This window comes from Vulpes lagopus, chromosome 12, assembly GCF_018345385.1.
Source record: "Vulpes lagopus strain Blue_001 chromosome 12, ASM1834538v1, whole genome shotgun sequence".
NCBI classification, from domain to species: domain Eukaryota; kingdom Metazoa; phylum Chordata; class Mammalia; order Carnivora; family Canidae; genus Vulpes; species Vulpes lagopus.
The window spans coordinates 39,405,052-39,549,230 of NC_054835.1; the positions used below are offsets into that span (position 1 = coordinate 39,405,052).

General features: G+C 40.6%; 4 protein-coding genes across 8 annotated transcripts; all 4 read right to left on the reverse strand.

Moving 5' to 3' along the window:
- Window positions 1–40,377: 40,377 nt before the first annotated feature.
- Window positions 40,378–60,628, reverse strand: SMARCE1 (SWI/SNF related, matrix associated, actin dependent regulator of chromatin, subfamily e, member 1). The gene is made up of 11 exons (XM_041726626.1): window positions 60,535–60,628; window positions 58,431–58,482; window positions 58,218–58,261; window positions 55,182–55,286; window positions 49,761–49,841; window positions 48,741–48,872; window positions 48,318–48,489; window positions 44,518–44,690; window positions 43,862–43,963; window positions 43,016–43,226; window positions 40,378–40,653 (listed from the first exon to the last, which is right to left on the reverse strand). Exons 2-11 carry the CDS (start codon window positions 58,435–58,437, stop codon window positions 40,445–40,447), a joined length of 1,236 nt encoding a protein of 411 aa, XP_041582560.1. The 5' UTR covers window positions 58,438–58,482; window positions 60,535–60,628; the 3' UTR covers window positions 40,378–40,444.
- A 5,520-nt stretch (window positions 60,629–66,148) lies between these two features.
- KRT222 (keratin 222) lies at window positions 66,149–75,212 on the reverse strand. Of its 4 annotated transcripts, none has more exons than XM_041724162.1 (7): window positions 75,039–75,114; window positions 72,134–72,174; window positions 71,570–71,694; window positions 70,623–70,843; window positions 68,937–69,013; window positions 68,625–68,760; window positions 66,149–68,192 (listed from the first exon to the last, which is right to left on the reverse strand). In XM_041724162.1, exons 3-7 carry the CDS (start codon window positions 71,684–71,686, stop codon window positions 67,964–67,966), a joined length of 780 nt encoding a protein of 259 aa, XP_041580096.1. In that variant the 5' UTR covers window positions 71,687–71,694; window positions 72,134–72,174; window positions 75,039–75,114; the 3' UTR covers window positions 66,149–67,963. The 4 variants fall into 4 exon arrangements, with proteins under 4 accessions (XP_041580096.1, XP_041580098.1, XP_041580095.1 ...); XM_041724164.1 differs by having other exon boundaries at window positions 71,570–71,698; window positions 75,039–75,094; XM_041724161.1 differs by lacking the exon at window positions 72,134–72,174 and having other exon boundaries at window positions 71,570–71,698; window positions 75,039–75,212.
- A 29,392-nt stretch (window positions 75,213–104,604) lies between these two features.
- KRT24 (keratin 24) lies at window positions 104,605–109,237 on the reverse strand. Its single transcript, XM_041726183.1, has 8 exons — window positions 108,575–109,237; window positions 107,688–107,770; window positions 107,008–107,164; window positions 106,577–106,738; window positions 106,353–106,478; window positions 105,791–106,008; window positions 105,285–105,415; window positions 104,605–104,901 (listed from the first exon to the last, which is right to left on the reverse strand). Exons 1-8 carry the CDS (start codon window positions 109,235–109,237, stop codon window positions 104,798–104,800), a joined length of 1,644 nt encoding a protein of 547 aa, XP_041582117.1. The 3' UTR covers window positions 104,605–104,797.
- Window positions 109,238–126,235: 16,998 nt separating this feature from the next.
- On the reverse strand, window positions 126,236–136,002 carry KRT25 (keratin 25). 2 transcript variants are annotated; one of them, XM_041726112.1, is made up of 9 exons: window positions 135,574–136,002; window positions 134,985–135,067; window positions 134,405–134,561; window positions 131,742–131,903; window positions 131,533–131,658; window positions 130,934–131,151; window positions 130,172–130,239; window positions 129,244–129,346; window positions 126,236–126,272 (listed from the first exon to the last, which is right to left on the reverse strand). In XM_041726112.1, the coding sequence occupies exons 1-9, from the start codon at window positions 136,000–136,002 to the stop codon at window positions 126,236–126,238; spliced, it is 1,383 nt and encodes a 460-aa protein (XP_041582046.1). The 2 variants fall into 2 exon arrangements, with proteins under 2 accessions (XP_041582046.1, XP_041582047.1); XM_041726113.1 differs by lacking the exon at window positions 126,236–126,272 and having other exon boundaries at window positions 128,992–129,346.
- Window positions 136,003–144,179: the final 8,177 nt, after the last annotated feature.

Below are 144,179 nucleotides of genomic sequence, written 5' to 3' on the forward strand. Positions count from 1 at the left end.
TAAAAAATATTTTATTTATTTCTTCATGAGAGAAAGAGACAGAGGCAGAGACATAGGTAGAGGGAGAAGCAGGCTCCCTCCAGGGAGCCTGATGCGGGGCTTGATCCCAGGACCCTGAGATCACCACCTGAGCCACAGGGAGATGCTCAACCACTGAGCCACTCAGGTGACCCTTTTCCTTCTGTTATTGATTGTGGTCAGAGACTTTAATTTATATGATCTCAATTCTTTTAAATTTATTGAGATTCATATTATATCCTAAATGAGGTCTATCTTGGAGAATGTTCCATGAACACCTGAAAAGAATATGTATTCTGCTGTTGTTGGGTGAAGTAGTCTATAGTAGCTGTCAGGCCCAGTTGATTTATAGTGTTGTTCAACTTTTCTGTTGCCTTATTGATCTACTTCATGGTTGTTATATCCATTATTAAAAGTAGAATATTGAAGTCTCCAACCATGATTGTTGAATTGTATATTTCTTCCTTCAATTCTGTCAATGTTTTCTTCATGTGTTTTGGCTCTGTGTTTTAGGTACCTATGTGTTTGTTTGTTACATCTTCTTGACAGATTGACCTTTTTATCATTATACAATGTTCTTCTTTGTCTCTATAATCAATTTTTGTCTCAAGGCCTATTTTGTCTGATATCAGTATAGTTTTTCAAACTCCTCTTTGGGTGTTGTTTGGGCGGTATAGCTTTTTCCATCACAGGGATGTTTCCTTCTCTGCTTCTGGTAACATCCCCAGTGGTAGCTACCTGTCTGTGATCCTAGAGTCCATCAGCCAGCCCCTACCTCTGTGGTACCAGCACCAGATAAGTGTCCCCACCTTGGCCCCAGCTCCTGCCCTAGTTTCTGAGCTCTGGTAATACTATCTTCTCCCTGTGTCCCTTCAGCTCCAGGGAATACTGGCAACTTCCTGCTGTTATTAATCTCTTGGTGGCTTCAGAATGCTTTGTTAGACTTTTCAGCTTTTCCATCACCTGCATAACTGGCTCCCTATATTATTTTTTATAAATCTTTTATTTATTTATTCATGAGAGACACACAGAGAGAGGCAGAGACATATGCAGAGGGAGAAGCAGGCTTCCTCTGGGGAGCCTAATGCAGGACTCGATCCCAGGACCCTGAGATCACGACCTGAGCCAAAGGCAGATAGTCACTGAAATACCCGGGTGCCCTGGCTCCCTCTATTGAATTGCTTTGTTTTTAATACCTAGAGTGAGTCTTGTTTGCTTCAACCTTGACTGATACAAGATGCTTCCTGTCCCCCAAAAGTTTTTTTCCCCAAAAAGTTTAAGGTACAGAAGAAATTAAGGTGAGATTATACCCCTGTTCCTTACAATTATGACCAAGACCAAGCATAACATGATGCTTTACCTAAAATAAGGGAAAGAAATCCAAGATTGCATAGTGCAGGAAGGCAGATGGACATGTAGATAGAATAGAGTTTCTTCTCCCCAAACTGATGAACATTCTGTTGGTGTGTAGTGCCATGAGCTTAGTCCCCTGGATGATCATGGGCAAGTTGCTTCCCCTCTCTGGGCCTTATTTTTTTCAAGTGTAAAGTAGGGAGATTGGGCTGCCTAGCAGACACCTATGCTTTGGCATCTGAGACTGAAGTGCAGGACTTTTCTTGTGGCATCCTGGTTATTGCTTAACTACTCCCGTTATCCCAAATCTCCCAAATGGAAGCATGAGAAGCCCTCATTGAACCTTCCCTCCAGGCCAAAGGTTTTGACTACTCTCATCATTGGCATTTGGAGCCCATTTGCTTTCAGGGATATAGGAAATCTCTTGAATTAGGTGGAAAGGACTCTTAGGGGTTATATCTAGGCAGGGTGTTGGTAAGGAAGAGCAGGCAACTTCAATTTGGAATTATTCCAGAAGCTTCCTCCTGCAGCCCTTTTCCATGTGCCAGATGCTTCTAGGAAAAACTGAGAGGCATAAGACCTGTGTTCCAGCCTTGCCTCTGCTGTAACTTTGGGCAAGTCAACTCCTCTCTCTAGTTCTTGGCCGCCCAACTGAAAATCATGGGATTGGACCACTTAAGGTCCAGGCTCTCTTTTCAGGATATATCTTATTATCCCCAAGGATTCTCTAGCTGATATAAGCCCTCATAGAAGGTCCAAAAGTATATTGAGAAAGACTGGAGAATTTTGTAGCAGATGCAGCACGTTGTTGGGGTAGAGGGATAAGGGGCTGCTCATTCTGGTCTCCTTAGCAGCCTCTGCCTGATGCTAAGTGGTGGTGCTCATTCCAAACACTTTTCCTCCTCTCCCTGTCCTGCCCAGCCCCTTTGACTCTGGCTATGTGGACATTGCATGTTGTGGTCTGGAAGACTCCAGTTTCAGTTTCTGGTTTCTGAGCAAGACCATGGGGATTCCCCAGTATTTTTCAACACTAATTGTGAGCTTTCCTTCTTTATGATAGCATGTGATCAGTGACTATTCACTGTGAACACTTTCTTTATGGATGGTACAGTATAGGAGGAGTCCAGTTTGACTAAACTGGGCTCCAAGTCCCATCCCATCCATGGAGGCCCAGGATGGCCCACCTCCACCACCCTTTCTTCTCTGAACTTCCATCGCACTTTACTCTGGGGACACCCAAATTGGCATATGCAGCAACGGCATGTGAACTATTTTCTATTCTGGAGTAACTTTATGCTTCTTGCAAAATTGTGCTGTGTACTCTTCTGGGTCATCTTTGCATTGCTTCAAACAGTGCTATGATTTAAAAAATCAATTTTAAAATGTAGCTTGGTATAGTTCAATAATAGTTCAATAATGGGTCCCCTGGTTGATGTCCTCTATCATGGAATGTTCTGTATCATCCCACTTGTTATGGAGCATGTGTTGCATGTCTAGCAAGAGACCAGAAGCCAGCTTCTCGAGACTGCTGCTTCTTTCCTTATGAGAATCTTTTTTTTTTCTTAAGATATATTTGAGAGAGAGAGAGAGGTGAGAAGGAGAGAACATGAGCAGGAAGAGGGGCAGAAGGAGAGAGAGAGAATCTCCAGCAGACTCCCTGCGGAGCACAGAGCCCAACATGGGGCTTGATCTCACCACCCTGACTGAGATCATGACTTAAGCTGAAATCAAGAGTTAGATGTTTAACTGACTGAGTCACCCAGGTGCTCACTCTCCAGATTTTTTTCCTTCTGGAGAATCTTAAAAGTCAAAGCAAGGACTTTGCTTTCAGAAGTGAAGTCCCTTACTGATGCTTAGGGTTTTGTAGGATTGGGCTCCATTGTGTTCAAGCTACGCCAAGGATGCTTAGTCTTATAAATGAAGGTGAGCTCTTTGAGTTTGTATTCTCCATTTGGAGTGCAATGAATACTCCAAAGTGTCTGTACAAAAGATATGTCCATAAGAGAAGCAGTGTGCTTGCTTATATCCAGAATATCTTTTGACCATTCTAGGTCTTTGGTCCTTTAAAGACTGATTGCCTTACAGAAATGGAGGCCGTTCAACACTGAATGCCTAATCAGCAGGTGCCTAATAAGCATTTAATTGATTAATAAAGTGACTTTCCTAAGATGAAAGCACTCTCTCCACCTCTTTCTTGGGAAGTCCTTTTTTTCTTTTTAAATTGACTTTCTTGAGAGTTGACTACAGACGCTGGTCTCAGCAGCAGCTTGAATAGGACCTGTATTATGGCAGAGCAGAGAACACCTTGGTCACAGGGAATAGGTGCCAGGACATCTATTTTGGTTCTACAGTGACTTTATTTATTCACTTTACAAATATATTTGACAAGCACTTATGTGTCAGGAATGGCTCTGGACTCTATACAGCAATGAACACCCATGGTCCCTAGCATTACCTAGCTCTCTCAGGGCATATTGGGTGTATTAGTCAGCTCAGGCTGACAAAATACCATACATTGGGTGGCTCAAACAATTGAAACTTATTTTATCACACTTCTGGAGGCTGGGAGTTGCAGATCAGGGGCCAACAGAGTCAGCCTCTTTTCTCAGCTTGCAAGATGGCTACCTTCTCACTATGTCCTCACATGGCCTTTTCTCAGTGTGCAAAAGGGGGAGGGGAAGGGGTTAGAGAGAGAGAAAGTCAGGCCTCTGACCTCTCTTCTTATAAGGACATTAATCCTATTGGATCAGGGCTCCACTCTTATGATCTTATTTAACTTTAATTACTTCCTTAGAGGCTCCAACACCAAAATGTTGTCATCCTAGGGGTTAGGGCTTCCATATATGGATTTTGGAGGGACACAAACATTTGTTCCATAGCAGTGGGGAAGATGGAAAAATAAAGAGGCAATTTAAAAGTACAAGCACTAAAAGCATAAAAACATGCATGAAAAGGTATGCATTCAACTCAATATGAGAAAGGAAGAGGATGTAAATACAGAGGTATCCAGGAATATCATGGTATTATTCTGTATACCTTGATGTATCAAATATTTCATAATATTTAGTAAGAACTAATGGGTGGGGGTGAGGCAAGCCCAAGATGCCACAGGAGCACATAGGGAGAAAAGTGCCATCTAAGAGCAGTAGGAGTAACCCAGGGGAAGAAAGGAGGATCGTGATGAGTGGTCAGTAGCAAGTGCCAAGGCCAGAAGTGTTGCTCAGCAGGCCTTGAACAGGCTGCTTACGTTCTCAGAATTGCTCAGTTTGGGAGTTCAAGACCCTGGGAGAGCCCCACTGCTTAACCTGGCCTTCTTGCAGGGGAGATGTAGCCTGTGGGCCAGATTTTTGGCCGTTGTTACCTGAGCAATGGGAGGTTGTGTTTGGCACACATCTTTTGCTTTTGCTATGTCTTCAGAGCAAATCTCTCTTTGCTGTTGTGATGTGTCAACAGATGGTGTGCAAAGCATTTCCTAGAGTTGACTGTTCCCCACTAGTCTATTTGTCTATTTGTCTATTCATCCACTCATCCAACACCCACTTACTGAGCTCCTGCTCTGCCAGGTATTCGGTCAAGTGCTAGGACTTAAAGATCCAAAAAGCCATGGTCAACTACAGATCACAGAGCATGCCAACTAGTGGGAAATAAGAAGTGACCACATTTGCATGGGGCTTCCATATTTCTAAGTGCATTCTTATATCTTATCCATGTAACCGTCATGGTTTCTCTATTTGCTAGGTTTCAATTTTCTGATTGAGGAAACTGAGATCTCAAAGAGAAGTGACTTGACCTTTGACTCCAAGCTGAAGGGCTTTTCCCATCATGCCAGGCTGACACCAGGCATGACCTGAAGGACTCAGGCCATGGTTGTCCCCTCCTTGCTTGGAAGGGGACAAGGCTCTCAGACAAGGCTTTCCGCACCTCGTCTCTGAGAATGTGTGCTCTGCTTTTGGGGAAGTCCTACCCATGAATAAAAGTTTCTAAGAAGGAGCAGGGAAGAGGATCTGGAAGAAACCTTCCTAGTTATTCAGTTCAACCACACACTGACGACTTGGTGGCCTAGAGGGTAAAGAATAACGTAGTTAAGCTGTTTCTGTCTGTAAAGCCCTGACCATGGCCTTACTGTTTCTTACCCATTTTTGGACCCACCTTGTATCCTTTTAATGAACTCCTTTTTCTGAATCAATTAGCTTAGGTTGCGTTTTCCAATTAAGAACCTAGGCTGCTAGAATTTGTAAAGAGCGATGGACTATTTACTGATGTGACCCACCCAGTCTTCTCAAGTGAAATGGGGCCCATATGCAAATTCTGTCAACAAACTGGAACAATACTGATTCTTCAAGATAAGATTCTAGGGGCCTAGGTTAGATGAACCCATCTTATCATGTATATTAAATGAGATATGCAGAATGTATGTATGATATTGACTGAATCCAGAATCTAGAAGAAATTAAAAAATACCAAAGGCATGTCAGAAAACAGTATTAAAAAGTCTGGATTTGGGGGATCCCTTGATAGCTCAGTGGTTTGGTGCCTGCCTTTGGCCCAGGGTGAGATCCTGGAGTCCCGGGATCGAGTCCCGCGTCAGGCTCCTGGCATGGAGCCTGTTTCTCCCTCTGCCTATGTCTCTACCTCTCCCTCTCTCTCTCTCTCTCTCTCTCTCTCTCTGTCTATCATGAATAAATAAAATTAAAAAATCTTTTAAAAAGTCTGAATTTGGGGCGCCTGGGTGGCTCAGTTAGTGAAGCATCTCCCTTTGGCTCACGTCATGATCCTGGGGTCCTGGGGTCAAGCCTGTGGGGAGCCTGCTTCTCCCTCTCCCTCTGCTCATGCTCTCTTTCTCTGCCAAATAAATAAATAAATAAAATCTTTAAAAAAAGTCTACATTCCCCTCTCTCATGGCTGAAATCTCTCAAAAACATTAATAAAAGCGCATTTATCTTTGTCAAGCTTACGCATGAGCTGAAACATCAGATCACAAAATAAGGTGAGTAGAGTGCAGGAGCAGTGGACACTGAGCAGGAGTGTGCTAGGAGGCATGGTCGCTGCAGGTGACCCTGATGGATAGTATATTTGAAAGTTCCTAAGAGTAAATCATAACAGTTCTTATCACCTGAAAAAATTTTTTTTGTATCTATGAGACGATAGATGTTAACAAATTGTGGTAATCATTTCACATTTCTAATATGTATTACATCAAGTCACTATGCTATGTACCTTGAACTTAATACAGTACTGGATGTCTATTATATCTCATTAAAACTGGAAAAATTGTAAAAAAAAAAAAAAAAGGAATAACTTAGCTGACCATAAACTCATGACCCTGTTACCATAAGGAAGAACGGGGTGAGTCTTGATCAGGGCAAGAAAGAATGGAGATCTTGAGAAGGTGTGATCTGGAGAGATCTAACAGAAGGAAGCGCACCCCGAGTCCCCTGGAGGGAGCCAGATCTGTAGAAACACAGTCCCACCTTTCCTGCAGCTGGAGCCCTGGTCAAAGTACCAATTTCTTGGCTCTACCCAAGATGTCCTACAACTTCCATAACCCTCTGGGCAAGTAGATCAGTCCAGGATGGAACCTCTTATTCCTCCCTCCATCTCCAACCCCTGTTTTATTTTACTTGGGAACAATCTATTCCCATGTGAAGCCAAGTAGAGTGGGCCTCCCTCAGTGCTGGGTAACTTGTATAGATTTAGGGTTCCAGCCAGCAAGGGACACCCCAACGTTGAGAAAGGTTCTTCTTTGAACTTACCCTGGAAGTTTGTAATCTTCAAATCCAAAGAAGAAGCTCTCTTTTTTTTTTTTTTTTTTAAGAAGCTCTCTTAATTCCAGCGTATGTGTATATTTTTTATCGGTTGGTCAGTATTAAGAATTATATCTGGAGAGAGGCTATAATCTTTTTAGGGTGTAGGGCCCCTTTTAGGTCTTTAGCAGGCTCTGGGCCACCATGAAGGAAAGGATAAGGCAACAGAATGAGGTGAGGAGCTGTGGGCCTGCAGGGGGAAGGAGGCAGTTCTCTAGGAGGAAGAAAAGGGAAGAAAGGACAGGCACAGACTAGCATGAGGCCTCAGGTCACCCTGACACCTGTTGCCACGGCCTGGTGGTGGTTTCCTGCCACTTGTCGGGACACGCGTGCACAGAGTACACGATGGGTTTGCCTTAACAAGAAGATGCTTCCTGTTTTGCCACCTGGGTTCAGTGCGGAGAGGAAGAGTTTATGGGTCTGTGTTTCTCACGTCGCCAAGCTCTGAGAGGGAACAAGTGGGGGCAGGTGACGATGGGGGTCTGGGAAAAGGTGAGAGAGAAAGCAGGGTAGGGATACCTGGGTGGCTCAGTGGTGGGACACCTGCTTTCAGCTCAGGTCCTTATTCTGGGATCTGGGGTCGAGTCCCACATCAGGCTCCCTGTGAGGAGCCTGCTTCTCCCTCTGCCTGTGTCTCTGCCTCTCTCTCTCAGTCTGAATAAATAAATAAATTAAAAAAAAAAAAAAAAGAAAGCAGGGGAACAGTTTGTTCTAGAATTGCTCAGAAAAAGCTCATGCTATTCTAGTCTCAGCCAGTTCAGGGAAAGAGATGGCCACGTTGTCCTGCTGTCCCAACAGCTCCATGTCAGAGCCCCTGCGTGTACATAAGGGTTGCCCAGAATTCCCTTGGCTTTTTTTTGTTCCTTAGTGAGAGTCACCATGATGACTTTTGCAGTGACCTTTATCTTGGTGAGGTGGCGAGGGCATCTGGAAACTTAGACTGAAATAGCCTCTGTGGTAAAAGCAGAGGCCGGAAATAGTGATGCTGATCTCAGGGCAAGTGATGAATGAGAAGTCCAGAGTGCCTGCACCCCACTGCTCAGACCGAGCTCACCACTGGGTCAGTCCTACATAATTCACAATGGAATTTGTACATTTTATTTTAATTAAGTTTAATCAATCAATCAATTTTAATTAGGTTTAATCAATCAATTTTTAATAAGTCCAATTAAGTTTACTCAATTAATCTTAATCAATTAATGTGTGTAGGAGGGTAAGCTTTATTTCTACTCACACTCTTACAACTTTGCATAAAATTGTGTCTCTACTTCAGAGATGGCAGGTACTATAATAAGCGATGCACCCCTATGCATAACACAGTGAATTTTAATGTCCCCCACTGCTTTGGGGGAAGGGAGGTCACAGCATACATTTTGAGAGACTCCCCAACAGTTGTCTGGCACTCTGGTACAGAAAGGATTTGGTTCAATTTCTTTCTGGCTTAAGATACTAAAAGGCACATAAAGTTTGGTTGCTCATCCCCTCTGGACTGGGGTGGGGCAGAAGGTGGATATAGGGAGGTGATCTGGGACAGAGGGGCAGTCCCTGGGTGTGTGGGCTCAAGTTCCTGTTGACAGAGGTGGTTGATCCTGAGTGGCTGCTGGGGTGGCTGAGGGTAGCCTGAGTGCTCAGGCTGGGTGGATGCTGCCCTGGTGGCCTTTGTCTACCCAACACACCTGTTCACTGCTCTGAAAACAGAGGAGGGGGATCTCCCTCTGCCCCGCCCCCGGAATCACTGGCATTGATGATGTTCCTGCTGATATCCTCCTTGATGGTGTGAGGGCAGCCTCAGCTGAGGCTGTGTCCATCCTATCATGGCCCTTGAAAAGCAGACCACACTGGGGCCTTCCCAGACCATGGATGCCATTGACCAGAGCTCATGTAGATGATGAGGCTGAGTATAAGGGCTCTTTGCAGGTCACAGTAGTGCTTGGTAAGGACTCTGGTGCCTGCAGCATCTTCATCTCCACCAGCCTGAAGTCCCTCCTATCTAAGCACCAAATCACATCTCCATTAAGCCACTGCTTCACCCCATTTGTCTTCAATGCAACCAGGTCCTGGATCCAAGAGGACCTGGATCCAAGAGGACCCTCCTGAGTTGGAGCATGTGAGCAGGCTCAGGCTTGGAGCTGAGAGCCACTCAGCAGCCCAGGTTCCGTGATGCCTTCCAAGAGGCTGCCCATGATCTCCCACTCAAGGGCTGCTGGTTGAGTGCCTAGAGTTTGTACACTTTGGTTATTAGAAAGCCCAGTCTTATGCTTGTTTAGCTTGAGACCATCTGTTGTGGTGGAAGAGTAGGGTTTCCAGCCTCAGCTTGGCCAGCCAAGTTTCCAGGAGCCCCTCTCTTATTTTCTCCACTGGGGATTGAACCAGATGATCTTGGATGCCCTCTCTGGCCTCAGAGTTGGGGGATTTCAGTGACCATCTCCAAGAGGGGTGGAGAGATTCAGAGAAGCTTAGTTTATGCACATTTAGGAAATCCTAGTAGAGCTTTGGATAGAAAGAAAACACAGGAGGAGTCTTGAAACCATCCTTTCCACTCATTTGTTTAAGGAGACCATGTCTGCTTCTTCCTCCTCCTCTTATACCTTCTCCATGGCATGCAAAGCCCTTCTCAACATGGCTCATTCACCACCTCTGGCCTCAATCTCTGATTCCCACCTGTCCCCAGCCATTCTGGGCCAACTTTGAGTTCTCCCAAAGCACTGTTCATATTCATTCTTCTGAGCTCTTCCACATGTTCTTCTCTCAAGGAGAGAAGGGTCTTTCTTCCCCAGTTAGAGTCCAGCTCATCATTTAGGAACCAGCTCTAGTAGCCCTCAGTTCCTTTAGAATTTCTGGTGCCTCAAGCCCAGAGTATGCCATTCACACCCGATGCCCACAGCATGTGTTCACAGTGCTATCATAGCACCTCTCAATCTAATATTTATCCTAGGCACGTATGCATCTTTCATCTCCACCAGGTTACAACTAAGTGGCAGCTTATTTATTTCTTAGATGCTTAACACAGTACCTGGCATATTCCTGATGCTCAAACCAGTGGATATTAAATCAACTAAAGCAATTTTCTGTTGATTTGACCTCAAACAGGATTCACCCAGAGCTCATGAAATAGTGGCCATTCTTTGGTACAGCTAGGGAGGAGATGGGCAGAGGAGAGAAGCTTAATGGGCCTATCCATACCTAACTGCATGGCCACCTGCTTCCCCTCCTCAAAGGTTAGTGTCAGCTTTGGCTTCTGAGTAAAACTCATGGGGTCTGTACTCTGGGAAGGCTTCCAGACTGATAAGGCTCGTCAGCAATTTCAAGGATCTTATCCTACTGTTTGAGAAAGGAAGGAAGCTGATACTTATTCAGACTCTGCTATATCGCCAGACCTGGAATCACCTCATTTAATTTCCCAACAATCCTATGAGGTAAACACTCTGATGCCCATTCTACAGATGAAGAAATAGAAACGGAGAGAAGTTAAGGACTTTCCCAAAGGGGACGGATAGTTAGTAGCAGAGAGCAAGGAATGGAACTCCCCCATCCATCCTCTTTCCCCTAAGTAACACTAATTGGTAACCAGAACCCAACTTTACAACTACCGAAAGTCCCAAAATTGAATGTTTCTGAAGCCAATACACCAGCAAAAGTGGAAGCCCCTTACAGACTGGGTATCCATATGACTCAGTTCTGAAGCCAAGTCTTCACGTCCATTTCTGATTGGTGAAGAGTAGGTCACATGCTTGTGTCCTAACTTCAAGGGAGCCTGGGAGTCGGAGTTCTTGACGTCTTGGGGAGGCAGGACCATAACAAGGGAATTTCCTCCAGAAAGGCCAATTATAAGATGATGGGCATCTACAAATTTGACAGATGTTCACGACACTGACTTATCTTAAATGTCACACCAAAGGAAGTTACTTTAGATGCCCGAATACATTTCGCTTTCAAATCCTGCTCCTTTCTTAAAATGTGGTTTGAAGGAAGAAGTTTTATTACAGTTCTTCGGGATATAATTTACATATAGTAAAGTTCGCCTAGTTTAGTGTACACATCTAGGGGTTTTTATAAATGCACATAATTGTGTAACTAGTACCACCAAGCAAGACACAGTATATAACAGTTTCATCGCCCCCTATAGTTTCTGAAGCAAAGACCTTTTAAGCAAAGAACAAAAAATGGAGCTGAAGAGATCCTCTGTGTAAATATCAACATATGCATGCAGAGCCTTGGCTCCCGTCCTAGAGGTAGAGAAAGACAAAGATTGCTAGAAATAGATTGAAATGGTCAAAAGTATAATCTTTCAAATGTCAGATTTAGGGCTTAACACTAGAAGAAGGATGAGGTTAAGTATTGTGGTTCTAGCTCATTGCATGAATTCCTGCTTAGTTGGACAGGCAAGCTGTACCTCGAACAAATGCATAGCTTCCCACAGATTCAGGTAGAACAAGGTCTCTGACCTTCTGACCACACTCCCTGTCAAGCAAATGAAGGGCATATGGTGGGTCTTGTCCCCACTTCTGCATCATGCTCCAGGTCACAGGATCTGGAAACCCCTGAGTTTAAGAAGTGGCCAAAGACTAACATTGTGCAGGCGTGGTGGTGTGGACTTGGCTTGGGTGTGCAGGCAGAGGAGGAGGAGGAGGAGGGGAGTGCACTGCAGGCCTGGGCTGGGGGCTGGAGGGAAGCTCTCCATGGAGTCTAAGAAGTCTAATTTTGAATATGGCCTTTTAGGTTATTATAAAATATGCTTTTCATTATGGGAACATAGATCCTCAAAAAGGATAGAACCTCTCTTATTTAACAGTTTATTAGCTTGATTTATAGCATAAATATCTGGGCATGTGCTATGTAGGCCTCCATTGGTTGGTACTCTTGCCCAGGCCCCTGCAAGTATTCGAGGCAGGCCTAAATGAATGCATTGAGCTTCCTCAGAGATAGTTACCAAAGCTTCCTGCAGGCCAGGCTCCCTGGTGGTAGCCCGGTGCTCTTCGCCTGGGGAGGTGAGAGAGGAAGAGAATGAGCAAACATTTTTAGATGTTAACCATGTGCTTGAATTTGACCGGGGCCCAACTCCCCTGATTGGTGGGTTTATCATCACCAATTTAAGATAAGGAAAGGGAGGCTTAGGGATATGTAAGTGCCTCTGTGTCCAGGCTGGGATTCCAGCCCAGATCTGTGGAGCTGCAGACCAAGAGGTGCCCCATGTTGCTACTAGGGAGTTGCAACTTGCTTCTGCCCTCCCTCTCACCAGGAATTGTATAGGGCAAGGAGTCAGTCACTTAGATGCATTGGAAAGAGACCTGCGCCATGGCTTTGCAAGGGAGGGTAGTGGGAATCCTTATGTTTCCAGGACCTTCACTGAGTTTACCCTGTTTTTTTCCCAAGCATAAAATGGCAGGGTATGGGTTGCTAGGGCAGGGTGAGTGCAAACAGGTAAAGGAGGTACATGGGAACTGGCTGTGGAGCAAGAGAAAGAAAGGGAGGAGTGGAGGTTTCTGCACAAAACCTTTGGCTTTAAGTCATTCCCGATTTTTTTTTTAAAGATTTTATTTATTTCTTCATGACAGACACACAGAGAGAGGCAGAGACATAGGCAGAGGGAGAAACAGGCTCCTTGCAGACAGCCCGATGCAGGACTTGATCCTGGAACCCTGGGTTCTCACCCTGAGCCAAAGGCAGATGCTCAACCACTGAGCCACCCAGGTGCCCCATCATTCCTGATTTCAAATCCAGGTCCCACTATGAGCTGATCGTTTGATCTTGACAGAGTTGTTAACTACTTTGGAACCTCAGTTTCAATACGAACACTCACAGAGTTTTCTCTGAGTCTCTGGGAAGATGACCCGAGACAGAATCAGTGAGGCACCTGGCCTGGAGCAGAACCTCCCTGACACTCCGTCCACCCTTCTCCTTCTTGTTGACTGAATCAGCTAGCGCATTTTGGCATTCTGTAGATCTCTACAGCTGAGAAATCTAAAAATAAACTTGAATTATGGTGGGTTTAGCCTTGAGGTCTCTGACAAGTACTTCTGTGTAAATAGCAGAAGTGAAAAAAAAAAGGCCATTTCTAGTATTTGAAACCCAAGTTAAAGAACTGTCATCATGTGGGCAACACATAGAGGAGAGGTGGGGGTGGTAAGGGCATAGATTTGGTATTTTTTCTTTGTTGTTTTTGTTTTTGTTCTGTGATGATGTGTGGGACTCTCCAGGGACATGTGTCACAGGGCTCTAAGGAGAAGGGGGAGGTGAAGGTGCAGCAGGTGGGAAATTTGATTCTGTCCCTGACGTTATAGGACAGACTTGGGGGAAGGGGGAGTGTAGGTCAACGAGTGGAAAAGGGGATCTCACACTCAAAGGTCCTGTGGCTATAATGCCCTTCATACATCTGGCTTCAGGTCACGATTGAGCAAGTTCCTTAATTCTTTTTCAGTGAAATTCTGAAGAAAGGCAATCTTTGGGGACTTGCCTTATTCCTCAAATGCCAGTATTTCTGAAACTTAAAGTGGGTAGGTGTCGGGGCACCTGTGTGGCTCAGTGGGTTGAGTGTCTGACTCTTGGTTTTGGCTCAGGTCATGATCTCAGAGTTGTGGGATCGAGCCTGGCATTGGGCTCTGCACTCAGAGAGGGGTCTGCTTCTCTCTTTCTCTCTCTGCCCCTTACCCCCACTCACATGTCATGCTCTTTCTCTCTAAGATAAATAAATAAATCTTAAAAAAAATAAACTGGATGGGAGTGTGTGCTTGTGGGTCACAGAAACTCATGAAAAGGGAAAGTGAGAGGCTGACCATGGCCCACACTGATGGGAGTCACAGTTTTTTTTGTCTAATTGTTATTTTTAACGAAACACTTTGCTACCTGTCAAATCTAATGTTCGCTCTTCCTACAATCCATGTTTTATAGTCTCAGAGAGAAGTGAATTCCTCCATGGTCCTAAGAGAGCCAGGACTTGTACTGATTGCCTCCTTCTTTATACAGGACTGGCACTGGCCATCCCAAGAATAGTATGCAAGTTGGGCTCAGGACCTGAGACCTGGGGAATCCAAGTTACCCAGACTTCTGCCCTGTGACCTTGACTTCTGCAGCTCTTTAAAAAAAATGGATATAATGACATTGTCTGTCAATGTTTTGTTTTGCTTTGTTTTTGGTAAAGGAGTCAGTAACCTAATAAAAACATACCATACCATGCTTGACATGGCATTGATCTAGAACTCTCTGAGGTGACAATGGACAACCACATTACCTCCTGTTCCCATTGCACATAACCAGAGGGAAGGAATTTAAATGTCAGTCAGAGGCTATGGGATAGAACCAAGGGGGAGCTTCCTGATTGTAGGGGGTTGTAAGAGCTACCGCAGGATGGAAGTGACACCTTTCCAGTCCCTGAGCTTCCAGCACCTTTTGGTGTTTACCGAATACCAGCACCTCTCACCACTTGCTGGTGCCTATATTCATCGTCCTTGAGCCAGCTCAAATGCCCTCCCACTCCCCCAACTGGACTTCCCAGCATTCCCATGAAGAATGACGGTGAGCTTTTCTTCCCGGCTTCAGAGGATGACTCTGGTACTTCTATTCAGCACCCATTTTGTTCCCCCTGACCTAAGCCAAACCCCTGAATTCCTCCCTGTCCTGAGTGCTCAGAGGGCAGGGATGGGTCCCATTCATCCTTATCACCGATATCTAAGGCAGCACCTGGCACATAGTCAGTACTCACTAAAGAAATGCTGCACTTCACCATGAGTTGCCTGTTGGTGTTTTTTCTTTAAACTTTATTAAATTTGAAAACTCAAAAAAAAAAAATCTTGAAAACTCAATCCCCAGTGCCAGCATGCATATAAAAATAAGGACTCTCATGCTCCGTTGGTAGGAGTATAAACAGGTTCAACTTTTCTGGACAGTAATTTGAATTACTTTAAATTTATATGCCTTTTGGGATGCCTGATTGGCTCAGAGGTTGAGCATCTGCCTTTGGCTCAGGGCGTGATCCCAGGGTTCCAGGATCGAGTCCTGCATCGGGCTCTCTGCAGGGAGCCTGTTTCTCCCTCTGCCTATGTCTCTGTCTCTGTGTCTCACATGAGTAAATAAATGAAAAATCCTTAAAAAAATGAATTTGTATGCCTTTTGACCATATCATTTTCTTTTATTTTCTCTTCCCTTCCCTCCCCACCCCTTCTCCTGCCTTCCTAAGGGATTAGTGAACGGCTTTTCATAAAGATATTGCTGTTGTTATATTCCTAGCTGTATTTTAAACAATAGCAAAAACAGAACCAGTATTAATATGGGTCTGGATAAATAAATTGTGGTTTATATCAGGGAATACCAGATAGCTATGACAATCAATGATATATGAGTGTGTATCAATCAAGTAAGCAAAGTGACAAAACCCCATTACAAAATAGGAAGCATGGTATGGTCCCAATTTTGAGGAAAACATAAGGATATACCCATGGGAAAGTGTCTGGGAGGGTTTACATCCAAATATTTTATCCATCACACTACTTTTTTATGGGTGGTGGGATTTTAGGGGATTTTAATTTTCTTCTTTTTATTCTTCTGAATTTTCTCAATTTCCTACAATGAACATGTATTACCTTCAGAACATGGCAAAACATCTTCAAGTGTCTTGAATTGATCCTCTAAGTAAATCATTGTTTCTCAAATTCTGAAAACTGCAGAAACAAAATTTAAAAGTAGACAGTTAGGGTCAGAGGCACTGTTGGAAGTTCTCTGGGCCAAGAAGTTCTCAGACATTTTTTAAAAAAAGATTTCATTTATTTATTTGACAGAGACAGAGCACAAGCACATGAGAGTGTAAGCAAGGGGAGCAGCAGAGGGAGAAGGAGAAGCAAGATCCCCTCAGAGCCAGGATCCTGACATGGGATTTGATCCCAGGACCTTGAGATCATGACCTGAGCCAAAGGCAGATGCTTAACTGACTGAGCCACCCAGGCGTCCCAGGTTCTCAGACTTGGTTGCATGTTTTGAGTTACCCGTGGAGGCTTCAATATTCTTTTGCTCAGTCTACATCCTATGCCAATAAATCAGAATCACTGGGGTGGATCCAGGCATGAGTGTATTACATCTGCCCAGGTGACTCTGATGTGCAACCAGCTCTGAGAACTACTGCTGTTGAGTCACATTGCTCAACACAGCCGCCACTAGCCATGTGTAGTGATTTCAATTTAATTAAAATTAAATAAATAAATAAAAGTTAAAAATTAGTTCCTTAGTCACTGGCCACATTTTAAGTGCTCAATAGCCACATGTGGTTAGTGGCTACCATACTGGACAGCACAACTGTAGAGCTACCCCTTAATTTGCAGGATGGGAGACCAGAAAGGCCTCCTTGTAGCAGGCTTGATGCTTGTGGAGGAGAAGGTCCCTCTTCTTGCTGCTCCAGGGCTACAGAACAGATCTGCCTGGGCCGTCAATAATCTTGTGCCTAGAAAGTTCCTTCTGCTTTCTTGTGTGTTACCCCATCCTCCACCTTGAGCTTGGGGAAACTTTATGCCACATGTTTATTTTCAAGGGCTTGACAGGCCCAGGCCCTTCTGATCTGTTGAGCCTGGTCAGGCCAGCAGGCACGCTGTTGACATGGAATCCAAGGGCTCAGGGGAGAGTAGAACAGGGCTGTGTTTTCCACGGCTGCTGAGAAAGGTGAGTGAGGCTGATAGAATAACAAAAAGCCACTTCAAAACACATCAGAAAAAGTCAGAAAGCAGAGGCAATCAGAGGTTTGAGAGACACCCCCCCCCCTCCAACCCTGACAAAAGAGCAAAAACAAGTCACAGAGGAGCCTGCAGCCCTAATGGTTTCGAGACTGTCGCGGTTGCTGACTTGAGAACGGGCCTGTCCCAGTGGTTCCGCAAGGGGCCGGGAGCTGAGGCCTTGGGGGCTCAGAAACTTTACCTGAGTTCTGAGAACCTTGCAGCCAGGGAGGTGGGACAGTCCCTGAGTGCTCAAGGCTCTGGGAAGACAGAGGTGTGTCGGCATGGCAGGGCCAGGCTGGCTGGGTAGGAGAGCATGTTAGCCCTCAGACTGGCCACCTGTTAGGAAGCAGAATCCACCCTAGCCCTGAGCTTTGGGGGCCTACTGCCTGAGGGAGAGGCCTGCGTGGACCTTGTTCACTGTGGAATTCAAGGCCTAAGGCCACCCACATCCAGGAAGCCCCTCCTTCAGGATCTGACAGGAGGAGCCAACCACAGAGACATCAAGCCTGGTGCTCCCTTCCCTGCCCCCATTTCCCAAACTGCTATAGGACAGTGAAGTGTAGGGAAGGGAGCCTGGAGTCGGTGGACTTGGGTTTAAGTCCCAAGCACTGTCATTCACTTGCTGTGTGACCTTGGGCAGGTCGGTTTACTTCTTGGACTTTAGTTTCTTGACTTGTAAATTGTAGTGTTGGCATACACCAATGGTTCTCAAGCCGGGCTGCATATTGGAATAACCTGATGAGTTGTAAAAAGAAATGAGATTCTAACTGTTCTGGGATACAGCCTGGCCTCAGGGATTTTCAAGGCTCCTTGGACGATCCTAGTGTGTAGCCACAATTGAGAACCCTTGGTCTATCCAGCATGTCTCAGGTATAGCATACTTGAGCCATCTTGCTAAAATTCAGATCCTAATTCTATAGGCCTGGCGTAGGGTATGAGAGTCTGCATTTCTTTGTTTTTTTTTTTTTTTTTTTTTTTTTTTTTTTGCGATTTTACTTATTTATTTGAGAGAGAGAGAGAGCAAGAGAGAGAGTGAGAGCGAGAGAGAAACAGGAGCTGGGTGAAGGGCAGAGGGAGAAGCAGACTCTCTGCTGAGTAGGGAACCCAATTCAAGGCTCAATCCTGGGACTCTGGGATCATGACCTGAGACACCCAGGTGCCCTGAGGGTCTGCATTTCTAATAAGCTCACAAGGAATGCCCATAGGCCACAGTTGGAGTAGTAGCAAGTCTATCTTTAATATTCACTTCTCTCTAGCAGCAACTCAATCTGGGTTTTATTTTTTGGAACTGGCATGGGTTGCGTATTTCTGCCAATAGATACCATCACTTCTAAATTCTTTCTTTTCCCTCCCTCCCTCACAAGAATCACTTAAATTCTCACTTGTCATTTGACTTCTGAATAGGTTTGAGTCAAATTTCCCTTCAGAGTAGAAAATGAAAGATAAAGCCAGACTATGATCTGAGTTCCAGGTGGGGCAGGGGCCATTTTACTGGTGGGAAAGACTCCACATTGCTGATAATAATAGATATTGAGCTCCCACTTCTGTGAGGTACTGTTCAAGTGCTTTGTATAAGTTGTCTCATTTACTCCTCACAACAACTTCATGATAACTACTGATAATGCCCCCTGAGACATGAGAAAGCTCCAGCTTAAAGAGAATCAGAAATTTTTCCAAGCAAGGAGCAGTTTGGGACTTGAACTCTGGTGTCTGTGTTGACTAGACCATGTAGGGAAGGATTAGTATTTGAGCTACATGCCTGGCCAGACCTAACCAGACCCAACGAGATCCAACTAGACCCAACCAGATTCCACAAGACTCAACCAGACCCGACCAGACCTGGCCAGACCTGACCAGATCCAACCAGACATGATCAGATCCAACCAGACCAACCAGACTCAACCAGACCTGGCCAGACCTGATCAGACCTGACCAGATCTAACGAGACCAACCAGAATCTATCAGAGTCAACCAGACTTGACCAGACCTGACCAGATCCAACCAGATCCAACCAGACCCAACCAGACCTAACCAGACCTGACCAGACCCAATCAGACCTGACCAGACCCAATCAGACCTGACCAGACTCAACCAGACCAAGCCTCTTGGCACCAAGTTGTTGGCAGGAAGAGGGGTGGGATGGGGTTTGCATGAGTTTAGTTTAGTCAAACAACTTTCTCCACTCACCTTCCATATCTCCTTAAACAGAAAAGGAAGAGTGGTAATAGCTTTCCATCCCTACCTGCTGGGGCCAGGCCTCTGGGTTCTTGCATAGAGTTTGGCACCCGGATTCATACTTTTCCCCACTTAGCTGCCTGTCCCTGCATCAATCTCTGCAGCCTGCATATTTTTTCTACTTGTATCATTTTTTTTCCCCAGGGGAACACGCAGTGTGTCCAGGTTTGTGACTATCTTAATCTTCCTTTTGTAGGCGTGTCTAGGAGCCTAGAGCAAGGCTTACCCCCACCCCACCTTCCAAACAGTGCCACAAAGAAGCTTGTCTGAGGCTACCAAGATTGCTACAGACTTTAAACGTCTCAGATTCTACTGGGTTCTTAGCCAATATGGTAGTCAACAGCCCAGCCCAATAGTTTTTCTAACTTGACCCAACCCAGCTTCTTCCTGATATTAGCAATATGGGCTTAGAGTCGGGTAAGGAGGTGAGAAAGAAAGAATGAAGATGTTTTCATTCTCCTACTAGAGCTTGAGATCCTGGAGATGAGGACTTTGTCTTTTCACTTTCATATTCCCAATACGAGATGATTGTTATTCCATAGAATATGGTGCTGGGCAGACAGATGCATAATGCTTGTTATGCCCGAAGGAAGGTGACTCGGGCACATTTTCTTCTTGCACTGGAATGCTTGACAGCACTGATAGCTCGTCTGGCTTGGCGACATAGTCACCTGGCACAGATTGAGTTTGTGAGGTCCCCGGAACCCTGTGGGCACAGTTACTGGGAAATCTTTCTCTTTCACCACATCTTCTCAGGTTTTGCAGCAGATCAGGAAGGTGAGGTTTTCCTTGATATGCTGGGTATGTGGTAGAGTGCTCACATTGAGAGCGATCAGGAGATGCCTGGCCTGGCACTAGTTAGGCAGCCCTGGGGTTATAGACTGTGGGAGTGACGAGATCCCTCTCTTCCTTACTTTCCAAGGAGGAGGCAAGGGGAAAGGGGTCATCCTATTCTCAAAATTGGGTTTGGATATCTGGGATGAAAAAGTAAAGGGTTTAATCCACATGGAAGAGTTTTCCTCTGCAGATAGCTTTTCTCTCATCATTAAGAAAGAAAGAGAGAGAGAGAGAGAGAGAGAGAGAAATCAAATACGCCCAAGTATTGAATGTGCTCAAGAATCTAAAGTGATTTTGCACTGGTCATTTGGGCCCCAGTCAGGGAAATGTTCCCATGTATTCAAATTTTTTTTGATAATAAATTTATTTTTTTATTGGTGTTCAATTTGCCAACATACAGAATAACACCAGTGCTCATCCCGTCAAGTGCCCCCCTCAGTGCCCGTCACCCATTCACCCCCACCCCCCGCCCTCCTCCCCTTCCACCACCCCTAGTTCGTTTCCCAGAGTTAGGAGTCTTTATGTTCTGTTTCCCTTTCTGATATTTCCTACCCGTTTCTTCTCCATGTATTCAATTTGTGTAAGAAAATGTTCTTGCGTTAACTCATTAAGACTGTCTTATGTCTTGAGTCTTACAAGAAATAAGCCAATGAAAGGTATGGCCCCACAGCTAAGGTGCCTGTTCTGGTGGGAGTGGGTCCAGCAAGAAGGGCATTAGTTAGGAGAGGCCTCAAAACAAGACCCTCTGTGATTCAGGTGGATGTTCCTGCTGGGGTCACATTATTATTATTATTTTTTAAGATTTTGTCTACTTATTCATGAGAGACACGGAGAGAGAGAGAGAGGCAGAGACACAGGCAGAGGAAAAAGTAGGCTCCCTGCAAGGAGCCTGATGTGGGACTCGATCCTGGCTCTCGGGATCATGCCCTGAGCTGAAGGCAGATGCTCAACTGCTGAGCCACCCAGGCATCACTTGGGGTCACATTATTGCTGTAGACCCAACTCTCTTCCTCTGGCTTTCCCGGGAGGTGGGTGGGCTGTGAGGTTAATCCACTTACACCATCTCCTCTGAAAGCATTATCCAGTCCAGGGGGATGAAAACTGGTGATTGGTGGTATTTCTATCTCCTCCTTCCATCAATAGCTGCTTTTCTGTATTTTAATTGCTGGGGTTAGAGCTTTTGATTGTGTGGAACCATGAGGTAGGCCCCGGGGAGTGGATTAATTAATCTTTCATTTAACAAACATCTCTCCTGGAGTATCCATCTGCTCCCATGACTTTTATCTATATGCTGCTGATTTTTAAACCTATTTCTTTGTTTTGACCTCTCTCCTTCACATTAAGCTCACACGTCTTTTTATCTTTTTTGAGATTTTCTTTTCTAAGCCCACATTTCTAACAAAAGAAAAAAAGAGAGAAAGAATGGATATTGCATGTAAATGATTGCTGTTAGCTTACGGAAGTTGTTCTGCAATACATATTCAGTGACTCTATTTCCAGGTGCAGAAGCTGAAGCCACCAGACGGGCTAGATTTGCCTAAAATCTCAATAGAAAATCTGTGGCAGTGACACCGTCCTGAGATCACTCGCATCAGACATAAACCAGGTACTCCAAAGGAAAAAAAAAAGGAAAGGAAAGGACAAGAAAATTCATATCAGAATTAGAATTGGATCGAGGGCTTCCCCACTCAAAGCTGAGAAGAGAGCCTTAAAACAATGGCAGGGCTGCCCGGGTGGCTCAGCGGTTTAGCGCCGCCTTCAGCCCAGGGCACGATCCTGGGGCCCCGGAATCGAGTCCCACGTTGGCTCCCTTCTTGGAACCTGCTTCTCCCTCCGCCTGTGTCTTTGCCTCTCTCTGTGTCTCTCATGAATAAATGAATAAAATCTTAAAAAAAAAAAAAAAAACTATGGCAATGGAATTGATGCCTGTCCTCTTGGGTCCTTCTAGTTAGACACGGTCTGCCTTCCCCAAGGGGGTGAGCTCTTCTTCATCCTCCTCTCCCCTGCACCTTCCAGCCCAGTGGGTGGCAAGACCAGGGGCTCAACAGGGATGTGGGGGTTGAATCTGGTGGTTAAAGCTGACTTGTGAAAGTCTTGGTTGTAAACAGCATTGAGTGAGGGCACCTGGCCCCTCCCATCCTCTCCACTCAACTGTGTCCGAAAGGCTTGGCCCAAATCTCACCATTTTTAAAAAAAGATTTTATTTATCTATTCATGAGAGACACAGAGAGAGGCAGAGACATAGGCAGAGGGAGAAACAGGCTCCCTGTGGACTTGATCCCAGGACCCCAGGATCATGACCTGAGCCAAAGGCAGACGCTCAGCCGCTGAGCCACCCAGGTGACCCTTGAATCTCACCATTTTTAAGAAGACTTTCCAGATGAACGCAGTTTCTGATATTTGGAGCAACTCCTGTCTGTTCCCCTCATTTAGCAACCCCTCTATATGCTAATTTATGTGGGAGGGGGCAGTGTGGCACATGGCTTGCAAGTGTGGGCTGTGGACATGAACCTCGTGTTTAAACTCCAGCTCTACCATTTTCTAGCTGTGTGCTCTCCAGTCATTCCTCTGAGCCTCAGTTTCCTTATCTGTAAAAGTAGGTTGAGTAATAATTCCTCCCTCTTAGGCTTGTCATGAGGATTAAGTGGGACAGGTTGTGCGGAGTGTTTAGTGCGTTGCCAGGCACACAAGACATTCTAGCTATTATTGTTGTAAGTTTTCACAACGAAATGTTTTGTTTCTCCACCTCTTTGAGGATGGTTACCTCACCTGCGAAGCAGAGGAAATAATATGCAATCGAAGTGGATTGTCATGACAACAAAATGAGAAGCTACATAGGAAAATGCTTTGTGAACCTTTTTAGGTTTGGGTGTGAAGTGTGACTGCCCCCAAGATTACACAGCTAGTACGAAGTGGCACCCTTGTGGAACCACCACACCCTCCCCCCCACTGGCGCACACACACACACACACACACACACACACACACACACACCCCAGCAGGGGCAGTTCCCCACCTGGAAACCTCTGGGTGGCCTGACCCCTACTGGTGTCCTAGGGAAGTTGCTCTTTCTTCCAGGTCATCTGAGCAAGTGCTCAGGTCCCGTGCGGTCCCGTGCAAGGCATGGGCCTCCCCCTCAAGAAGCTTACAGAGAGAAGTGTGAATAAGCCTTATTCTCAACGAGGCCAGGTGACACAAAAGTGGTGGCAGCAGAGGGGCAGAAGGAGGGGGAAGATTGGGAGTGAAGTTTCAAGGGCGGACTGGCATCAGAGCTGGTCTCTGAAAGATGAGTAGCATGTTAGTTTGCTCGGGCTGCCCTAACAAAACACCACAGACCGGGTGGGGTGCACAGCAGAATTTTGTTTCCTCACAGCGCTGAAGGCTTGAAGTCTGAGAACAAGCTGTTGGCAGGATTGGTTTCTTCTAAGATCTCCCTCTTTGGCTTGCAGAAGGCTGTCTTCCCGTGGTGTCCTCACACGTTCACCCTTCTGTCTGTGTTGCCCATGTTCTAACCTCCTCATCATGTAAGGAGGCTAGTCACACTGGGTTAGGGCCTGCATGACCCATGTGACAGAATTTGACCTTAATTACCTCTTTAAAGGACCCATCTCCAAATTCATTCTGAGGTCCTCTGGTTTAGGACTTCCACATATTAATTTGGCACAGGGGAAAATTTAGCCTCTAACAAGTAGGATGTTTTCTTCTTACATTTGCTCAATTACAAAAACAAAATGTGGTGAAATTTTGAGAAGCATGGAAAGGAAATAATGGACGAAGAGATGACCATATCTGCCCAATCTTTTTTTTTTTTTAAAGAAAAGAATATATGGCTTTCAAAATGGATATACAGCACCTGCTGTTTTGTACCTATTTTCACTTGACAAATACATCATGAACTTTCCTCCTTAAAATTAACTCTCCTTCCACAACATCCCCTTAAAAGGCTGCATATTGGTTCATTCTAAGGATGTATTAACTGTGTTCACTCAGTGGGTGGCAGAATTTTGATTAGCCAAGATTGATAGCCAAGAAGTAGCCCCATGGGATGGAATAATACAAGCTTCAAGAGCACTGTGTTGGTGACACTTTAGCAAAGTGGAACCAGCCAGAAGAGTTCCCAGAATCAAGTTGATTATACTTACATGTATGCGTATTTTTTTTTTTTTTTTTTGGTGGTGATAGACGTGGATGTGACAGCGCTATTTCTTCTAAGAAGTCCTGAGGTGGTCCTGAGAATTGAGCCAGCTGTACAATTTATATCTGACTCATCAGAATCTCAGTGACACCCCACAGGGCAACTGAAATTCAATATTTGACTCTACAGGGTGACATGGAACTTAAAGACTTACTAGTTTTTATTGCGATGCTGCTTTTTTAAACAATGAGTAACTTTTAGTGATTGGTGATGATTATTTCCCCCTCTCTCTCATTCCCTTCTTTCTTTCCCAACTGTTTATCCCTGATGAAGAGAAGTCTCTGGTAACACAAAGCAAAGTGACAGAGATTTAGTAATAAAGATTGGTTTGTCTTGTTTCACACTGAAAACCCTGAAGGATCCAAAAGGGACGTGCAGGTTGGTCCAGGAGGGCTTCTTGGGGAGAAAGGAGGCAGGGAGCATATCTTCAGGATGCCCACCCACGGTGGTTTTTAAACAACCCAACAGACCATTCAAAAGAGAGACAATGCTTAACCCTGTTAATTTCAATAACTCAGACTTTCAAATTATGTGATAAAGCCCCCAGAATCTTAGGTTTCACTTGTTCTGTCATGCAAGTGGAAGAAGAGGAAATGGGAATGGCTCTTTATGTGATTTGCTAGAAAAACCCACAGGATAGCATAGAAATCCAGAGGTGTCAGTTTCTAGATAATAGCCCATTCTTTTTTTTTCTTTTTAAAGATTTTATTTATTTATTCATGAGAGAGAGAGAGAGACAGAGAGACAGAGAGAGACAGAGTCACAGGCAGAAGGAGAAGCAGGCTCCATGCAGGGAGCCCAATGTGGGACTTGATCCTGGGTCTCCAGAATTACGCCCTGAGCTGAAGGCGGACGCTTAACGGCTGAGCCATCCAGGCACCCCATAACAGCCCATTCTTAAGTGAGCAAATCTGTCAGAATTACAGACATTTTGGGAGGATTCTTTCTTTCTTTCTTTCTTTCTTTCTTTCTTTCTTTCTTTCTTTCTTCTTTCTCTTTCTTTTTTTACAGGGCATGGGAATCACGTCTATAGTCTTAGGAATCTTACTAGACCCTTAAAAAAAAAAAGATATATTTGTTTATTTGAGAGAGAGAGCCAGTGAGCGTGTGTGCATGCTCATGCGGGGAGGGCCAGAGAGAGAATCCTCAAGCAGACTCCTCACTAAGTGCGAGACTGTATCCCACCACCCACGAGATCATGACCTGAGCTGAATCAGATACTCAACCCACTGAGCCATCCAGGTGCCCCCTTACCAGACGTTTGTTGAGTGAATGCATCCAGGGACAGCTTTATTCTAACCAAGTCCAGCTAAGAACAATGATGGATACTCACACCAGTCCACACACTGCCCTGGAGAACAAGATTTATATTCTTGTAGAAATCTTCATCCTCACACCTTATCAGACTTGATTCCTTGAATTGGTTTTCTGATGAAGAGTGGCACTTCTCTTTCCTTAGCTACAGGGCGGGACTGGGGTGCAGGGCAGAGGGAGGGGAGAGTCCATCTTTTGTAATTCCTTCTTAGGGACTTATGTTCATGCTGATGGCTTGCATTTTGGAGGCAATTTCATCAGTTGGCGTGATAAGGAAAGAAGCAGACCTGCTAAACTCAATTTTACTAGCAGAAATGGGAAAGAATGAAGAGAATTGATTTACTGTGAAGCAGAGCATGGATTGTTTTCATTTGCTGGCACCATCCTTTGGGTCCCCTTTAATGATGAGGATTCTGATTTTCTTTAAGTCAGGGGATTAGATTTACACCCATCGCCAGTGCTGTATGATAAAGGGTGTGTAGATGATTTCCACCTTTAGGTGCTATTAGCCCCTCGACTATGGGGACCACATAGGAAAAGTGAATCTGGAAGGTTGGAGTTTACGTCAAACCTTTAATAAATCCACATCATGAAAACTCAATTAAGATGACTTGGTTTAAAAAAGGATTTACCAAAAAAAAAAAAAAAAAAAAAAAAAAAAAAAAAAAAAAAAGGATTTACCACTTTGCAACAATTAACATAGACAGTTGTCCTGCATTTTATATCCTCCCCCCCCATGTCATTTTTTTTTTTTTGAGACTGCACTGTGTGCCTAGCTCTGGAGGAAAACCACATAGGCCAGATCTCTAAGGCAGACTATGCTCCCCAATTCTGTGCAAGCGAGTTCTTTTGGTGTCTCTGCGCACCCACGTCCAGTGCCTGGTGAGATAGTCGTGGTACCCAGGAAAGTGGGAAATGCTGCTGAGGAACAGCGCCCACATCCCAGCAGTCATGCGGGGGCTGGCCACCCCTCTCCAAATGCCTGCAAGGCAATGTGTGCCAGGGCTAACACACCCCCTGCCCAAAGCCAGGTAGCCTAAGGAGGAAAGAGGGACAATGATGCTCCAAAGGCCCCATGCAGGCAAGGTGCCCAGGGCGAGGGTGGTCATTGGGACAGTTCTGCATCACTCAATTATGAAAGCAGACTCTAATTCACTTTCAGTAAAATAGAAGAGCCAGTTCCACCCCAAGGCAGAAGACGCTGTCAGTAGATGCAAAGTGAGATTTGGGGTCTAGGAAGCAATAGTGTCTCCTCCCTTGGCTCTGTCCTGGATGATTGACATGGCCCCATTTTACTCTTGTAGTCACCCTTCATGAGTCACTGGACTGTTATCCTGTCCGAAGAGTGCATATTCTCCTGGAAGGAAGCAGGGCATCGCTAGTGCCTTGAAGAGCTAAAGTCTAGGGCCTCAGATGAGTAAGGAGAAGGCATGAAGGGAAATGATGAGTGTGTATGTGACACAGAAGACACAGGGGTTTTGTTTTTTTGTTTTAGAGAGAGAGGGGGCACACACAAGTATAGGGCAGAGAGAGAGAGAGAGAGAGAGAATCTCAAGCAGATTCCTCGCAAGCTCAGAGCCTGACCCAGGGCTTGATCTCATGACTCTGAGATCATGACCTGAGCCAAAATCAAGAGTTAGCCCTAGGTGCCCTAAAAAACAGAGTTTGTCTCATTCCTCACTGAATATAAACTCCTGGGGGCAGAAGGTTTTGTGTTTTATTCCTTGATGAATCCCCAGCATCCCCAAGTCTGGGGCATCATAGGAGCCCAGTAAATATTTATTCAATGAGTGCTTCTGAAATGCTGAGTGAGGGAGTCCTTCCAATGAAGGCTTCTCTGTGAAGTCTGATGGGGACAAAAGTGGTGTAAGGCAGGGTGCCTGTCCTAAGGTCTGGCCAGATGCTAGCCTGATAACCACTTGGCATTTATTGGTTCATTCATTCATTCATTCATTCAAGGAACATTTCCTCAGCCCCTCTTCTGTAATATACTACCCATCACAAGCCGGGCTCTGAGGTTACCATGGTGACTCAGGGCGGTGGGCTGGGGGAACCACAGTGTTTGATAAGCATTCATGGGGCTGGGGTGGGGCTGAGGAGAGGATTCAGGCAGTTCATGTCAAGGCCTACCGTTCCTCAAAGGCATGTTGGGGTCACCTACCAGCCACACCCCCCACTTTGTACTTCTCCACTACAGAACCCACTAAACATGACCTTCCCTCTGGCTAGTCCTTTGTTGCTCTTCCCAGCTCTTTTCCACCCCAGGGCCCAGCCCATAGTCAATGTACAGCACAGATGTGTGTTACTATTAATCCCAGTAAAATGTAAGAACAGTTCTCAGAGCTTTGTGACGTTATTGGTGCTGGTATGGCTAGGGGACTGTGACCCTCGTTTGGCTGCTGTTCCTTGGTCTGACTTTCTTGGGAACTTCTTGTGGGAGGGGGAGCAAGCTGGCTAGGATTGGGCATTCCTGGGATCTCTATGTCATTGAAATACCACCTGGCCCCCATGGGAGACCACTGGGAGGTAGGCCCATGGACTCTGGCATAGCACAGAAACAGTGCCCTTCACAGGGCCACCTGAGGATGGTAACAGTGTGGGGATCATTTGGAGTTATCCAGGTCCAGGCTGGAGGGGCTTTCACGGGGCAATATTGTGGTACCTTAGATCAGCAGGCATTACCACCCACATATTTGTTCTGATCTCATGATTCTTTCAGGCTTTGAATATGGAACGTCAGAATCCAGTCACGTGGCTGTCACCGAGAGAGACCATTAAAATGCAACTAGAATTTTGTTTTGGTACTTTTTACACATCAGCTGCAAATCTTTACAGGATTTTCCCCTTCCCAGGGTAAAGAGAGAGAAGAGGAAGTGAAAACAGGAGGGGAGAATTTTCTTATAGCACCTCTTGCCCTACAGATAACAACCGAAAACCCCTTTAGGTTTGGGCAGAGCCTTGTACTTTTTAGTAAATTGTGCCCATCCAGACTTTGGTTCTCAGAGCTCCCCAAGGCAGGAGGCAGAATTCTGAGCTGCCCCACTTTTCCTCTTATTTGCAGACAGGAGGCACTCCTGGAGCTGTAGGCATGGGCTGGGCGCTGGCTATTTGGGGAAAAGGAGGTAATTCTTCAGAGCTATTCTAGAAAGGCACTGGGGGTTTCTGAGCCTTTTCCGGAAAGCTCCTCCATACCTGGCAAAGAAAGGTCTGTGTGAACAGGGATCCCAGCTGAGTATCCTCTGGGTGGAGCCCTTTGGCCACAGAAGACAGAGGAGCTGTGCTCCCCAGCACTCAGGCACCATCTGCTGCTCGCTCTCAGCTGTGGGACTCTCCTGGAGGCTGGGGATCCCCGACCCCAAAGCCCAGGGACTTTGAGAGCTCCTAACTGTAGTATCTGCCTCCAATAAAAGGGTGACTTCTCCAGAGTCTGGTATGCATATCTCCCAACTCTCTTGCTGCTTTAGGAGACTTCGTTGACAACTTGGCATACAGCACAGGCCGGTGGGAATATGGGAAGGGTATGGAGGAGGCCAATGGATGAGGCCCTGTTCTCCAATGCAGACAGATGGACAGAAACTCAATACAAGGGCTAAATAGAGGGTTGGGAGCGGGAGAGGGGATAGAGTGCTAGAGGTGCTTGAGGTAGCCTCATGTTGGAATCCGGGTGCCAAGTCCCAGGGCAGAGTATCCCGGCTCAGTGGTCCCTGTTCTGTGCACCATGTACTCTGTGCTGAGGATCAATAATGCACAATAGGGCAAGTGTCAAGCTTCAAGGTGGCCAGGGTGTTTGCAGTTTGGATGGTTCCATTTCCATGGCTCCTTGGGAAGACTCCATAGTGTGGCTCATTGAGCCTAGAGTAAGGGCCTGGGACATGGAGGATGGACAGGTGATTTGCTGGAGAGGGCATATTAAGGTGGCCCTCTCCTGCCTCCTGCCTCCTGCCTCCTGCCTCCTGAGGGTTTTGGCTTGTTTGGAGTTTGGGAGCTTGGCAGTGGAAGAGAGGCGAGGGATCAGGGTTGCTGGGAAGGAATGGGTTATTCCTTCCTTTGTTTGACAGATATCAAATGTAGGGCCACTGGGCATCTCCACTGGACTGCAGACCAAAGTGCCCAACAGAGAAGCATTAGGATCATTGCGCAAGGGGCCCTCCCTCTACTCCACACTCCAAGGTTTGCTGTCTCCCTCTTCTGAGCTCACTTGGTGGGTGGGTGGGGGGGCAAGTAAGTGACCCGTGCTGGAGGCATTCAGCCCATCTCTCTCCTCTGTCTCCAAGCTTCCATCTCTTTGGCCTGTACTTAGGTTCCTGTCCTCTCAGAATATACCCCATCTCCTGGCTGTCTAGTAAGCTGTCAGTAAATATTGGATGAACATGTGAAAAAGATTCATCACTGACTCCTCGAGGGGTCTCTGCTTACCATCTTCTTTTCTGGAGAAGCAGCAGCTTGTTTTTGTCTATGTCTGAGGAAAAGATTAGGGACAGAGCTGGGAAGAAAATTGCACAGCAAATTTACACCTGGATCTGGGAGAGCTGAAATCCTGTCCAGATCAGGATCCAGGCTCAGGGGACACCCAGCCAGGATCACTGGGGATAACAGAGCAGTTTGCTGGTCTGAGACAGGAGGAAGAGGAGAAATGTTTGCAAACAGGGCCTGGCATTGCAGGAATTTGCCTGGCCTCTGCGCTAGGGCCAGGTCAGTTGGTTTTCAGGTGAGTCTGGGAAGATTCTATCCAGGGAGATTCCAGCTTCTTCTGTCTTTCTAGGGTACAGCAAGTGGGGTGAATGATAAGGAGCAAAGATGCTGGGCAGCGTCTCAGGGTGGCCACTTTGGACCCCAGAACCATGTTTGCAAATGAATAAAGCTCTGGTACAGAGTTGACTCAACAGCTATTCAACAACTACTCAAATTTCCTACAAGCTAATACCAAGTTCCTTGTCCTCGATCCACCCTTGGGGGTGGGGGAGGCCTTGGGTCTGGGATGAGCACTGGGTGGAGACCATAATGTAATGGGGCCTCACTGGTTTCCCTGGAGCCTTGAAACTGGCTGAGCAGGAAGCCTCCTGTTTAAAACTTACGTAAACAATCCTAAGCCTTTTCTGAGAGTGGGTGGGGGGAGCCTGGGGTGCATGTGAGGGTTGAAGAAGGGAGTGGTCATAGATGGCTGCCTCTTGTTGGCACTGGACCCACCCCTGATCCCCAGAGCGGGACCCTCAGCAGCTCAGAACCTGTCCTGGTGGCCTCTGGGCCTCCCTTGTGATCTGGGCACACGCCAGGGCCATAGGATGCTGATCAGCCCAGCCCCGCTGTTGAATCAGGCTCCATCACTTCATTTTGATGGCAACTTGAATTTGTTATCCTTCAAGGATCATCTGTTGGAAGGACACCCGCCTCTTGTTACATCTCCCAGCCTGCCTGGGGGCAGCTCTGCAAAGCCAGTGTCTTCCCTTCAGGCCTGCATGTTCCGATGCCAGCTCTGGCACCAGCAGGGTGGGAAGATGAACAAAATTATTAAGCCCATGAGTTGAAAGGACAATTAATTCCCCTGTGGAAACTTTTGTTTCTTCTCTTCCTGGGTAACTTCAAATGTGTTAATCTAGGACTGTCTTTGGCTTCGTAACAGGTCTCATTCATAGCAGTCGTGTGGGTTTTTTTAGCTTTATTTTTCATTAGTGTGCAGTACATGTGAACTTTATATAAATATAAACTGAGTTTTGAAAAATGGAAGAATTAGCCATCACCTCTAATCTTACCACAAACACACTCGATCCAGTTTCACTTCCATTCCTCATCCAAATGTGTATTTAATTATACATAATATGATCCCAATATACATTTACCTTTTGAAAGAACCTAATCTGGGAGCACATGCATGGTCTCATGTGGCTACATCACCTTTCTCATCATCATTAACCCCAAAAATACCTCTAGCTTCATAATTTATTTAATCAACCTCCTGTCATTGGAAATTTGATTACTTCTTCCTTCACACTCCCAACCACAAGATCTGCTTGTCTTTTCTGGGCTCTGTCAATCCCCGGGGGCCAGGCAGAGAAGGTGGTCTAGATTTGGGAGTCTGGCAGGGTTCATGTGACTCCAGCTCTCCCTCACGTGCTCCCTTCAGCCCAGGTCCTGAGCCCGAGTCCTGCCAAGCGGTTCTTGCTGTGCCCAGGTGTCCACAAGGAGCTCCTCACTGCTCAGTAGGGTAAGGGCATTTCCAGGGCACATTTGTGCAGTTTTTCATCCATGCTGGCATTCACCCACTAGACTCTGACCATGTGTATAGACCTCTCCTTACCAGATGAAAGGCAGGGGCCAGGTCATACTGGATTTTTATTACTGATGCCTTAGAGTGTTCTTGGCATATAATAGATGCTCAAGGGGTGGTTGAGGGGATGAAAGGTAAAAGAATGATTCACAGCCCGCAAGGAAACCTGTGTCACCAACTCCAGCTCTTTCCCCAGTCTGCTGTAGAATCTGACACAATGCTCTGCTACAGGGCCAAGGGGCTTTGGCTCAGGGCAAAGGGCTCTTTACTGAATAGCTTACTTCTGACTCTTAGGTAGCTCCTGCCCCTTTCTCAGAATTGTGGTCCATGCTCTCCACTCCCCGTTTCCTAATTTCAACCATAAAGTAATGATGGTTTAATAATGTAGGGTCCCCACTCCCCCCATACGTCCAGATTTAGATCCCCTTTTAGTCAATGGGGGACCAACTTGTCTCAGCTTGCCCAGGACTTTGCCAGTTTTAGCTCTGCAGGTCCCCATTCAGTCCCAGTTAGAGACATGTAAACCCGAGGGTTTTGTCCCAGCTCCCTGCACCCAGTTTTAACAGTGTCCTGTAGGGGGCGCTAGAGGCACAGCCTGGGAGGCAGGTGCCCAAGTGGAGGGAGCATTTTTGTCTGCCTTCCCAGATGTGAGACCCTACCACCTGGACACCATCGGACTAGGGATTCTGCTCCGCCAGAGCGGGTCAGAAAAGAGCCCATCTCTCCCCACCCCCCAACCCCGCGTCAGGGAGCTGACACCTGTTGCAGAAGAGGGTGTTATCTTGCAGACAATCCTGGTGCCCAGAGCCCTCTGTTTCTTGGCCCCATGAAAGCAAATCACGTGTATAAATATATTGCTCTTTGTCTCGGGCTATCAAACTACCCAGTGTTTTCTAGCTGACGGCAGCTCTGCCTACCCCAACAGCAGGACCCTCCAGCTGTGAGACCTAGAACAATTCGAGCGACAGCAGAACAAACTGGCTTGCTTCTTTTAAAGTGTGTCTATCGACTATTCACCTGTCCCTGGTTTATAGACCTACCTTGGGAAGTGGGAAGTCATAAAATTTACTCTCAAAGTCAGTGGGGTGTGTGTGTGTGTGATAATGGTAAGGTAATCTTGCTACAAGAGAGGAGACCCATGCAGATCCTGCTTTAGGCATTAGCCTGGCTGTGGCCAACAGCGAGTCAGCTGTTCTGATGAACACAGATTTCCTGGTGCTTCATGCATCAACCCCCTGCTTTGGTGCATGACCCTGACCATTGAAGTGTAGATGTGCTCAACTGGCTGACCAAGTGTTTAGAAACAATTGCTATCGTGGTAGGATCTTTTTACCAATTCTTGTATTTGCTCACTCTTCGTTATTAAGCTTTGTACTTTGCTGATAATTACAGTTCAACAGGTATTCTGTGAGAACTGTTTTGTAAGGAGGGACTGGCTGAAAACACCAACACAATGATTTAAAAACCCAGAGCTGCCATTTATGACTTGACATGTCATCAGTGTGGGTGTTTCCGTTTGCACAAATATCTGGGACATGCCAATGAGGATACCAGTCGTTGATAGTGCTCGCTACAGAGAAGGTATTTGTTTATAAGCCTTCCTCCCTCTTAAAAAAAATCATTTCAAGAACGGGAGGGGTTATGACAAAGCATTGGTCCTTTTTTGCAAAGAGTTGGAGAAGAGAGCGGGCCAGGGCCAGTTGGCAGCCTGAGTTCATATTTCACCGGTGCAGTATCTATTCCCCTTGGTGCTGGACTCAGAGGAATCTGGGGCAGGGACATGGTGGGGGGTTCCTGTGACCTTGAATGAGTTATTTAACTTCTCTGAACATCAGTTTGTCCATCTTTAAATCCAAGATGATATTCAGAGTATCCCCTCATTAGGTTATTGTAAGGGTTAAATGAGATGATGTGCATCGTGCCCTGAGCCCTTAACCCCAACAGACTGGCAGGGGTTCAACAGTGCTTTGTTGAAGAATCAAGTGTCTCCCTTTACCTTCCCTCCAAGCTGACTGCCTATTCAGTTAAGCCTATACCACATCAGCTTGAACTGTATTCCAGTTAAATAAGGCTTTCTTTGTATTTCGATATACTCATTAAGTGGGTTTGGCTGTTTCCCACGCTTTCCCAGGTGCTCTTTTTTTTTTTAAAGATTTTATTTATTTATTCATGAGAGAGAGAGAGGCAGAGACATAGGCAGAGGGAGAAGCAGACTCCATGCAGGGAGCCTGATGTAGGACTCAATCCCAGGACTCCGGGACCAAGACCTGAGCTGAAGGCAGACACTCAACCACTTTGCCACCCAAGCATCCTGGGTGCTGTGTCTTGAGCCATCATCATTGTCCTTACTGCCCCTCTCCCCCCAAGCCCTGTCCCTGCCACCACCGGTAGCTAACATTTATTGAGTGTCTACCAAGTACTGGGCATCAGTCGAGGTCCTTTCATCCACCTTTCATTCTCTTCTCCCAAGCACCCCGAGAAATTGATACTGCAGTAACTTTGTCCCCATGGTGCAGATAACAGAACTGAAATGGTGTCACTGGACTTGAACCCGGAACTGCACTAACGCCTGTGTTCTTGACACCACTATTCACCGCCTCTCTTCATGTGGCAGATCTTGCCCCTTGACAGGTTGGATTTTGCTAGTTTTGCTTTTGGAGAGCACATCAGATTCTGGTCACAAATGGTTTTGGGTTTCTGGCGACAACTCAAGGTGCTATTTATCCCCTGTTGTTTAGTGGGGGAGAAGTAGGATTTCACTGCAAGAAAAGTGATCCTCGTCTAAACTGGCATTATGGGAAACACTAAAAAGTGAGGGATGTCAAACGTTCGGCAAAGTTCAGGTCAGCTAGACTTGAGCAGGTTTGTTTGTTTTTTTTAAGTAGGTTCCAGGCCAGTGTGGAGCCTGATGCGAGACTTGAATTCATGACCCTGAGATCAAGACCTGAGCCCAGATCAAGAGCAGAGGCTCAAATGACTGAGCCATCCAGGTGTTCCTTGAGTGTTTGAGTGTCCTGAGGACCTGCTCTCTGCAGAAGAAGCTGTAAAGAACAATTCTAGGCCTGGCACCTATCGTTGAGTCTTAGATGAGTCACTCAGTTCTCTTCTTTGGGCTTTGATTCCCCCTTTTGGAAAATGAAATGGTTAAACCAAATTGGTGGTTCTCAAAGCTTTAATGTGCTAGATTCCCAGACTCCCACTTGGTATGCTCTAATTCAGTACGGTTGGGTGGAGCCTAGGCAGCCTCCCTGGGGGAAAGGCTGAGCCCATTAATTTGAGAATTGTCCACCTGGACCATGGCTGACATTTGATTTGAAAGCTAATGTCCCAGGATATGTGTTTTTTGAGGAGGAGGAAGACTCATCCAAAGCACACACACAGGAAGAGGTGGGTCAGGTTTAGAGAGTAACTGTGCACAACAGCCATCTGATATTGGTACTTCCTGAAATTTCTGAGACTCAACTCTTTCAGAAGCTTCCCCAGAGCTCACAGACTGACAGGAAACCACGACAAGGGTAAAATGCAAACATAATACACCCTATCAGATGTGGGGGCAGTTTTCCATGCAGCATGATAACTCGTATCCTCAAAGCTTGTAGGTCATTTGTTTTAAATCTGTGCATTTTTCTTGTTTTGGTGGCATGGAGAACTCTGAAGAAAAGGAGGCTTCAAAAGGGAATAATTTTTATGCGTATATATCCCAGTAGAAGAACTCTGATCTCCAAGGAGATTCTTTTGTCTTTAAGTCTTTCAGATTATTGACCCATAGGGATGAAATCCTAGGACACATCTTCAATCTCCATATCATTTTAGTATCTTGGGCTACAGCTTAAGGCTATCTCCATGTCCCCCCCCCCCCTGCAAATGGTGTGTGTGGGTTGATTAACTCTGGCTCAAGATAATAAATATAGATTCCATTGGTAAAGTGATCTACTCTAATATGACCTTCAGGAAATTAGAAAATCAGACTCAAATGTATGAAAAGCACTTGGGCATTTAGTAACTGCTCAAAAACATGTTGGCTTTTAATATTAGGTGATCACAGGATCAGCTTTCACGAATTTGTCCTTGAGTTACCAACTGCTTTTGGCCCAGGGATCATTTCTGAGAAGACAAGGTTCCTAGATCTCCAGGTAGCAGGAAATATACTTTCCTTTTATTGCAGCCTTCCCCAAAGATCTTTATCCAGACTACTCTGTAGGATCCTTCAGATGATTTTGGATGATATGCAGATCTTCTAAATAATGTTCTTTAAAATAGTACTTAAGTATAAAGATCACCAGTAAAATATCTGTATTTAAGAGTATTTTCTTTTTATGACAAAAAAATGGTTTCACATTTATGCTGATATAAAGTTTCCTTTTAAAATAAATGATGTAAGTGGAATAAGTTGATTCAGAGAAAGCTGTTAAGTAATAATAGTACAGGTGGTACCCAGAAATGGTAGAAATCATGGCAGTGCATGCAAATGACTGAGTTTTGAGAAGTACTGTGTTCGTGCATTGAACCCACCTGCTCCCCAGTTTGCTCCATGTGAAACTATTAACGCTCATTTGGTGGAGTTTGCATCTATACTATAGTTATAAAAATCTTGTGCTGGACAGGACCTGAAGGTCATCAAAGAACAACACTCCTTATTTTAGACAGGTGGTTTCTGAGATCTCGAGATGTGCTTTAAGTGCAGTACCTGCTGGAGGAACTATGACTTTCCCCATCAGAGAAAACATTAGTGCTTTCTAGTAGCCCAGACGTGAGGAGTAGAAAAGGCATAGTCATTTACCCCCCCCAGTTCATTAAGAGACACTGGAAGAGAGAAATCGTGTCCCATGGCAGGATCTCGGAGTGCACTTGTCTTGAAATATTTGAAGGTCTTTTATTTGGGAGAGGATTACATTTATTCTATTTGATTTCAAGGTGTAGAAGCAGGACTTTGAGTTAGCTAAACAAGGAATGAGCTGTCTTCAGAGATGATGGGCTCCCCAAGGCTAGAGGTGCTTATGTTAGCATCGTGTGACAACCCTCAAGGACACGGGGAAGGGGATGCTCTCTGTCCAAAGACCAGATAGGACCTGAGGTCGTTGCCACTCTTGAATGTCAAGGAGTCTGAGGGTAGCCTTTCCTTCCTTTTAAATGGCTTATCATAGGAAACTATTGTCTGTAACTGTCTCAGTTTTATGTAAAAAGCAGTTAAATCAGGGACGCCTGGGTGGCTCAGTGGTTGAGTGTCTGCCTTTGGCTCAGAGCCTGATCCCGGGTCCTGGGATCAGGTCCTGCATCGGGCTCCTTGCATGGAGCCTGATTCTCCCTTTGCCTGTGTCTCTGCCTCTCTGTCTTTCTCGTGAATAAATAAATAAAATCTTAAAAAAAAAGTCCCCTCCCCACATTACATTTTTTTGATTAAAAAATTATGCAAAAAATTATATGAACCTTTTTTTTGTGCTAAATGAGAAAACGTGACCATAAGCCCGCTGGTTTAACTATTTCCTGCAATGTATTTTCAAAATCTGGTGGTTAAATACTTGATAGTTTGGGATTTGCATTTTAATTAGGGTTTTGTTTAACAATATGCAGTAATTATTAGAGAGGTATGTAGACCGGTCTGGTAAATCGAAAGTTCCATCATTTTGCACTCAGAAAACTTCTACTTGGACTATAAAATGTAGAGTTAATACGTTGAACCAAGTGAACTTGTCATTTTGTAGGCAAAAACCTACATAAGCAATTTCATATAGTTCAACCTAATAATACTAAAGACATTTATAAATAGTCTTATAATTTCTAATACATTTGGATATCATTTTCTACTAAACTCAGAATTTTCCTTAGCATACTGATCAAAGAAACATTATCACAGTAAGCCAAATTATAGTTCAGCACGATTTCTTCTCAAAAGGCTCTGAGTTCCTTTTGACTTGTTACCGCACAGTGAATTTTTCATTTGCAAAGATGTTAAGCCCTCTAATGTGCAAATCATTAAGAAGCCAATGGTTGTTCCAGCAAGGTTTGCCCAGTGCTGAGAAACAAGATAAAACTCCTGCACATGCTAAGACCAAGTGGGGAGACCATGTGTGGTAGTGCTTGAGGGTAAAGGACAACTATTCATGAAATGAGGATTTAACAAAGCATAATCCCAGCTTCCTTGCCGTTCACATGAGAAACCAAAGCTTCAATTTAACTGCAGGCAGTGGGAGTTTCACACTGTCAGCACCAACTGTCTGAAACCCCAAACTGGTATCTAAATGTGAAGGACCAAGACTAAAAATTTAGAGCATCTTAGTTAAATGTCAGATTCTCTTTTCAAACACACTAAACTGTTTTATCTTTTCCACAGGACATTTGTACTATGTTAAAATGAGATAGCTCCTAGTGACTTTCCCCCAAAGTTCTGTTTTACAGAATAATATTCATGTACTGCAGGAGAACCATTTAAAAATACATGCTTGACAGGGAAAGATAGGAAATTTGAAACTCTTCTAAGAAAACTAGGGGACTATGGGGGCATTTCCTGCCCCGTTTTTTGTTAAAAATTGATCAAAATATAAGCCCTCTAATTCTACGCATTCATACTCAAAATAAATCCACTAAAAGTCATGGCTTTTGGGAGTAGTAAAGGCACTGAGACAAAGTAGTTCAATCTATTTTACAGTTGAAACAGGCTCTGAGTTTAACTGATTTGCCCAACGCCTATGGGGATATGGAAAAAAAAAATCAAAGACCTCAATTATACCCCACATTCTCAAAGAAACTAAGAAACATCTCCAACATTGTTGATTTCTCCAATCAGATCACTCTGACTAGGGGAATTTTAATTCAATCTTCCCTGCCCAGCGGTTAAAAAGCGGTCAAGTCGCATCTGATTAAATTTATTCTCCAGCCAATTGCCTAGTATGGTGTGGGCAGGCTTGGCTGAGAGCTGCTCGTTTTTCAGTGCCATTTCCAGCTGGGCAAAGGCCCCACTTCCATCATTTTGGAGACTTCAATACCGTGGTAAATGACCCGATTTTGCTCTGGCACTCCTTTCCACACACGTATTTAACAAATTCTTTGCCCAGTTTTGACAGAGATGGCCTGCACCCACAAAGTTTATCCAAGTTGTTGGGTAGATGGCTCAGATTCTCAGCCCTACAATGTCTGACACCCAAAAACTGATCTATTTGACCGGTTAGTTCTTCAATTTACAAACAGGACAAAGATCCACGTGCTATTTAGAGAAACAGAGACTAAGGGTTGTTTCCACCCAGTACCCAAGCTTCCTTTCCTCTTCTTTCTCAGGAGGCTGATGAGTGCGGTCAGCTCAAGTTCAACAGCAGTGATTTATAAGAAATGTCACTATAAGTGAAGTCATGCACGTATGAAGTTTTCTGCATGTAAGCTGAGGGCTTGTGTTCATTTACCCACTTTTTCAAAGATAATTTAAATGTAGAAACAGATTTCCTTTTACTTTGGAGTCAAAGACCAACTTTTAAATGTGATATGACCGTGAGGAAACAGATTTTCACAAATGTCCCGTATAAATGAATGTAATACTGCAGTTTACAGACGTTAGGGGAGACCAAGGCCCTGAGGATGCAAATTTATAATGGCTGTGTGAGCCCACTCCCTGCTGTCACTGCATCACAGTAACAAAATGATACACTTGCTTTGCATAAAAATAGTGATAAAAACACAGAGACATTTTTTTCCACTTATTTATTACATTTGGACCTTTAAGAAACATATACCATTAGATATACCACTATTCAGTAAAAATCTATTCTAGTTTTTGGGAAGCATACGTGTCACAAACTATCTTGTTTCTAGTCTCCAAGACTTTACTAAGAGTTTATCAAAAAGGCAGACTCTGATCTATGGGATCCTGAGCCTTGAGGTTTTGAGTTTTGATTATTGTAGAACAATTTCAAATGAATGAACTGAATTCCCAGCTGTTTTCCTCCTGGAATGGTCTAAGCATTTTGAAGTTGTCTAGTCCACTGCAATATTCAATTCCTTAAGCTTTGTGATCTATTCTGTCTTTGGAAAACTTGGTAAAAAAGTATTTTTTTTTTTCTGTACAATAAGGATGAATTTATCAGAACACACCCGGTATGAATTATAACAAAAAGCAGTATACATAATGTGTATGTGCCATGTTCGTTTTAATGACTACTTCATAAGCTGGTAACTACTCAAACTATGGAGGCTATTTCTGGATCAGTAAGACCCAAGCTCAGTTGTAGTCAACTCCCTAACACAACTCTTGGTACTCCACATTGATTAAAAATAAAAAAGGGTAAGTGAACAGATACATACTCATACATGATTACCTTTTCAAGAAGCTACTCTTTGTGGAAGAATACAGGGAGGCTGTTGATGGGGACTGGGAGGTTTAAAGCTATGGCTTTGGTAAGCACCCCAGTGAGCTGTAGGAAGGCATTTTTAAGAGTAGATTGTGCAGCATCAAAGGATAACTCTCTAAAAGAGGTGGGCGTTTTCTCAGTTAATTTAAATTCTGAGGCTTTCAGTAGTTGAGGGCTAAAAATAAGACCCAAAGAAAAGAACCAACTTCACAACGGCTTAAGAAAGGTGACTGTGCCATTTGGCTCGTGATGCTAAATGGTCCAAAAGCCTTTGGTGGTATGATATGGACAAGAAAAATATTAATACACAAACCACATAACACCATTAAAACTCAAAAAACATTTTTTTTTCATTTAAAAAAGTATTTAGAACACATAAAACAAGGCAACATTTATTCTTTCTTCTCATCTTCTGGTGTGGGGTCTGTCGGTGGCTCCTCCACTGTTGCACTGTTGCTCTCTGAGCCAGTGTTACTATCACTGGTCCCTTCCTCGGCCATACTGTCCACCCCCTCCTGCCCGCTCTCCTTGTCCTCAGGAGTAGATGTGCCTTCTTCACCATTCTGTTGGCTTTCCGTTGCTTCTTCAAGGTGTGTCTCCTCTGTAATCACACATTTGTCACTGTCAGTTCCAAGATAAAAATTTACTCTTCTAATTATGCTATGCTGTCCAACGTGGTAGCCACTCACCACAGGTGATGTTAAGCATTTGAATGAACTAGTGTGACTGAGGAACTGTTAGCACCTTTGAAAACAATTTGGATTTGAAAAATCTACTTTTTAGCCGTAAATTTACAAAAGCTAAATACAGATCAATTATTTCTGATGAAAACTTAGCTTCTAAATTAGATGTGCTACAGGTATAAAATACACATGAGATTTTGAAAACTTACTATGAAAAAGGCAGTAAAAAAACTGATACTTAAAAATGTTGATAACTGGTTGAAATATTAAGATATCCTGGGTTAAATAAATATATTATCAATATTAATTCATTTGTTCTGCTTTACTTTAAAAAGTGTTAGAAAATTAATAATCACACAGCGACTTACATTTTATTTCTATTGGACAATGCTGTTCTCTACTTTGGGTTTAATTAGTGGGAAATGACATAAGGGCAGTATTTCAGGTACTTTGTTAAAATGTCATGCTGGGCTGTTTTCTGTAAGCAATTAAGAGCATGAGGTTTTTGCTCAAATAGTCTCAATTTTGTTTTTTCCTTCTGCCTCTAAAAGGATAAAATCTGAGTAAAGCCCCATAGGCATGCTCTACTCATAGACGACAGAACAGAGGCAAAACACAGAGTGTTTTGTCTAGTTGTAAAATGAGCAAAGAATCATACTCCATACCCTAATTCTCAAGCTCCTGCTTTAATCATGGACATGTACTTATGCTCCAAACTTGTTAAGATAAAAATATGTTCACAAAAAAACAGAAAGGCTCAGATAATGAAACTTAAAATCTGACTATCTGAGATGCTAATCTGAATTAAATTTTTAGTAACATCTGGTAAAGAGATCTATATTCCATTATATAGAATAGTTTTCCTGATGTCAAATTGGAAATTGTCAGTTGAATGCCAAGTATGACTACTGTCTCTCCCACTTCTTGCAGTGATGGTCCAGGGAACCTTTGGCTGTATTTCCCATAATACTTTTTTTTTTTCCCTAAGATTTTATTTATTTATTCATGAGAGACACAGAAGGAGGCAGAGACATAGGCAGAGGGAAAGGAAGGCTCACTGAAGGGAGCCTGATGTGGGACTCGATCCCAGAACTCCATGATTATGCCCTGAGCCAGAGGCAGACACTCAACTGCTGTGCCATCCAGGTGTCCCTCCCATAATACTTCTTTTTAAAGATATTATTTATTTATTTTAGAGAGAGAGAGAGAGAGAGAGAGAGAGATCGATCATGAGTAGGGGGAAGGGCAGAGGGAGAAGGAGACTATCTGCTATGTGGGGCTCTATCCCAGGACCCTGGGATCATGACCTAAGCTATGGCAGACACTTAACTGACTGAGCCACCCAGAAGCCCCTCCCATAATACTTTTAACTTAGTCCTGTTTACATAGGGCACTGGGCAGGGTCATAACAGTGCCAGAAGGTAAAGTGATCTCAAAATTTCAAGTAATCAATTTAATTGATATTTTATGTGAGTTTTACATCTTATTTTGTGCCTTGAGGAATGCTTTTAATCAGGAAAATCAGTATGCTTGGAAGTAAGAACTTCTCTTGGATCAAGTCAATAGACCTTTTCTGTAAAGACTAGATAGTAAATATTTTGGGTTTTGTGGGCCAGGCAGCCTCTGCAACTACTCAACTATACTGTGGTCGCCCCAAAGCAGCCACAGATAATACGTTAACACACAGGTAAGGCTATGTTCCAACAAAACTTTATGAAAACAGGTGGCAGGACAGGATCTGGCCTGCAGGTTTTACTTGCCCAGCCCTGTCTTAGGACGCCAAAGATGCTTGATCTTAAAAGTAACAACCACACACTATGTTTTAGCAATAAAGGTTAAAACACGGAGTGTCATTACTGTGTCAAATCCTATACTAAGTGATTTTACATACATTTCCTTATTTGTCCTCTAGAACTCACTGTCAAGAGGCCGGTACTAAAGTACTTACAGGTGAGGAAACAGATTAAATAATTTATCTAGTCATAGGCTAGCAAGTGGTGAAAGAGTATTAGACCCAGATCTGTCTGACTCCAGGGCTAGTATCCTTAACCATTCGTATCATTCTACTTTATATGCCCGAGCTGGAAAATGGCATGACTCAATCCAGACAAACAGCCAAGACCTCAAACAGCCAGACTAGAGACCGATGCCCCACTGCTCTTTTGTATTGACACCAAGATTTTATGTGAATCTACCACAGAGATTAGGATTTGGAAAGGAAATGTGTAGATCATAGAGAATAGCCCTTGACAATGACTTTGCAGTCAGCTGGCAGGTTACCTGTCTCCATAGGGATGCTTTCGTCGTCCTTCTTCTCCTGGGTCTTACTAGCAGCTGGCTCTTCCTCAGGAACCATGCTGCTCTGACTACGTTCAGCTTGCTCTGCTGCTTCTTTCTCCCTCTCCTCTTGCCTTTTGCGAGCCTGTTCTTCTGCCTGTGCAATTTCAGCGGCAATCTTTTCCATATCCACTTCTACTTTCAAACCGCACAACTAGTAGTCAGAAAGAAATACAACTCTCTTAGTAATGTTCTTTTCTTACAATCTGTGAACCAGAGGAATTATTTCAAAAAGTGGGTTTTCTTGGCTATGAACTATATACGTTTTCGGGGGTGGGGTGGGAACGGACGTGGTTTGAAGCTCTTGTGTCTATAGGAAAAAAAAAGTTGCTCTATCGGCCACTTAACATCAAGTATTATGGGACAGTTGGTGAGGCAATGCTGAAAGCACTGGACTTATGTATATATAAGGCTTCCATTTCCTATTTCAAGATACCAAACACTAGGTTTACTTGTGTACAAAATGTACACACACCATAAACTACATTTAATGAATAAATCTCAATAAAATGGAAACAACTCATGACAGCATGAGTTTAAATTAGACACCGGGGGTCTAGGGTCTATAGGCCTAGTACATATGTGTATACTATATGATATTTTAAACCTATTGAAATTTTGCCAGAAAATGGGAATAACTTCATAAAGCAAACACCTTACCAGTTAGAGCAAAGTTAAACCTGTTTCAAAGTGAATAACATTTAATAAAAATACTATTGTGGAGAAAAGAACAAGAAAAAAGTACCAGACACAGTGATAAAAAGTACAGTGAACACATTAAATTGATACCCTTTTAAGTTCATTGTTAAATGAATCTGTGCTTTCTAGAAACTTCCTCTTCTTTTCCTGGTGTCGCTCCTCTATCTGAAGAAGTTCAGCTTCTAGTTTTCGCTGAAAGACATGATCAGCCTTTATTATTATTGAATTATTTTCTCAAAAGCAAATGGCAAACATAAAACATATTTCATTTCTTTTTTTTTTATTTCATTTCTTAATGGCCCATGCTTTTTCACAGCATGGCAAAGGTTTTGAATTTTGAAATTAAATCATCTGTTGTACAATATGTATAGCTAAGATTTTAAAAACATAAAATGTGGCACAGAGGAGTGACTACAATTAACAAGTATATGTTAAAGAATATTGTTTCAGGCCTGAGCAATGTCTTCAAAAAAAATATTTAGTTAAGCAGTAACATCTGAGAAGATGTCTTAAAATTCTCCATACACATACTTTCCATCACAAGGGTCTGTGTTATAGTTTTGATGACAAACTTATTAAAATCTCTGGGAAACCTCTACCTCCTCAAGCCTCTTCCCTGAATGAGGAACAGGTAAGATGGAACACAGAAATATTTAGCCTGTACACTGATGCATGGCATACAATCATGCCACTGAGGCTCTGTGACATACACCCAGTTTATTGTAACAAATGCTTTGTGACTTTACCTGATGAACCATTAAGGACTGGACCTGTCGTTTGAGGACCTGCATTCTAGCTGTTGTGACAACTGACCGAACGTCTGGCACCACACTCTCACTAAGGATTTCACTGATGAGGCGGTGGTTTCTCTGGAAACGGGCAGTGGCTGTATGCTTCATTGAAAAGCCATCATCATAATCTGGAAAACATAAGATGTCTGGAAATGAGGTCACTAGTAACCATAAACAGGAGAGAGTAACAATGTGAACACCTAATCGCCAAGGAGCCATGGCCCTCACTGGCCTAACAAGGGGAGAAGCTTCCTTGCTCAGCAGGGAGTCTGTTTCTCCCTCTCCCTTCCCCCTGCTCATGCTTGCTCTCTCTCTCTCAAATAAATAAGTAAAAATCTTTAAAAAACAGAAACAAACCCAAGGGGACCTTAAGGGCATCGTAGGAGCAACGGGGCAGTCATCTGGTTAAAAACCATAGGGAGGATTACATAACGTTCATTGGTCAGGGTACTGGTTATTCTCCTGAAATCTTTAAGTGATGATGTGTCTCTGAGAAGGACTTGGAGGAAACACAAATGATATAAAACCATGTGTCTTCTGGCATGAAAATCCAACAATGGGAGGGCTTGCGTGTTACAGCAGGACTGCAGTGCTGCTGAATGGTTTCCTCTTCCAGTAGTAATTTAGGGCATTTATATGTGATGACAACACAGGAGCTGGACAGCGTCTTTGTCACCATATGACTTTAATACTGAAGTAATGAAAAATGTCCACTTGCAGAGAAAACATTAACTCCAGCAACACTGTGTCTCAGACTGCCATATACATCTTATGCAATTAAAAAACCATTAAAGGGGATCCCTGGGTGGCGCAGCGGTTTGGCGCCTGCCTTTGGCCCAGGGCGCGATCCTGGAGACCCGGGATCGAATCCCACATTGGGCTCCCAGCGCATGGAGCCTGCTTCTCCCTCTGCCTGTGTCTCTGCCTCTCTCTCTCTCTGTGTGACTATCATAAAAAAAAAAAAAAAAAAAAAAAATTAAAAAAAAAAAAATTAAAAACCATTAAAGCCCTAAAGTAATTTTATAGGAAAAGAATGTTCACTACCAAATTTTACCTTTAATTTTTATCAATCTACACATGTATAGAGTTGTCAGCATGTAAAGGTTATACTGTTTCGTTCCCTCAAACTCATATACTTACAACATGGATCTGATTTGTATGCTTATTTTCAATGGCTATGCAACAGTGTTTCCTTCATCTCAACAGTGGTCTATCACCACTGTGGTTTGGGGCATATCTGCTAATAATCCATACTATCATTTAACTTACTTAAATTAACTCACTTGAAAAAAAAAAGCTTCCTCTTAAGCAATACACATTATTATAAAAGTTCCTTTCTGAACTATCTAATTATCTCAGCATCCCACCAGAGGTGGAGGGACCACGCTTTAGGAACCTTTGCCACTGATCCAAATTGTACTGCTTTGTCACAGTTTAGCACTTCCTTTATTATTTGGTAATTAGGTAGTTCCCAAAATCTCATCATCATAAACACCATGGCCAACAGACTGTTTTGCAAATTATTTTGTTTCCTTTCAAGTAATTTCTTTAGGAAACATACTTCTGAAATGAAAATTACTGGAATATAGGATACCATTAAAAAAAAATTCCATGACTGGGACACCTGGGTGGCTCAGTGGTTGGGCTTCTGTCAAAGGCAGATCCTGGGCATGATCCAGATTCCAGGGCATGATCCTGGAATCCCAGGATGGAGTCCTGCATTGGGCTCCTCATGGGGGAGCCTGCTTTTCCCTCTGCCTATGTCTTTGCCTCTGTGTCTCTCAAGGAATTAAAGAAAAATTCCATGACTTTCCTGGTTTTTTTGGGGGAAGTCTTTCATATTTATACTTTGGATTATACATGGTATATTCATGCTACCTCTATCTAAATTATATGCTTTCTTCTTTCATTTATAGGGCTCTAGTGTTGGCCACTGGTAGGGGAAATCAAGTCTTAGCAATCTGGGCTTGTCTTTCCTTGCACTTAAGAGTTGTCTGACTTGGGGCAGTGGTGGGCTTATATTTTCTAGTTGTTTTCTAATTCACTAGCTATTTATTTTACCTTAGTCTCTAAAATGCCATTTAAAAAACCCTTCACTGTTTGGAGTGGAGTGCATATGCCTTCTCCGTAAGAGCAGCTGCTGTGCTGCTCATAGGGGGCTGTCCTTCTCTTGGATCGGTGCTCATCCCCACCTTGCAAATCTTCCTTTTTCTGCTCAGTTCTGGGGTGAAAAATCCAAGGTCTAAAGTCACTCTTCTCCTGGCATCTTCATTTCCACCTGTCCTTTCTTACCAGCAGCTTTAAGTTCCTATCTTAAACTTGTAAAACATAGCGGGCTGAAATCGAAGGAACAGAGAAGAGGATCTTTTAAAGACTGTTCCTGAATGAGTCTCTAAAGTCCTGCTCAATGCTCACACTGTCTTTCACCTAAAAAAACTTTAATTGCTTGTACTTGTGGCTCCCATGTGGCTAGCCTTTGTTTATACTCTTCTACTGATTCCTCATCCTTCTAATTATTCATAGACTGGATCTTCTTTTTAGTTCTTCAGGTTTTTCTTGCTTAATCATCCAATTTGAGTAATTTTTTAAAAAAACATTTTATTTATTTACTCATGAGAGACATAGAGAGAGAGGCAGAGACACAGGCAGAGGGAGAAGCAGGCTCCCCATAGGGAGCCCAATGCAGGATTCAATCCCAAGACTCTGGGAATCATGACATGAGCCGAAGGCAGACACTCAACCACTGAGCCACCCAGGTGTCCCAATTTGAGTTATTTTGCTCTGTGTTTGCTAGTGTGTCCTTACCACGGCTGATTCTATTTAACACTCGGTACTGTTTCTACTCCATATTTTACTCTATTATTTATTATTATTATTCTATTCTATTCTATTTATGAGAATATTTGTCAGTATCCCAGTCCATTCTTTTTAAAAACATTGTCTTCCTTCTCCTTTTAGGTATACGTTTATCCATGTTTTTAGGTGGCATTACTGTTTCCTCTCTCTGCAGTATCTTTAAAGTTCTTACAAGCCTCCTCTGTCACCCCTACTCTGAAATGGGATCTTATTTTCTTGATTTTTTTTTTTTTTTTGCTTGTAGCTAGAGCTTCTGGCCTTTTCCACCTCATAGCAGCACATGAGAAAATGGTATTTGTACAGCAGGTGTGATTCATGGAGGAGTATGCTCCCAGATGCAGGTGGCTAGCTCTGAGGTTCCTTGCAGCTTCAGATCCTGCTTGGCTGCAGAGACCAGGGGCAGAATCTGTACACCTGCAAACTTGTCATGGGATGCCAATCAAGATGCTCTGCTATTTGTATGTGTGTATAAAGTTTGTATGTGTGCACTTCCTCATGTTTATCATGAGCTATGTTAGATTTCTGAATTAAATAGAAAGAAAAATTCATAATACTTCTACCCACTCATTAACTTTCTCCCTTAAGTGCCTTTAATTCAGCAAGTTTAAGGAACCAACAGGAAAACAAGATATAAATAGAAGACATTTAGCTTTTTAAAAGCAGTTGCAGCAAAATTCTGATTATGACTCCAAAACCTTCCCTGTATAAAGATTCTGGTAAACTATAAATAGTTTTTGCTGTCTTCTACACTAACAACGATGTACCTTTTTCTTGTGGGAAATTAATATATCTTAAAATAATTACTCAAAATATTAAAATGGCACCTAAATATGCTTTGTTTCCCATTTAGGATAGGAAATAAAATAAAAACTTAAGATTTTTTTTTTTTTTTTTTTTACCATCTGGATCTTCAGCAGGCTGAATGCTCATGTAAGGTTCTCCTTTCTCCATGCGAGACTGTCTCTGTCGACTTTCTTCCTCTAAAGCAGCTTCTGCACGACTTTTCGCATTTATGTAAGCAAGGTATGCGGGGGAATTATGATAGGCCTTCATAGATTCATTGTACTCTATCTGAAATTCAAAGGTTTTTCAGTTTTATAATTAACATATTGCAGGTTATACAAATACTTTATCTCATTTGACTATCAAAAGACATAATTATCTCCTTTTTACAGACAAGGAATCTGAAGCCTAGAGAAATTTGACTTGACCAAGGCAGAGACAGTACAGCCTCAGCTGATTACAGCTTTTGTTTTTTATAAACAAGCAAATGTTTATGCATTTTATATATTGTCTCCATTCCACTGTGATCCCCATTCTACCTTTTCTGCTTCGTATTCGTTTAAATATTCTTGTTTTTCTTCATCAGTGAGATCTCGCCACATGCCACCAATAATCTTGCCAATCTCCCACAACTTTAGGTCAGGGTTGGAAGCTTTTACTTGGTCCCAGACCTTAAAAAGGAAACATGAAATTTTTAGGATGCCTAACAATACAGACCTTTAAAAATATTTTTTAACATAGAAACTTTTAAACATAAACAAAAACAGAAGGAATAGTATTGAATTCTTATGTTCTCGTCGGCCCGCTGCAACAATTATCAATAGCTGACCAATCTCATTTCCTCTCCTTGATTAATCCATGGCAGATCTCAAGATATCTCCAATCGCTGTTGAAAGTTAAGATGAGCTAACCCAGTAACATAGTCTCTCTCTAAAAGTTCACAGAATTTAGAAGGAAAGTGGTTAATCTGTATAATACAACAGACCATATCTTTAAATATATGTGTAACAATTGTGACCACAAATTTCTAAATAGTGGTGCAAATAGCTAAATGCTCTCGCTATTAATAAAGATACTGGCTCTATTTGTTACTTTAAGAGAACACAGGTTCATAACCAAGGCAAACCAAACCACAAGGGAAAATTCAAGAAGTGTAAAGAAAATGAAAATTACCATAAGCTTATTGTATAGGTATAACCCCTGCATTCTAGGCTTTTTAAATTCAAACATACAGTTGCTATTCTTTTTATAAAAAATAAGAGTCTAATACATGTGGTCCATATGTATGCCTTTTTTCACTTCAGATTTTTCTCATTTCACTGAACTTCTCCAAGAGGCTATATAACATTGTCTTATGGATTTAAACTATTTATTCAATGATGTTCTTCTTGCTGGATTTTAGTTCTGGAATTCTGAAATCAGAATTAAGTTCTTTAAAAACTGCAATTCCTTATCCTTTCTAACTATGCACAGAAACACTGGCTAAGCCATTATGAAATCTGATATAGAGCAAAGCAGCAAAGAGCAGTCCTCATTCCCTTTTGGCACCTAGCACCTACCTTTCTGCTGTACCTCATGTAGGGCATCAGCGGCTTATCTGGTGGCTTTGGGGGTTTTGGAATCGTAATACCAGAGGATGCCTACAAAAGAGTTAAATACATTCATTATTCACTTGCAAGTAGTTAACCAGCAAAATGAAAAGAGAGCCCTTAAAAAATTCTAATGCGCCTTTCTTCTACTGGTCCATGGATACAAGATTCTTATATTTTCTCCACTGAAAATAGCTATCTCTGCAAATTCAGAAATGTTCACATCAAAAGAAAATAAAGAAAATTACTTTAGGCACATAATTTTAAAATATTTTACTTAGCAGTTTTTTGCTACTGGTTTGACAACCTGGCTGTAAGAATAAATAACATATTACATAATAATCCATACATCAAAAAATATATATGTTTACATATCACATGTCCCATATTTAGGACATAACCTAACACCCTTTTACTGTGCTTAATTTACCATTACATACAGTCAACACTTGATTATCTGCCCAAGTCTAGGCTCCTTCAGAACTTACCACTCTCACACTGTCTGTGGGGGACTTTGTATCTACCTGTAGTATTTCAGAAATGCGCTGCACCCCTACATAAAGAATACCCCTGCAAAAACTACCTTCTGGTTCAAGACGGAAAACAAAAAAACTTATTTCCTTTATCAAGACTAGAGATTTTATTTTTTCTTAAGGTTCTAGGGCCATATCTAGTGGCTTTCTACAAAGTGGATCAAAAGTATAAAGTCGTGCCTTTTCTTGTCCTTAGTCCTAATAACAACATAGGAATGTACCAAGAACAGAGAAATGGCAAACACAGGGCCCAATTAGGTTATTTTTGAGGCCTTATACTGATTACAAATTTTTGGCTTTGTGGAGAGAAAGAAAAACGAAAATAAAAGGCGGAGGGGAGACGAAAAATATTTTTTAAAAAGGTTAAGATACACTTGACGGGATGAGCACTGGGTGTTTTTCTGTATGTTGGTAAATTGAACACCAATAAAAATTAATTTATTAAAAAAAATTAAAAAAAATTAAAAGGTTAAGATACAGGTAGGGTAGAGGGGGGAAAAAGGCCAAGAAAAAGATGAGAAATTGGTTCTTTCTATGGGCTAATATCTAAGAGATACCAGGTACTGTCTAGTGGGTGACCCAGATAACTCCAATCCAAGAGCACTTATTTCTGAGCTTAGATTCATCTTAGCATACATGACTACATTTGGTTAAGGACCCAGAATAAATTAATAATGACTGAATCACATTTATTTTCTCCCAATTTCTAGGAGACAATGGATATTGATGCTCCTTGCTGGGCCAGGGTGAAGAGGTGCTGGCTTCATTATCAAAAGACAGGGACTGGTGAATCCCTATAAGGAGTCTAAATGAGTGACATTTTGTTCCCTTGCTCTTCAGCTGCTACTGTGATAAAACCCTGGACAAACTCCTCCTTTTTTGAGTTGGGACACCAATTATGATTATTTTTTATCCGAGGGCTCAGAGATTAGTGTGTCCCATTCCATTGTTTTCAAACAATGCTTCCTCCTCCTCCGACGAGGGTCTTCCTCCAACCCTATTTACTTGCGGTAACTCTGCTTCTTCATACGTGAACTTGTTAGAAAGGATATCACCTCTGAAGCAGTATTTCCTCCTCTTTTCTTTCCACTCCTCCCATACATTCACACCACACCTCATGCCAGTGCCCATGCAAACAGACCTTGTTTCTTTTTTTTTTTTTCAGTCAGCATTGGGCAATGGAGTGAAGCGAGCCACAGGGATAGACACTGTCAACAGCAATGGTATGAACAGGCCATAAGAGAAGATCTGTCTCAAGGTCTGTAGCTCTTTTAAGGAGGGGTAAAGGAACTCCTATGAGGCTAACCTTACATCACTGGTTCAGAGCAAGATTCACAAAGGTCTGAATTTTCATACATGCAGTTATTAGAAAGCATTTCCAACTTGTATCCAACACAAATTTTCAAAATTCCACAAGGTGGGTTACAAATAAAGTTGGAATTGTCCAATAATTGAAGTTGGTAGACCACCCCTAACAAATTTCCTTTAAAGAGATAAAGAACTCTAAAATGTCTATATTTAAATGTATTGAATTAAAACACTTTAAAAACAAATTATAGTAATATATACTCTGATTACTTTTCAAAAAACCACAATTGATAACATTAATGGATTTGCTTACTCTTCCTCTTTTCTTCCAAAGGAAGGGGTACCCAAATTGTCTACATACTAAGGCTACATTTTCATCATTTGAATGAAATGATCTATATTTGACTAGTCAACTTATAAATACAAACAAAACAAAACAAAACCAAAAACAATAACCAAACTTAAATTCTAGCTGGTTTTCAAGACACTAAACATGTATATCACTAAACATCTCTAATTTATTTACCATCTCAGCAGACATCTTCCTACAATGTCTTAAACATTACTCTTAAAAAAAAAAAAAAAAAAAAAAAAAAAAGTTTGAACTGAAGATACTTTAACCTTATTTTGATGAGTCCATCAGAAACAATCCCTGCTTTCCTGCCTGTACTCCTCTGGCTTGAGGAGTAAAAGCTGCTGGTCCCTTTACTAAATGGCCCCCAGTGGTTATACTTTTGAGGGAATGTTTCCCTTCTTAGCAGTTTCCTTCCTTGTTTCTATCAGGAAAGGTACCTCTAGTAGGAAATGTCCCTCTCTATAATTTTTTGCTTCTAACTGGAAATGAGTTGGGGGAATGTAAGTAACATGCTTGTTAAAACTGCGCTAATATAAGAATAATTACTGGAGGACACCTGGGTGGCTCAGCGGTTGAGCGTCTGCCTTTAGCTCAGGTCATTCCTGGGGTCTTGGGATCAAGTCCGGCATCAGGCTCCCCACAGAGAGCCTGCTTCTCCCTCTGCCTCTGTCTCTGTCTCTGCCTCTTTGTGTCTCTCATGAATAAATACAATCTTAAAAAAAAAAGAGTAATTATTGGGAATTGCCTATGAATAAAAACCATGATTTTGTGAAATTTATTTTGATCACTCAAGAGATTTTGTTGTTGTTTCTTCTAATTCTCCACTTTCTCTGGTAGGGTTTTTTCTAGAATGAAATTTCCATTACAGTACAGAAATAAGCCATTTTTAAAATTTTGTCTCAAACTTTTCACACCTGTACTTAAAGAGAATGTTAACCAACATTGGAAAGGACTAACTAGGAATGAATTCCATCTCATTGCTACTGCAGGTACTCCAAAAAATTTCTGCAGGCTGTAAAAAGTCTCGAAACTATTCAAGTGTACTAGAATCATGAGGGAAACCAGATTTCTGTAGACCTACAGGAAGCTACTTACTTGATAGGGCTTCACAGACTCATTTCTTCAAATTAGTGACTTAAGGCTATTAGCAAACGATAATATCAAATAGGAACCGAGAAAAAAAAAGTAACACATTCTTGGGGGTCATCTTACAATAAAACACTTTAATAATAGTCAAAATCAGATCCATTAAGTCCTAACAAAGTTTAAGTTAGATATATAAAAAAAAAAGTTGTGTAAAACTTTAGGCATAACTAATTTTCTCATACTGTGATTCAGTGACCTAAAAGTTGAATCTCAGGCTGAGATTAATAGGCTGAAAGCCTTCAGTTTCTAGGCCCCTTCAGGTTGAGTCTAGGTTGCATACACTTTTTGGTACTATGAGGACAATAATACCAAGAAAACCACCACAAAAAACTAAAACACCAAATCTTCCACATCCAATAACCCTCCTGTATTAATCTACCCCAAAGCTAGTGCCCACTCCAAATATTGGGTTCTAACATCTCCCAGAGGAAATGAGGAGAAATATAACTGACTCAGGTCCTGAGACAGTGGGTGACTTTTCCTTTTCCTACTGAATGATCTCTCTTTATTAACAGAGAATTCCCATAGATATATCCAAGTTAGGAACAAAACGCTTATACAAACTGAAATACAAATGATGCTTATAATACAGTTATCACCATTTCTATTCCATTAACATAGATAATCAAGAGCTGACTGTATAGAGCTATTAAAATGTAATCATTCTCTTTTCACTCCTCATGAATAATTTTCTGCATTAACATGAATGATCCAAAATTGATTTTGCTCCTTGTTTAGATTAAAATGCTCTTTATCATTGGATAACCTTGCCACCTGTTATACTTGTGAAACACATTTAGGCCAGGGAAAAACACGTACCAATGCACATAAAAATTGTATGCATTGTGAAATGCATACATACACACACTTTGTCAAAATTCTTTTCAGATACCATGAAATATGCATGGCACATAAAACTTGATATGCTTATGAAGTACAAATTATGCAGAAACAATGAAAAATTTAGACAAACAAAACCTATCAAGCTAAGCAATATGCTTACCAAGATAGACATACAGTTTGATAGTTACAAGTTTTCTGCTCTAGCTTGACTACAGGGTGAGAGGGCTCTTTTGAAGTCACATTAATTGAATTATTTATGAATTATTTATGAATACAGCAAACAAAAACCAAGTATTAAAAAGTTTACAGCCATTCTGGGTTGTGTAAATTCTCACCAATGCCACATATATGTAGGTATTTGGCTTTTGGATTTATTTTTATTTATTTTTGGTAAATAATTTTTACATTTATTTCTTTGCTAATTAAGCTTCCTTGAACATAGTTTAAGATGATTCTAAATAATCATTTATGATTCTAAATAATCATAATCTATTTTTTTTAAATAAAAAATCTGAAGTATTACCACCCAATTTGGGTGTTTTAGGTTGATCATTTAAATGAAACATCCTCAGTTTTGGAAATTATACCGCCTGTCCTATAGATAAATGCACTTTTAGTTGTAGGTATCTAGTTTGGCATGTCAAATTAATTTCATTCAACATGCATTCTGAAATTCTTTGAAGTTACATAAAAATCTTTTTATAACTGGAGAGAAATGAATCTCAGAAAATCAACTATTAAATCCAAAAGACAAATAATTATGTGCAGTGGTTCAAACTGGTAAACCAGCGGCAATAAGCTCAGGCCCATAAGCCTGGCTTTTATTAAGAAACTGAGTTCTTGAGCCTCATGCCAATTACCTTAAATGGAAGATACTCTTTATCTCAAAAAGGGTATTTTAACCATAAGAAATTCTAGGTTTGTCTACATATAGTATAAGCAGTTAGGTGCCCAGGGCTTTAGCTCTACCAACCACCAAACAGAATGGATTCTTCTTTTCTTCTATATACATATCCAGATTTCGCTATTTTTTTTCCCTCCAGTGTAAGATCGTACAACGAATGTTTAAAATAGTCAAAAAGCCAGGTTAAAAAAAAAATTTTTTTTTTAAATGGCTGTGCTGATGATTCAAAAGGACCTAACTCTGGAGGCATTTCTGGTCAAATCCAGTTGTTTGCCGGATGCTGTAATAGTTGATTCTCCTACCGTGACCCGGCTGTTGGTGCCCGGGTTCCCTCCCAGCCTGTAGTTGTTGTAGGCGAGATGACTGTATGGATTGTATCCCACAAACCCTGGTGTGCTGGGCATTTGCTGATGGAAACAAATGAGACAAAAACACGAATGAGAAATGAGCTCAAACGAGGAAAACACAGAAATGAAAAATGATCTGCATATGGCATGCAAAAGCAACCTGAATTTAAACAAGCAATGATGTGTTGTAATTGTTCTTTTTCTTTCATTGAGAAACCAGTCTGCAAGTGGTTTTTTTTTTTTCTTTCTTTCTTCCCTTTCTTTCTCTTTGCAGGGGGTCAGTCATGTTTGTTAGTGTGAATGTGTGTGCTTGTTTTTTTTGGAATAAGCAATACACTGAAGTGTCTCAAACACTCCGGATTACTTTATGATAATAATATAACAACTTAGCAATATATGTCTGAGATAGGAAGGCCTGCAATGTGATAAACTAGAAGTCTGAAAACACTTTACATGCAAAACAAAACGTGATTTACTTGACAGTTATGTAGATGCCGCCAATGTATTTAACTACTAAAAACAAAAACAAGAAATGGATCGTTTTCAGAGACAATTTTAAATCATTCTATATAATGTGAGAGATGAAAAGATACTCAAATCAGGAAGCCAGAGTTGTCCATAGAAAAGAACATATGTGGAATTCAATGGGTGTCACATACATGATTTCAAAACAAAGACTTATAAGAAATGCATGGATTTCATTTGGGGGTACTATCTCATCTTTTAAACCCAGTCATTCTTTTTTTTAGGCTTTTTCTTCCATCTCTTCTTTGATCCATCTTCCATAGGTAATCATGAACACTTTCTGCCTTAGTTTTAATGTGAACTACTTTTCTAGTTGACAGACTTGAACTTTCTTTTTTCATCTACTTTCTTGATAGCTCTGACTCTTTCAAAACACAACTGCTCCAATGGAATTTTTGGGTTTCGTGAATTATGTATTGATGTAATCACAAATGGGCTCTTATATAGCAGTGCCTTCATGGTTAATACAATGACATCCAATGTTCATGAGAATCAAGGTATAATGCATAAAAAGGATGTAGCAAAGAGAAACCAAAAGTAGGGTATTTTACCTAGTGAAACTCAATCAAAACAGCTAATTTAAACATGCAATTAACAATATTAGTCCTCAATTGTAGAATGTAAAATACACAACACATCCCAACTAAGCTGTGGCTGTTATAAACACAATTTTCTAAAACATGCCGCTGCACATATCCTTAGTGTCCAAAAGAAAGATATTCAAGCAGATACTACATTTGAAACTCTTTAGAAGAAGAGAACAACTGATCAATTCTAGTCTGTATAGTTATAAAAGACGCAAATTAAGCATATTTCAGTAGGCAAAACACAGATGAAGTATCAAAGGCACAAAAGAAGTGTATATTACTTGGAGTGGTACATTTGGGTGGTGGTGGTGGTGGTGGTGGTGGTGGTGGTGGTGGTGGTAGTGGTAGTGGTGGTGGTGGTGATGGCAGAAGTATGGAAAAAAAAAGAGGAAGGAGGATAATTCATTCAAAATCCATTCTGTTGGATGTACTAATCCCTAGTCTTCTTTATTTTATGTGTAAATGTGAAATTACAATGGTACAGAAATAGGACTAAAGAAAGGCCAAAAAAAAAAAAAATCCCTCTCTACATTCGAGAAGTCATAAGGGGACATTCGGTTTTTGAGCTATTTTTATTATCCCCCAAAAATCAAGTTTATCTTCCAGAGATTATACACTGTCAGAGGCAGTATGTACGTCAAAATGACATCTTCAAAGTTTGCATAAAGAATGAGAATCACTGTTCAACATTATGAGGCAATAATGTAAGAAAATTAGGTAAGGGAATTAAAAAAAATCAAAACTAAAACATTACAATTATACCATTTCCAAAATTGAAGTACAAGGTTAGCTCTTTGAGGTCAGAATCTCAACTGTTCAACTCCACCTGTATAGCCACTAGCAGAGTGCCAAGGAGATGGTCATAAGAAATGTTCTTTGATTTAAGAAAGAAAACAAACCAAACACAGGACTTTAAGATCTACTGGAAGTAACTTTAGAAACTGTATGTTACATAAATTGAAATGAGAACATGAGATACAGTATCTCTTTTAAGAAGTATTTTACTAAGGAAAAATAAATTGTTGGTAAATAAAACTAAAGCATACATCTGAGGGTTAGTAAGAGAGTCATCTAGTGGAGAAAAAAATTACACAAGGACCTAATTAGTAGGTGAGCCTGCAATTTGGGGGATAAGGGGTAAGGAAGGAGGGCTAACAGCTGTTAAAGAACTGCTTTTGTAGGCTATGGTCAGTGTTAAGTGTTTTTTTTTTTATTCTTAAAGACAAAAAACAAAAAACAACAAGGAATCGTTTCAGCAAGGCCTGAACAGTTTGTTATATCTGTTTTGTGGATTGGACGATTATTTTACACGCTGTCCAAGCTGGGCCAGAACTTGCTCGGTGATAAACCTAGTTCACAAGTATGATTTAGAAATTTGGAAACATACTCAATAGGCAGGATCTGACCCACAGATAATGAAATCCTTACTTAAACAGCTTGAAAAATAAAAATTTATAATGAGTGTTATTATAGAACTGGAAGCTTTATTGTTTAATATGAAAATTATAAACAAGGAGAGAAAATGTAACCAGTTGAAGGTTAGGTTTAAAAATAATAACAAATGCCAGAATGAGCATTCACTCAATATCAACTCTTGATAGAGATTAACTAGAAAGAGGTGTTAAACTTATCATTTATTTCCCATTAAAAAAAGAACTGAGCATAGGAGGTTGGAATTTCAGCAATATGTTTCTTAAGATGTTGGGGTTGGTTCAAGGTAAGATGCAAAGAGTTATTTTATTTAGTAGGAAGTGCTGTTTTTTGGCTGAATTTTTCATCCTGTTGCTGTGATGATTGAGTGACTGTCACTGGAAGACATCTGGGTTTTTGTATCAAGGCCAGACTTGGCTATTACATTAACAAGAAAATTAAAACTTACTGTTGCAGGAGCTGGGGTGGGAGGTGGGGCATAAGATGGTCTTTCTGTTTGAAAGAAAATAAATAACTTCTTGTAAACAACTGAGATATAATACTATGCAACAAAACTACCAATGGTCCTGTTTTGAAGAAAAAAAATGAGAGTATTTTGGAATTCCCATTTGCTAGGGCATTAGTCTCTTATTAATAGATAAATATAAAAAATGAAACTTACTTGACATTTTGGAAGATTAAGTTCTCAGTTCCTTAAGAATGAATCTGAGACACTAAAATAAAAAAAAGAAAAAAAAAGAAAAAAAAAGAGAATCAAAACTTAGCAAGCATAAGAGATGTTTTCCTAAAGAATAGGGTAGTTTAATTGGTATTTCTTAGTAAAATTACACTATCTTCTAGTAATCAAATCTTTTGCATATTTTACTAGTTCTTATAAGTCATGTGGTTCATCAGAATTAAACAACTAAAACAAATTACTCGGGATACTAAAGGTGGTATTAGACATGTACTTTCAAGTTTTTTTGTATATCAGGCCACCTCTTGCATGGAAAACATTTTGCTAATGCCATGTAAACATTTAATCAAACTGATAAAAATATAATGACAATAGAATGTGATTTATTATCAGGGCCCACCCCAACAAGGCCTACCAGATACGATACTAACAGCTCACTGATCAACAGCAGCTCTACTTCTATTTTTTTTTTTTTCCCCCAGCTCTACTTCTATTAAAACAAGGCAGCATTTTATTCCTGGAAGCAGTGCAAAAGGTAACTGGTTGATAATGAGCTTTACATTCTCTTATAGTGGTAAACAGCTTTGTATTTCCTGGGAATAACTTTTGAGCAACTACCTGAAAAACTTATTAACCCCTCAAAGCCCATTTCAAAAATATATCTCCTCCAATGGGACTTTTCTTGATAAATTACCTGGGGAGAACAAACTGCTTCCTTCTCTGTACTCCTATCCAATTTACATAAATCTATAACATTGTTCATTATTTTGCATTATACCTGCGAATACGGCTAGATTGTAGAACAGAGGCCTCTCATTCATTCTTGCAGTCCCAGCACCTAGCTCAATTCTTACGTTTTGTCCTAGTATTATTACCAGCTCAGAACAATAACATACACGTGTGAGCGTGTGAGATTGCTCCTTACGTCAATATACATCACACACAATGTGTACAAAGAGACAAACATTCATTTTAGGAAAAGAGCAAATAACTTCCATGACTGCTGGAGTACTTTTCTTCGAACGTTATGTCAAACAAGCATGATGCTTTTGCTTCTTTCCTACACTTTAAGGGGACTCCCTGGAGCACGAGGAATAAGAGGACTGTGTGGAGAGAAATATTTTTTTCAATGGCCCGACCTGGGTCTCTTCCTCTTTCCTCAAGGAAAGGGCAGAAACCATGGATTTCGGTGCAGATTTCCTTCCTGCTAACGTTTGGGGGCTGGGGGTGGGGTGGGGTGGTGGGCAGTGTGCTGTCAACAACCGGTAGGCCTTGCTGTGGGGAGCCCTGACAATAACTGCCAAAGCTCCCTGGTACATCATCACACTTTATTGTCAACACTTTACAATCCTTGCCCTCGCCTGCTACGATGAATTCTAAGTAAGAGTGGGCTTGTACATTCGTCTGCCACAGGGACCCGTCCCTGGCGCCTGCCATAAATACTAGCTGCTTGTTGGGACACCTTACACCGCTTAACTTGGCTCATGGTCACAACCAGCCTACCGTGAGATATGTTTGGATATCCCTACTTTGCACGTGGGAAAAAAAAAAAAAGGGAGTCTCGGCGAGTTTCAGTAACTTGTCTCAAGCCGCACAGGCAGGAAGTGCCAGAGCTGGGTTTCAAACCCAGGCCAAACGGTTTCAGAGCTTTCGCACTCCACTCGAAGCCACCCCGTGGGTCGCTGCCCAACCGGGGGGAACCACCTGCCTGGGGGGGGGGGGGGGAGAGGGGGCTGGACCACGGGCTTGGCTCGCCCCTGGGGCTTCCCCGGAGGTCGTTTCCTCTGGGTTGCCGTGGAGAACGCGCTTGACCGGGAACTCCACTGAAGAGGGGACTGCGTGGGTGGCGTGACCGATTCCGCGGGGTGCGTGGCAGAGGCACATCCTGCCTCCGGGGAGGGGCCCCAGATGGGACTCCCTCCCGGCCCCCGCTCCGCTAGGCCTCACGGAGGCCGCAACCGGCCCCCAGCTCTGGGCCCGCGGCCCCGCCTGAACCCCAGCAACCCCCGGGAACTCGAGGTCCAGCCACGCCGGGACACCGCAACTCGCCACCCTCCCGACCCGCTCGGGCCCAGTCGGAAACACTCACCCGCGGGCAGAAAAAGCGCCCGCAGCTCCGGCCTCGTTTCTCTTTGTCCCGCGCACGCCCCGCCCCTCGCGTCCGGAGCGTCCCCACTCGCACTTTCCACACTCTTCTTAATTGTCTTCCAGGCCTCACGCGACTCTTTAAAAAACAAAAACACCCTCCAGTTGAGGAGGCGGTGAAGCTGCGTCAGTCAGGGATTTTTTTCAGGCCCCATACGTTCCTCCAAACCGGCGGAATGTGGGCATTTTCGGGCTGGGCGCCGATTCGTCACGGCGAAGTGGGCGGAGGGGCCCGGCGGCGGGAGCGGCCTGGGCGGCCGCCGCGCGGGGCCGGAGCGGCTGCAGGTGGCTTGGCGGGAGTCGCGGGCCTCGGCTTCCACGTTCCGGGTTGCTCCGGGGCCGCCGCCGGAGCCGCCGGAGCCGCCGCGGCCGCTCCCGCAGGTGGTGGTGGTGGTGGTGGTGTTTTCCGGGTTCTTCCTTGCTCGCGCTTTCGGAGCCAGAGCACGAACTCGGGCGAGCCGAGGATGGAGGCGAGGACCACCGGGTTCTTGGAGTTTCCGTTCCCACGCGCGCCTCGCGGGGCTTCCCGCCTCAACGGCCGGGCGGTAAACCTGGACCAAGAATGCAGCGCGGGGGCGCCGTGACCGCCAGGTTTCTGAGCCGGGGCGCAGAGATGCCAACCCCCTCGGCCAAGGCGTGCGCCCCTGCGGCGCGGGGGCGGCCGCGGCTCTCCCTGGGCTCATCCCCACCTTCGGCTCAAACTCACCTGACCTTCCGGGCCCTGCTCTGACTCTCACTGCGGTGCCCTCTTGGAACATGCCCCCCGCCCCATAGTCCTTCCCCTGAACTCGCACGGTTCTTTGGTGACTTTATTGCACTCTGTGCCCTTTTCCCTACCTACGCTGGTTTACCAGCCTTTCCTGGGATATGTCAACACCTGGCCCATGCCGTGGGCCGCTGTGGAGGGACAAGGATCTGTAATTGCTTGAAAACGCTGTTGACATTTAGAGGGACTGATTGAATTCTTGGGCTGCTCTTGGGTGCTTTTAGGTGTGCCCGCAGGGACCAGGGCATCCCCAGAAGTCTGCAAAGCCAGCCACAAGAGAGGCATCTTGTCTAATTCTTCTGCTCCCAATATTTCCATACTCCTATAAACAGCGGTCAGTGAAACTAAAGGGAAAGGTTGAAAGAGAGGTTGTCAAAGATAATAGGCCTGAGTGATACTTGAGAGAATGTACAGTTGACCCTGGACAGTGGTGGGAGGGGGGGATAGAGGGGTGGGTTAGGAACGCTCCCTAGTTGAAAATCCAGCTACAACTTCTGATTTTCTTAACTATAATACAAATATAATATAAATATAATCCAGCTATACTAACCGTCTACTTTTCATTGGAAGCCTTACGGATAATATAAGTGGGCAATGGTTAACTCGTATTTTGTGCCTTATATGTATTATATATTGTACTCTTACAGTAAAACCTAACTTTGTCTTAACGTTTTTTTTTTTTTTTTGGGGGGGGGCATTTCTAGGCCATGCGGTTCCTCTGCAAGTTGTTTCAAGTCGTTGCAAATCTCAAAAAAAATTTTCCCATGTATTTACTGAAAAAAATCCACGTGTAAGTGGATCGGCACAGTTCAAAACCATGTTGTTCAAGGGTCAACTGTACTTGAAATTGCCTTTTAATATAAAAAGGTCTGAGACATGTAAAAGATTAACGTAAGATACATGAAAGCTTCAGCAAGGATCCCAGTACTGTCTTGTCTCACTCCTTCAGCCTGGTTTCTTCCCTGCACTTGGGCTTATGGTGGGGCAAGTACGTTGCTGAGGCAAATGCTCTATCCTTGCATCACTTAGGCAGTCCTCCGCAGGTGCTGGATGTTACACTGTAGTGAGAAAGGGGTGGAACAGGAATGGTGGAAAAACAAAGGAGGGGGATCTGAGTGGAGCAGTAACATTAAGACGCTTTCCTACCTCCTGGTCTTTACTTAAATGTCAGACCTATTTAAAATTCCCAGTCTCCACTCTCTCCATGGTCTGTGCTTCATTTTTTTTTTTTTATATATATAACTCTTACCACCACCTAATATACTCTATATGTTATGTATTTGTTTTGTTGTCTTTTTTCTTCCCCTCAGAATGAAGGCTTCTTGAAAGTGGGGATATTTCACATCAGAACAGTATATGGTACATCCATGTGCTCAATATTTGCAGAATGAATACATGGTTATTTCATTTTCTCTGCTTGGCTCTTTTTCCACTCCCAGAGATTTGTAAAATTAAGAAAGGAAGAATACAGACAAAATAAAATAGAAAAAAAATTTGTTCCCTGGTCCTAAAGAAATTAAGGCTGAAGAGAAAAATATTCAGTAAGATAGATTCTGTTTACACTGAGGTGTGTGTGGTGTGTTTTCCACCCAACGCTCAGATATGATCTTGTATATTTTGCAGTATTTATGGGAACCACAGGACAGACTTTTGGAATGGCGATTATTCCTGGCAAGTATGGGATGCATCATTAATATGACTAAACTATTGTAACTATAAACGCTGTTAGGAGCCCTCACAGCAACCTAGTGATAAACCCCAGGGATAGTCTCAGGCCCAAGTAGTTTAGTTTTCTTTCAGGCAGCAAGACCCAGGAACTTGGCCTGCTTTCCCCTCTGACACTAAACTTTTTTGAGGTTCATCTTCCCTCCTACCCCCAAACAGGGAAACCAAAACTAGTAAGTGATTAAGCTGGATTGAAGCCCAGGTCTCTTTGACTTTTTGCCACAATACTGTGGGAAGAAGCTGAGAAGGGAAATAGGATGAGGGGTAGAAAGAGAACCAAGGCTGGGAAGGAAGAAGGAAAAGGAGAAAATGGAAGAGAATGAGGAAAGCCCTGTAGTCCTTGGATACTTGGGTGGTCTATGAACAGGCCCTAAGGAGGTCTAGAAGCCCTTTAAAATTCACTGTAATTTTTTGTGCTTCCTTTCCCACCTCCCAGTTAGAGGGTTAGCAGTTCAATAGATTTTCAAAGAGATCTGTGACTCAAAGATTTTGAACCAACCACTGAACCATGCAGTTTGTCTGTAGTATTTTCTAGTGAAGCTATATTAAATGGATTTTTTCTTTTCTCTCTCTTTTTTTCTCTCTGTTTTAAAAGATTTATTTATTTTAGAAAGAGAGAATGAGCAAGAGGGGCAGAGGGAGGAGAATCTCAAGCAGGCTCCGTGCTAAGCCCAGATCCTGAGGCCAGGCTTCATCCTAGGACCCTGAGATCATGACCTGACTTGAAATCAAAAGTTGGATGCTTGGGCAGCCCCGGTGGCTCAGTGGTTTAGTGCCGCCTTCAGCCCAGGGCATGATGCTGGGGACCTGGGATCAAGTCCCATGTTGGGCTCCCTGCATGGAGCCTGCTTCTCCCTCTGCTTGTCTCCGCCTCTCTCTCTCTCTCTCTCTCTCTCTGTCTCTCATGAATAAATAAAATCTTTAAAAAAAGTTGAATGCTTAACTGACTGTGCCACCCAGCACCTCTTAAATGCATTTTCCCCCTTAAAATAGGGAAAGGGAGGACAGAGTCCCCTTGCCAAATGGCTTGTAAAAGTCTGATTATAGTCAAAATGGTGAGCTAGGTTAATTTTCTCAGCTGTTTCTGTGAAAGCAAAAGTTATGGGTATTCAGTTTTTATCGCTAGAAATAATTGTGCAGGGACGCCTGGGTGGCTCAGCGGTTTAGTGCCTGCCTTCAGCCCAGGGCGTGATCCTGGAGACCTGGGATCAAGTCCCACATTGGGCTCCCTGCATGGAACCTGCTCCTCCCTCTGCCTGTGTCTCTGCCTCTCAATAATAAATAAATACAATCTTAAAAAAAATTGTGCAATATTGAAGCCCAGTAGATTTCCAGGACAGAGTAATTCACAGTGTTTTGTAGAACCTGACATATGATTTGCTTTTACAAACTTCTGTGTTGCCTGCAAAATACATTGAGGATTTGGGATGTGAGCTTTGACATATAATATGGAAAAGGATGAAAACATGGTGGTCCTGGAGAATCTGGGGGTATGGTCTTATCCACAGACCTTATCTGAGGGTCTAGGGCAAGTGTCACGCAGGCCCAGTCTAAGCCACCTCCTGTTTTTTGTTTTAAGATTTTATTTATTCATGAGAGACAGAGAGAGAGAGAGAGAGAGAGAGAGAGAGAGAGAGGCAGAGACACAGGTAGAGGAAGAAGCAGGCTCCATGCAGGGAGCCTGACGTGAGACTCGATCCTGGGTCTCCAGGATCACGCCCTGGGCCGAAGGTGGTGCTAAACTGCTGAGCCACCTGGACTGCCCAGCTGCCTCCTGTTTTTATAGTTTATTAGGACACAACCGCGCCCATTTGTTTCCATATTATTTTCAGTTCCTTTCAGCTACAAGGGCAGAGTCATACAGTTCCTACAGGGATCATATGGCCCGGAGAACATAAAATATTTGCTATGTTGGCTTTTACAGAGCAAGTTTGCCAATCTTGGCTTAGGGTCTAAGTGTATAAAAGAAACTGGAAAGGCTTGTACTGATTGCCCATATATCTTACTTTAAAATGTGTATCTATAGTGTGTCCATCAATATTAGCAATCTGTGTGTCCATGCTGGCCATAATTTGTAGACAAGCAAATTCTCCTCTGTGCGCAAACTTTCTTTTGATTTTATGTGTTGATCATTTGAGAAATGTGTGTGTACATGATATTTAACAAAATTTGATTTTGGCCCATGTCCCATAATAAGTTTTTAGAGAACGTTTTTGTACTTTTAAAACTACAATGGTAGGGCATTCAAATTAGGAAAGAATAATTCGTCTGGCAGCAATCGAATAATTTGATGCTTTTCTTTACCTGTTGTATTTTGAACTATTATGCAATCACCATCAGCTATGATTATCCTCACAAATTCCCAAAGACAATCGCCATCCAAATGGTACTGTATATTTGAGTAGTGCTTAGTCAAATATTTTCACATGTGTATTATTTCAAACAACTCTGTGATGTAGGCAGGGTAGGAATATTACCAAGGACCACCTTTCCCTTTGTTTTCAAGTGTGAAGTTGAGGACTAGGGACTCAAGTGATTCCTTCCTGGTCTCATGGGGAATAAGTGACAGCGCCCGGGGTGGGATCCTATCATTGTTAGTAACTGAAATTTCTCTTTACTTTCATATATTTGTATTTTGACAGATACAAAAGAGACTGAAGAATACTAATTTCTACTCATCCATAAGATGAGGGTAGAATCTTGTTGCACTGCTGTCAGGAATAGAGATCATGTATGAGTTTGCTGAGGACAGTGCCAGGAGCAGAGTACATGCTTTGCCAATGATGGCTACTATTATTATACTTTTCCCAGGGTTATGGGATTGTTTTGATTCTCTTAATTAGAATATACATTTATTAGAATGTACCATTCTTAACTTTTCTTTTGCCAAAAGAATATAAAAACGGTTATCCCTCCAGGTTACAATTTTTGCTTTATTCCCCAAGTGAGCTAACAATACTGGAAAATTAAACTCAATACAATGTATCAAACTCAAATAAAATGCGGCTTTGGACTTCATGTTTCAGTTTTTTTTTTTATTATACTGGTATCATTTACTTTGGTAAATTCCTATCCCGATTTAAAATGCCCCGAAGCAAATAAAACTTTTTAAAATAAATTCAAATACTGTATTTTAAAATGTACATCTTATACACACAAGAGCTGCATAGCAGAATTACTTTAACAAGCAGTTACATTCATGATGCCCAGTACTGTTTTTAACACTGCATATAGATTACACTAGATATATTGTTTTATTATGATTACTGTTGCTTAATACAGTAACTTTAGTACAATAGCTTATATGATTGCATTTTTCAAAGCATTAATAAAGTTAGTAGCATAGCATTTAACTAATATTGAATGAAAACGCTTATGTACAGGATGTATTTTTTAGGTTGGATGCTTACACAAGAGTAAGCATTTAACATGCTGTCGTATCCTTGACAAAACAAAATAATCCCTTTTGCTAAATAGAATAAGACAGGCTAAAAGGAATTTAAAATAATTGAAAAAGAAAATTTAAAATTTTATATCCCTGTATTATGTTAAAGATTATTTAACATGATTTTCTCCTGGTTAAAATATACATTTTGTTCTATGTGACAGAGAGAAAGAAAGAGATTGCAAAGGCTGTACTAAAATTGCTAACTGAGCTGTAGCCCTTAGATGATATTTTAGCTGGGAAAAAGTATGGTGAGTTGTACTCAACATTTTATTCTGCTTAGAAAAAAAGTGATAGCCTATAAATTTCTAATGTTTTAAAACAGGTATTTATTGTTTAAGGTTTTAAAATAAATAAATATGCCTGTATTAAACAAATTAAGTTGTTTAAAAAACTTTGCAACAATACTTGATTTATTCACAAATATGTTTTCTGTCCATATTTATTACAGTTTGAACAATTTAAAAATGGAAATCCTGCAAATACTCATCGCTTAGATAACAATACTGTTATCTTAATTCACATAAATGACTGCAAGAAATATTTATAATCCTTTACATAGTATCTTATCTAATGCTCACATCAACTATTCCAATTAGTCACATTTAACTTTACTGATGAAAAAGTTGCGACGGAGAGATTTAGAGAACTCTATTCTAGTAACCATAGCAACAAGATTTTCATCTTTTGTTTGTGCCACTGGCCTTTTGATTTTTTGTAGAGGATGCAACCTTAAAGTTCTTTGAATAAAGTAACTCTTCTGTAAATCAGATCATGATTACAAAAAGCTTTTGGATTAAGATTAATTTAAATTTATTTAATCATCAAATTAGCCAGGGGTGTTCTATAGTTTGCTTGGAATTGCTCGTGGAAAGTGGCTCTGTTATTTTTCTAAGTATGCAAATGATTGTCTCCAAAAAAATTTTTTTTGGTTATGTGAATTGTGAGTCCTCTTTAAGTTTGTTTACAATTGTTTTCTTTTTTAAGTAGAAAAATCTTTTTAGATATAACCAGTCATGGAATAATGATGAATAAGTCAGTGTAATTCTTAATATAATCTAATCATACTTAAACAAATTGTTCTCTTTCCTTAGAATATTCAGACACTGAGTGAAATTTCAAAGACTCAACCAAGCCAAGCTTCACGCTTAGTTTCTGATAAAATTTCAAGAGAAAAAGAAGACTGTTTGGAGTAAATAAAGTAGAAACCATACTGAATTTCTGGTTTTATTTTGAAGCTCCCCCTCTTCAAAGAATACATCCATAAATGGATTCAGAGATATTTTGTCCCTGTTTGTTTTCTGAAGGGACACGCATTGATCATAACATATATACTTAATAACTTACATTTTGGGACAGAGGGTGGTCAGGATTATCCATATCCACCTTGGTCTACCCTAATGTCATTTTCAAATCAAGTAAAATACTGTCTTTGGATTAATTAGCTGTGGATGGAGGTTTGATAGAGGGGATACTGCATGATCTTCTCATGATAAGCCTGACTTCTATATCTGGTAGATTATCCTGCTTAGTCTGTAAACACCCTTCATCAGTGGCTGCTAAATGAAGATCAAATCGAAGAGAAACAGATTTTTTCCTTAATCGAGGGTTATCTTTAAAGAAGGAGCCTTCCCATTCTTTAATAACTTCATCCACTTTCTCTGTCCTGAAATGATAAAATAAACCTTTCCATATGAAAAAATATGGATCTATTAAAAATATATAATATGTATTCCATATGAAAAAGAAATCAAGAAATGTGTGTAATTCATAATTGAAACATTTAAAATTATAACTCACAATTTACATTGTGGAATTTATAATTTACACACTTTAAAAATCACACAGGTATAATTTCCAAGGAATTCTATGGAATTCTCATGTTTTGATTATATTTTTGGAAAAATGGTGAATTAAGGATTGAGTACTCTTATATCCGAGTTTTTGTTTAAATATATTTACTCATGTCAGATTTAAAAAATTGCAGCATATTAAAATTATGTTTGGAAACATGCAAAGATTATTGAGATTACTCAACTGAAGTTAATTTCTTTGCACGTGTTTATTATTATTTCTTAGTCAAAATTATTTTACTTACTGGATAGTGCCACGAGCCTCAGTGCTTTCCTTCACAATATTTCCATTTAGTATTGCCTGTTTGGTCACTGTTTCCACTTTTTCATTCTCATACTTTTGTGGGAGTTTTGTTGAAAAAGATATTTCATTTATAATGGCTGTGAAAATGTTATAGTGAAACATTAAACCACAATGTTGTAGTCCTAGTCCCAGAAAATTTATGTCAAACTATATTCAAATATTGCTTATTTTTGCTACTTTACAGTATTTATTTACAATCTCTATAAATGGCACTTTGCTTTTCAAGTTCGTTTGCTTAATATCAGAAACTCACCTGAAGGTAAAACAAAACCAACTCTACTTGTTGTAGGCTTTTGTTCTTTTTTCTCACCTTGGATACAACCATAATATCTGGAATTGGAAAGAATTATATTAGAGAAGCAATGCTGTATTAGCATATAATTAAATGCTTACCAATAAAAGAATGGATAAAATGTAGTTTATTCATACAATGGAAATATTATTTAGCAGTGAAAATAAATGAACTATGGGTACACTGTGTCTTTATGGATGAATCTCCCAAGTATAACATTGAGTGGGGAAAAAAAGGAAGTTGTAGCTAATTTTATAAAGGTTAAAATAATATGCAAAACAATTTAGCATTTTGTTTAGGGAAACATATAAACATATTAGTATAAAGGAATGTGTAAGACTAATAAGGATCAAATTCAAGAGCCAGGTTAGACTAAAGGAGAAGGTTGGGGATAGGAGGATATAGTTTAGGTGCCTGGGGTGGGGGTGGGGAGACTTCAACAACACTGTAAATATTTCACTTCTCAGGCTGGGGGAAGTGCGAACATGAAGTTCATGACTTTTTTCTTGATACTTTCTTTTATATCTTAAATATAGCATAATGAAAATTTTACAAATTGTATTAAAGAAATATTAAAGACTGCTTTATCAACATCTTGAATGATTACGCATTAAATAAAATCCACACTTATTGTATTTAATAACAAATTAGAGAGGCGTGTGTGTATATTCACATAGCACTGTTTTAAGCACTTCACAAACTATTTAATCCTTACAGCAATCCTATGAGGTAGGTAATATTATCCCCATTTTATGGATGAAAAAACTGAGGTGCAGAGAGGTTCAGTAACTTGCCTGGTGTCACCTAGCTAGTAAGTGGTAGATTTTGAATTCAATTTGTTTTTCAAAGCTTTAGTAAATGTCAAGACTAATTACAGGTTTAAGGTAGTTTCATCTAATTTTTTAGAGGAATTCTGAAGCAAGCAAGAATAAAGTTTTCTTTCTAGGAACATGTAAATTTGGAGGTTGTCCCATGCTCAAAGCCATGTGACCTTACAAGTGATTGCAGATTATGAAACTGAATTAGTAAAAATTCTTCTTTTGATATTTCCATACCTTTTGTTATCAGGACATCTGGAAATCTTTTAAATCATGTACTCAGAACTAAATTGCTTTCCGTGGTTGTAATATAATCACATTATTATCATTATCATTATTATTATTATTACTATTAATTTTGGCTTTTGATCTGTGGTAGAAGTGGTCTCTGGGTGGGGAGATGTAGTAATATGTGCATTTTCCAAGCTTTCTTTGTTTCTTTGTTTGTAATATAGGCTTTCTGTGGCCCATAGAAGGAACTGATTAACTTTTAAAAGGGATGAATGGCAAGGAAAGTGAGCAAGTTATGAAAGGTCATTCTTGTAGTGACTGAGAATTATTTACATTTCATTCTAGGCTGGAAGCAATCTTTGTCATGGCTAAAGTCCCTGACTGGCCATTCTCTTCATAATTTAGGGGGGCTGGAAATAGTTCTCCCACATATTCTTTTCAATGCCTACTAATCCTATATTGTTGTAGGAACCCAGTGAGCACATGGTGATGACGGATGGCTTTTTAGATGTAATTTCTCTGACTGTCCCACCAGAGACCTAAGTGGCTCCGTATTTCTGGTCACTTGCCATCAATGACTGTATATGGAATTAGGTACCTGATTTCTTCCTTTTCTAGGAGGCGGCGATAAGTGGCGATTTCTTGTTCTAGCCTCATCTTTGTGTTGAGAAGCATCTCGTGCTCTTGAAGCTGCTTTTCGATGCCACGCCTTACTTCCTGTAGTTCTTTCTCTAGTCCTTCAATCACGGCCTCTAGGTCTTGCAACTGCATCTGGTAATGTTGCTCGCTGGCATGTAGGGAGTTTTCAAGGCCCCTTTCCTGTTTTATATAGATCTTCATCAGTGAAGGAGTGAAACAAAGTGTGCTTCTGAAATCTGATTGGCAATGGCTTCATTCTATTGTGTTCTTTAAACTTTTGCAATAATGGTATATCACTTATGCAAAAGGTGTTTCCTTAGAACTTTGTTTATGACCCAAGTGAAAACAAGTTATATACAGATGACTAGAGAACTTAGTATTTCAACAGAATCCTGTGATAATTCTTACAGCAAGGAAAAAAAAAGAATCTGCTGTGTGACTGACTTATTATCACTCTGATTTATTTGACTTTTTAAAAAATTGGAAATAGAGAACATCAAATGTTAAAGTAGAGCAGACTGCCTAGAAAAGGCATTTGGGGAAAGTGTTTAAATATTTTTTACTATTAGAAGTCTCAGGGGGTGGGGAAGGAAGACTCCCTGCTGCTAGAACTTTGGATAATGACAAAGGCTATGTTCTCTCACAGCAGCAGTTAGAGGACTCCAGGATGAGAAGCAAGGATTCCTTCCTTTTTACAGGCCTGAACTAAACCTTGAATGACCTGGTAATAGCCATGGTCATGATGGAGGGAGGGAGGGAGGTAATTGTGCGGGGGGACCAGGGATAGAATTCAGTGGTCTTGCCTTTCAGTTTCTCAGTGTAAGGTAAGGGGCATTATTCCTTTCTCTCTTAATCAACAAATGTCTGGGGACTCAGTGGGCCAGTCGGTTTTGAGATCATTCTCACCACCGCCTGGAGAGATTCAATTTCCACTTGCAGGTGCTGCCACTGGCGCCGAGCTTCTTTGAGTTCTGCTTGCGCTGCCTTTAAAGCCTCTTCGTCTTTGTCCATTTTTTTGCTCATATCTTCTTCTAGCTTTAAGAAAGCCACCAGCAACAAGAACAACAAAAACAAAGACCACTCTTGAAAATGAGACCTTTAAAAGTAATCCTAGAGGGGCGCCTGGGTGGCTCAGTCTGTTAAGCGTCTGCCTTGGCTCAGGTCAGGATCCCAGGGTCCTAGGATTGAGCCCTATGTCAGGCTCCCCGCTGAGCAGGGAGTCTGCTTCTCCCTCTCCCTCTGCCTCTCCCCCAGGCTTGTCTTCTCTCTCTCTCTCTCTCTCTAATGAATAAATAAAATCTTTAAAAAATAAAATAAAATAAAAAATAAAAGCAATCCTAGAAACATAGATAGGTGCCTCATCATTTTTTCTTTAAACTGTCAAATTTCAAACGTGTGTTTTAGTGCTTGGGGACTAATTGGTCAGGTATGGGAGCAAGTGAATTGCATGCTCAGTTTCAGTGTTCTCACCTATAAAATGAACCTCAGACGTCTCTTCCTACGATGACAGTCTATGAAATGCAGAGAAAAATACATCTATTTTAATGAAAAGTAACAGTTTGTAGGATCTAAGTTTCAGACCTCTGATTCTTCACTTTGTTATTTATGGCATTATTAGGAAAAGGATTGAAACTCAGCTATTATTTCCCCTCTATGTTTCTTGTAGACTGCTTTGTAAAAGCAGATAAACAGTTCTATATCTTAAACCAATTGATTCTGGGACTGGGTATATGGACAGTGATTAAATACTGCTGGGAAGTACATTATGAATAATTTAGAGAATTAGGTTATCATAGGCATTAGAGGCTCTAAAATAGACTTCCGTAGAAAGAGAACCCACTGTTGATTTACCTTTCGCAAACGATCTTTTTAGAAAGTATGCTAATTTTGGGTATCTAGGGAAGTAGCCAAAATTGCATCTTTAAAGATTGTTTTCTACATGCCGTCATATTAAATAACAAGTGGAATATGTTATATTGGGCTTTAAATGTTCTTATGCTGATGTTGAAATCAAATGAAAGTATCTTTTGACAGAATTCTCAACATTTGGCCCCAAGAGCAGCAGGGGTGATGTATGGAATTGATTGCAGTACTTTGAAGCAAAAGTGACAACTTATTAATGCTTTTATAAAAATGCACTTTGAAATAAAAAATTTTAATTTGATGGTAAAATAGATTTCTTTTTTTAAAGAAAGCATTGCAGTAAATGAAAGTTCACAAATAAAGTTTAGGGCAAGGCATTAAAGAACAAAATTCATACTTTTTTTTTGGTTTGTTGTATCACTTGTTCCTAGCGGTAAGATGGCAAAGTTAAGCAGCAACACATCGCAGAACAGCTACAAAAGAGAATGTCAAGAATTTAGGAACTAGGAGAGCATAAAACTGCTCGTATCTGCTGGTCTTTTGGATTTTGTTTGGAACTGGCAGCTTGGATTGTGCGGTAGCTAGATTCCGAAGTTGGCCCTCGAAGATCCACACCTCCCCAGATTCATGTTCTTGTGTGGTCCCCGTCTGTACTAAACCTGGGCAGACTTTGTGTCTTACTTTAGCCAGTGGAATGTGGCAGAAATGCCAGTTTTAGCCCTAAACCTCAGGAAGCCCTGAGAACTTGCACTCCTGTCCTTTGGGAAGCCCTGGGCCAACCTGTTAAGAAGTCTGGATACCCTGCTGGAGAGATCAGTAGAGGCCAGGTGGAGAGAGACCCCGAGGCGACAGGGAGAGAGAGCAAAAGACCCAACTGTCTCAGCTGAGCCGGCCTTCCAAAAATCCCCTGCCAAGGCACCAGATGTGTGAGGGAGGCACCTTGGGGATCCCAGGCCAGTTGTGCCCCAAGATGATTACAGTCTCAGCCAGTGTCATGCACAGCAGAAGAATCACTCCCACTGAAGCAGTCAACCCACAGAATCATGAGAGAATGAATGCCATGGTTGTTTTAATTCACTAAATTTTGAGGTAGTTTGTTCTACAACAATAAGTCACAAAAAGCTTATGTTTCTTTATTTTGTAATAATTAATCAGGCTTCCCTAAATTTATTCCAACTGACTTTCTGATTTCTTTGAAAGAAAAAATCCTCTAAAGTAGATATACATTAAAAAGACTCTAAACAAAACTTACTATAGCCTTGCCTTTTCACTTTAATTTACTAATTTTGATGTTGTGACTTACAAATTAAATAACTTGTATTGGTACCATTGCAAAAATAAAATGTTGATTTGGTCTATATTTTTCAGAAATTGTTGTCTAGTAATTTTTTGCCTTCTCTTTGCAAGAGGTGAATGAACTATTCCAACACTTAAATATCCCAGTGGCTTTGCCTGATCTAGGATACTGCTCATTCTTTGTGAAGGCTGAAAATATTAACTAGAGGTGAAATTTATACTGTTACCAAAATGAATTGCTAATGAAATAAAGTTCTATGATTTCCTTGAAATATTTTTTCTCCTGTTGGGCATTGTTCTTAAGTTCACTATTTGGGTGCCTAGAATAGAATTTGAACTCAGATACAAAAGTTAAAAAAAAAAGAACCAAACCAAAAAACACAGACAGAAATCCTTGAATTTTTAAATCTTCTTTCTAAAATATTTGTTTGTGCAGTTATTTAAATGTGTAAGATCTTAATTAATTGCTAAATGTGATTGTCACTTTAAAGCAAAGTAAGTCTATGAAATTAGGATTTAGGCTTTATTCAACTTAGCTCTCTCTCTTTTTAATACTTAAATATTTCACGACTTGTATTGGAAATAAACATTTCTCATCTTGTAGCACAAAACAAAAATCTCTAAGTGGAGAGTCCATATCAATTTGGGGAATTTTGATTGTCCCAATTTATATTACTGTTTCTGAATGCCACCTTCACATACTTAGATAATTTCTATTTATAACAATCTGGTATACAACTGGTGACAGAAACCTTTCAGAAATATTTTATCTGGTTTTTTATCTCTACCAAGTGTGCAAGCTAGTAAATCTTACCCTAAAGCTTGCCATTTTAAAGTCGTTATTTAAACATTCTCTATAAATAACTCTGTAATAATCTTCGAAGGGTATTTGAAATGCTACCTTCCCGAAGGATGTCTGAAAGAGGTTAGATCGCCCCATTTTATTGCATGTTGGCCCTATGTTTTGTTAACGATAGGAACCTCATCACTGATGTAAAAATCATCAATCGACATTAACCAAATGACCACTGAACGGTATCATCAGAGCATTTTCCCCCTGTGGTCCCAGTCACATCGCAGTAAAACCTAAATTCCTTCCCCAGTAGACGCTGCATCCAAAAGGAAATACTGTACCTCAAAGAGGCCGGGACAGGAATTGGACAGACAGGGATTGTCTCCTTATCCTGGAAGGTGCCTGTCTGTATGAAATCATTACCTGGATCCTTGTTGAGAGCACGGTCTCTATCTGATTTCTGGTGAGGAGCTTTTCATAGTTTGCCCTGATCTCATTGAGTAGCTGGGACAGCTCCATTCTTTTCCCATCCTCCACCTTGGCTAAGTGAACCTTATCGATAGGATGAGTCGCTGCGGCAGAGCTGGTCTGTCTGCGTCGAGCAGACACAGAGCTCCGTGGAGCCTTAAAGACGCAGAGCTCCCTTTCCAGAACCGCGTTGCTAATCAATTAGGCAAATATGCAAACCCCTTTCTCCTACTGTGGTTGGTGGAGTAGATGCGTCAGGCTCTCCCTAGGGGAACGGAAAAAGGAAAACATCCTCAGCATTCCTGAATAGGGTCTCTTGTAAAATTGAGCACTTTGGGGGGTGAGGGTGGGGTGGGGGTGGGGGCAATTTATCATGTGTCTAAAGGAAATGGGGAAGAAGGGGAAGAAAATTGTATTTTGTTTTCCCCAAAGACCCTGAATGGCAATTAATCAGGGCTGAAAACATGATAGCTAAAATTTTATTTTATAGTTTCTCTTGCCTTTTCGATTATTTAAACAGAAATGCTGTGGTGGGGCATTAGAATATATCGGAAATCTTCAATATTCTGACAGGTTTTGGAAAAAGCTGCCACCAGATGAAGCTGACAATTGTCATTAGCCATGAGACTGATCATATTTCTCTCAAATGCATACATGTGTGGTTCATGGCAGGCAGTTGGCCCCATGACAGTTTGATGTCTTGAGGCCGATACCCAGATGAAGCTATAGCTGTAGGTAAGCGCTAATAAACTGTGAGAGCTGGGAGTTAACATTTCCAATATTTTAACAAAGTTGAAGAAATACAATCAGATGGTCCATGTCCAGGGGGGATTCACTGAGTAAGATTCACCGTAGGGGTTACTCCTTTGTGAGTAAACATATAGTCAGTGACAATTCATACCTGTAAATAGAACAAGTGTGCTGCTCTTCTAACTTTAAGAAGTGCCTTTATATCTATCATTTTATCTGAACTTCACGATCCCTGTCACTTTGTAATCTGAAAAGGTGACAAGCCTGAGATGGGAAGGATTGAGGTATCTTGCCCAAGGTCATAGGGCAATGTCATGGCATCTCTGAGACTGGAACTGTGTGACCTCTTTGTTGTGTTCCATATATTGCCCCATCTGCCTCTGCATTCTCTCTCTCCTCACCTAAATTCCTTGTTTACTCTGGCCAGCCAGCTGGCCAGTCACACATTAGAAATGACTGAAATATTTTCGAGAATAGACCTATTGTCATTGTTATTTGTAGAGTGGCTTGGCTGGAGTTGTATCCAAAGAGTAGTTCAGGAAATAATCAATCCTTGGCTCCAGCATTCACAGGGCCTTTGAATGTGCATTGTGTTTTTTTAATTTCCGAATTAACTCACTGCTGGCTAGGGCAGTTTGTGCTTGGACATTCCTACAGTCCCTTGTAAACAAAGCTGGCCATCTATTGACCCTGCTGAGAGAGAGGGGTTCTGGTCATTCCTGTCCTCTGTTTAGCCTGACCTATGACCTCTTTCACCCTTCCCATCAGCCACAAATGATTGATCTAGATAGAGATGGACACTGGGCCAAAGGATAGCCAGTCTATGGGGCAGAGACCTATGAGGCAGTCTGATATAAAAACTCTGGCTAAAGAGAGTCAATTATGATTTTTTAAAAAAGATTTTTATTTACTTATTCGTGAGAGACACACAGGGAGGGGCAGAGACATAGGCAGAGGGAGAAGCTCCCCTGTAGGGAGCCTGATGCAGGACTTGATTCCAGGACCCTAGGATCAAGCCAAAGGTAGATGCTCAACCACTGACCCACCAAGGCACCCCAAGAGTCACTTATGATTATCTAGACCAAACTGATAATCTTTCTTGGTAATTGAGACTGAGAAATACGAAAAGAATCAGGTACTTGGTAGTGGGAAGACAAGCAAGAAAGTAATGAATTGCAATCATTACTTTATGTACCTCCTGCTAATCTCTGTGGAAAATACAGAAACTGAATTAGATTCCACAGAGGGGCTGGTCTTGGCAATCTGCATTTTAAACAGGACTCCCAGATATTTCTTATGTACCCTAAAGCAGTGCTTTCCAATAGGAATATAAGGCAAGCCACAAATGCAAACCACATATGGAATTTTAAACTTTCTAGTAGCCAAATCAAGAGAGATAAACAGAAACAAATGAAATGAATTTTAATATTATGTTTTCTTTAACCTGATATAGCCAAGTGATAATTATTTCAACTTGTAATCAGTCTAAAATATTAATGAGACATTTTACACTCTTTATTTATTATTATTATTTTTAATTGGATTTCAATTTGCCAACATATAGCATATCACCCAGTGCTCATCCCGTCAAGTGCTCCCCTCAGTGCCTGTCACCCAGTTACCCCGTCCCCCCACCCACCTCCCCTTCCACTACCCCTTGTTTGTTTCCCAGAGTTAGGAGTCTCTCATGAGCTGTCACCCTCACTGATATTTCCCACTCATTTTTTCTCCTTTCCCCTTTATTCCCTTTCACTATTTTTTACACTCTTTATTTTTGATATTATCTTTGAAAGCCACTGTATATGTTAATAGCCCATCTCAATTTGGACCAACCACATTTCAAGAGCTCGATCGCTGCATGGGTAATGCTATTGTGTTGAACAGTACAGCTCTAGTAGTTGGTCTCTACTGTCTCACACTAATGAGAGTTCCATGCCTGCAGCACTCTACATGAATCTTAGGTTAAAGGAAATAGTGCTAGATTTGGGTGGGGGGTGGGAGGCAGGTGTGGGGAAGAGGGAGGGAGACCAAAGTAGTATTTAGGAATGTATTCTACAGGGACACCTGGGTGGCTCAGCAGTTGAGCCTCTGCCTTCTGCCCAGGACATGATCCCGGGATCCAGGATCGAGTCCCACATCAGGCTCCTTGCGGGTAGCCTGCTTCTCCTTCTGCCTATGTCTCGCCTCTCTCTGTGTCTCTCATAAATAAATAAAATATTTAAAATAAGAAAGAAATGTATTTTACAATAGAAAATTGCAGGTTTTGTGTAATTTTCAGTACATTAACGATAGTTAAACCCTTTTCTCTAATGCTTCGAAAATCATAACAGAATGCAAATAAGCAAAGGTTTCACAGGGACCAGCTTGAGTCTGCTCTAGTTATCAGAAGTAAATCATTTGACAATGCTGCACTTTATTAATAGGAACTCATTAGTTATAACACATTTCACAATTGCCAAAATGCTATGGTTGAGGACCCTGGCTCTAGGGATATTCATGACAGTAAGCCCCCAAGAACCTTGGGAATTAAAATTCAGGACTGAAGGCCATTCATTCAGTCATTTGGTTATTGGATGGCTACTGTTTGCAAGAAGTGTGCTAGGCACAGAGAAGTTCTGAAGAGGAGAGGTGACCTCTTGGGACATGTGGAGAAAAGATGGAGAAGGTATTATGGAGGAAATGGTAAAAAAAAAAAAAAGTTGTCAGGGCCAGCTCGTGGAAAAACAGGTGATAACGGCTGGGTTTTATTTGGCAAGTAAGTACTGGAGAGTCATTGCTGGTTTATGAAAGAAGTCACATAGTCGGATTAATTTGGAAATAGTGCAAAAGATTTCAGAGTAGGGACACCAATTAGAGAAGCTGTATTAATGAAAAAGAACATAAAGCTACTTCTGAGGTTCAGGGTGAGAGATTCTAGGATACTGAATTTGAGAACAGCTGTAGGAATAGAGCAGGGGAAGCAGGCATGACCTCCAGAGCTTTTTAGCAAAAGGCAGCTGTTTATAAAGGGAAGGGGAAGCGGGGACAGAGGTGACTCAGGCTTGTACTCTCTGTACCTCGAGTACCTGTGATCCTGTGATCAGAAACAAGGAAGACAGGAGGATAATCAGATTAAATTCAATCTGGATCCTTAAAGCATCAGGGTGTAGTGGGAAAAGACCAGGGATCAAGCCTCTGCCTGCCAATTACTAGCAAGGTGAGCTTGGGTAAAATACTGATGCTCTTTGAACTTAAAGGACCTCATCTGTGAATTGAGATTAATGATACACTTCTCACGTTACTACCACAGCTGCTGACATTGGTAGATACTGTTATCATCATCCTCAGCATACAGATTAAGACACTGACATACAATCAAGTGCTGAGGCAAGATCAAAGCCAGGCAGTCTGACTCCAGAGCCTACCCTCTATAGCACAACTGCTAATTTTTTAGTAAATCAGAAGTAAAACACTGGCACTTAATAGAGGTCTTTAAATCCTTGCTACTTAAGAGTGAGAACTGGTTAGAAATCTCGGCTCTCAGGCCATACCCCAACCTCCCAGATCAGAATCTGTGTTTTATGGAGATCTCTACTTGATTTGTGTGCACGCTGAAGTTTGAGAAGTTCTGCTTTAAAATCATTGGTTCTCAGACTTGCTGTGCAGTGAACGCACCTGGGGAACTTTACGAAATAGTGATGCTTCATCCGCCTCGGAGATTCTGATTTATTAGCTCAGCATGTTTTGCCTGGGCGTCAGCATCTTTAAAACTCCCCAGGTGGCAAAGTTTGACAATTATAGCAATAAATGTTGTGAATGTTTCCTTCTACTCATTCCCCTCTCCTGCTTCACTGAAGGAGATGGGTTGTTAGTACAGGTATCTGAAGTAAGACTCTAGAAGTTTAACAATGGCAGGGCCCAGTATTCACGCCGTAGTTGGTACAAATTTGAGTCAGGTAGATAAGACATATGCATTGTTTATTTTTCTATAATGGATTAATCCTTACTTTGAGCTCCCATTCTGTAGAGGATGTGTGATTAAATCTCCCCGATTAAATCTCCCTGCACGGAGCCTGCTTCTCCCTCTGCCTATAAACCCGATTGGGTTTCCCGCCTTTTCTTCAAAACTTTGCATCTAAGTTTTGGGGAACCTAAGGTTCCCTCTTAGGGGGTGAGGATTGTCCTTGATGTCATCTGTCCAAGTCTGTGTTTACTATGTCAGTCATTATTCTTTCCATTTGTCCCATTCAAGTTGTTGGGGGAACAATTAAAATCTCCCAACCCAGAATTCCTCTCTACAAAGGTAGTGGAGAAAGAGAACACTTAAAAAAAAAAAAGATTTTACTTATTCATTCATGAGAGACACAGAGAGAGACAGAGAGGCAGAGACACAGGCAGAGGGAGAAGCAGGCTCCATGCAGGGATCCTGATGTGGGACTCAATCCCGGGTCTCCAGGATCACGCCCTGGGCTGAAGGCAGGCGTTAAACTGCTGAGGGATCCCCGAAAGAGAACACTTTTATCATTGAATACATATTAAACCAGAATGTGATGCACAGCCCAGGTAACCCACTAAGAGATTGCAAAAACAGAAAGAAATCTCACCCTTTTATGTAGCCAATCAGATACAACCCAGGCATCCCTGTTCTCAAGATAAGGAATAACTAGTCCTCTCGATCGGGGGAGACATCACACTTGACAGCACCATTTGTCACACACAGTTCATCTGGTCATTTGGTGACTTTACCTGATTATTGAGGTGACCATCTGTGTTCACTAAGAGGCTTCATATAAGGAAAAATACACTTGCTTATAACAGGATGTCATTTTGAGGCTCCTACCTCCCCACAGAAACAGATAGGGCTACTGTGTTCCTTGGATGTTTCCCATCCGAAGATAGGATTCCCAGGTCTACCCAGATGTTCCAGGGGACCTGGGTAGCTCAATGGTTGAACGTCTGCCTTTGGCTCAGGGGGTGATCCCGGGGTCCTGGGATTGGGTCCCTGCATCAGGCTCCCTGCACGGAGCCTGCTTCTCCCTCTGCCTATGTCTCTGCTTCTCTCTGTGTGTCTCTCATGAATAAATAGATAAAATCTTAAAAAAAACAAACAAACATTCCAGCTTGTAAAGCTGATCAAGGGCCTATTTAGCTTTCAAAAAGATTTACTTATATTTCAAAAGAGACAGGTAATGTATTCGCAATGACAAGGTTTCTAAAGTAAACGGTCTGAGAGACTGGGAGTGTGTGCTCTTCTCCTATTTTCTTTTTTTAAAATTTTTTATTTATGATAGTCACACAACAGAGAGAGAGGCAGAGACACAGGCAGAGGGAGAAGCAGGCTCCATGCACCGGGAGCCCGACGTGGGATTTAATCCCGGGTCTCCAGGATCGCGCCCTGGGCCAAAGGCAGGCGCCAAACCGCTGCGCCACCCAGGGATCCCTTCTCCTATTTTCAACAGGGAGAATGAAGCCTCTCCTTTCTAATATGTATTTGTCCTCACTGCATCCAGCTGCTCTCTCCCATACACTTATGAGCCTGAGGGCATGGGGACCATTCTGCTGCTGCTGGGTGCTGGGGGCATGGAAGGTAGCAGGTAGATTGTGGCTCCGTCTGCCCAGATACACTGCTCCACCAAAACTTATTTATCTGGCCCTTATCCCTTTCCTGGGGCCACAGTCCAAGAAGCAGGGCACAGTGTTCCTTTTTTTTTTTTTTTTAAATATTTTATTTATTTATTTATTTATTTATTTATTTATTTATTTATTTATTCATAAGAGACACAGGCAGAGGGAGAAGCAGGCTCCATGCAGAGAGCCCGATGTGGGACTCCATCTCGGAACTCCGGGATCACACCCTGAGCCAAAGGCGACGCTCAACTGCTGAGCCACCCGGGCATCCCAGGGCACAGTGTTCCTAAGCTGTCAGGTCCCCAGCTGACCTCGCATTTTGCTGCTTTGCAGGGGCTCTGACTCTGAAGCAAGGCCTAGGGCTCCTCTGTCAGGGGCCCGCAGCAGCTCATCTCCTCTCTCCTCTCTTCTCTTTCACCTTTGGTCGGGAGAAGCTCCTCTCTTCTTGAGAGTTCTAGTTTAGAATATAAGTTCCAAGATCTGCCTGCCTGGTCCCGAGTATCTAGCTCTGCGCCTGGCCCACCAGACAGAAAATGTGTGTAGAATGGATGATGTTTCGTCTGTACCTTTTGTCTGGGCCCTGAGACCTCTTCAATCTAAGACTAAGTAAGGGCTTTGTTCACTCTCCCTAGAGGCAATGAGCAGAGTCACTAATTTGCTCCAAGGAGGTGGGGGCTGGGCTAGTGATGAACTAGCAGGAGACCGGTAAGTAGTTCGAGAAGATTATACTCCTAACTTTTTTAGTGTTTGTAAATCCATGCGAATCAGGCACGCACCCACCTACCTACCATCTTGGTGGATTTTTACTGGGTCAAAGGATGAGATTTGCACTAACCTTTGTGGGAAATAACATCTCTTTTGACCTGTTTCTATTAAGATTGGATTTTTGCTTTAAAGAAGAAAAAAATATTGAAAAGAAAGTAATGGGCAAATTTATTTTTATGTTTTGCACTTGGGCATATATGTATGTGCCTTTTGTGTAATGCATTTGGACTTTTTTTATTTTTTATTTTTAAAGATTTCATTTATTTATTCAAGAGAAACGTAGACGTAGGCAGAGGAGAAGTGGGCTCCCTGTGGGGAGCCCGATGTGGGACTTCATCCTAGGACCCTGGGATCATGACCTGAGCTGAAAGCAAACGCTTAACTGACTGAGCCATCCAGGTGCTGTGGGCTTCCTTTAAAGTACCTAATTTTGTTGTATACAAGAGTCACAAATCTTAGTCCATTTAATGTTTTGTCCTATGCATCAGTGAGATCAGGTTTTATTATGACAAGCATGCCAGATAGAATTGACATCAACACAAGTTATATTAAATGGATTTCTTCTTTCTTGTAAATATGAATCTCTTTTCTTTAGACAGACATATCAGTCTGTCTTTTAATTTGGAGAATCTTTTAATTTGGGGGATAATCCCATAGAACTGGGGTATTATTTTATTTATTAAGCATACTTTCTTCAGCAGCTGAAGATCCTGTGTTTCTTTTTTCATCCATCATGCATTTTAATAAGATTATAGATCCATAATTAGCTGGCAGACAAAGATGTATTTTTTGTGTGTGCTTGTCAAAAATTGTGTTAAGTGATAGGCCTTGTCCCCTTTGTGTTATATTGTTGGTTTTTCTAACCATAGGAACATGCCTCCACATGATATGGCTTAATCTTGTTTCATGTGTCAGTTAAGAATGTAATTAGACAAAGATTTGTGTTGTAATATACCTGTCAGCATTTTTCAGCATGTTTCAAGGTGCATGTGCATATGTGTATGGATAGGCAACATGTCCTGCACATACATTTCATATGGAGTGAATAAGCAGGCTGTCATACAAATACAGGCCTGCCTTTGGCAGTACTCAATTCATTCTTTGCTGCTGGAACCCACGACTGAAGAGCAAGGCCATTTCTCCTAGCAAGGACTCTACCTTTGGAGCCTGTTTCCTCTGGTATCTTATCACGGTGCTTCCTCTTCCTGCTTTGTTCACTGCAGCCCAACACAGATGTTTCATGCTCAAAAATGAGCACCACCAGGGTGTGAGGGTAATTTAAGATCCCAATTATATAGGGTTTCGATGTATTGCAGTTACCACTCATGTTTTATTGTTAGCTTTGCAGATGTAAAGCACTAAGCACAACTATTCAGGAAATTCGATTTCCTTTTCCCCATCTTCTTTTCCTCTGGAAGTGCCTTCATTAAGTTCCAACCTTTGAAGGTATAGATTTATTTATTTATTTATTTATTTATTTATTTATTTATTTATTTATATTTGAGAGAGAGAGAGAGAGAGCACAAGTGTGAGAGGCAGAGGGAGAGAATCTCATGCACACTCCCTGCTGAGTGTGGAGCCTGATGTGAGGTTCAATCTCACAACCTTGAGATCATGACCTGAGCTGAAACCAAAGTCAGATGCTCAACAGACTGAGCCACCCCAACTCCCCAGGGATATGGTTCTAAAGCTGAAACTGTGCACCTGTCTGCTGGTCCCTCCTGAGCTACAATATTTGCCTTTCTTTTCTGGTCACTGGGACACAGGTCTTTGCTGGGCCCCGAGTACAACTTCCTTACCAATTGGACAGGTGTTCCCTTAGCTTCCCTTTTTGTCTTTGAAATATTGACCTTTCTAAACTCCCTTTCTCTCACTGATGACATTGGCCCTGTTGTCTTCTAATAAATGTTCTGGATATTCTCCTTTTAGTTATTTTCCCTTCGTCTTGGTTTATTCTAGATAATTGAGTCCCTTGCACCGGGATCCATCCTTTCTCGGATATTATCTCTCTGTTATCTTCTTTTTCTCTCTCTTTAAATTTTCAAAATTTTGTTTAGCAGTTTTTTACTTAGGCCCACCTCACAGGTTTTCCACCCTACTCGGCAGTTTCTAGCATCCTGACAGGTGTTCCCCACAGTTTCCTAAAAGCATCCCCTGATTCTGTTTGACTCTTTCTCTGAATGCAGCTCTGAATTTTCTTCTCTGTAGCTTGGTCTGTATTTCTTTTTATTGTATTCTGTGACTAGTATTTGATGTGATTGTGATGGTTGATAAGGCATGTGTGTTTATTTATCCAAGGGCCCTTTTACTTTTTGTTAAACTTATTTTGAGGTAATTGTAGATTCAGTTGGCAGAAATAGTACAGGGAAATCTCAGTATGTAAGATTTTCCTGGTGATACTTAGAAAACTATAGGACAGTATTGCAACCAGGATATGAACATTATACAGTCAAGAATCAGAATACTTCCATTGCCACCAAGTTCCCTCTGGTTGTCTGGGCCCTTTTCTGAATGGTGGCTCTGCATGCCATGCTGGGTACCGTGAGGGATGAAGAAAGGAAGCAGGTATGGATCCTGCCCAAATGGCTTCAGTTCAAGATTGGAAAATGGGAGGTGCTGCAGAAAGGCACCTCCAAGGCGAGGGTGATGACTTTTTGTTCAGGGGATCAGAGAAGGCCTGTAAGGACAAATACAAATTAAAAATAAGAGGCTTAATTCTCCCTGTTGAAATCAGGGGAAGACACACACACTCCCACTCTCTTTTCTTAGAGCATTTACTTTAGAAACCTTCTTTCTTTGTCTCTTTGAAATGTAAGTAAATCTCTTAAAAACCTTAATAAGACTTTGGCCAGCTTTACGACCCTGGAATGTCTTTTTCAAGGACTTGGGAATCCTATCTTTGGATGGTAAACATCCAAGGAACATAGCAATCCTCTCTCCCAGTTTCTGCTGGGTGCCTGGCTCCAAAACCATCTCCTGTCATTAAGATAAGAAGACCTTGTTTTTCCTTTACATAAAACCTACTAGCTAACACAGATGGTGATACCAATTGCTGGGTAAAGTTAGGATGAGCTACATGTGACAAATGATGCTGTCAAGTCCTTTTAGTCGAGGATTTGTTTTCATTTATCTTGAGAACATGTGTGTATGGAGTTCTAGCTGCTTGAAATGAGATTCTCTTCTGTCTTTGTGATCTCTTAGTGATTGCCTGTGATGTATGTTATATTCTGGTTTGATGCTTTTTGGATAATACAAGTGTTGTTGTTTTCTCAACTACCTTTATAGAGATGATTTCTAGATGGGGAGATTTTGTTTTTACTTATATTTCCCCAGCAGGTTTCATGGAGGAGAGAGTGTCCAACCTCGGCTTTGAAGGATGGCCTATATGTTACAGGCAATCTATTTTAAAATATATAACATGCTCTACTTGTAGTTTAACCTACATTTTAGGCAGGTAGTGGTGGAGGCTTTGCCTTGAAATTTGAAAAAAATTTAATGGAGATGAAATTTATATAACATAAAATTTTAAAAAGGTGTAGTTCATTGGCATTTAGTACATTCACCTTGTGTGACCAACATGTTATGTAGTTCCGAAGCACTTACAACCTCTCAAAGGAAGGCCTGTACCTATCAAGCAGTCATTCCACATTTCCCTCTTCCCCCAGCTTGTGTAACTATCCATTAGCTTTCTGTCTTTTTGGGTGGCAGCGCTGATCGTAATACCCAAACCATGGAGCTAACCCAAGTGTCCATCAACACATTTAATGATTTTTTGCAATTAATCCTTTAGACTTAATGTTCATTTAATGCTTTTGAACAAATGAAAGAATATTGGAGTGGATACTCTTTTATTGACTTATCTACCTCCTGCCACACCTTTTATGAATATTTTCATACTATTTCCTTCAGGAAAATTCATGGATATGAATGGATAACCTAATTGTGGTATATACATACAATGGGACTTTCTTCAGCCATAATAAGGAATGAGGATGTATGGAAGAGCCTTCAAAACATTACACAAAGTGGAAGAAGCCAGACACCAAAGGACACACATTACATGCTTCTATTTATATGAAATATCTAGAATTGATAAACAAAAAAAATTCTTAAGGGAATATATTAGCACACATGGGAAGATGTTATACGCTAGATTTTGAACCCTTATCAGAGGTGGTTGGTTGGTCATCATGTGGAGGTGTTTTTGTTTTTTGTTTTTGTCTGGTAAGTAGTAGTAAAGTGGAAGAGGCAAATAAGTAGAAAATCAGAGGATGGTTGATGATGGCAGAGGCAAGACTTGACATAGATTACTCTGCTTGGCTTTCAACATCCACCCTACCTAAGCAAGCTTGTCACTCAGTATGAACCTTTTCTGATCATAGGGTCAGTCACTTCTGGTCCTGGATGTACACCCTATGCAAGTGCTATAATACTAACAGTGTAGTCCTCAGAATTGAACATTTATGCAACTCAAATGCCCTGAATGCAGAGCTCCCCTTTGGCTTTCCTCTTTTGTCCTCTCTGATATCCTTCCCATGACAGAGTATGTGAGCAGCATGAGACGTGAGTGGATCGCATTCAAGGGTATGACATAGGGGATCCCTGAGTCGCTCAGCGGTTTAGCGCCTGCCTTTGGCCCAGGGCGCAATCCTGGAGCCCCGGGATCGAGTCCCACGTCAGGCTCCTGGCATGAGGCCTGCTTCTCCCTCCTCCTGTGTCTCTGCCTCTCTCTCTCTCTCTATGTCTATCATAAATAAATAAATTAAAAAAAAAAGGGTATGACATAGTTCTTATCCATAACCTAAGTTCTTGTATTTTGGGGTATTATTTTTCTTATTGGTCTTCACATAATGACTTGAATTACTGAATTACATTTTCAGGTTTAAACCCCCTTTCACTGCCTAAACTGGCTGTGGCTGAATGTTCCCACTCCAGAAGTAACTATCCAAGTCCTGTGCCCCTTTCTACCTTATTTCTCCATAATGCCCATTGTCTCCTTAATTCTCAACTGCCAGTGCAGAGTCCTCCAACATTCTCTGGGTTAGACTCTGCTCTCTGACAGCTACTCTCAGATGCATCTCTGTCTCCCCATCTTTCTCTTCTTCCCCTGCTACCTTCCCAGTCATCTGTAAGATTGCATAGCTTTAGAGGACACAGTGAGCATAGTAGAACATTCGTACTTATAGGTACCTGTGGATCTCTTTCTAAGTAAGTTTAATATATAGAAACTGGAGTCTCACCAATGTTTACATCAGCCATGTCCACAACAGTATGAAAAGAGACCAGGTCTCCATCTATAGATGAATGGATAAAGAAGATGTGGTATATACTTGCAATGGAATACTACTCAGCCATCAAAAAAGAAATCTTGCCATTTGCAATGACATGAATGGAACTAGAACTTAGGCTAAGTGAAATAAGTCAATTAAAGAAAGACAATACCATATGATCTCACTCATATGTGGAATTTAAGAAATGAAACAGAGGATCATAGGGGAAGGGAGGGAAAAATAAAACAAGATGAAATTGGAGAGGGAGACAAACTGTAAGAGACTCAATCATTGGAAACAAAACTGAGGGTTGTTGGTGGGGAGAGGGTAGGAGGATGGGGTAACTGGGTGATGGAGATTAAGGAGGGCACATGAGTTAATGAGCACTGGGTGTTATATAAGACTGATGAGTCACTGACTTCTACCTCTGAAACTAATAATATACTAGATGTTAATTAATTGAATTTAAGTAAAAAAAGAGATAAAAAGTAAAACAAACAAACAAAAAACTGAAGTCTCAGAAGAAGCATATCCAGGGTTTTTATAAAGAGACATTTTATAAAAGAGATTTTAGCTGTACAAAATTTTTAAAAATTTATTTCCCCACTGGCTTGGAGGAAGTACTTAAGTGAATGACATTTAAAATATATAGATTAATAAAAATTTTATTTCTCTACAACCTTTAAGTGAGGTTCAGAATGCTTGGTAATTATTTTCTCCCTAACTAAACTGTGAATTTCTGAAGGGCACAGGGTGCATGTTTTATATTTCTTTGGGACCTGCCCCAACTCCCACTAATTTAATGATTTTTTGCAATTAATCCTTTAGACTTAATGTTCATTTAATGCTTTTGAACAAATTAAAGAATATTGGAGTGGATACTCTTTTATTGACTTTATATCTTGTCTTAAAAATGAATTGAAGATTGTTAAACTTCTCTCAAAAATATGTTTTGGGTTCTGGAAATGTTTATTGCAAGGTTCAGGTTTTGACTTTCTCATTGTATAACCAGGAGAAGAGTTGTTCTCTTAGGGATTACTGTTGTATATTTAGGATAGAATGATAATCTTTTCCTCTTGGGTGTGGGCTGTGTTCAGATTAAATACACTAATCCAGCATACCCAGCAATTATTCAGTTTGGTGCAACATAATTACATCTATAGATCATATAATTATGTGTGAAAACAGTACTTCTAATTCCATGAATAATTTTACACATTTGGAGAAAATGCTGGGATCAGTAGTTTTGACCTTCAGAAATCAATTATCTTTGAAACCTCCCCAAACAGCCACAAAACTAGCCACCACGTTTTGAATCAGAACCCATTCTTTTCAACTATATGACTCTATATGATACCTTTGATAGGTTAGCTATATTACCTTTTTATTCTTAACTGTAACTTCACACAGTTAACAGCCAGTAAGTTTTGAGCTATTTATTAAAAATAATCTGATATTAAGATAAATGTGTGCATGATTCATTTTCTGATTTAGTGCTTAACACCATTGCTGATTTCTTGAAGACTGTGGTCTTCTGTAATACTATGCTCCTTGATAGTACAAAATGTTCTGAAATTCGTGAATGTGTTTTGTTTCCTTTTAATGTTTTGGCTCCTCAATTTGACTTTTGTTTCTCTTTGGCATCTTATACCACTGGCCTATTCAGTAAAAAATTGTAAAAGTTTAATCCATTTTAAGATGTCTTTTGGCTTAAAGCTTAAACAATCACATTTGGAAAGTAATAAACTTTCTGAAATTTAGTCCAGTCTATATGAAAAACAGGACTGTTGGTAGGGCCAGAATAGTTGCCAGTGATTCTACCTCCTGCCACACCTTTTATGGTGATTCTACCTCCTGCCACACCTTTTATGAATATTTTCACACTATTTCCTTCAGGAAAATTCATTATACTAATCCATTAAGCTTCAACTCCTTCTTAATTACTTTTTTCCCCCCAAATATCTCATCTTACCAAAGCTCAGTACATCTATCATTGCTGACTCCTGAAATGAAATTTGGTGATGTGTTGACATGCAGGTACTACAAGCTCAGTAACCCTAAAAAATCATTTCCTTTGAAACTTCTCCAAGTAGCCAGAAAACTAGTGACTCATACCTTGGAAGAGAAAGTTCTTGAAATCAGCATTGTTTGAGAATTTGGGAAACATTTTCAGTTGTCCTTGAGAAAGCTTAAGGGTTAATCTTTTAGGATTCAGTTTGATCTTTTTCAACTGTATGATTCCATATGATACTTTTGATAGTTTAGCTATATTACTTTTTAGCTGTATCATATTATGTTATATATTATAACATACATTATTTGATGGTATAGATATTTTGTTTTATTGATTTTATATTATGTATTTATTTATTCATGAGAGACACAGAGAGAAGGCAGAGACATAGGCAGAAGGAGAAGCCGACTTACTACAGGAGCCTGATGTGGGACTCGATCCCAGAACCCTATGATCACACCCTGAGCCAAAGGCAGATGATCAACTGCTGAGCCATCTAGGCGTCCCAAGGGTGTTCCATTTTTACATAAAACTCAATATATGTATAGCCATGTTGTATCATCTTTCCTTCTGATTTTGCTCTCCTTTTTGGCTTTCCAGTTTTTATTTCACCTTGAAATTTTAACATTTTCATTTATCATCTTAGCTCTTTAAGGTTTAATAATTAACCAAATCCTATCTCTCAGAGTCTTGTCTTCTCCCAAGAGTAACTTGATCCAGGAAAATTTCAATTTATCCTTAAGTTGTCACAGTAACCTAGTTACCCCATCTCTAGTCTCCATCCCCACCACCCCAATCCATCTTGCATATAGAAGTCATATTAATTTCCTTCTTCAACCCTTGATAGGTTACTCCTAAGCCCAAAGCTTTCAAGAGTTCCCTGTGGAATTTAAGATTAGTCTATACTCCTAGAGGAGCTCTTAAGATTCTCCATGATTTGGCCCTATTCCATAGATTTAGTCTTATCTCTGTCATTCTCCAAGGTGAATTCTTCACTCTACCAGATTCAACTTCATGGTTCCATGTATATCATGGTCAATCCTAACCTTTTCCCTTCATTCATATTGGCTTCATGTCTTTCTATTCAAATCCTTCCTTCAAAATTCAAGCCTTTTCACTTTACTGAACTTAAGAAGCATTATTGAGTAGATGCAGAAGATTTATAAAACATATACAAGGTGGGGGCATGTTGGTGGCTTAGTCGGTTAGGCATCTGACTCCTGGCTTTGGCTCTTGTTGTGATCTCCTGGGTTGTGGGATCAAACCTCATATCAGGCTTAGCAGGCAGTCTGTCTCCCTCTTCCTCTATCCCATCCTCTGCTATCTTTCTCTTTCTCTCAAATAAATAAATAAATCTTTAACAAAAAAAGAAAAAAAGAGGGCAGCCCTGGTGGCTCAGCGGTTTAGCGCTGCCTTCGGCCCAGGGCATTAACCTGGAGACCCGGGATTGAGTCCCACGTCAGGCTCCCTGCATGGAGCCTACTTCTCCCTCTGCCTGTGTCTTTGCCTCTCTCTCTCTCTCTGTGTCTCTCATGAATAAATAAATAAAATCTTAAAAAAAAAAAGGAAATAAAACATTGGTACTAGTACCAGTGAGTCATTTGTGTGCCCCATCCTCCCTCCCTGCCCCAGTTATTTTCTGTTTATATTTCACTTGCTGTTTTTTTTTTTTTTTAGTTTATCCTCATTTGTTTGCATCACTAAACCATATGTAATTTTATAGTGGCACAGGTTTTTTAAACTTTATATAAATAGAATAATATTATATATATTCATTTGCAACTTGCTTTTAAAAATATGTTCCTAAAATTCATCCCTGTTGTGTGTTTTAGTTTATTAAATTTCCCTGGTGCATTGAATTCTGTTCTTATGAAGAAATTCACAATTTATTAATCCATTGTACTGCTGATAAACATTTGAGATGTTAAAAAATTTTTTTTGCCATTATTATCAGTGCTTCTGTGAACATTTCTGAACATGATTCCTGGTGCATATGTGCACACATTTTGTTATGGTGGAGAGCAGGGGTAGTTTAGACTGGAAACATCCTTATAACCGTGCATGACATATAGTAGGAGTTCAGTATCTGTTGAATGAATGAATGAGAATTTCTAGTTCACAGTGTATTTTCTTCAACTGTAGTAGATCATACCAACTGTTTTCCAAGGTGGTTGCCCTGATTTACACTCCCATCAATACTAGATGTTGAGTTCCAGTTGCTTCACATCCTTGTCATCACTTGATACTGTCTTTTAAATTTTTGCTCACTGATGAGTATGGACTATTAATGTAGCTTTAGAGCCTCATGAGCTTTTCATTGGCCTCTCTGGCCCATATTGAAGTCTCATCTGTAAATTCCTTTTGTACTTATCTGTACTACTAATTTTGGTGCTATATGATATTCTAATGCCATTGAACTTTTTCATGAGTATCTTTTACATTCCAGTAGATGTTAGCTTCTAGAAGGGAATACTTATTGCTTACTATCTAGAGGGTTTAGCCAGGTGCTTGGCCCAAGTTGATTGCTTCAGACTAGAATGGAAAAACTTCAAAATTAGACCTCCTGAATTGGAGGTATACTCATTTTTGGTAAATTCAGAAAGATTAAAAAAACTTCAAAATCAAGTGAATCTGTTCATATGATTTTCTTGCATATGAGCCAAAAAATATCTCCAAATATCCTGCTGATGTTTCTTTTCCCCATTATTAAAAGATCAGTATTGTTTGAATATAAAACATTCATGTCAGGATGCCTGGGTGGCTCAGCAGTTGAGTGTCTGCCTTTGTTTCAGGGCATGATCCTGGAGTCCTGGGATTGAGTCCCACATCAGGCTTCCTGCATGGAGCCTGCTTTTCCCTCTGCTTGTGTCTCTGCCTCTCTCTCTGTGTCTCTCCTAAAATAAAATAAAATAAAATAAAATAAAATAAAATAAAATCTTAAAAAAAAAAAGAACAGCGAGACAGAGAGGTTTGTAAAAAAAATCATGTAAATGTGCATTCTTTTGAATGACAAAAAATAAAAAAATGTTTTTTTTAAAAAAGTAAGACAGCTCTTTTATTGGGCACCTATTAACTACCTACTAAATAGAAAGATAAGCATATAAATCTCATGATTTCAATCTTTACTTAAAATTTATTTATTTATTTATCTGAGAGAGAGAGAGAGAGAGAGAGAGCACAAGCAGGGGGGAGGGATACAGGGAGAGGGAGAGGGACAAGCAGACTCCCCACTGAGGGCAGAGCCCTGAGATTATGATCTGGGCCAAACTCAGATGTTTAACTGACTGAGCCACCCAGGTGTTCCTCAATCTTTACTTTTTAAAGCTTCACTAATTTGGAGTGATTTTGATAAAGCCCAGTCAGAATTATGGTTAGTGCTTTATTACTTATATATTTATTTATTGTCTTTCTCTTTCAAGACTATTGATTCATCCACAGAGGGATCTGTGCTAGAAACTTGGAAAGGTAACTTGGCCAATTTACTTAACTTGCTCTGTGTCTTAGTTCTCTCATCTCTAAAATGGGGATACTACTGGTCTACCTCATATGGCCATAGTGAGAATTGAATTAGTTGACACATAAAATGCTTGGAACAGTGCCTGAATGATGTGATCCAAATTTAGGAGATGGTTCTAGCAGCAGTATGGAGGATGACCTGATAAAGGTAGAGACAGGTTGTAAAAAAGAACCCTCAAAACCCAAAAACCAAAACAACACAGTAGCTTTCCAACATTTTTTTTGAAACCCACAGGAAGAAATGCATTTTATACCATAACATCAGTACACTACACACACACACACACACACACACACACACACACAAGCAGACACACACACATGCATGCCTATATAATTAAAACAAAACTTTCATAAAATAATATTTACCAGTCATAACTAACATGTACTTTACTGTTTTCTATTTCATTCTATTAAAAAATGCTGACTGTGACGTAGATAATTTTAAATATCTACTAACAGGTCAAAATCTGCAGTTTTGAAAAATGGTCTTAAACTCACCTATTAGCTTAAATCATGTTTCATCATATTTTATCATGCATGAAACATCTTACTTTAGTTAGTCTCTTTTTCTTCTTTATTTCTTTTGACCTTTCAAAGTAAATGTACATTAACATGTCTCCCCAGGGGCCTCTGAGTGGCTCAATCAGTTAAAGTGTCTGACTCTTGATTTCAGCTCCCGTCATGATCTCAGGGTCATGAGACCAAGCCCCACATCAGGTTCTGAGCTGGGCATGGAGCCTGCTTGAGATTCTCTGTCTCCCTCTCCCTCTGCCCCCCAACCCTGCATGCTCTCTCTCTCAAAAATAAAATAAAGCAAAATAAAATAAAACAAAACAAAGTGTCTCCCCATATTTTGAGTTGAACAATGTTGCAAGAAAAGCATTTAAATATAATTAGTAAATGCTTCTAGGACATTTATGATTATTTATGTAGGCTTACATTGCGAAGAAAAAAATTGCAGTACTATTTTGACAAATATCTCAGTTGAAACTATTCCACCATCAGAGCCTTGGTTTCATATGCATTTAATGGCTTAATATAAATGATAGGTTCATATAAAAACACAACTCTCTTGGACCTGGAATATACTGTTCCTCCAAAGAAAATGTAATAGGATGATGGAAAATCTTTCTCATTGAACTTATCTTTGATTTTATTTTCTTTTTCAGATCCAGTTTCAAACTCAAGACTGAAAAGAAAAATAGTACATCTTATACTCTATATTAATTATTTGAGGTAGTCATAAAAATTGTAATATCCAGGACTGTTTTTAAAGACTCTGAGTTGAAGATGTTGAATTTTAACTTTTAGTATTTTTGTTAATTCTGTTTTTGAATTACACAGCTCCAAATGACTGTGAAGCATATAATATGTTGGATATAATGTTTTTGTTTTCTGAGCAGGGAAAGTAAAGCCACAGTGCTGCCCTAAACTTCAGTTCAGTTGGGCAAACATTTGTGGAGTGTCTTGTGTGGGATAGTAATGCATGGAACTAGGGGGTGGGTAGGTTTGTAAATTGAGGCCTTAGTCACTGCCTTTATAGAGCTGGTTAGGGGGATATTAAAAATGGTACTTAAAGGATGGGCCTTGTGAAAGTTTATTCAGACTTTGTGGTATAGTACTGCTGCTTTTAGTTAATAACATAAATAGGAGCAAGTGGATACTTGTATTTGCCTCCACCTGATCCCTTTCTTCACCAAACTCACAGCTTCCCATGTACCAGCCCTGTCCCTGGAGCAGGTGGTCTCAGTTTCATTCTCTGGGTACATCTTGATGTCTAGGAGCTGCTGGTAGCCTGCACTCTGGCTCTCTACCTCCCTGTGAATTTGAGGACCTGGATCTCCAGGGTCAGTGTCCACACTTGAGTCTGTGAAAGCTGAGTCTGATAGTTGGTCTCAGATTCTGTTAGCCCAGTTTCCACGGACGTTTTCTGAGGATACTGTGAAGTTTGAAGTTTTCACCAGACAAAAGATGAAACAAAGAGTTATTTAGGCAGATAAGTATCAGAAAAGTGTTCTCATTCATGTTTTAAGAAAGAAGACGCAATGCATAGATATCTTCTCTAGTCTAGCCCTTTCTCTTTTAAGTAAAACAAAATTAACCTTTTCCACTTGGACACCATGTTTTAAGGGGTGAAAAAAATTTTAAAGATGTATTTATTTATTTTAGAGGGAGGGAGGGAGAGAGAGAGAGAGAGAGAGTGAGAACAGGTGCAAGGAGGGACAGAGGAAGACGGAGAGAGAAACCTCAGCAGACTCCTCTCAGGGCTCATTCTCAAGACTCTGAGATCATGACCTGAGCAGAAACCAAGAGTCAGACACTTAATCAACTGTGCCACGCAAGGGCCCCAAGGGGGTGAAGTTTTCAGATTTGAGGGAAGGAAGTTACTTCACCCTGTGTGTTTTGTACCAAGCCAAGCATTTCAAACAGTGGTGAGCTTGCTTTCGTGGAGTATGAAAATGCTGCTTACACATGGAGAGCACTGATTCTCAACAGGGATGTCTTTGCTCCTCTTCTGGGCATATGGCAACATTTGGAGACATTCTGATTGTCCCAAAGGGTGGTGGGGCTGCTGCTGGATCTAGTGGATAAAACCTATGGATGCTGCTACAATTGATAATGTTGTACAGAACAGCTACTCCCTTCCCAAGAATGAAATGATACAACCTCAAGTGACTTGGGTGTTAAGGTTGATACAGCCTACCTTAGAACCTGACATTGGATATTATGTATTACAAAAGTTTCAGCAAACTCCTTGAATTAGGGCAAATCGGACCTAATTTTAATTCACTATAACATTCATTTCACCACCTTGATATTTTTTGATTGTTTTAAAAATTTAGTTGCATAGAGTCATAGATTTTAGAATTGGAAAGTACCTTATGGATTACTAACTCCCCTGTTTTATAGATAAAGGGAAAATGGGGTCTAGAGATGGATTCCTTTGGAAGGGTGATTTATCTAACATCACACTCTGAGTTTAGAGACAATGTGGGACTGGGGCTCAGGTCTACCAGGCTAATGCAAAATATAGCAACTGGCTAATGCATTATTAGTTTTATAAAAGCTTCCCTGTGGTTAGAGTGTGCTTCCCAGAAGACAGAAATGCAACTGGTACCCTGTTTCCTAATTCACAGCTTCTGAAACATCGGGTATTTGATACATGCTTATCACAAAAAATCTTGTCTTTTGGGAGTACAAGTAAAAATTTATTTACTTATTTAGAAAAGATTTTGTTTATTTATTTGAGAGAGAGAGCACAAGCAGGCAAAGAGGCAGAGTGAGAGGGAGAAACAGACTCTGCTGAGCAGGGAGCCTGACATAGGGCTCGATCCCAGGACTCCGGGCTCATGATCTGAGCCAACTGACTCAGCCACCCAGGTGCCCTGGAAAATTGATTTTAAAAGGAAAACATTGTTATTCAAGTTTAAATGTATAAAATCTTAGTTAAAACACAAATTATCTACTGCTTGATATTGAAGGAAATCCCTGCTGGATCTTCATGAAGACATTTTACATAGATTAATTCTCTTAAGCTTTCATACAGGAGTCCCGCCTTACCACCTACCTGGAGATAGAAACAAAGTGATCTCATTCTGGAAATGAGCCACCCCAGTGTTTCTCTAACAGCGAGCTCATGTTGACATTTGCGGTGTACTTAGCTGATTCAGAGGCTGGAGTATTTTCAAAATAGGAGATGATAGGTGCAGTTAATTTTGCTTCTAGATATTTTTCATATATTAAATGAACACTCTCCTGTCTGAGTTAGTAATTAAGAAGCCAAAGATTTTAAAATTTTAGGAGCTTTTAAAAATAAATTTCATTAGAGAATATCATATTTTGGAAACACATTACTGAGGTGAAGTCATGAAATTAACTGCGAGGACAAATTGGTTTTTGGCATATTCACCCAGGAGGAAGTCGTTAAGTACCAGGGCTCCTGCAGACTGTAGTTCTAGCTTCATGGCCTGAATAGTTCACTTTAGCTCATTCATCTGAATCTTAGCAGAATTGGGTGCAATCTGCTGAAGTAGCACTCTGCTCTGAAATACCATTGTAAAACAGTCATTTATCAGGGAAGAGAAGTCGCCCTAATATTCTGACCTTGACTGTGTTTTTAGTTTACCTTGTTGCTGAATCTAATTTTAGCATCCTAGTAATTCTGTTCAGTGAGGGCTTCGCGGTGAGCTCTCATGTCACTGCAGAGCTCAGCTAGATTAGCTCCAGAATGATGACCACACAACTGTCAGAGCCTGCAATTTCTGGTGGGCCTTTTAATTTCCTGAATGAGAAACAATTATCAAGGGCTTCAACCACAATGGCACTAGAATTCACTTCATTCATTAGAATTTTTCTTAACTTCACATTAGACTGGAATTGAAGACAAGAAATAAGAAAGAGACAACTTACACTTGAGCCTGTGAACATACACATCTTCATGGTTCTTCATGAGATCAGCTAACTCCTCTGCCAGGTTTCAATCTGCATTTCCAGATCAGTGCTGGAAAAAGTGAGGTCATCCTGGACTCCGCGCAGGCCGTGGCTGTCAGCCTCCACGTTCTGGCAGGGGGCCTGTTCAGACCCAAATCTGAAAAAAGTTTCAAAGGCTTTCAGTGGTTATTAGGTTTGTGCTACTACTCTGTTCTGGACAATCTTTTAAAGGAATGTTCCAGAAATGCTAAACTTCAGTTTAATATTTGTGGTAAATGTAATCTGCTATTCACATTTCACAGTTTGGGAGGAGGGGGTACCCTGGCACTGCCTTTAAAACGCTAAAAGTGGGATGCCTGGGTGGCTCAGTGGTTGAGTGTGGAGTCTGGGGATGGAGTCCCACATCGGGCTTCCTGCATGGAGCCTGCTTCTCCCTCTGGCTATGTCTCTGACTCTCTCTCTCTGTGTCTCTCATGAATAAATAAATAAATCTTAAAAAAAAAAATGCTAAAAGCTTTGAGGAAGAACCCTCTAGCATTTTTATTTCTTAGGACACAGTTGCCACACGATGTCCCTCTTGTTTGAGAGGGCCTTGTACACACGTGTAAAGAAGGGAATTAAAATTAAAGAATCAGAAGCACATAATGGTACTTTTTAGGGGCCTCACTTAAAACATACCTAATTCATAAAACTTCTTATTATAAACTAGGTGATGATTCGTTGTTTGAACACAGAACACAGAACACCATAACATTTTTGTAAATAATGGCCTTTTATAGTGTATTCAGCTAAAATATTTTTCCATTCGTAGGATTTCATTTATTTCTAAAAAGAACAGTTCTCTTTTTGTAATTTGTGATTCTAGTATGAAAATAAGCATGGCTCCCCCTACTGCTTCTCTCTATAGCTTGTTTTTCCCTGTGCTACTGAGGGTAACTACACCTTACTTCTGTCTGAGGTCTTCAGCTGCTAATTTTACACTGTCAGTCTGGAGCATGAAGCTGGTGCTGTTAATGGCTGCATTTGATATATAGAAAAGTAGGACATAATGCACTCACATTCTGAACTTCTGCACACTGGTATTTAGTAATGCCCGCTTCAGTGTCTTCACAGAAATTTTATATATATATAATATATTTCTTTAAGGACAAATAGGTTAAATAGTTGTCTAAATTTGTATCTTTATGGAACCTATCTCTTCTTTTGAGGATACAACTGCAGGCAACTTAGTTTAATTTTGTTTAAGTATTTTCGAAACATTTCTATAATTCCTTCCAGAAAATGAACTACACAAAAGTAAGCAAATTAGAACAAAAAATTGAACACAGCTAGGAAGGATATTCTGTTGCTTGTTACACTCCTTAATCTGGTTAAGTTGAGGAAAGTATAGGTAATGGTGTAAGAGGATCTCCATCTTTTCATGTTTGGTCACTTTTTGTGTCCTGTTGTCCAGCAGTAGCAAAATTTCTTACCTTGTTTTTAACTTCCTCAATTATTTGGTGATACTTCTTTAGTTCTGTTTTACTTCTTGTTCATTGCTCTAGGACCAAATTTCTTATACCGTGCTTTGATTTTTATATTCAAGCGAAAAGGCTTGCCTGCTCCAGGGCACCATCTTGTCCAGGCTGACTGTGAGAGGGTCATTGGGTTTCACATCGTATCCCTCTTATTATCAGAGAGCAACCCACTCTCACCTCCTCCCTGGCTGGCACTCCCAAAGTTGGTGCAAAAAGCTCCACCTGAGGAGCCACTTGAGCCACTTCACCCCCGTCCCCTGCTATGATTCTTCCTTTCCCGAGGTCAGAATCTTGTTGCCATAGACTAGATTTTTGGGCAAAATAGGACAGAATGGAAGGGTTTCAAACCTGCAAAGCTCAACCTTTGAGAGTGTTAGGGAGTTATGTTAGTACTTCTTTTTCTAGCTGATAAAGTGAGTGTTTTCTCTCTGATATTATCACCTGAAGGATTTTCAATGGCTTCTGCAATACTAAATCCTTGTTTTATTATTGTTAAACTCCATAGAGTGTCTTATTTATTTTAAAGCACAGAAAACGCCTTCGGGTACTTCTCATCTCTCACTGGAGATGTGAAGCAAGTAACATTTGCAGGCTATCAGCCTACTTACACTTGTACTTTCACTTAAGCGAAAATATAAAATTTCTGTCCTCATGCATTTTTATGACTGTGCTTCAAACAATTTATTTTCCTTTGGAATTATGTGATAAACATGCCATCTCTTCAGCTATCTGAAACCAGCTTTAGGGATTTCTGATGAAGTAACAGAGAGTGGTAGATCCTTACATTATATATCCTGTCTTAAATAAGAATAAAATGTAGGAAGAAAAAATGGTCTGATTCCTTTTAATATTCTGCTGTTACTTTTTTCTTGCTTTTGTCAACTGCAAGTTTTAAGTTTTAAATTTTTCTCAAAGCCTGCATTGGGCTTTTGAATTGATTAATAACATCTAACTGTATATTCTTATTTTTATGAAAGTTTAGGACCTCTAAGAAAGTTAAAGAGAAAAGGAGAAAGATACACGATAATGTTTTGATTTACTATTAAATAGCAAACGTTTAAGTTTCTCCAGGTTCTTGTAAACCTCTGCTGTGGCATGTGCCCCTTGCTCCTTCTGCAAGGAAATTCAACATATGCAGATTTTGAATTGCAGCAGATTATTTAAATTTGGAAATATTATAACCATAACATACCCTACTTCCTCTCTCCTGATGCCTTTTTATAATGGGAAACCCACCCCCGTGATTTCCATATTACAAAACACATTCTTCTTTATTATGTGTGCTGTCAGAGGCAGTGAAATAAATCTATCATCTATCTATCATCTATCTATCTATCATCTATCTATCTATCTATCTATCATCATCATCATCATCATCTATCATCCATCATTTTTAATTAAAGCCATCACACTAGAGAGATGACATATTTTGGTAAATAAATTGCATGTGACTTGATGTTCTTTCCCTGCATGGCCTTTGCTTCATTCTACTGAAGGGGACTCTGAGCCTGTTCGTATGTCTTCACTCTACTCATGAAGTGAACATTTCTTAAAACTTTTGTTAACATTGAAACTACTTAACACAGAATAAAACATTCAAATGGCTTACTTAGGAAACATTTATGTCAAGCTGATATTTGTTATTGGCGGGTGGGGGATTTTGGTGTGATACTGCTTGCATTTTAGGTTTTGTTGTATTTTTTTTTCTAGAAGATACAAACATATTTAATATGTTGAATGAGAGAATCAAAATATATTTTAAAAACTTTCAGGCTAAAATGATGACCCTAAATTGGTTAAGATTTTTGTAAAGTAAGTAGAATTAAAAGAAGGATGTTCCATGAGTTAAAAAAGAAAGGGGGAATAAAACATCAGGTGAAGGATAAAGTTTTTCTGTAAACGTTCCAGCTCAATAGCTGTGACTATGCTGTGGCCGCAGAAGTTAGTCTATCTCAAAAGATTTATAAAGCCCAGAGGCTATTCTCCCACTGCTCTTGATCTTTCTGTTTATTCTGGGTGCCATAGTTTAATAGGACTATTTAATTGCAAATATGTCTGTAATATCCAACACGTGTGGTCCTGTTAATGGAGAATGTGGAAACAATGTCAGATGAGGCACGGGTAAAGAAATTGGGATTTTTGTTTAGAAAAGAAAAGACACATTGGCCATTTAAAAATAGCTCCAAAGGCCTGAAGCAGGATCAAATTGCTGAAAGTTACACAGGGAGACAGATCTGGCTCCATATAAGAAAACCACTTCTAACTTTACACCTGTTCTTAATCAAATGATCTGTCTTACCAAGTCGTGAACTTTGCAAGCTCTGGACACCTTTAGCCAGAGATTGGAGGCCTTGAATAATCTTGTAGGAAAGATTTCTATTCTGGGTAGGAGATTGGAATAAAAGTCACCAGTCAACTTTTTAAATTATTATTATTATTATTATTAAGATTTATTCATTTATTGAATAAATAAATGAGAGAGAGGAAGAGAGAGAGAGGGTGAGAGTGAGCACACAAGCAGAAGGAGCAGAGGGAAAAGGAGAGAGAAATTCAAGCGAACCCACAGTGAGCACGGAGCCCAACTCAGGACTTGATCTCACAACCAGGAGAACATGACCCCAGCCGAAAGCAAGAGTCGGGTCCCAACCAACTCCACCACTCAGGTGCTCCACCAGTCAACTTTTTAAAACTCTGCGGGGGTGCCTGGCTGACAGAGTTGGTAGCACATGTGGCACTTGATCTCGGGGATGTAGGTTCGAGTCCCACATTGGGTGTAGCGATTACTTAAAAATAAAATCTTAAAAATGAAAGTTTGAAAAAATTGTGATTTTTATGTTATTATTGCTGTAGAAATCACAAGCATTAATATTGGATCTTCCTGGAAACTTTTGGATGTGGAAAATTCAGTGGGGAAAGCACAATTACCTTATCTTGAAATGGTGCCACAAAGCCATTGTTTGCATAAAAATCATCATGGAGCTTTAAAAATCTGACTTCTTGGTCTTAGGCAAACTAATATAAAATCATTTGAAGTAATTTATTTTACAGCTTGCTGCAAGCAGTGAATAAAGCTAAAGATAGTGCATGTTTCTAAGGTTAAGGTGTTAGAATGAGTTGACAGAGGTTGTGATGTTGTGAAACACTACCCAGCTCTAGTGTCAGTAAGAAGCAAGCTGGAGCCACATGATGCAGTCCTATTGCAGTTTTAATGAGCTTTCAGGTTCCTTGTGATTCGGTTAATGAAATAAACACTCCCCCGCTCCAGCCCCACTCCACAGGAACCACTGTGCTTTACACATGGTACATCAGTGATACGTTCTGGGCTTGTCCTCTATATGCCATTTAAGTGTTAGTATAAAAAATTGGTTGAAGTGTTATCTCGGTGTTTGCTTTTGTCTACCTTACCATTTCATATTGTCACTGATATTACAAATGAGTAAATTGTTTTCAAAAGGGCTTGACCAATATTTTTCAAGTGTCCCATATGAGCCACCGATAATTTTTTAAAGTGTATTACATGCAGTGGTATTTTGTTAATTGAGGAGGTTACTTGGAAAATATTACTTGAACTACATTCTGAGTGATTTATATTCATCAGTTTGTCCTCTCTTGTAGGTCTTTTGAACAGAATCTAATTCCATGAAGTCATTAAGCAAGTTTGGGCTACTTTTCATAGAGCCTTAAATCCTTTGGCTTTTTCCTCTTCTCTGCCAACTACAAACCCTGTTTCTTGCTTCTAATCTTTGTGAGGACAGATACCATGTCCGTTCTTGTCCATTGTCCCTTGAGTTCAGTATGACAGGAACATCCATACGAATCTCTGGATGAAAAGTCAACAAGCACTGGCTCTTCCTTCTCATGAGTAAGTCCACTCTTATGTTAAAGTTGATGGATTGCTGAACTTTAGAGTTCCAGAATAAAGCATATGCAGTTTTATGTCAAGTGGTTTTGAAGTAATTTTAGAGCAGGTCACAATGTGTGGAAATACTATCCTTAACTTTTACTCAGTATTCTCAGTAAATTTCATGATCCAAAATGGTTCAGTAGGGGCACCTGCGTGGCTCAATTGGTTAAGAGGCTGCCTTTGGCTCAGATCATGATCCCAGAGTCCTGGGATTGAGCCCCAATTTGGGCTCTCTGCTGAGAGAGCTTTCTCCCTCTCTCTCTGTCTGCTGCTCTGCCTACTTGTGCTCTCTCTCTCTGTCAAATAAATAAATAAAATCCTAAAAAAAGAAAACAAAACCCAAATCATTCAGTAATTTCAGTTTTAAAAATTGAAATGCTCGAAACATACCCTACTTCATCTCAGTATGTTCTGGCCTTTTCTATAAATGATCATTTAGTACAAATGCAGCATCTTAACACATGCCAAGGAAACACACAATGAGGGTTTTCAACTAAAGATGATTTTCAGAGTAGTTGCATTGTTGCTTTGACAGGAGGATACTACTAGCCATCAATGTAGGTGCTAGGTGATACAGGACTAGAAGATTGTATCTGCCAAGACTCATGGAGAGAGGCTTCATCGATGTGGCTGCGATAACCCAAGGAACTGGATCCTGCACACAACTGGCTTCCATTTCTGTCCTCCCACCAATACTCCAGGCTAGATCAGCTGGTTCATATTTCTGAACTTTTTAGTAGAGGAAAAATATCCAAGGCTTAACTTACTGTAATGGCATGATGGGAAACATATGTTTGACTTAAGACAACGTTGCTTTTGAATAGTGGTTTTGTGCTTAGCTATTAACTGTGTTCTGTGGTTACCTATTTAAGCAAAAGTCTCAGTGTGCCCCCAAGTTCATTTTTATGTTTTAATTCAATATGCCTCACAAATGAAAAGCTACATTTTTGGGTTGTTTTTGATTATCAAAGTTTGATACTCTCATACAGCTCTTACTGGTTTTATATTTGAAGGTATAATTTGTATAAATTATGTTCAGGTTTATCCTTTGTAATTTCAAATTTGGATTTTTGTGCCAAGTCTCAAGCCCTCAAGTTTCTTGAGGGCTGGTTTGTGGCATCAGTTCTCTAATTTGTGATCTGGTCCTATTAAATTCCTTGAGTGGGAAAGTCCTTACTCTGTTTGGCTTTGTCCTGTGTCTGGTTCTTTCTGGGACTGACCCTGCACCACTTCCTACCCTACCCTACTTTAATGGTCTTCATTATCCCAAGCAAGACAAGATGAAGCCATGTGGACCACTCAGGGAGTAAGAACTTCAGCGATGGAGAGTGGGAAAAGGAAATGCCAGCTTGGCTAAGTGACATTTCTTGACTAGAGTTGTGGCTAGATTTTGTAAGAGTATGAGTGTCTGAGATCTTTTCTCTTTGGGGCTTCCAAGGTTTTCAGAAATTTGACACCATATCACATATCCCATCTTATTTCCCATGACTTTTTTTAGGGACGCTAAGGTCTAATTTCAGCTATCACTGAGTTCCACTGGGATGTTGCTAGAAATCTCCACATATCAAATGGCTAGGGTACTATATAAATAATCAATATGAGTAACATAACAATGAAGCGAGGTATTGTGACCGATAGCTTTATTTCTAGGTAAAATATTGAATTTCTTTAAAAAATTCAGGAAGCATTTAGTTAACTTGCAAAAGTAGGTTTATTGAAGCATGAAAACAATTAGAGCAAAATTGTCATTTCAACTTTTTCAAGAGCATTCTAAGTAAGAAAAAAGAAGAGGATGCAGAAAAATTGCTTGGTTATCTACTTCTGGATGGAAACTTTTCCCTGATGTTATCCAGAAAGATAGTGAGATTGATATGATTTCTTCATTTGTGTCCTTCTGGTTTTTCTCTGAAAGACACTCTTGCTGATCTGGAAATTGCTTATTTAACTTTCACCTCAGACACATTGCTGACTTGAGATGAGACGACTTTGCCATCCACTACCTCCTCCACGATGGTCTTCGTCACTCTTGTCTTGTTTGGATCTGAAAATCACAGAATTACAATGTCAGTCTGGAAACGATCACAGAAGCCCAGATCAAGAGAAATTCAAGTGCATTCTTTACGTGTGTTCTCTCTGGGTTAAGATTTTGTAAACAATAGTATATACTTTTAAAAAAAAATTTATTCATGAAAGACACACACACACACACAGAGGCAGAGACACAGGCAGAGGGAGAAGCAGGCCCCATGCAGGGAGCCTGACGTGGGACTCAATCCTGGTCTCCAGGATCACGCCCTGGGCCGAAGGCAGGCGCTAAACCGCTGAGCCACCCAGGGATCCCCAGTATATACTTTTTATAAGACAAGCACAGTTTGCCTTTACTTTTAAATTATAAAATGATCATGAACATTAAATAATGTTTACCTCTTCCTTGGACAGAACAGCTTCCGGATCTTGAGTCACCAGACATGGACATATCCCTAGATCCCATGTTTCTGGATCCTGTATTTCTGGATCCAGAGTTTCTAAAATCAGATCCTCCAAAACCAGAACCACTAGAGGAAAAAAGAATTGTTTTCCTTTGCAGTTTGCAAAGGTGGGAGAAACCCTCCATGCGGGGGGTGGGAGGGGGAGCTCTCCCTGATAAAGGTAAATGTCTTTTGATTAGATTGTCTTTGTGACTTATTATTATTATTATTATTATTATTATTATTATTATTATTTAAGTTGGGCATGGAGCCCAACACGGCTTGAATTCATGACCCTGAGATCAAGACCTGAGCTGAGATCAAGAGTCAGATGCTTAACCAACTGAGCCACTGGGTGCCCCACTGTGACTTTAAACCAAGTCCAGCCCCAAACCCCTTTCTGGTTTCATAATATAAGTACACCAAAGGAATGCATTGAGTGGGTTGATGACTTTCATTTACCATCCCTCTCCATCAAGCAGGCGGCGGTAGGTCTCAATCTCCATCTCTAGGCGGGTCTTGATGTCCAGCAGTTGCTCATATTCCGCATTCTGGCATTCGGTCTCGCCCCGAATCTGGCAGATCTGCTCCTCCAGGCTGCTGATCTGCATCTGGATTTCTGACAGCTGAGCCATGTAGCCAGCTTCTGTGTCAGCCAGAGTTGCTTCCAGGGAGCTTTTCTAAGAGAAAAAGCAAATCAAAAATTCATGGTGAAAAATTAATTTTTTTTAAACACAAAATCTTATAAGGTGCTAAGAGAACTACACTTTCACACTTTCAAGTTGCAGCCTATGTTGTTCTGTCATTGGTTCCTCAATTTTTGTGGGCATAACTGTTTTTCTTTAAACTAAATCTTTTATGAAAGTATATTATCTTTAACTGGAATGTTTTATGCTTTCTACAACCGCAAGCGAGTTCTCCTAATGCTGCTTTTATTATGTGCCAAGTGGAACATCTTGGCAAAGAAAGAAAATGGTATCGTGTAACTCCCTGTTGGAGATTTTGCAAACCTCTTTGCACTTACCATGGCCATTTGGGACTGAAGCTCAATTTCCAGGGCTTGCAGAGTACGTTTCAGTTCCGTTATCTCATTCTTGGCAGAACTGGCTGCCCCAGCATCAGTAGAAATTTGTGCTTGCAGTGATGCACTCTAGATAAAAACAAAATGCAGTCATTGCAGCCTGAAGAAATGAGATGAAGTGGCTTGTGCGTGACTGCCAGCTCAGGCATCCAGCAGGGAGAATCTACCTGCTTGTTGAATTGCTCCTCGGCCTCGCGGCGATTTTGCTCAGCCAGCTCTTCATACTGTGCCCTCATGTCATTCAGTAACTTGGTCAGGTCAGTTCCCGGGGCAGCATTCATTTCCACAGTCACGTCCCCTCCGGAGCTTCCTTGCATACTCTTCATTTCCTAGTGTGAAGGAAAAAAAGACCACAATGATAAAAACAGAAAAGCAGAGATTCTTAAAATGTGCATAGCCAACAAAAAATGGAAACTAGGACACCAAAGGCTACCCCCACTTGCCACCAAATTCAGATATAATTTGCTCATGACTAATTTTTTCCTTGGTCATAGGAGTTGGAAATCCATTTAGATAGAACTTAGTTTATTTTTACAGAATGGATGTGGGGGAAAATATGCAGGCCAGAGTAGTTTAATACTGTGGAACGTGTTCCTACCTCCTCATGGTTCTTCTTCAGGTAGGCCAGCTCCTCGGTGAGGCTCTCAATCTGCATCTCCAGGTCTGAGCGCGTCATGGTTAGATCATCTAGAACTTTCCGCAGGCCATTGATGTCGGCCTCCACGGCCTGCCGGAGATACAGCTCGTTCTCATACCTGGAAAGGACAGCAGTAGGACAGGATAGAGCGTTTCAGAGTACATCCATTCTCACATATTCAAGAAAAAGATTTTTCCCTGAGCTATTTGCTTATTATTTGAGTAATCTCTACATCCAACTCGGGGCTCAAACTCACAACCCCATGATCAAAGAGTCCCATGCCCCTTTGACTGAGCCAACCAGGCACACTCTACCCACCCCCCCTTCACCCCAAGCTATTTGATAAATGAAGGCTTTTAAGTTTTCTCTTAGGAATTTTTCCCCTGGAAAGAAAATCATGAACTGAATATTAATTTATTGACTGCCATTTTTTTTGTAACAAAAATTTCATCTTTAATTTGCCTCTTTTTTGTTCCTTATTGGAGTGGAGTGATGGTCTTTAAAATTTACTCTCAGAATGTTTGTCAGTTTAGGTCTTGATGCCCTAAAAGATATTTCTTTAAATTTAGAATCAATGAAACAGACAGATTGCATTTTATTTTCCCCCATAACATTTGTTTGCAAGTCTTCCCTTTTCTTACTTGAGTCTGAAGTCATCAGCAGCCAATCTGGCATTGTCGATCTGCAAAACGATCCCAGCATTTTCAATAGTGGCAGTAATGATCTAGAAAGGCAATAACAGAATCACAGATGCTTTTTACCTGTGTTGGCATGCCCACCTGTGAGGGTAGATGTCCTTCGAGTTGGCTTTTAAAGGTAAATAAATTGCTTTGAAAACTTGCTTAGTAATGACATCTTTACTGATAATCTGGTGTAGTTGGATGACAATTTTCTGTAAAAAGGTAACAGTTTACACATGTACCAAAATAGGCATGGAACATTGTTTTATTAGAACACAGCCCCTCTGCTTATTTCTGCTGCTTTGGAGAAACAGTTATTCTGAAGTTCTTTCCAAAAGTAGAACAAAAAGTGAATTTTACTTCAAAAAGTCTTTAAAAAAATACTTCCCATACAACAGTGGATAAACATTTCAGATTTTGCCACATGCTCATACAATATTTGCACCAGATTTTCTAGGAGGAAAAAGTTGTAAAGATGATTTAAATCTAGCAAGACACTAAAACATGTCAACCTGCCAGAATTAATCACAAAAATATTAGATCAGGCTACTGTTGACTCATTGCCACCATTTGTATATGTACATGTTAAATAGCTGCTTTGCATTCTATACATTTTGTTCTTATGTAGAAATACTCAAATTTGAGATGCAAACAGATAATTAGTGTGGTTGGATGTCATATACAATAGTGTCATAGTTAAAACACACCAAGTACCAATTTTTGCATATGCAACAAGCAAATATGTCTTTGAATAATTCTTGGACTTGAAATCTTCATTACAGGATATAATCTGAATAAGAGCAAAAGACACAGAAATAGTAGAAACATAGCAGTGGTCAGGGTCTCACCTGATTCCGGAGATCTTCAATTATTGGAAAGTATTTGCTGTAGTCTTTTCCAGATCCACCATCTCCAGACCCAGGCCCAAATTTGTCATACCACTCCCTGATTTTGTTCTCCAGATCAGTGTTGGCCTCCTCCAGGGCTCTGACCTTGTCTAGGTAACTGGCCAGGCGGTCATTGAGGTTCTGCATAGTTTGCTTCTCACCTCCAGAGAAAAGCCCCCCATCACCAATACCACCTCCCATACCACCCCCCATACCACCACCATAGCTGTAGAAGCCTCCACTAGCACCACCACCAAAGCCAGAACCCCCTCCAAAGCCAGACCCCCCACCAAAGCCAGAACCCCCTCCAAAGCCAGAACCCCCACCAAAGCCAGAACCCCCTCCAAAGCCAGAACCCCCACCAAAGCCAGCCCCAGAGCCTGAAGTTCCTCCCAAACCACCCCCAACTGAGCAGCTACCAAAACCTCCTCCAAAGCTGCCTCCAAAGCCACTGCTTGATCCCCCACTGAGGCCACAGCTGCCAGTTCCTCCTCGGAAGCCCCGGGTAGAACCACTCCCTACGCCACATCTGCTTCCACTGGTGAAGCTGCTCCCACCAGCAGACACCCTGGCCAAGCCACTGCCTCCAGCTCTGGAAGAGGACACACGAGATGAGCAAGACATGGTACTCCTGCAAACGTTTAGCTTGTCCAGGTGAATAGGAAAGGTGACAGTGAAGAATGTATTTGCAAGCTGCCGTTTTGGCCCTTATATACAGACTTTTAGGGTGTTCCTTTTCTGTGTCACTTCTTAATCCCTGTGATAGTTTTGCTAATCTGCAATTGGATAATTTCTTTTTTGTGAACCCACTCTACTGGCTCTTTTTCCGAAGCTAGGTCAGAGCCTCGGGGCATTTACTATAGCAAGAAAAAAATAAGGTGGAGTAAAGCAAAAACTTTTTTTTCCCCAGAATTACAGTTTTAATCTTTCAGAGGTTTTGATGACTTACGATTCTTTTCTGAAAGAGTAATTCTATTCATTTTGCTTCATGATTTCCCAATTGAAGAACACATCCCCAGATTAGCAAATGCAATTAAAATACTTAATATGATGAGAATGGAAATTTCCCATCAAACTTGTAACTTTTGTTCATATTATGTTCTTAAAGTTGAAATTAGCTTTAGCATCAGCATTAGATTTAGATTCACTTAATTGTTCTTTTCTATGATTATTTCAATCAGCATATTTCTAAGGGCATGTTTGTGTTGAAGTTTATTTTTTTTTTGTATTCTGAGATCTTCGTATTTTCACTGTAAATAAGAAAAAATTAAATATAATACATGTGTACACATGTATTATTAGATCTCAGGAACATGTTTATTTGAGCAGGGACTATCCTGGAGAGATTGGAAACATTTTTAGGTGGATTGCTTTAGTGTCAGATGGGAGTTGATTGTTACCCGTGTGATGGTACAAAGATGCTTTTCTTTCTGATTGAATTACTATTTTTTTTCTTTCTGATTGGATTCGAGCCTGAGATAGTGATACCAACTTCCTTCTTTGCAATCAAATCTTAAGAAACTAAGAGATGTTGCTGACTGCATCTTTGTTTTAAAGGTATCTGGAGAAGGAGATCTGAATCCACTTCTGCTAACCAATGTTATTCCTGGAGTCCTTTTGTAGATACTATAATGTGGAGTTCCCCTAGTCTACTTTCTGCCCATGTTTTTTTTTTTTTTTTTTTCTGTTTTTGTTGAAAAGATATTTAGAAGAGATACGTATCCACTTCCGATAACTAATGTTATGATTGGGATCATTTTATATATACCAAAATCTAGAATCTTCCCCAGTTCACTTTTTGCTTCCTGTTTTTCTGTCCTTTTGTACTTTAGATTATTTCCGTTGGCTTCTGCTAGTAGTGTCTTTGGTTTAAAAGGTTTTGTTTTGTTTTGTTAAGACAACTCCTGTATGCTTCACCTTATAGGAGGTACCTGGTGTCGTCGATTTCAGAGACAGAAAATAGAATAGTAGTTGCCAGTGTCTGAGTGGAGGGGAAATGGGGAATTGTTTAATGGATATACTTTCAGTTTTGCGAGATGAAAAGAGTTCTGGAGATTAGTTTCACAACAATGTGAATGTACTTAACACTATTGAACATACATTTACAAATGAGATGGTAAATTTTATTTTATGTCCATTTTACCACAATTTTTAAAAAGTGTCTTTTTAAAAAAAGATGCTTCTAAAAATATTTCTTGGCCTCCTTTGGCTTTATGCTCAAGTAGTGGCTTTGCTTATTTAAAAGTTTTATCCTGGCAATCTCTGTTAGAAACTATGTGTGTGTTTTAATCTTTATCATCTATCATTTGTCATCCAGTGTTCTACGTTCTCTTAATTTGTCCTTGGACTGCCTTTGATTAGGACACATTATTAAATAGGGGATAATTCCCTTTGCTGTGCAACTCTTCAGGGATTAGCTTTTAGGGGCACCTGGGTGGCTCAGGTCCTGGGCTGGAGCTCCAAGTTGGGCTCTCTACTTAGTGGGGTGTCTGCTTCTTTCTTTCCTTCCCTTTGCTTCTGCACATTCTCTCTCTCTCTCTCTCTCTCTCTCTCTCTCTCTCTCTCTCTCAGATAAATAATAAATAAAAAATTTTAAAAGGAATTAGCCTTTACCTTTACCTGTCCTGTTTTCACGGTAGTGGTATGTTAACATATGTAGGGTGCCATCTCTCTGGACAAGGTACTTTATAAACCTTAAATTGTTAAGCTGGGAGTAATTTTCATCACACCCTTTTAAGGCAGGTAAGAATGCATCAGTCATTAAGGTATGTTGGTCATCTTGTCTCATCCCTCCCCAGAGGTAGGAAACCAGGGAAGCCGGAGCACTACTACTGATTAATGGTATATAAATGCTAAAGAGGAGAAACAATCATTGGGCTTCTCTTCCCTTTTAAACTTATGAAATGTTTGGCTAAAAGAAGGTTTAGAGAAAGGAACAAGAGCTAAGTGAAAGAAATCAAATGAAACCAAGAAATTTCAGAGCCCGGGTAGAAAGAGCTTTAAGTGGAAAGAATGAGAAAAAAAACAAAAAAACAACAAAAAACCCCAGGATCTTTGGCCTTCAAATTTTGTTTGGGATTTGTATTTTTAGTTGTTATGTGAGCTGTATCTTTTTCACTTTGGCACCTTTACTCATTTTCTGTTTTGGGATAGCTGGATGTTTGAGTGTTCACTGAAGAAGCTTGTGACAACCGAGGTATTCCATCTTGTGTCATATATACATATATATATATATAATTATATATATATATTAGCTTTCTTCTTGATATAATTTTTAATGCTGACATCTATTTCTTCGATTTTCAAATTCAGATTCAAAATTAAGTTCTAAGATGCTTCCCTGATACTCTGTATTCAGAGAGGACTGCTGGAAAGGGCATTTAACCAATAAAATGGCCATTACTACCTCAAATTTCTTGCCTAATGAGGCAGTGTATAAATAAATGTAGTTGTAAACCACAGGATTTTCTTCTATTCATTAATACTCCTTTACATGCATTTTTAATGCTGTCTTTCTGTGGGTCTATGTGCATTTCCTTTTAAATGGGTAAACCTATCAGACTCATCCTAATTCTACGATCTGCAAATTCTAGAACATCAGTGTTTAGCAGATTGAAGGTTTTTAATCGCATGTAAAAATACAATTCTGTTCTTGCCTGAAGTATTAGAATTCTTTAGTAGATATTGGCCCCCATTGTTTTAAGACGTCCTCCAAACTTAATACTCACTCTCTTTATTTGAAATAATAAATTTGTGAGCCAAAATTCACAAATTAGTTCTTGCCATTTCTTCCACTTGTAAACTGAAAGCTTCAAGAATCTGGTGAGGTTCCAGTGAAACATAATGTTCAGAAATGCCAGTTTCAGTGCCTGGCATCCAGGAGTTGTTCAATCTAATATCCTTTAAAAGAAACAGAGTGACTTCCCCTGTTCCCAATGTCCGGGCTCAGTTAAATGCTGCCCTCAGTTATATATTGTTTTGAATAGCTTCTTGTTAGCAGTTTATTTTACTTGTAGATAATCATATAACTTATGGTTCAATATAGAATAAAACTTCTGCAATGAGTGCAGAATGATTTGCGGATAATAGCCATTGACATTTTTTGTCAGATGGATTGCTATTACTTTTTTAAATATTCAGATTAATATAGTGCATGTTTTTAGGTTGGTAGGGAAACCAACCACTGAAAGGTGTGGCATATTGTTCCCGATGAATCTTTTTTCTTTTTTTTTTTTAAGATTTTATTTTTTTTAAGTAATCTCTACATCACTGTCCATCTAATGTGGGGCTCAAACTCACAACCCCCAGCTAAAGAGTCACTGGCTCCACTGACAGAGCCAACCAGAGCCAGCCATCAAAAGTTCTACCCTTGATGAATCTTAGGTTGAGAGTAGAATGAACTCGGGACTCCTATCTTCTGTTTGTTGTAGAGAACTTTCTGTTACATGGGTTTCAGATGGAAGCATAAGATCAGAATAGCAAAGGGAAGTAACTGGCCATAGAGTATTTGTTGGGTGTTTGCAGAAACTTTTGTGGCAGACAGTATGGAAAAAAGGAAAAGCTCCATTTTGAAGTGTGCACAGCCTTTTTGTAAAATTGATATATTGTAGATAAACGATAAACATTCCTTGAATGATTAAAACACAGTGAGGCTCGACTTTCTTCATGAACAACATGGTAACTGGTCACTTTTATCACTTACTCTGTGTTTTGTCTTCAAAACCTCTATTCTCTGCCATCTGGGTTTGTGATTGTGTGTGTGTGTGTACATGTGTGTTGGGGGTTTGTCAGTGAAAGGAAGCACTGTTTGGGGAGCGGGGAGAGAAGGCCATGTCAGAATCACCTGGGGACAGCCACTGTAGAGAATCATAGTTTAGGCTGTGCCCTGATGGTAGCCACTGTGAGTCCTACCAGGCTCATCTACATGGAAGAAAGAAAAGAATTTTTTTTTTTTGCAGTAATACATGTCCTGAGATGCCATTATCCATAAATTGATTTTAGCTATGTGCTATCCCCGGACACCAAATCACCTACAAAAATAAGGGGGAAATCCACCAGTTCTGTGACTGCTTCTCTTCCTTCATGCCTTCTTTGCTTTTCCTATCCTATTCTCCATTGCCCTTTTCATTCTTTGCCTTTATGGTTTCAGCTAAGCTTCCTCTTCTCCACCAGCATTGGTTTGGTCATGCCACTTTGCTAAATTTTATTCTGGAGAAAATGACTCAGCTTTGTACTTGTTGAGATCGAATGTTCTAGAATCTCTTCAAGCAGCTCAATTTTCTAGTTTTCCTGAAGATCAGTTAATCAGTTTATGGAGAGTTAAAAGAATGGGCAAATGACTTTGTTGGGGCTGAGGGACTTCTGTCCTCCATGGTCAAAGCCAATACAGATTGAAGTAAGAGAGAGTTTATTGATCATTTTTGCTTGAAAAGTCCCTTGGACCTTTCTTCATGCCAGAGAGACAATAGCCTTCTATTCGGAGAACCCACAGACATATTTAACCCAGACTGTAATACAAGCAGCAAGGCCCAGCCTCCCATGTCTCTTGCCACCGTGAAGTCAACCTTTGGGCATTCTCCTCTCTGTCTCTCTGGGCTCAAGCCTTCAAAATCCTTTGTCCCTCTGATCTCAGAAAGGCTGCAGACCTTCAATAAAGGAATCCCAGTGGTAACATAATTATTTCATTGAATGAATGATATTTGATCTAATGGGCTCAGAAGACATCTTCACCTGTTCATGTCCTCTGACCCCTTTCCACCAGGACTGTAGCAAAATTTTATAAAAATTGTTCTCAAATTCTGGTTTTTTAGATGTCTCTAGATGAGGCCACAATTTCCCCCAACTGTAAAACTATTCTACTGGACTACATAGTTTTCAAGTGCCCTTCAAAATCTAATAATTAGCAATTTAGTGAATTACTTCTTGGTCAGATTTAGGAAATGTTTACAAATGAGGAGGGATTTTTGTTACTAATGCATAGGCTGCAAAAGTTCAGCTCTTGTACTTGAGAACTGGCTTGAGAGTCCTGCTTATTTGGTAGCAATTGGGCCAAATTAGGGGTTAGAATAGATTGTAATTAACCTGAGTTAGAGGCCCTCCTTAACTGATCCCCCAGGGAAGGCCTGATAAAAGCAGCTGACTGAAGATGCTTGGTAGGAATTCTTCCAAGGCAATGTTCTTCAATCTGAGTTACAATTGACAAATTCTAGTTGGCTCTTCTCTTTCCTTTCTCTTTAGAGACCAAACTCTAAAAGTTTGGTCAAGACAAAGCAGAGGGTAAGAAATGGGCTACTGCAAACCATTGGTCAAAATAGACAACGTCTTTGTGAGCCTGGTTAAAGCAAAGAGAGAAGGATTCAAAATATACAAGACTGGAAATGAGATAGGAGACACAACTATGGTACAGGAAAGATTAAGATAATTATAAGAGAATAGCTTACACTAATCAATGGCGACACACTTGGAGAGCTTTCTAGTAATTAGCCAAATCATTACTACTCTGTGAGTGATCTCAATGCCCATCAGACCAGTCTTGTCAAGGCTCAGTCCAGAGACAGGGACTAGGGCGGGCTCAGGCAGACAGCCTATCAGCACTGGCCCTGGGGCATATGTGGGGGAAAAGGGGCACAGGGCTCACCCAGGAGGGCAGAGCTGTCTAGAAACCATGGTAGATCTGTGGCCTGGAATGAGAAAGGCTCACGGGATAAGGCAAGTCTGAGTAGATAGTACACAGCTTTGAGCCTGGCTAGAGAGGCTTGGCTGTGATGTTAGGGCCCAAGGGGCCACCTGATAGGGTTACTGGAGTGTTCAGGGAACCCACACAGTGGATTTGCAGGAACATAGTCTATTAAGCCAGATCTTTCCAAGGAGGGAAAAAAAGGATGGGATTTAGCTCTGATGTGGGAGCTATACTGAATGAGGAGCAGGTCCCAGAAAGCAACTAATCTTCTTCTCTGGTGTCTGTACCCTGGAGAAAGACAGAGAAATGGGGTGCCCAGGGAACTTTGGTTGGAGGGTGCTGAAGAAGCCTATGTCCCTCCTAAAGTAAATCCAGGGCATAGAGCAGACAGAAATATTTCTTTTTTTTAAAAAAAGATTTTATTTATTTATTCATGAGACATAGAGAGAAGCAGAGACATAGGCAGAAAGAGGCAGGCTCCCCACAAGGAGCCTAATGCAGGACTTGATCCCAGGACCCTGGGATCACGACCTGAGCCAGACCTGAGCCAAAGACAGACGCTCAACCACTGAGCCACTCAAGTGCCCCAGAAATATTTCTGAAAAGAACTAATGGATGTTATGTACTAGCCAGTGACCTACTCATTGTAGAGGATTGAATATTTCTAGAAGCATTTTGACATGATTAGTCCTAGAGCCAAGGACCCAAACCACGCCCTATTTTCTTATCTTTGTGTATCCAAATTTTACTACCCCTCAAGGCCTGGCTCTTGAACACTTTTCTTGCTCTACCTACCAACTCCTAATTTACCAGCTTCCCTACTTCCCCACATGCTTCTTCTTTCTTTTGTTCTTACAGTTTCCACCACATTACTTACCACTTAGCTCTTCTTTTATTTTTCCTTAAAAATTCAAAAAGGAGTGGTGTGTGGGTAGCTTGGTCAGCTGAGCATCCAACTCTTGATTTCCACTCAGGTCATGATCTCAGGGTCAAGAGCTCCAGCTCTGCATAGGACTCCGTGCTGGGGGGTGGAGCCTGCTTAAGATTTGCTCTGTCCCTCTACCTCTACCTCTACCTGTACCGACCAATACGCCAACCTGAAAATTCTTATTGGCTGCATGACACTCCTTCGATAGACTCTGATGGTGGTTTGGTAACAGTCTATTGATTCTTTGCTATGGGATATATGCCCCTTCCCCCCACCCCATTCAGCATGCATGCTCTCTCTAAAACAAAAATAAAATAAATGAAAAATAAAAAAATTAAAAGGAACATATTCATTGTGAAAACACTTAAACATGCAGCTTTTCTTTAAAGATTTTAAAATTGTACAAGTAGTACATGTTTATCTCAGAAAAATTGGAAAATGCATATAAACATGTAGCAGAAAATAAAGATCACTCATATTTTCACTAACTACCAATAGTCACTATTAACATTTTGATGTACATTATTCCAGATTTTTAAAAAAGCTTTTATTTATTTGAGAGAGAGAGAAAGAGAGAGAGAGAGCAAGCAGTGGTGGAGAGGAGCAGAGGGAGATGGAGAAGCAAACTCACTGATCAGCAGGGAGCCCTACATAGGGCTGATCCCAGGATCCTGGAATCATGACCTGAGCTGAAGGTAGCTGCTTAACTGACTGAGCCACCCGGGTGCCCCTCTTCCAGATTTTTTAACAAGCATGTATGTAATTCATGAACAATTATTTTCTTAAAAAAGTAGATGATACTGTATTTATTGTCTTGAAACTCTATTTTTCATTTCTCAGGAGTTGGCTGACATCTTTTCAGACCAATACACCAACCTGAAAATTCTTATTGGCTGCATGACACTCCTTCGATAGACTCTGATGGTGGTTTGGTAACAGTCTATTGATTCTTTGCTATGGGATATTTTATTATGTCAGGATTTTCACTATGATAAGTCACTGCTGGAAGGATGAGCACATAATAAATAACTGTCGTACGAATGGTATTGCTGGTTCTAAGAACATCCTCTTTTCTTAATGGCCTTTGATACCTGTTGTTGAATTGCTGCCAGTTTACACTCCATCTAGCAATGCATTAGTGCCTTTTCCCTACACCCTTGCTAAACAAAATGGAACTGTTTTGATGTCTTTCTTTGCATACGAGAAATGTTGGGCATGGGGCACTTTGTAATGTTTGTTGGCCATTTATCTTTTATGAATTGCTTGTGTGTATCATGTATCCATTTCTTAGCACGATGGTTATCTTTTACTTATGGATCTGTTTGTGAATTTATATACTGGAAACGTCAGCCCTTGGGCAGTCATATATGACAAGAACAGTGAAAATGCCTGGTACCATGTGGCATTGCTGAAAATTTAGACATAAAGTGATTGACTGTTGATTCCCCTCCTGCATCCAGCCTCCAAGAATGTGAGCTAAAGTTCTTATTTTCTTGGGTGAGATGGGGATATGTGGCAGGTAGACAGGCAAGGTGGGGGGCAGTGGTTAGGGAAGGGGAGTTTGGGGAATAGAAGGCTGAGAATGAGTCAGGCCAACTAAACAGGCTGTGGATTCCTGGAACTACTGTTTTTTTGGAAGTTGACAGGTCCCAGAATCCTGTCTTAATTTTGGACAGAGAAGACAGCTGCCAGGAGGTGGCACCAAACTGCAGCTAGGACAAGATTGAAATCATTGTAGCCCAAATCTGTAGAGTCCCTTGGCTAGCTGGCTGCAGATTGCCCTTGGTGTTGGAATGAATTTTGATCATGTTTTATTAAGGTTTAAAATGTTTTCTTTTAATTTGGTTTTGCTTTTCATTGTATATTATTTTCTTGATACAGATCTCTCTTTGCCTTCATACTTTTATAAAAGCTAAATCCTCTTTTGATTTCTTTTGGTTAGAAAAATCAGGTCCAAATATATGCCTTTCATAAAAATGAAGTGGTATATCCATGAATTTTTGAAAAGTGGGGAATATTTGTATTCACTTATGAGTCTATTTTTTAGTAGTCAATTATCAATTATTCTATTTATTCTATTATTTTCTTTTTATAATTTTATAACTTATCCTATTATTATCTTATCATTTTATTATTTAATTCGGTCATTTATTTTATCATTCTTTTATTATCTTGTTAGTTTACATTTTACATACAGTGATAAGTCAGCTTTCATCAGTTAGTATTTGAACATCTTGCAAAAACCACTCTGTTTGATCTTGGCAATAAAATAGACAAGTCACAGTCCCTGATCTTAGAGGACCTGTGTATAATTTTTGTTATATTTTATATGATCACACCAAGCCTCCTCTTATGTAATTTTTATAATGTTAAGAAATTGTCAGAAAAATAATTTACATTTTTTTCCCGCTGAGAAATGAGAGAGATTATTAGTATCCCAGCAGCTGACCTAGTTGTAGACTCTTTGTTGCTGATGGCTGATTTATCATCTTCCCTTGTTTACAAATAGTTGCCCCAGTTAGAAACCCAGTGTCCATGTAGCTTGGTCCTAGAAGCTCACTTGTCTTCCCACTATGCACTTCACACCATCTTCTGCCACAGATGTATAGCCATTTCCTGTTACCCAGTGACAGAAATGGGTTATCTCCTAGTTTTGCCGCTCAAGTTCTGTGCTGCAGCCCTGTTGCTAAAACCAAAATCCCATCTGTCATGTTTCCAAAAACCTGTGCCACCTCTATAAGGTCCAGTTGCCCAAATTACTTTCCACCACCAACTATTGGGACTGATGTAGGAGATGCTGGAGAGGAGAACATTCATTTTCCTGCTGTGGGGCTTTCAGGTTGTCCTAGAGTGCTAATGTTATAAGTAGGGGTATCTGTTTTATATTAAATTCAACAAACTTTTATTGAGCTCTTTTTCTTTGACAGATATTGGGCTGGGAAACAGGGATAAGTGTTGATTAGATCTACAGAATTTCAGCTCAGCTACATGTGGTTAAAATTGGCTCTGGTGGAACTTTATAACTATTTATGACCTTGTTTTTATAGGAAAATGTATTCAAGTTACAAAAGGTTAGCATGGTGAGCTGGAATCCTGGAACCACATTTTTTGGACTGCCAGTTCCCTAGTTACTGTTTGGCTGTTTACCAGTGGTGTGATGTTGAGAAAGTTACTTAACATCTTTGTATGCTCGTTTTCCCACGTGCAAAATGAAGACAACGGTTCTTATTTTGTAGAGTTACCATGGGTCCTGGGATTGAGTCTCGCACTGGACTCCTAGTGGGGAGCCTGCTTCTTCCTCTGCCTATGTCTCTGCCTCTCTCTCTCTCTGTGTCTCTAGTGAATAAATAAACAAATCTTAAAAAAGAAAAAAATCAGAGGTAATACTTGGCATATGGCAAGTATGAACTGTGTTAGGGAAATAGAAAATTTTATTTAAAAACCTCTTGGAATACCATCCCCTTTTGAACTGAAGACTGCTTTTGTTTTTAATGACAAATTGATATAATCAATAACAATTACGTCTTTGCTCATTTAAAAAAAGTTCTGGGATTTAAGCCCTAAAGTTACCTAAAAAATAGAAAGCAAGATTATGAATTATTTTTATTTTAAAAATCCCACCAAACTATTACCTATAAGAAAGGTTGAGGAGGGCAGCCCTGGTGGCTCAATGGTTTAGCCTGCCTTCAGCCCAGAGCGTGATCCTGAAGACCCGGGACCGAGTCCCGCGTCAGGCTCCCTGCATGGAGGCTGCTTCTCCCTCTGCCTGTGTCTCTGCCTCTCTATCTGTGTCTCTCATAAATAAATAAATAAAATCTTAAAAAAGAAAGGTTGAGGAGTGTAGGTTTCTTGCTTGACTCATCCATTTTTTAATTACTGGATAATATTTGCTGCAATCTCTGCCTGGACCAAATCTGTATTGATTTTGATTTTCAAATCAGCAGCTTGTTGATGGTGTATCCTGGGAACTGAGGTTCTACATGGTATGCTTTTCACACGAGAAAAGCCCACCATCATAGCCTCTAGTCTTTTTAATCATGACACTTGCCTTAACTGTAGGTGTGTTTATCACCATGGAAACCTATACTTACACCTACACCACTGTCCCTAATCTGTGTTAAGTATCATTTCTCCAAAGTTTGTTCTAATGATTCATCACATTCAAGGCCTTTTGTTCCTCTAAATAGGACATCCTTTTCTTGTCTAATCTCTCCTGCTATTCACACTTGATTTTCCACATCATTTTTGCAGTTTTCAGCCACACTTGTACATGTTAATGGAATCAAATAATTATTAGAGTTGTGAAGGGCAGTCAGAACATTTCATACAGAAGGAAACCAAAGCTTGAAAATTATGTTTTCCGAAACAAATGAACAAAGGAAAAAAAGAGAGAGAGAAGCAAACCAAGAAATAGACTCTTACTTGTAGAGAACAAACCATTGGTTCCCAGAGGGGACAGGGTTAGGGAGATGGGGGAAATAGGTGGGAGGGATTAGGAGTGCACTTGTGATGAGCCCTGAGTAATATGTGGAAGTGTTGAATCACTATATTATACACCTAAAACTAATATAACACTGTATGCTAACTACACTGGAATTAAAAGTAAAAACTTAATAAAATTTAAAGTTTAATGTTTTCTTTTACGTAATACAGTTCATTGGTGCAAGAGCCAGGATTAGAACCTGGGTCTCTTGACTTCACTCAACACTCATTTCACTACATCAGATGCTCTCTGACTGCTGACACATTCTCTTTGAGGTTGTTGCCTTTACTGAAAGTCTCTGGGAGGTGTCCCTGGCCACCCCTTGTCCCTGTGACTCAGTGGCAATCACACTTGTTTCATTAATCTAGAAGCATTTGGTTTTTGCTTTAGTGAATTCTTCTTCTTTTTTAAAAAAATATTTATCTTAGAGATACAGAGAGAGAGAATGAGAGGGGAGTGAAGGGGCAGAGGGAGAGGGAATGAGAATCTCAAGCAGACTCCAAGCTGAGGGAGCTGCTGCCAGGCTGGATCTCACAACCCTGAGACCATGACCTGAACCGAAACCCAGAGTCTAACACTTCACTGAGCCACCCAGGCGCCTGTAGTGAATTTTTCTTAATGAAACAAATATAACTTATTTCTGGTTCATTTTGTATTGACTGGTGGCATAAAATTAAACATCTCAGGTCCATGTTGAAGAAAATAATTTTGTATCTATTAGTTTCTATGTCTCCCTACATGTTTTAAAACATTTTGTATAAAATTACCTTTTGTGGAATAAGTTTCAAGGGACTGAGATTTTTGAAATTCTTGCCAAATTCATAGGGTAGTGTGTTGGGTGGAGAAAGCACTGGACTGGCAGTTTGGAGACCTGAGTCCAAGTCTCATACTGTCGCTTAATTTCTGTGAGACTGTGGACAAAATTGGCAACATCTCTGAGCCTGACTCTTGATCTGTGTAAATGGTCATCACACTTCTTATCTTCCAGGGTTTTGTGAAGATCAAATTTTTGTTATATATCTGTTTATTTAAATTCTAAAGTGATCTATAAACATAATATATGATCACTATTCAATTAATTGTGATGCTTGTGTTTGTTTTCTTGAGTTCTATCTCCAGGCTTTAAGAGAAATGGATGTTGAAGGTGAGGGAGCAGGGAGGAGTGAGTTTAATGCCTGGAAGATGAGATTTTTTTTTTTAAGATTTTTAATTTATTTATTCATGAGAGACATAGAGAAAGAGAGAGAGAGAGAGGCAGAGACACAGGCAGAGGGAGAAGCAGGCTCCATGCAGGGAGCCCGACATGGGACTTGATCCCCGGACTCCAGGATCAGGTCCTGGGCTGAAGGTAGCGCTAAACCGCTGAGCCACCCAGGCTTCCCCGGAAGATGAGTTTTTATATTAGAGTTAAGTAAGTACTTAAAATTTGTATTTTCTCTCTCCTTGAGTTTCTAGGCCTAGAAACTGAATTGTAGCAATAGGTTAGGAAATGCTATGTTCTGATATGTCAGAGACAGGCCTATTTGTGTTGATAGAATTTCCTGTTTTTGCCTGGAAAATGGTTTCAGTGCATGTTAATTTTTATCAAGCTTGCCTTGTTTCAAGTATTCTTTACACACAGACACACACTCTCTCTCTCCCTCTCTGTCTCTCTCTCTCACTCACACACATACATATCTATCCCTCCAATATAGTCAATGCTTCCAAACACTATTAAATCCCTCTGATCCTTAGCAGAGGTTTAGGTACACCCAGGGGTTATTGTTTTCATCTTCTGCTTTATGTGGGAACTGAGGGGCCTTCTCTGAATGTGTCATAAGTCTTCTCTGTGGCTGGGTTTTGGGTATATGCCAGTGCAGATCAATGGGGATCTGACAGATGCTAAATATTCAAGAAGATGTTTAAGGTAGAACTCACTTTAAGAAAAGATGGATTGTACCATGAGCTACACTTGACTATAGAGGGACGTGGAGGCCTTGAGTATGGACTGCTCATCCATTCTGACAGTTCAGGAGTAAGTTGTAGGGAATGATTGCTCTGAGCTGAATACTGGCCTGTCTTGGGGCTCTGCTGTGAGATCCTATAGGCAGTGATGGGTTAACTCAGCAGGCTTAGGATGCCCAAACCCTGCACATTCCAAAGAAAGTTCTGGCCCTTACCCAGCTCCTGAGAGATTACCTCTAAGCTTTGGAAGATCCTGCCTGATGACAGTGCCTTTGTAGATGCCAGATAGTTTATGGAACAAAAGGATTTATGACGGGGTCCTTGGGCTACCCTGTATTGGTGTGGCCTCTGAAGGGGCTGCAAAATGAGTAACTAAGGTGTGCCACATGGGTGACACATGGGTCCCTCTTGGCAACATGATTGACACCCCCCCCCCCCCCATAAAAACCCTGGACACCAAGGTTTTGTGAGCTTCCTTTGTTGCAAGTCATTTCTGGGAGAAGTAAGTCTCAGTTTGTATGATTTGACTGTGTCTGGTCTCTTCTATACCTGGCCCTCTGTGTCTTTTACTTTTGTGGATTTTAATCTGTATCTGTTCACAATAATAAACCATAAGCATGAATATAATAGCTTTTCTGAGTTCTGTGAGTCCTTCTGGGGAATCATTGAACCTGAGGATGGCCCTGGGGCCCCCCAATCTACACAGAGCAGAGCTCAGGGAAGAGAGGAAGGGATGCTGCCTTTTTTATTTTCCAATACAGCTTCCAAGTCCTTGTAGCATCTTAAGACTTGAGATTAGCCACAGCCTAATGCAGAGCATAAAATTATGGTGGAAAAGGTCTGTATGGAGTTATATAGGTAGGGGGTAAAGATTTGGAAAAATTAGTGTTTAAATGTTAAGTAGATCTCTCTGATACCTATATACTTTTTTATGCTTCAAGGTTACTAAATCTTCTAGATCATTAAAAATGTATAGCTACATTCTCTCAGTACTGTGTATAAATATACCCCTTTTTATATCAAGCAGCGAGAGGGCCCTCATGAATCAAGGCAGTGATGTTCTTTTTCCCTTTCTGGAAAGCTTTCAGCAACTTCCTGCCTTAGACACTAGTTTAAGCATGTTACCACCATGCCAGGTTGTACCTCCCACCTGAGTAGGAACATCTTGGCCACGCTGGGCACCATGTTCCTGCAGGCATGAGCATCACAAAGGACAGGATTGGGATCTGTGCTCTGTGTTTTCTTTGTAGATTTGCCATTTGGCAGCACACTTATTGGAATTAGGTCATTTTCCTCCTGAATGCTTTTGTTTTAGTTGGCTGATTTATTAAATTCTTGCCTGAACCTTCTTGAAAAGTAGGGAGAATTATCATTCATCTTTAAAAGGATTGATAATATTATTTGTCTCATTCTGAGTACCATGGATGACTCTGAATGCCCTTGGGGACTCAGTAGCCTTTGGGAGAAATTTGGACTTGATTATCTCTACGTTTTCCGAAGTCTTTAAAGTTCTCTGATATCATGAACTTAATTATTACAATTTTATTTCTTCATCGTGCTAGCTACATTTTTTGAGGGCTGAAGAGGAACCAAACACTTTTCAAACTACATCAATAGAATATTTACTGTTCATAACAACCTCCTGACGGAATTATCATTATTATCCCCATTTGACAGGTAAGGAAATGGAGGGATAGGGCAGTTAGATAGCTTTGTCAAAAACAGACTGCTGGAAATAGGTATAAATTATTTTGAATTCAGGCAGCTCAGAGTCTGACCCTTTAACTGTGTGTTGATGCTGCCTTCTCTAACAAGTAAGTTAGAAGTTATATTTTTCTTTAGTTTGATATGTTAGTCGGATTTGTTAATGAGATGAATAGGAAGAGAAGGTCCAAGCCATGCTGCTCTGACCTGCCAGCTGGGGCCAGGACCACAGTTCCAGTCTGAGTTGTCACAGAGCTCTTGGTCTGGTCATTTTTTTTATGCCCTGGAAATTGACCTCCTGGAATAGTAGAATATGGTTTTATATCATACAACAGACCATTCCTGAGCCTATAAATGGCTCCTTAAGGCTTTTCTATGGATGTGGACAAGAAAAAAAAGAAACAACTATGATGGGCATTAAGGGCACGTGATATAATGAGCAACTGGGTGTTATACGAGACTGATGAGTCACTGACCCCTACCTCTGAAACCAATAATACATTATACATTAAGAGAATTTAAATTAAAAAAACGAAGGAAAAGGGATAAAACCAGGTGTGATATATACTTGTTTATTTTAAAGATTTTTATTTATTTATGCATGAGAGACACAGAGAGAGGCAGAGACATAGGCAGAAGGAGAAGCAGACTCCCTGCAGGGAGCCCGATGTGGGACTTGATCTCAGGACCCCAGGATCACAACTTGAGCCAAAGGCAGATGTTCAACCACTGAGCCACCCAGGTGCCCAACCCGGTGTGATATTTAAAATATTTAGCATCTGATCACTGATGGATCAGAACGAGCACTGGCAGCTGGCAAGTCTGGAGTGGGGTCCTAGAGGCCTCTGCTGTGCATCACATATTTAGTGACTGGGTGGTGGGGAGGGACTCATAGAGAGAGGCTTGGGGCCATAGTTGAGGGCAATTAGGAGCTCTCTGGGCAGTGGTACTTAATAGTCCTGTGAAATATTTTGGCATTTTAATGACACGCACCAGCACTGCTATTACTCCTTCCTTGTAAATTTGTACAAAATAGAAAAGGTACCTCTCTTGGATGCTCAGCTTGGGGAGTGGAGTGTGGGCTGGACACCCCAGTGTAGGGCAGAACTTGCGGAAGCCCTACTGGCAACCTTTTGTAATAGCAGTCTCAACTGAGGGGGGTGGGGGGGAGTGCCTATTAGAATTCTGTGGGACTGGCATGTTGTTTTCATGTTTATCCCAAAGGGGACATACATTGAACAGAGTTGAGGATCACTGTTTTGTTACACCGGGCAATCATCGTTCTGTGCAGTTTGGCGATGTTACTATAGAATGGTTTCTTGTTACAATACAGATTATGGGTGAATTTTTTGCCTAAATTATTTCAGGAAAACTATTATACAAGCCCCATCCCTCAAATTGATGATCTGACTCTCTGGCACCCATTTTAATCAGTGCCTTTTGGATATTTACTACCCTAAGTGTGGTACAAGGTAAAATGATCCAAATTTATTTTGGCACTTAACAATATCAATGACTAATTATTTAAATTTCTTTTAGGCCTTAGATACAATTTCGAATTGTTTTGTTCCAGGCCTGAGACATTATTCATTCATTCGGCTCAGAGTTTGGTCCTGTGCTAGATGCTAAAGATTCAGGGAGGATACAAATAGCCCCTGCTCTCAAGACCTTCCTTGCAGTCAGACAAATCATGAGTTGGTTGGTAGATAGGCAATTATCCTCACATAGAGTGAGGATATGGACCTAAGTGCCACAGGAGGGGTGTTTTAGGAAGGGCTTCCTTCTGAAGGATGGGTAGGAGTCTTCACAGCCAGGCCACACCTCTACCATTTCTCATGTAACTTACTCCATTCTTCACACAGCAACCAGACTAATTTTCCAGAATCATGGCACTCTCTGGTCTGATCTTCCCATGGTTTCCCACTGATTTTTGAAAAAGGTCCAGCTTCTTCCACAGCCTCATTTTAACCTCCTTCCTCTTTGCTCACTCTGCTCTGCTCATGCTTCTGTTTCTAGAACATGCCAACCTTTTTCCTGATAAGGTCTTTGCACTAACTGCCTACAGAGCTTCTCATGACTGGCTTCTTCTCATCCTTTTGGAATGAGGGTCAAATGTTCCCCTTGAGGGGGACATCTCCAGTGACCACCCCATGTAAAAGAGCCATCCTGCCCCTGTGTTCATCATGCTTTTTATGTTCTATATTTTATGATGTTTTGGCATCTTAAACAGCTTGCTGCCTAGGGCTAGCCTAGATAGCAAAGTACTTGGCTAGGGTAATGCTTTCATATGCAAACCAAACCATCTTGCAACTATACCCTCAACTATCTCCTTATCCCTTTAATATAAATTTTTTTTCACTGAAGCTAATTGACTCTCTGTGTCCAATGCAGACAACTAGTACTTCATCTTGAATGGGAGCTTAGCTCTGGTGAGACATTCTAGGCCCCTCACCCTGGAGGACATCGGGGTGGAGGGCCTTGGTCCTTCCAGTGGACATATTATGCCCCCTTTTTTCAGGGGGTCGAGTCCCCTTTTTCAGGCAAAAGTTGTCACTCTACAAAAACTCACCACTGGAACACTTTTGTATGGTGATGAGTGTTCTGAAGGAGATAAGACAGCGTGGTATATTAGGGACTTTTGCTGGAATGGTCAGAAATAGCTCTTCTAATAGGAATGATAAAAAGGAACCAGCTGTAGGGAAATCCGGGGAAAGTGCATTTCAGGCAGAGGGAACAGTTAACCCAAAGGCTCTGAGGCAGGATGAACTTGCATTTAAGGAATAAAAAGAAAAGGCAGTATGCTTAGAACTGAGGGTGAGGTTCGTAGTACAAGATATGAGTAGAGGGATAAGCCGGGCCAGGTCATAGAGGTCACATACTTAAACATTAAACATTGTGTTTGGAGCACCTGGAAGTTCTGTTGGTTGAGCATATGACTCATGATTTCAGCTCAGATCATGATCTCAAGGTTGTGAGATTGAGTCCCACGTTGGGCTCTGTGCTAGGTATGGAGCCTGCTTAAGATTCTATCTCTCCCTCTCCCTCTGCCCCACCAAACCCCGCCCCCACCCCAGCTTGCACATGCACTCTTTCTCTCTAAAAACCAACAACAAGGGGATCCCTGGGTGGTACAGCGGTTTGGTGCCTGCCTTTGGCCCAGGGCGCGATCCTGGAGACCTGGGATCAATCCCACGTCGGGCTTCCGGTGCATGGAGCCTGCTTCTCCCTCTGCCTGTGTCTCTGCCTCTCTCTCTCTCTCTCTCTGTGACTATCATTAAAAAAAAAAATTTTTAAAAAAACCAACAACAAAAAATTAAACATTGTGAGTTTTTTAAAAAGTCATTTTTATTGAGGTGCAATCAGTAATAACCAACTCTCAGAGAAGGAGGGAGTCCTGATTTATAGTGTTAGCCAATTTCTCTCATATAAATGCATTCTCCATGGCTGATTTCAAGCTATCAAGTGACATCACCAAATGGGGGGTTGGGAAAAGATGTACAGAATTGGTTCTTGTGAGATAGAGAAATAGCTCCCAGACACTACTGGGTGTAATTTACAGAAGTTTTAAAATTCATCCTTTTTATATGTACAGGGCTATAAGTGTTGGCAAATGTATAAAAATGTGTAAGTTTTAAGAATTTACATTTGGCAGTATCCCTTTAATGGGGTAGGATTTGATGATAGGTGGGAAAGGAGGTATAAGTTCCTTCAGCATTTGGATAATTACAAGATATTTTTTCTAAGTGGAATTTTCTCTATGACTATAATGTTTTATTTCACATAATCTGGTGGAGGATATTGTTAGGTGTTTTGACTATAGTGGCCTCTGGTTAAGATTCATTAGAAGATGATAATAAAAGTAATTCAAGGATAATTCTACTGTCTTTCAAGGATCCTAGTATCTTTTCTGCTTAATTTTCAGATGAAGCCTGAGACCAAATTTTCACGGATGGATCACAATATAGAGAGTCCACCCGTAGAAGACTGAGAGTCAACAAAGTATCTAGGGGCAATATTTGATCTGAGAAAATTATGTTTTAAGTTCATCTGATTTATTTCCCTTTAGTGGAGATGAATCCATTGGTCAAGAGAGTTATAAGCATCAAGCATACTTTGTAATACGAATGAATAGAACTTGAATTCTAAACCAGAACTTTTGCTTAACGTCTTGTACTTGGAATATTGTTTAAATACATATTAAAAAAGGAAATGAGATTTGAAAATTCATCATTATAAATATCGAATATTAAAAACTGAGTAAGCATTTATTGAATGCTTGCTCCATAAGTGCATGATCCAATAATTTATTTGTTTAACCTTTACAATAACTATTTGAGAGAAGTAGTATTATTATTTTACAGATGAACCTGAAATGTATACATCAAAGCTATTATGAAAGAGAAGAGGCTTGGGGATTAAGGCAGACTGGGGATTTAAGTGGAAGTATTTTTATTCCTTCTGAGTTTATCCTATTTTGAATTATTGGGAAAGCCTCATGAAAATCTAGAGGGGAAGCCTGTCAACTTTTTGTAAAACATTTCATATAAATTCAAAGCTGTTAGGTGTTCATACCTCTGTACCACAGACACAAGCGTTTTAAAGACAAGACAAACCATAGGTGGTAACTTGCTAAAGGAAGAAGGTTTATTGAATACAAAGAATTGACAACATTTTCTGTAGAGCAGTCAAGTGAGTCACCATATTTGTATGTGACATTCTTTCAGATGAATGGGGAAATACCACTATTGATTGCCCAGACGGTGCTTATATTTCAGTAACAGAAAGAAAATAGGACAGGCATTTTTCTTAGGCTTGCTCATTTTTCCAGACATAATGCTCTCTCTTCTTTGAGAGTATCTGGCAAATGTTCCTCTTGTGTCTTAAATTAATTGTTTTGAGATTTCTCTTCCAGGGAGTGGAGCCTAGTGGTAAGTATTTTGCTTCGTTGGTCTACCTCCTCCAGAACTTTCTTAACCACTATGGCTTTGGCCAGATCTAAAAATTAAAATTTAAAACGAGATTTTAGAGAGTTGAAAAAAGATAAATAAGATCAGGATAGCTAAAATGTGGAAGCAGCCCAAGTGTCTACCAAAGGATGAATAGATAAACAAAATATGGTATATATACACAATGGAATATTATTCAGCCTTCAAAAGAAAAATATTCTGACACATACTATGACGTGGATGAATCTTGAAGACATTATGCTAAGTGAAATAAGCACAAAAAGACAAATATTGTATGATTTCAGTTATATGAGGGACCTAGAGTAGTCAAATACTTAGAGAGAGAAAGAAGAAATGGTGGTTGCCAGGGATTGGGAGGAGGAAGAAATGGGGAGCTATTGTTTACTAGTTATAGGGCAAGATAAAAAGAGTTATAGAGATGGATAGTGTTGCTGGTTGTACCACAATATAAATGTACTTAATGCCACTGAACTGTCCCTTTAAAATGGCTAAGACAGTAAAGTTTATGTTCTGTGTATTTTACCACAATGAAAAAATAGAAAAAAAAGGTTGAATAAGAAATTATATCAGTTAAAAGAATAATAGGATTTTTAATAGGATGGACTCTGCAGTAAGCACAAATAGATGAACTTTTGGTGAGTTTTGCTTTCTTGGTTGGTTAAAAGCATGGTGACATATTACTTTGTTTAAATTAACACATATCACTAAAGTTAGACACCCAGCACATGCTGATATATGTACTATAAACCTTTATCATATCTATTCTTATTAAGCCCTGGGAATATAAAAACAACCAAGCTGGACATTACAAATGAAACAGCATAGCATAAAAACAGAATTTCATTTTAATTACCTTTGACTTGATTTCCCACGTTTCCAGATCCATAATCTTTAGACTTGTAACCTCCAGACTTGCAAGCCCTGTGAACACACATATTGTTGGAAACTCACAAAAGAGAGTGATTTAGAGAGAACCTCTTCTTTCTTTCTTTCTTTCTTTCTTTCTTTCTTTCTTTCTTTCTTTCTTTCTTCCTTCCTTCCTTCCTTCCTTCCTTCCTTCCTTCCTTCCTTTCTTTTTCTTTCTTTCAAGATTGTCTTTATTTTTTTTAGAAAGAGTGAGTGAGTGAGGGGGTGGGGGGAGCAGAGTGAGAGGGAGGGAGAGAATCTCAAGCAGGCTCCACACTCAGCGCAAAGCCCCATGTGGGGCTTGATCCCACGGCCCTGAGATCATGACTTGAGCTGAAATCAAGGGTTGGACACCCAACAAATGGAATCATCCAAGAGCCCCTAGACAGAACCCTTTCTATTCTAACTTTGCTCTTGCATTTTCTTTAGCTGTTTGGTGAGGACAGTTGCAGTGGGTTATACAGCTGGAACTATTCTGCTTTAGTATCAAGAGGTGATATTTTTAATTGTCATACCTTTCATACAGGGCTTGTCCCATTTTGGTTTTGTAAGATGTTGCTAATTTGTATCTTGGTGGTCATGTGTTAGGTTTAACATTGAGCATTCATGATTATAAATGCAGTCATGTCAGTTTACGGTCACTTTCCAGGGATCTAAGCATCAAGTGGATTCACTACAGGACATCTTCCCTGTAAATTATTTTACCTACCCATCATCTCCACCAATGAGGAGGCAGTAGGTCTCAATTTCCTTTTCCAGGTGGACCTTGATGTCGAGCAGCTGCTCATACTCCAGCTTCTGGCCCTCGGTCTCGGTTCTGACCTGGTGCAGCTGCTCCTCCAGGGCCCCGATCTGAGCCTGGATTTGGGCAAGCTGTGTGCAGTAGTTGCCTTCGGTTTCAGTCAGGGAGCACTCCAAGGAGTGTTTCTGTCAGGAAACAAGAAAAAAACCTGAGATGCATACCCCCTGAGATGGGTATGCAGAAATTTGCTCTGATAGATGACTTTCTTCTCTTGTTAATTTTGTCTACAATTGTGTTCGGTTTTACATAGTTAAGAAGACCCTGACATTCTCGAAAAGGAGCACATCTCTCTTTTTGGTAGAATGAGCTAGAGATGTTAGTGTTGCTGTTTTAGCTGTTCTATGTGAAATCCTATTCTTGTGTTGTAGGTTAATTACATAAACAGACATGGGGATATATATATATATATATATATTTTTTTTTTACCATGGTAAGGGCTTTAAAACCAAATGGCACATATTTAAAATGATACCCCAGGGGATGGTGAGAATTTGTCCTTTTCATACCGTGGCTAAGAGAGATTGAAGTTCAATTTCCAGTGTTTGAAGATTGCGCTTCATTTCTGTCAGTTCATTCCTAGCTGAGGTCGTGGCCCCGACGTCCTCAGAGATCTGCTGTTGCAGCGAAGCGCTCTGAAAGAGTAGAAGGGAGGGAACAAATCTTAGTTTTGTGACCCTCACAAATCCAAAGGGATCTTTTCTGGGACAAGACTCACCTTCTCGTTGAACCAGGCCTCGGCGTCCCTGCGGTTCTGCTCAGCCAGGGCTTCGTACTCGGCCCGCATGTTGTTCAGCAGGACGGTGAGGTCCACCCCGGGCACCGCGTTCATCTCCACGTTCACGTTCCCTCCCGCCGCGCACTGCAGAACCTGCATTTCCTAGAGGCAGAAAACTGTGCAGCTCAGAAATGCGGGCAATCTTGTAGAAAGCCTAGAGGTTTAGCTTTGAAAGGGTTTTTGTAGTTCATCTGTCTTCACCTCCTGGGCTGGGCAGTGACCCTCCTCTACTTTTTATGTTTCCCATCTCACGAAGGAGCCTGCTTCCTAAGGAGAGAGTTTTTAAATTGCTCCGGAGCTCTTCCAAATGGTGAACCAAAGTCTTGCTTTTTATTTTGTTTTTAAGATTTCATTTATTTATTCATAAGAGACACACAGAGAGAGGCGGAGACATAGGCAGAGGTAGAAGCAGGCTCCTTGTAGGGAGCCTGATGTGAGACTCGATCCCAGGACCTGGGGATCACAACCTGAGCCAAAGGCAGATGCTCAACCACTGAGCCACCCACGTGCCCCAAGTCCTGCTTTTTATAACTCCAATTCATGGGTTTTAGTTCTGTTGCACAGAAAGTCTTAATTCCTTTTTCAAATGAAAATTCTTAAGATATTTAAAATTAGAGGGCTGCCTAGGTGGCTCAGGTGGTTAAAGTCTGCCTTTGGCTCAGGATCTCCAGGCCTGGCATCAAGCCCCACATCTGGCTCACAATTGAGCAGGGAGTCTGTTTCTCCCTCTCCTTTTGCCTCTCCCCATGCTTGTGCTGTCTCTCTCTCAAATGAATAAATAAAAAGTCTTTAAAAAGATATTTAAAATGAATTAGCCATCATCTCTTATTCTACTCATTTACAGCTGAAACGTCTCCAGCTTGGTGGACTGATCTTCATTCCATTTAGTGAGCAGCTTTGATGTGTTCTTGACTCAGCAAGATGTTGAACATAGCATGGATAGGGTGGAGGGGCTGAGTCTGAGTAATTCTGAACAATTGGAATAATTATAAATATTTATGTTTATTTATTTGTTTAGACTTATAAGTATATTAATTTATAATTAATAAAGGAAGAACACATCGTCCTCTAAAGAATCCTAACTGCTTAAGAACTTATTAAGCTTACACAGGGATATTACAGTGTTATAATGGTTCTACCTTGAAGTGGCTGGGTGAACTTGAGAAAGTTGCTTAACATCTTTAAATCTCATATTCTTATCTGAAAGTTGAGGATAAAAATCCTTCTCTGGTTGTTGAAAAGTGTGAAAGAACAATTAGTAAAATGACCAACAGTATACCTGGTGTATACATGCTAAATAAATGTTAATTATTATGATCATTGTCATCATAGTAGGAGTTGGAATATCAGTTTTGCAGTCAAAGTCCACCTGTTACTACATCTGCAGTGTGTGCTCTTGGGAGGTACAAGGTTGAGGTTGGCAGACATCGCCACTAAGACTGAGTATACTGAAATCACTTGGGTCAACTTATGTCTGTACTGCAGAAATTCTCCTCCCCACCCATGTCCTGGATTTGGATTGGTCCTTATGATGATTAATAATGAGATTTCCTTTCCCTCTTGCCCTAAGTCCCTTAGGTGATTCTAGCATTCTTTCCTCCCTGGTGGTCCCAAATCTTCTCTAGTACCAGATGTAGTTTTTACTCCCAAGGATTTAGTGAACATTCCCCCAGTTCAAGCAGAAAAAGACAAAAGAGAAGCATTTGGGTTTGTCTGTAACTGAGGCATTAAAAAAAATCGACGGCATTCAATTTGTCAAAAATTTGTTGAGTGACAACAATGGGCTATACCCATGCTTGAACCCATATATCCACAGAAATGTTGTTCTTAACTCAGTTATTTTTACAAGACAGGCTCATGGCTAATCAAGTAGCATTTTTATCCTGACCTCCTGCTCTAAGTATTTAGCTTGAATATAGAAGCCTTTTGGCTGTTTAAAAATAGCAAATTATTTGCAAAGAATAGAGATTCCCCATCCCCCCCCCCCCCCCCCCGGAAAACAGTGGTTCTAAAAGCGATCCCAAAGAAGTGGCTATATGATCTGATTTTTTATCTAGCTTCCAACAGTGACTGCTTTGAAGTATACTCTTTATTTGGAAGAAAAGATTTTGATACAATTTATTTTCAGTCTCACTATTTTTATAGACACACCTATTAAGAATATACCTTAATATTAAATGTATATATTTAATGTGTGTACAAAGTAAATGTTTAAGTGTTTTAAATCTGCCACTAATATATAGAAGTTTAGATCTAGTTTTCTTAGGATGTCCTTTCAGTATATTTATTTTATGTAATTAGATGTAATCTCTTAACTGTCCAATTTTAATTTAGCTATGATTACGTAGCCAAACACTACTCTTGTAATGCTGATTAATCTGGAAAACAGGATTCTTTTTTTTTTCTTTTCCCATGGGAAACTTGGTGAGAGAATTAGGGTGAATCTGTACAAACACTGCCATTTCTCAAGACAACTCATGCCTCATGCCTCTCTGACAATGGGTTGATCACTACCAATTTCTTATTTAAAAGTCAAGCGCCTTATCTTCTCCCAGATGGATTGTCTGCAGAGGGATAGCAAAATGCACATAGGCAGTTCTTACCTCCTTATGGTTCTTTTTCAGGTAAGTCATCTCCTCACTGAGGGTTTCATACTGAATCTCCAGGTCTGTTCTGCACAAGGTGATTTCATCCAGAACTCTGCGTAGCCCATTGACATCACTCTCCACACTCTGGTGAAGAGCCAGCTCATTTTCATACCTTAAGGAATATTAACGAATTTCTAGCATGTCATATAGTGGGAGAAATAGTCACCAATTGATGATCAAGTGCCAGAATCCTGGAGTTTTGAAGTGGCAGATTTGGCCACAAGAGACATTTTCAAAGTATATTGCATAATAATGGTTATTTTATTTAATTTGAGGGATTTCTTTGGTAGAAAATGAACTAGAGGATTGGACATTGCTTTTATAGCAGTTCATAATTTATATTTCATAGCCAAAATATAAAAAAGTAGTAATATTCAGTTTATTTTATTTCACATTCTGCTTGTTTTAAATCCAAGTGTTTTACCAGTGTTGGAATAAAAGTTGGTAATATTTAACGGAAGGCTCAAAAAATCAATTAAATTTAATGCTTTGTGTTAATTCCCAGGTATCTTTTTCACTCTTTGAGCCTACTTACTTGAGTCTGAAATCATCCGCTGTCAGCCTGGCATTATCAATCTGCAGAACAGCATTAGCATTGCTGGTGGTGGAAGCAATGATCTGGAAACAGGGAATTTGACTTTTAAAGGGCAATTTATCACAACCATAAAACAAAGGTTTTTTTTAAGATTAGGGAATGGGAATAATAAAAATTAATATAGTTACTAACTAAGATAGTGACATTTTTATCATGAGGTTCACCAGCTGAATCTACTGAATGCTTATTTCCAATGCTAAATTGAAATTCCCTTTAAGAAATCACACAAGGTATGAGTGCCTGGGTGGTTCAGTTGGTTAAATATCTGCCTTCTCCTCAGGTCGAGATCCCGGGGTCCTGGAATCGAGCCCCGGGTCAGACTGCCTGCTCAGCAAGGAGTCTGCTTTTCCTTCTCCCTCTTCCCCTCGCTCTGCTCATGCTCTATCACTCTCTCTCAAATAAATAAAAATCTTTTAAAAAAAGATATCACATATAATGATGATAAATGTTTTTAGTATTCAGTGAAGAAAGGAAAAGAATGTTTAGAAATAAAAGTATGTAAAAATAATCATGAGGTGTAATTTCTTACCTGATTTTTAAGATCATCAATTATCGGGAAATATCTACTATAGTCGTGGTCAAGACCACGGCAAGAACCAGGCCCAAATTTCTCATACCAGCCCTTGATCTTCTGCTCCAGGTCAGCATTGGCCTCCTCCAGAGCACGCACATTCTCCAGGTAGGAGGCCAGCCGGTCATTGAGGTTCTGCATGGTCACCTTCTCGTTGCCCGAAAGGAGACCACCCTCATTCAGTGTAAAGCCAGCACAGAGATTGCTTCCCCCTACATTTCCTCCTGATGAGCTGCCCCCGAAGGTACACGAGAAACTACTTCCAATTCCAGGCATGCTGCAAGTATTGCCAGCTCCAAAGCCGGCTGTCCCGCCAGAAAGCCTGAGGGATCCTGCAGTAGGACGGGGGCAGGACCTCCTGGATCCACTGGAAAGTCGAAGAGACATGGTATCAGGGCAAACGCGTTGCACAGCTGTCTTGGAGAGAGCCAGAATGGAGTGCCTCCTCGTCTCCACTGCTTTGTTTGCCTTTTTATAGACAATTCTCAAGTGTGTTCTAGATGAAATTCTGCCTACATAAAGTAAAACATGGCTTGCCAGCCTCAGCAAGTCAGTGTAATTGGATGATTTTTCCTAATTAGTAACTAACTTAGCTGGGCTCCTTTCTGTAGGAGGGCAGTTGCCCTCAGGTTGGTGGTTATCTGAGAAATGGGTCTGGGTGGAGCAATGTGTTTCCTTCATACATTTTTAAATTGCGAGTGAGTCATTCTTCACTTATGTCCTTAGAAGATAAGACTCATCAGTCCAGCACACAGTAAAAATCTGGCTTCATGGTTTTGGGCTATTATGCTAATAGATATTGACGTTTCTGAGACTTTTTCTACTTTTTTTTTTTTCCACAGTTCTTTCCACATAAGTAGAGAACAGACTTGTAACTGTTATTCCCCTAAATGGTCCTTCCAATCACTGGTTTTCCCCTCCTCCTTGGCACTGTTTTTAATGGGAAGTTAACTTCCATTTTGGCTGACATGCATCATCTTCTGTTGACACTTACTTAGGTTTGGGGATAGTTGTCTTCTCTTATCCATTTTGCAATTAGGAACACACCCCTAATTGCTGTTATGTGTTGTGGGACTTCGGAAGGACATTAACATATTTCCTGACCCTGCAAAACCTGAGGCAAACCTGGCAGGAAATATTTCCTCTTTTTATTTTATTGTGGTTTAGTTTAGGTCAAAGTTATCAGTAGACTATTTACTGGGTGTGGATTCCCATATATTTATTGAAAACCCTGAATATTTTGGAAATTTTTGAGACATCTGGAATTTGACTTGTGGACAGAATTTCTCTGAATGCTTATTATGGGTGTGAGACTGTTACAGATTCATTCGTTCCTTCATTTAACAAATATTTATTTAAAACCTGTTATGCGCCAGTCACTGTTCTGGGCACTTGGGATAAGTGGAATCATACATTATTTATCTTTTGGTGACTGGCTTATTTCCTTTTTTTTTTTTTTTTTTAAGATTTTATTTATTTATTTATTCAGAGACACAGAGAAAAAGAGAGGCAGAGACACAGGCAGAGGGAGAAGCAGGCTCCTCGCAGGGAGCCCGATGTGGGACTCGATCCCAGGTCTCCAGGGTCGTGCCCTGGTTTAGCAGTGCTAAACCACTAAGCCACTGGGCTGCCCATGGCTTATTTCCTTTAGCAAAATGTCTTCAAGTTTCAACCATGTTGTAGCATGTGTCGGAATTTCTTTTCTTTATCAGACTAAATAATGTTTCATTACCTGTATATACCATATTTGGTTTATCCACTCATTAGTTGATAGACATTAGGGTTGAGTTCACCTTTTGGGTGTTGTGAATAATGCTACTACAAACATGGATGTACAAATATCTGTCTTCAAACTGTGGAAGGAGCCTCGGTGTCCATCGAAAGATGAATGGATAAAGAAGATGTGGTTTATGTATACAATGGAATATTCCTCAGCCATTAGAAATGACAAATACCCGCCATTTGCTTCCAGGTGGATGGACCTGGAGGGTATTATGCTGAGTGAAGTAAGTCAATCGGAGAAGGACAAACATTATATGGTCTCATTCATTTGGGGAATATAAAAAATAGTGAAAGGGAATAGAAGGGAAGGGAGAAGAAATGGGTAGGAAATATCAGAAAGGGAGACAGAACATAAAGACTCCTAACTCTGGGAAACAAACTAGGGGTGGTGGAAGGGGAGGATGGCGGGGGGTGAGGGTGAATGGGTGACGGGCACTGAGGGGGGCACTTGACAGGATGAGCACTGGGTGTTATTCTGTATGTTGGCAAATTGAACACCAATAAAAAATAAATTTATTTAAAAAGAAAAACAAATATCTGTCTGAATCCCTTCTTTCATTTCTCATGGGAATATACCCCATGGTGGAATTACTAGATCATATGGTGATTCTATTTTTAATTTTTTGAGGAATTGCCATACTTCTTTCCATATTAACTCACTATTTTACATTGTTATCACTAGTACACAAGGGTTCCAATTTCTCCACATCATCACCAACCTTTGTTCTTTTCTCTTTATTTCTTTTCTTGATAGTGGCCATCCTAGTGTATATCAGGTGGTATCTAATGATAGTTTCGATTTGCATTTCCTTAATGATTCATGACATTGAGCATCTTTTCATGTACTTGTTGGCCACTGGAGTATCTTACCTAGGGAAATGTCCATTCAGATCCTATGCCCATTTTTAAATTCATGTTGTTTGTTTTTTTGTTGTTGAGTTGTAGGAGTTTGTTATATATTCTGGATATTAACCCGTTATCATTTCATTGTTAAATAGGTTGAATTTATCACTCTTTTTTATTTTTGGATTGTGATTCTTTTTTTTGGGGGGGGGGGTCTGAAATAATTCTATTTTAGCGCATTTTATTTTATTTTTTTTTACATTTTTAAAAATTTAAGTTAAATTCATGATTCTTTTATCTAAGAAATGACTAATTCTCCAAGGTCATACAAATATTTTCCTATATTGTTTTCTAAACATTTACTCATTTTGCCTTTCCCATGTAAGGTTTTGGTAGTTTGGAATCATTTTTAAGTATTCTTGTTTTTATTATTTTTTTCTTGTTTTTATTGTTTGATATAGAATCAAGTTTCTTTTTAAAAAAAAATATGGATAATGATTACTTCAGCATATTTACCAAATGGTACCATCCTTTCCCTGCAATGCCATGTTGTCATAAAGAAAGTGTCCAATGCCTCCTCAATAAAATCTTCATATAGATGAGGGTTCAGTTGGTACTATTTTTCTATTTGTGCCAGAACCATGACATTTTAGTCACAATTGCTCCAAAATATAACATGATATTTGGTAAGGCAAGAACACCAACTCCACACCATCAAGTCAATGTTAAGTCAAATATTCTTTCTCCATTCCTCTTTTATATAAATTTTAAAATCAGCTTTTTTTTTTTTTTGAGGGCGTTGTTTTTTAAAAATTTAATTCAATTAATTAACATACAGTGTGTTATTAGTTTCAGAGGTAGAGTTTCAGGATTCATCAGCCTTATATAACACCCAGTACTTATTACATCAGGTGCCCTCCCTAATGCCCATCACTCAGTTATCCCATTCCCCAACCCCCCCTCCCCACCAGGAACCCTCAGTTTGTTTCCTATGATTAAGAGTCTCTTATGGTTTGTCTTCCTCTCTGATTTTGTCTTGTTTTACTTTTTCCTGGGTTTGTTTCTTTTAGTAACCAGAATCACACTATATGTTTTGTTTTTTGATGTGCTTGTTGGAGATGTTCTCAGCCTAGCACGCTCCTTTTATCCATTATATATTCCACAGAATTGTGTCACTATTTGGGTTGCTTCATTCTGCTATTATAATTATGCCCACTTTTGTGCACAAACTTGAGCACAGGGGCTGGGATTTGAGGGGAAGAGTGTCAGTTTGAATCCTTGTTGATCTGAGGTGAAGACGTGTTGACTTGGCAGTGAGTAGGTGTCTGGCAGTGCATGATAATTCTGGCAAAAGAGGGCTGAACTGTGGATTTGGGACCAACAGGCCAATGACATTGTGTGTGATGGGGATTTGGCTGATTTTGCTCCTGGTCATGAATTCCTTTAACTTTTGTTTTTCTAGGAAATTCAATCTCTCCTTCTACTCTGAATGAAAATCTTGCTGGATAGAGTATTCTTAGCTGCAGATTTTTTCCTTTTAGCACTTTGAATATATCATGCCACTCTTTTCTGGCCTGCAAAGTTTCTGCTGAAAAATCCACTGATAGCCTTATGGGGTTTCTTTTGTATGTAATGCTTTCTTTTCTTTTGCTGATTTTAAAATTCTCTCTTTATCATTGCTTTGGCTATCTTATTTACTTTGTGTCTTGGTGCAGACCTTTTTGGATTGGGTTTTCTGTATTTCCTGGATCTGGATTTCTCTTTCAGAAAGATTCAGGAAGTTTTCAACTATTATTGCTTCAAATAAATCTTCTGCCCCCTTTTCTCTCTCTTCTCAACAAATGTCATGGAGAAAAATAAAATCAGCTTTTTATATACAATAAGATCCTAAGATTTGCCTTAAATGTAGAAAGATATTTGAGGAAAATTGACATCCCTATGATGTTGCGTATGTCTTGCCAAAAAATTGAGTATTATTTCCATTTATTGAGATCTTCCTTAATGTTCTTCAGTAGAAAGTTATTTTTCCATATGTGCTTTCATATAATTTTCTAGAATAATTTCCAGTTATTTATCTAATATTGTTGTTAAAGATATCTTTTAGAAATCACATTTTCTAGATAAACTTTACTACATAAGAAATACAATTGATATTTGCATAGTGATTCTGGTCACTTTTGCTACATTTTTTTCTTTTCACCCCAGTTTTTGTTTTTTTCTGGATTTATTGAGGCGTAATGAACAAAGAAAATTGTAATGTATTTAAACCGTACAATGTGATGATTTGATATGTGCATACACTGTAAAATGATTCTCATAATCAAGTTATTATCACATTCACCACTTCACACAGCTACCTTTGTGTGTGTGTGTGTGTGTGTGTGTGTGTGTGAGAGAGAGAGAGAGAGAGAGAAAGAGAGATAGAGAAAGAGAACTGGTAAGATCTACTCTTGGCAAATTTCAAGAATGCAATAGAGTATAATTAACTTTAGTCACCACGCTACATGTTAGATCCTCAGAACTTATTCATCTTATAACTAAAAGTTTGTACCCTTTTGCCATCCTATCCTATATTCCTACCTTCCAGTCCCTGGTAACCACCATTCTGTTCTGCATGAAAACATACATCTAACATTAAACATCTAACATTAAAGTCCTTCCTCACTTTTGTCCTCCCTCCTCTCCCAGGTGACTACTTGACTCTTCCAGATGTTTTCACCCTTCCAAATGGTTTTCTATGCATTTGCACACATATATAGCAGGTAAATACACAAATGCCATACGTGAATCATCTGTGTTATATGCACTGTTCTGTAACTTGCTTTGTTTACCTTACATAATACGCCACAGAGCACAAATAGGTGCCTAATGTGGCAGAAGCTGTTGGTTGACCCCCAGTTTTTAACTGGGCAATGGCTGCCTACAATAAAGACTACTTTCTCCAGCATTCTTTTCAGCTAGCTGTGGCTATGTCCTTAAGCTAACCAATGTGATGTAAGTGGGAGAATATGTGGCATGTTCTAGAGACTTTAAGAAGAAGTTGACACAAGTCTTTGTCCCATCTTCTCACTTTCCTTTATCCTGCCAGCATGGGTGTGATGGCTGAATTGGATGGTTGAAGCTTCATCTTGGACCATGCACCAGGGCCACATCCTGGCTCTGGTAGAGTGGGAAACTGCAAACATCTTGGGTTTCTGATGATGTTCTGGTGCAAAGATGTCATCCTAGCCCTGAATGCTCTATCTTTGGAGTTTTATGTGTGAAAGAAATAAACTTATAACAGTGTAAAGTCCTGTTATTCTGTTACTGTTACTCAGAGCAAAATCTAATATTAAGTAATTTGTTTAACCACTAGCTTATTAAGGGACCTTCAGATTGTTTTCAGCTTATTGCTATTATTGATAAGGCTGAACTTACATTTTTCTTTAGGATAGATTCCTTAAAATGTTTTTGCCAGTTCTTTTTGGTCAAATTTATTAATTCATCCTTTTTAGCATACAGTTCTATAAGTTTTGACAAATGCATGGTCATGTAGCCACTACCACAGTCAAGATATAGAACAGTTCCCTTAACCCCTCCCTAAATTCTTCTGTATCCCTTTGTAGTCAACCTCTGCCCATAGCCCCAGCTCTAGGCAAACATTGATTGCTTTTCTTGCCCATTTATCCTTTGTGTCTGACTTCCTTACTTAGCACTAATACAGTTGAATGCATTCATGCTGCTGAGTGTATTAAAAGTTTGTTAATTTTTATTGGATAGTTTTCCCTTTTTATTTTATCCATTCACTAGGTGAAGGATATGGTTTATGAAGGATAAGGTTTATGATGAATATGAATAAAGCCGCTATAAATATTCACATAGAGGCTTTTTTTAATGTGAATGTAAGTTTGATTTTATTTAATATGAGGGAGTGGGATTGCTGGGTCATATATACAGATGTATGTTTAATATTTATTTATTTATCTATCTATCTATCTATCTATTTATTTATTTATTTATTTTTTCATGAGAGACACACAGAGAGAGAAAGAGAGAGGCAGAGACACAGGCAGAGGGAGAAGCAGGCTCCATGCAGGGAGCCCCATGTGGGACTCGATCCCGTCTCCAGGATCACACCCTGAGCCAAAGGCAGACGCTCAACCACTGAGCCACCCAGGGATCCCAGATGTATGTTTAATATTATAGGAAACTGGGGCAAAATGTTTTCCAAAGTGGTTATACCATCTTGTATTTTCATCAACAATGAATGAGAGTCCTAGCTGCTCCTTATCCTTACCAGCACTTAGTATTGCCAGCTTTAAAAATATTTTTTTTGTGTGTATTCTAATAGATGCGTGGTGGTATCTTGCTGTGGTTTAAATATTCATTTCCTTAATGACTCATAATGGTGAACATCTTTTCATATGCTTATTTGCCATTCATATCTCTCCTTTGGTGAGACAGCTGTTCAGTTCTTTTGCCTGTTTATTATCAGATTTGTTTTCTTACTATTTTTAAAGATTATATTTATTTATTCATGTGAGAGACACAGAAGGAGAGATGCAGAGACCTAGGCAGAGGGAGAAGCAGGCTCTATGCAGGGAGCCTGATGTAGGACTCAATCCGGGACCCCAGGATCACACCCTGAGCTGAAGACAATTGCTCAACTGCTGAGCCACCAGGCATCCCTGCTTTCTTACTATTGAGTTGTGAATATTCTCTATATATTCTAGTTGCAGTACTTTATCAAACAGATAACTTTCAGGCATTTTCTCTAATCCATGTCTTGTCTTTTCATTTTCTTAAATAATGTCTCTCAAAGAGCACACCTTTTTAATTTTGATGGTGTCCAAATGAATATTTTTCTTTGAAATCATGCTTTGGATGTCATGTCTAATGAATTTATGCCTAAACCAGAGTTATAAATATTTTTCTTCTATAATTAAAAAAATATTTTGAAATATTTATAGACTTACAGGAAGGTCCAAAAGTCTATGAAGAAATATTCAGGGAGGTTCTGTACACCTTTCACCCAGGCTCCCCAATATTTTTTTTAAAGATATTTATTTATTTATTCATGAGAGACAGACACAGAGAGAGAGAGAGAGAGAGGGAGGCAGAGACACAGGCAGAAGGAGAAGCAGGCTCCATGCAGGGAGCCTGATGTGGGACTCGATCCCAGGACTCCAAGATCACGCCCTGGCCTGAAGGCAGGAGCTAAACTGCTGAGCTACCCAGGGATCCCCGGGCTCCCCAATGTTAACATCTTAGATAACTGTAGTACAGTATTAAATTCAGGAAATTGACATTAGTACAATTCATAGTCTTTATTCAGATTTTGCCAGTTATATAAACATTTATTTGTGTGTGTGTGTGTGCGTGTGTGCAAGTGGATATATTGTAGCTCTATGCAATTTTACACATGTGTGGCCTCATGCAGCCACTACCATAATCAAGATACTTAACTGTGCCATTTTCATAAGACTCTTATGCTAACCCCTTTACAACCACACCTGCTCCTCCCTCCCAATCTCTAACCTCTGGCAACTATGAATCTGTTCTCCATCTCTGTAATTATTTTATTTCACAAATATTACATAAATGCAATAATGCAATATGCATTCTAATGGATTTGTCTATTACTTCTTTCCACTCTATTAGATTTTGCTTCATGTGTTTGGGAGAGTTTTTGTTTTATATATTTAGGGTTGCTTTGTCTGATACTAATACAGCCACTCCTGATTTATTAAAAGTAAATTAAATTTTTTTAAAAAATGGAGGTATAATTGACATGTAACATTGTATTAATTTCATGTGTAAAACATAATGATTCCATATATGTACATATTATAAAATGATCACCACAGTAAGTCAAGAATATCCATCACCCCATGTATTTACAAAGTAAAAATAATTTTTTTGGATTAATGTTTTCTCTTTTACCATTCTTTTACTTTCAA

Bases quoted from the DNA above. Each gene is read 5' to 3' on its own strand.
- SMARCE1 (XM_041726626.1), bottom strand. The intron at 55,287-58,217 runs GTAAGTTTTAAT...TGTTTCCATCAG, and splicing joins CCACCCCAGCTCCTGCAACA to CAAATGCCCAGCACACCAGG. The intron at 43,964-44,517 runs GTAAAGTCACAA...CATGTCTTTCAG, and splicing joins AGTCCTTAATGGTTCATCAG to CGAAAACTAGAAGCTGAACT.
- KRT222 (XM_041724161.1), bottom strand. From the start codon at position 75,134: ATGGAGCTGTCCCAGCTACTCAATGAGATCAGGGCAAACTATGAAAAG. The intron at 69,014-70,622 runs GTACCTAATTCC...TTCCAATTCCAG, and splicing joins CTAGAAAAGGAAGAAATCAG to ATATTATGGTTGTATCCAAG. The intron at 68,193-68,624 runs GTAAGTAAAATA...TTATCATTTCAG, and splicing joins GAGGCTCGTGGCACTATCCA to GACAGAGAAAGTGGATGAAG.
- KRT24 (XM_041726183.1), bottom strand. From the start codon at position 109,237: ATGTCTTGCTCATCTCGTGTGTCCTCTTCCAGAGCTGGAGGCAGTGGC. The intron at 106,009-106,352 runs GTAAGTGCAAAG...TTTTTCTCTTAG, and splicing joins TTCAGTCCCAAATGGCCATG to AAAAGCTCCCTGGAAGCAAC. The intron at 105,416-105,790 runs GTAAATGAAAGT...TTTTTCCTCTAG, and splicing joins CTGCTTGATGGAGAGGGATG to TGGTTCTGGTTTTGGAGGAT.
- KRT25 (XM_041726112.1), bottom strand. From the start codon at position 136,002: ATGTCTCTTCGACTTTCCAGTGGATCCAGGAGGTCCTGCCCCCGTCCT. The intron at 131,904-134,404 runs GTAAGAACTGCC...TTCTGCCTCTAG, and splicing joins TGAAAAAGAACCATAAGGAG to GAAATGCAGGTTCTGCAGTG. The intron at 126,273-129,243 runs CAATTAATTTAA...CAAAAATCAGTG, and splicing joins CTGGAAGAGAAATCTCAAAA to GGAAACCATGGGAAGATCAG.